At 41.7% G+C, this 144179-nt stretch overlaps 2 protein-coding genes across 3 annotated transcripts; one reads left to right on the forward strand and one right to left on the reverse strand.

The window, feature by feature from the left end:
• Positions 1-5867: 5867 nt before the first annotated feature.
• Positions 5868-58770, reverse strand: LOC115660169 (uncharacterized protein F13E9.13, mitochondrial-like). Its single transcript, XM_030581228.1, has 8 exons — positions 58679-58770; positions 58304-58379; positions 56171-56253; positions 42937-43117; positions 28397-28547; positions 25972-26099; positions 17563-17736; positions 5868-7078 (listed from the first exon to the last, which is right to left on the reverse strand). The coding sequence occupies exons 2-8, from the start codon at positions 58374-58376 to the stop codon at positions 6912-6914; spliced, it is 957 nt and encodes a 318-aa protein (XP_030437088.1). The 5' UTR covers positions 58377-58379; positions 58679-58770; the 3' UTR covers positions 5868-6911.
• A 360-nt stretch (positions 58771-59130) lies between these two features.
• CCNE1 (cyclin E1) lies at positions 59131-73523 on the forward strand. Of its 2 annotated transcripts, XM_030581953.1 has the most exons (12): positions 59131-59213; positions 59531-59581; positions 59712-59802; positions 60113-60181; positions 67163-67305; positions 67391-67526; positions 68985-69131; positions 70449-70544; positions 70906-71040; positions 71144-71255; positions 71337-71494; positions 72862-73523. In XM_030581953.1, the coding sequence occupies exons 2-12, from the start codon at positions 59568-59570 to the stop codon at positions 72982-72984; spliced, it is 1224 nt and encodes a 407-aa protein (XP_030437813.1). In that variant the 5' UTR covers positions 59131-59213; positions 59531-59567; the 3' UTR covers positions 72985-73523. The 2 variants fall into 2 exon arrangements, with proteins under 2 accessions (XP_030437813.1, XP_030437814.1); XM_030581954.1 differs by lacking the exons at positions 67163-67305; positions 67391-67526.
• The last annotated feature ends 70656 nt before the right edge of the window (positions 73524-144179 follow it).

Genomic DNA, 144179 nt, shown 5'->3' on the forward strand with positions numbered 1-144179 from the left:
GCTCCCCCAGAGAAGTCTGACTGGCAATGAAAGATAATTAATTCACTCATCAGAATGGCAGGCTGAGGAAGTTAAAGGATTGATTAGCCCATCAACTGAGGACTGATAAAAAAGGCAGAGGAAGGACTTGTAAGGCAGAGGAAGAGGGATAGTGGAGTATGCGGTCAGAGAGGTCTCCAGGCAGGATCTTCTCTTGGGCCTTGTGAAAAGGGCTGAGGACAGAAGGGATATTGCACATAGTATTGCTGAACAGAACTGTAGGAGGGAGCATACATAAAAAGCACAGTCTGGATAGTGCACCAGGAGGGTCTGAGCAGGTTTCTATAGTGGAAGAAGGCAGAAGGGCCCATCTCTATTCTTCACTTCATTTCTAAGTGCATCTGCTTTTCTTTTTATTTATATGTATCTAGTGCAAAGAGTCTTTTGTCTATCACAAGAATGTCTTTATTAAGTCAGTTTCTGCCCTTGTAGTATTCCTAGTTCCCCTGCATAGTATGCTATAGTTTATGTGTATAGATAAGGCAGGGGTGAGAAGCAAAGTGAAAGAACAGGAAACTGGGATAAAGCTAAACTATAAGAGGACACTTTTGGGGATAGGGGAAATCTTTCGCTGTGCCTAACATTCAAACAGACTCCATCTGGAGACATGGCCAATCACTTAGCCTCTTTGTCTCAGTTTCCCCATTTGTAATGGGAATGGTAATACTTACCATGCCTACCTCAAACCTCATAGGGCTGTGGTTGTGGGAATAAATTAGATGTTGTTTGTGATACACTAGAATGGTGCTAAATATTATACTCTATAGTTCCACACAAACCTGTTGTTATCTCACTATGCACAGCAAGCTGATCAGCACACACAAATGGGGTGGAAGAGAGGTTGCATTCACAAGTTTTAAACGTTGGTTAAGGATTGAGAGATTGTAAGCAATGGGCCAATGAATTTGACCTACTGAATATGCTAACGAAGGGGATTCTGCACCCTTCTGAAATTTCCTCAGTCTAACATTCTGCATAAGCCCTTGATTTTGTTTTTGCAAGGTTAGATGCTGGTTTCAAAAACAATGAAATCCTTTCAACAGAACACATTGTTCGGAGCAGGAACACATGATAATCTAGCATCCCAATCAAGTGAATGGCATCTCTGTCCCATTTATTTCAATGGGAGTTTTGTCCTTTGGGAAAAAAGAAATCCTGTGAAATGCAGTGGCTCGCTGCCCATGGCTCGACTTTGTGGAACTATGCATTTTTTCCCCCACAGAATTTGTGGGGAGAGAAGGGGGAAGGTTAAGTGGAGAAGGGTGGGGAGTCATCTCAGCCGAAAGCAGCAAAGTCACTTTTTTGATGGCTTGAATACAAAACCACATCTGAATAAAACAAATAAATATTTAATCCTACCAAAACGATTCCCCTCACACATCTCTGCCCATCTAGAGAGGTTCCACAAAGAGAGCCTCACACTCCCCACAGGTTTACCAGCACTTCTGCAACTTCAAATTGTAAGCAAATAAACAGAGGTTGGGTCGCCCGAGGTGAAAGGTTATCAAATTTGTACTGAGGAACATGTGTTTTCAGTTAGCTGCCTGGTTAAAGGAGGAAAAGATTTCATCCTTTACTCGCTAACATTATGCTGGAGACCCCTCTGCTCTGGCCGGTGCTTCAGCTGCTACCTCTGTTTTCTGTATGTGATGCAGACTGTACACAGGATGAAAGGCAGCGACAACTGTTCACTGAATGTGAGTAAAGCATAGGGGAGGAAGGGAGTCATCTATAATGAGGGCTGGGATATTTCAATGACCCAAAGACATCGATCTAAAATAGTATATAGAGGAGAGGAGTGGTAGCACTGTTAGTTGAAGAATAATCTGAGATAAGTATTTAATAGCTCTGTCTGGGCAAGAACAAGTGAGTGTCTGAAAGTTTCCTGTTGAGAGAAGAAGTCGGGAATATGAATGGGGCGAAGTGACAATGTTTTCAAACTTGTATTGACTGAGCATAGATTTATCAATAGAAGATTCTGAACTATTCATCATGTTGGAGGGACATGATTGAGGTGGTTAGATCCAAAATGTGTCCCTTTTTCAATTAACTTTTTTGGTAAATGAGTTTTTTCCCCAAAGTAAAGGTTTCAAAGGGTCAAATCATCGCTCTCATTGGGAGATGGAAAGGGGGCTGAGATTGGGAAGGAGAGACAGGAAAATTCCATAAGGTTCAATGTGCAGAATTTCCTGTAAGGCATTGAGTAGATCCAGGGTAGCCATGAGAGGATGAGATCCCCCATATACATCTGCAGAGACAGGGCTGTCTGCAGTAACAGCTGTTCTTAAACATAGCTCCAGTGGGTCTCCTTCCCCCAGGCACAATGTCTCCTGTAGATGCAAGGCAGCTATAGGGTACGTTTCCCTGCAGTGCTTCAATAACACCCCTGGAGGGGACCCAGAGAAACATAACACTCCAAACCAGATTTCTGCACTGGGCTCTGCAGGGACAATGCAATGTAGCATGGATTGTCCTCTGCTCCATCCCCCAACGCCAGTGGAGAAGAATCGATGTTACAGAGACATGAGACCTAGCTGCAAGAAGACATCCCAGTCCAATGATTTGCCCTTTTCAAATCATCAGCAATACTAATCTAAGAAACCTGTGTGCACAATCATCATGAATGCAAGGAAACAATTCAGACAGGAGACAGCTCAGCTGCAAGAACATAAGAGCTGTTATACTAGGTCAGACAATGGTTTATCTTGACCAGAATCTCATCTCCAACAGGGGGAGTGCACAGAACAGGGAAATAATGCAGTGATACACCTGTCTTCCACTTCTAATTTCTGGTAGTCATTGTTTTGTTGTCCTGTCACCCCAAGCATGGAGTTGCATCCCTGACCATCTTGGCTAATAGCCAAGGATGGGCCTATCCTCCAGGAACTTATCCAGTTCTCTTTCTAACCCAGTTATACTTTTGGCCAACACAATATCACATGGCAGTGAGCTCCACAGGTCAGCTGTGTGAAAAAGTACTGCCAAATACTAACTAATAATAGGAGATATACCAATCTCCTAGAACTGGAAGGGACTTTGAAAGGTCATCAAGTCCAGCCTCCTGCCTTCACTAGCAGGACCAATTTTTGCCCCAGATCCCTAAGTGGCCCCCTCAAGCACTGAACTCACAACCCTGGGTTTAGCAGACCAATGCTCAAACCACTGAGCTATCCCTCCCCCCTCTTAATTAAGCCAGGTGATCCCTGTTTTTTTATTGTGGGAAAGGGTAAATAAACCTTCTCTATCTACTTTTTTCCACACCATTCATGATTTTATTGACCTCTATCACATCCACCATGAGTTGTCTCTTTTCTAAGATGAATATTCCTATTTTTTTAGTTTCGCCTCATGTGGAAGCCATTCCATAGCTGTCATCATCCTTGCTGCTCTTCTCTGAACATTTTCTAATTCTACTATGTGCTTTTTGAGATGGGGCATCCAGAACGGGACACGACAGTAGCGCTCCATTAATGTATTTTGTGGCAATATGATATTTTCTGTCTGTTTTCTATTTTTTTTGGCCTTTCTTACTAGTCCCTAACATTGTCAGTCTTTTTGACTGCTGAGGTGTATTTAGCAGAAGCTTTCCTAGAACTATCCACAGTGACACCAAGATCTTTTCTTGGGTGGTAACAGCTAATATAGAGTTCATGACTGTATATGTAGAGTTGGGATTATTTTTTCCAATGTGCATTATTTTACACTTACAAAGGTTTAATTTCATCTGGCATTTTGTTGCCCAGTCATCCAGTTTCGTGTAATCCTTCTGTAAATCCTAGCAGTTTGCTTTGGACTTCACTATCTTGAATAATTTTGATTCGTCTGCAAACTTTGCCTCTACACAGTTCACCCCCTTTTCCAGATGATTAATGAATATGTTGAATAACACAGGTCTTAGTACAGACCCTTGGGGGCCCACTCTCCACTGTGAAAACTGACCAGTTATTCCTACTCTTTGTTTCCTATCTTTTAACCAGTTACTGATTCATGAGAGGCTCTTCCCCTTTATCCCATGACTACTTACTTGGCTTAAGAGCATTTGGTGATAGACCTTATCAAAGCTTTCTGAAAGTCTAAGTACACGATATCCATTGGATCACCCTTGTCCATATGCTTGTTGACACCTGTGATGGGTTGGACCCCACTTCTCGGATGCCTCCTGATGTACTGGGATTTCACTGAGCCTCCCCTGCTCAATTAGCCTGGGTTCCCTCTCCCGGCTTTGCAGAATTAGGCTCTCCAGCCTCTTGCAGCACACACACACAGGTAGGGCCACACCCCGATGCAGACATATACTGGAGTTAGCTCTGTGCGAGAGGACTCCCCCAGCACTCAAGTGCACACCCCTTTTTGGGAGATAAACCCAAAATAATACTGTCTTGAGCTGTATAGAAAAATCTGCACAGCGCAAGCTCATAAAAATCCACTCTCTTCCTCATGTGAAGAGAGGTATGCACATTTCTTGCCTGCATAGTTAGATAAATGGGTCATATTATAAACAAGCAATAAGTTTAACAACTACAAAAGGTGAATTTTAAGTGAATATAAGAGATAACAGACAGAACAAAGCAGATTACTGACCAAATAAAACAGAATATGCAAACTAAGCTCAATATACTTAAGAAACAGGTTACAAAATGTAAATTCTCACCCTAAATGTTATTTTAGGCAGGTTGCAAAGTTTCTGTGGTTCAGCGTTCCAGTTATATTCCTTTTCAGACTGGACCCCTGTCTCAGTCTGGACTTCCCCCTTGCCTTCCCTTCAGGTGGCTTTTGCAGTCTTTCTTCTTGGGCAGACAGCCATGGAGAGGAGGAGTCCCATTTGCCTTCCTCCCCACCCTTAAACAGGCAGGAATCCTTTTTTTTCTCCCAGACTTGACTTCCCTTCTCTTCCAGTGGAAAGTTACACGAAGTCCCAGGTAATGTTTAGTATCAGGTGACAAGGCTGATGTCTCTGCAGGGCTGTGGCAGCACTGCTCGTAGGCTGTCTCCAGCGTCCACAGGAAGACTACGCTCTTTCACAGTCCATTGTCTCTGCTAATGTCCCATTAGCCCTGTCCGGCTTTCCCATTGTTGTACCTGAAGCACTGGTTGGGGGTGACACCCGAAGTAACACATTTGAAATACAGATACATAGTTAATATTCCTAACTTCAGACACAGAAATGATACAGGCATACAAATTGGATAATCGCATTCAGTAGATCATAACCTTTCCAATGATATCTCACATGAGCCATGGAGGTCCTGGACTTCTTATCTAGCAGCCTAAATCTGGCTCCAGGACCCCTCTCCTACCTTTCCCTAGGTCATTTGTACTTACATGTACCAAGACCACCAGCTCCTCCCCAGTACTGCCTGTAAGGCTACCTAGATGTTTCGTGAGATCTGCAACCTTTGCACCCCACAAGCAATTGACCATTCAGTTCTCCCAGTCACCACAAACCCAACTAATAATGGGGATTCTAATAATTGAATCCCCCACTATTATTGCCTGTCTCTTCCTAATAACTGGTCTCTGGCCCTGGATGGATATCCACAATGCGAGAAGATATCATGACAGCATCTGGAAGGTGGGTCCCAACTATTGGGCTGTTTCCCTCTGCTCCAGCTTGATGTTCTCCTGCCATGCAGGGCTGGCTTTATGAACTGTGGGGCCCGATTCGAATGCCCGGTGGTGGACCGGGGCTTCGGCAGCACTTCAGCGGTAGGCGGTCCGCTCCGGGTCTTCTGCGGCACCGAAGGACTCCCCGCCACCGAAATGCCACTGAAGACTTGGAGCAGACTGGGTGAGTAAAAAAAATTTTTTAAATTAAAAAGGCGCCTAAGGCACAGGGCCCAATTCCAGGGAGTCGGGGGAATCAGCTTAAAGCCGGCCCTGCTGCCATGAGACTTTCATTCTCCTTAACAGCACAGGGGTTGTTAGACAGGTGGTAGGACAGCTCTGCTACGACCCTACAAGTTTCCTGTATGTACCTGTCTCTCTTGGCTTCTCCAGTTCAGTCACTCTGGCCTCATTAGCCCGAAATGTCTCTGAAGGCCGTGAGTTGCTTGCACTGCACACACACACACCCCACCTACCCATACATGTTGCATTCAATGCATTAAACTGAATAAAGTTTAGGTGTGTTTGTTAGGTGCATTGAGTTGTTTGGGGAATTTTTTTTTCTGTCAATTTTCTTAGAGATGTGATGCTTTTTTAATTATTATAATTTCCAAGTTTCTGAGGAGTTATTTTTCTTATTCTTCATCATTTATATTGCACCATTACAGGACACCATTCTTTACAACAGATTAAACACAGGATAGAAGCCATTCCCTCTTTGACGAACTTCCAGTCTAGAAAGCACAGATGACTCTAGCACAGCGAACAAAGAGCAATGTGTGGCTATAATTGCAGAGGCTTGGGGATGGAACGGGGAAAGAGATTGTGAATTTATTAAAAATGCATTTTAATTTAAGTATAACAAATGCTTTAATGGTTTCTTTTTAAAGATTCCTATAGTTCAGATAAATCTGTTCCTAAACAGGTCTCCGGGTATTCTATGATCAGGAAATTTGCCACAGAATTAGCCTTGTTGTCACAGAAAGTCCTTCAGCATCTCAGATTTCATTAAAAAAATCTAATGCGTATAGTTGTAGAGATAATCCTGAAAATGTGAACCAAGTGTAAACAGATGCTGTCTCACCTGCCTACTTCTGCAAGCAGCCTGAAACAATAGCTCTGAGAGGTGTGAACATCCCTCTTCACCTCAGTCAGGAACCCCCTGGAATTTAGCATTTTGCTGCAGCCAAATGCTCAGTATTTTGTTTTCTGCTACCCTCCCTATGCCTCTGGCTCTCCAGTTTTCTCACAAGGGGGAACTGACTGGATTACTCTGCATGTTCCCCATACCGTTTCATGGAGCTTGGCAGAGCAAGGCTGGGAAGCCCGAGATGGTCTCCAGCTTGTAGTGAGGGAGATAGAAGTGCAAGATGGTGAGGTAGGCAGCCTAGATAACAGTGCAGGAGTTGAGGCTTAGAAAGTGGATCCAAGCCCCCTGGAAAGCATAACGAAAAACTCATCCTTGAAAATGATCAATGATTTACATCCATTAGTATTTGCAACTATATGCCATTGCCATGTGCATTAATGTCAGGGCTGGAGGATGGGAAAGAAGGGTATTTAATGATGTCAAAATAAATTAATGTTGCCACAGAATTTAGAGGTTGCTGCTGTGAAATTTGGCTAATTATGCTGCAGACTACATGGGGTCCTGTTCTACACACCACTTAGAACCAGAACTAAGGCTGAGAGAGTGGCATGATCCAGTCGTTAGTGCACAGGACTGAAAGCCAAGAACTCAAGGCTCCAACTGAGACTCATACAATGACTTCCTTCAGGGGCTTCAGTGAAGTCACTTAGCTTCTCTAACCCAGTTTTCCTATTTCTAACTGAGGATAAAAACACCTACCTAAGCGACCAGAGGAGCTAATAAACGGGAGTTTTGTGAGGGAGTTTACAGGAGGTGTGTGAGGGAGGGCTAGATACATTCTTTAAACTTAAAGCCAAAAACACCCCGTGGTAAAAAAAAAACCTCAGCAAAGGAACTAACTTTAGGAGTAAAAAGAGAATGCAGGCAGAAGTCCAGCAACAGAGTTGGGGCTTTCAGTTTATTGCACCCAATGCAGCATGTATGATTACATGCCCTATGGGCAGGTGGCATATGTGTGCATTCAGTACAAGATGCTCCTGGCCCTCAGAGACCATGTACAGGCTTTGGAGACCAGAGTGGCTGAATTGGAGGAGCTAAGAGAGATGAGAGGTACATAGATGAGACTTTCCAGGACTCAGCAGAATGGCCCCACCCCCAGTCTGACGGACTCTGTGCTGTTGAGGAAGATGAAAGTCTCAGGGAAGGAGAACATCCAACTGGAGCAGAGGGAAACCATCCTTCCAGATGATATTGTGGTATCCTCTCGCACTGAAGATACCTCTCCAGGGGAGGGAACTCCAGTTATTAGGAAGAGACAGGTATTAGTAATGGGCGATTCAATCATTAGAAACATAGATAGCTCGGTTTGCCATGACCGGGAGAACTGCATCGTGACTTGCCTGCCTGGTGCGAAGGTTGTGGCTCTCTCGAGACATCTAGATAGCCTTATGTGTAGTGCTAGGGAGAAGCTGGTGGTCGTGGTACATACAGGTACCAATGACATAGGTAGGATAGGAGAGAGGTCCTGGAAGCCATATTTAGATTGCTAGGTAAGAGTTTGCAGTCCAGGACCTCTATGGTAGCATTCTCTGAAATGGTTCCAGTTCCATGAGCAGGGCCAGGTAGACAGGCAGAACTGCAGGTCTCAATGTGTGGATAAGACAATAGTGTAGGGAGGAGGGATTTAGATTAGGAACTGGGGAACTTTTGGGAAAGAGAGAGCCTATACAAGAAAGATAGGATCCACCTAAACCAAAATGGAACCAAATTCCCGGCACTTAAAAAAGTTGTAGAGCAGTTTTTAAACTAGGGGCTGGGGGGAAACCAAGTGGTGTGCAGAAACATCCCTTAGAGAATCTCCCTAGTAGATCCTCCCCTATGTCCTATAAGGCGGAGAGGATGGAAGATGATAAAATACACGTAGGATCTGATGAGAGAGTCAAATGAAAAAAAATCCCATTCAATTACATCATGTAATGGCAGACAGCTAAAAAGTGACAAGTTTTTAACATGCATATATACCAATGCTAGAAGTCTAAATAATAAGATAGGTGAACTAGAGTGCCATGTATTAAATGAGGATATTGATATAATAGGCAAACTAATTGCAGAACTACTAACTGTAGTCGGTAATCTATCATTTAAATCAGCTTCTGTACCAAATGACTGGAGGATAGCTAATGTGATGCCAATTTTTAAAAAGGGCTCCAGAGCCAATCCTGGCAATTACAGGCCAGTAAACCTGACTTCAGTACCAGATAAACTGGTTGAAACGACAGTAAAGAACAAAATTGTCAGACACACAGATGAACATAACTTGTTGAGGAAGGGTCATGTTTTTTGTAAAGGGAAATCATGCCTCACCAACCTGCTAGAATTCTTTGAGGGGGCCAACAAGGGGGAATCTAGTACATACAGTGTATTTCGATTTTCAGAAAGCTTTTGACAAAGTTCCTCACCAAAGGCTCTTAAGCAAAGTAAGCTGACACGGGATAAGAGGGAAGATCCTCTCATGCATTGGTAACTGGTTAAAAGATAGGAAACAAAGGGTAGGAATAAATGGTCAATTTTCAGAATGGAGAGAGGTAAATAGTGGTGTCTCCCAGAGGTCTGTACTGGGAACAGTCCTCTTCAACATATTCATAAATGATCTGGAAAAACAGGCAAACAGTGAGGTGGCAAAATTTGCAGGCGATACAAAACTACTCAAGATAGTTAAGTCTCAGGCAGATTGTGAAAAGCTACAAAAGGATCTCTCAAAACTGGGTGACTGGGCAACACAATGGCAGATGAAATTCAGTGTTGATAAATGCAAAGTAATGCACATTGGAAAACATAATCCCAACTATACATATAATATGATGGAGTTTAAATTAGCTGTTACCACTCAAGAAAGAGATCTTGGAGTCATTGTGGATAATTCTCTCAAAACATCCACTCAATGTGCAGCGGCAGCCAAAAAAGGAAACACAATGTTGGGAAACATTAAGAAAGGGATAGATAATAAGACAAAAATATCATATTGCCTCTATATAAATCCATGGTAGGCCCACATCTTGAATACTGCATGCAGATATGTTGGAATTGGAAAAGGTCAGAAAACAGCAACAAAAATGTTTAGGGGTATGCACTGGCTGCCATATGAGAACAGATTAATAAGACTGGGACTTTTCAGCTTGGAAATGAGAAAACTAAGAGGGATGTGATTTAGGTCTATAAAATCATGACTGGTATGGAGAAAGTAAATAGGAAGTGTTATTTACTCCTTCTTATAACACAAGAACTAGGTGTCACCAAATGAAATTAATAAGCATCAGGTTTAAAACAAACAAAAGGAAGTATTTCTTCATGAAATGAAGAGTCAATCTGTGGAACTCTTTGCCAGAGGATGTTGTGAAGACCAAGACTATAACAGGGTTCAAAAAAAGAACTAGATAAGTTCATGGAGGATAGGTCCATCAATGACTATTAGCCTGGATGGACAGGGATGGTGTCCCTAGCTCTGTTTGTCAGAAGCTGGGCATGAGCAACAGGGAATGGATCATTTGATGATTACCGGTTCATTCCCTCTGAAACACTTGGCATTGGTCACTGTCAGAAGACAGGATACTGAGCTAGATGGACCTTTGGTCTGACCCAGTATAACCGTTTTCATGTTCTTACCTCTACAGATTTAATGAGGATTAGTCAAAGTTTGTACATTGATTTAACTATAGAAAGTAAATACTATTAACCAATTTTGTAAGTTTCACAATTGCAATGCTTATAGTGTCACATCAACTCCTTGAACCCCATTTACAGGGCTGTGTACGAAGCCATATTTTCACATGTTCTCTTTGTCTGAAGTTTCTTCAAACAGTTTGGCTCATTATTTGTGTCCATTCTATGCTCAGAAGAAAGTGCAGTATCTATGCAAGAACAAATCCAACAAGAAAGAGGCCACTGACATTTTAAAAGGGCAAATCGAAAACAATCAACACACAACAAAATGCTCCAGCGTAGGCTGAGGTAGTACTTTAGGATACTATAATGAAGCTAACAAGTGCTGTAATGTTTTAATGTAAATTAACACAAGATAATCTCTTCACATATTTAAGTGATGCACTTCAAATTAATTAATACATATTTAATATGTCTTCTTGAACAGCTGTTATTCATTTTTAGAACTTCTACGCATAACACTGGCTGCTTTGTTCTACAGTAAAGCTATTCATGCTCTGCAGTACTCTGAGAACTTGTGTAAAATTGAGCATTCTTCCCAAAAGACACAGCCTTCCTGATAACTTAATATTTTTACATTAAATATTCAAGCATTTTCTAAACAAAAAGGTCAAATTCTATTTACAGCATCTGTGTGCAACAGACAAGCAGATGCTTAAAGCTGCTAGATAAATACTTTCAACAGAAAGAATGATAAACAGTTGGTGATCAATCCCTCTCAGGCTTTAAAATCAGCTTTTCTTTGACAAGGGTCCCTAAATCCTGCAGTTACATTTTTATATAATAATTTAGGGCCAAATTATGGTCTTGGTCCTCTTTTAAGAGCATAACAGCGGGGTGCAGAGCTGTAATAACCACTGAGTGGAGATGCTCTGTCTGAGACATTCAGTGCATATTCGGAGTATTGCACAAACTCACTAGAAGGTTTCTCTCTTACAAGGTTGTGATGTACCTGATGTTATTTCATTTTAGACCTTATAGACATTACCAAAACGTGCAGATTCCTTGGTTCCTAAGAATAGCTATTGCAGAAATAGGGCATGTTGTGTTCTTTACTTAGTTCATAGCAATGGTATTAAACACATTGAGCCTGATTCGCTTCTCACTTAACCCCTCCTTCTTTAATCTTGTAACTCCACTGATGTCATTAGAGTTACTCTTGACTAACATGGTATAAGTGAGTAGAAAATCAGGCCAAGTAATTTTATTTTTCTTTGTTTCTAGTAACACTACAGTAACACATTAGATTTTCACCTTCACAGTAATTAATGTGACGTTTAGCAACTGTAATCAGTGTCTTTAAAAACAATCATCGCTGCACAGTCATTATCAATGAATTTGTTGCACTTTCCGATTGGCTGCGTTAAAACGTTTCCAACGCTAGATTGATTAGTAGCTGATGCTCTTTGTTCACATGCTAGTCTTTCTAGTTGCATCATTTTCTTAACAATGAATTTCAAAATTGGTGATAATTCCACTAGAAAATGTGTGACACTACAAGAAGAACTTCATCTACTGTGCAATCAGGTATGGATATATATGCAAGTGGTGAATTGCTTGAAACCTCCCCAGAAACACACAGGTGGGAAAAAAATCATTATTAACTTTAAAACATGGAAATCAGTTGTTTTTACTGAATTCTAAACACATTGCTTTTTAATTTTATACAGCATGTGCCTTTGTAAACAGGACAAGTACTATATAATATGGGTCTCATAATTTAGTATTAAGGGCTTAAAAAATAAACAAAGTGAACATCCTGGCTAGCATATAGATTAATATGTTACAATATGCAGACTGTAAATGGGTGAAAAATAATTTAAATATGAAGGACCCCAAGCTTCCCAATACTTTTGCACACAGCCTGTGCGTGCAGACTCTGCTTGGGGGCTGGGGATGTATGAAAAGGTAAGAGTATCATCTTTAGGACATAGCCTACTCTTCCCTGCAGATGTTCTGTAGTTCTGGACGGAATAGATGAGCCAGTCCCACCAAATCGCAGGGGAAGGAGTGCAAGTTACTGCAGACACAGAAATTTGTAACCATACACACATGCTTCTGAAGCATCTGTGCTTTCTACAGACCACAGCAAGTCAGAGGACTCAACAGCTTTTGGGGAACCATGGGACAGACAGGTAAGTCCAGAGAGAAGGAACCATGGGAGAAGGCTTATGTTGAATTTCATGCTGTGTTTTTTGGAATTACCTATATCTTTACAAAACAAAACCTCTGGGAGATGATATTTTTGCTCTACAAGGAGTGTGCTGCATTTGTTTGGAGATGGATGGAGACTCCACCAGCTTAAAAAGGGTTTACACATTTATCCTTTGATATACACAACATCATTTACATTAGCATTAATGGAAGCTATGCACAGATGTCACAGATGTCAAGAGAGAGATCTCAGTGGACAGATTTCAATCCCAAAGAATGAAAACACACATACATTCATGACACTTCAGATTCTGGGTTTTATCCCCTTTAGAGCCAAATTATCAAAAATGAAAGAGTAAAATCTCTCAAAATATAATCAGAAATTGTCATTTTTTTATTTTCATTTGACTGTTATTTCACAAGATAGTTCACGAAGTGAATACATTTCCAACCCAACCCAATGAATCTGCAAAATATAATAAAGATAATTATAAACATAGTATCGTGCACTATTTCTTCTCTTTCATTTGGGTGCTCATATGAAAACACCTCTCTGAAATGTATCCATGTAGAACATGTCTGGGTCCACACCATTCTCATTAAAACATCACACAAGATTTTCACACTATGAACCCAAATAACAAAAAAGATTTTTTAAAAATCTTTTAGTACTTCTATCATTCTCTGATTTTACATAAGCACACAATGACTTCTAGACCTTTTTTTGGCTAAGGAAAATCATTTTTATATGTGATAATTTTAGTTTTAAGAGATGGCTGAATCTATCCAATATTGTTTCCTATGATGATTAATTCTTTGTGAAAAAATGAAAATCTGTGTTTACCCCTCAGTACTACAAGAAAGGCTTCCATCATAATTATTTCTGTGTGTATTAGGAAGGATCCTGGCAGTCTTCAACATCACTATTACTAATTATGAGAGGTGCGGAGCTGTATTAACTGGTCTGGAAACAGCATTAAATCTTCATTTCAAATGTTTTTTATTAAAATATTTTGTCAAAATTTCAAAAAAAAATTCCAGAAGCTCTATTTAAAATATATTTAAATATTTACACTTACTATTCATTAAGTAAGTGAATCCATTTCCCTTTTTTTTTTTTTTTTTTTTTTAATTTTGGTGGTGGTACAGCATTTTCAAGTCAGCCTGATGCTGTAATGGTAGTAGACTGTACCACCTACAACTGCCTGAAACCTCAGAAAGTACTAATAGCTTCAGACAGATGAACTCCTGTGGAGAATACTGGGACCTCCAATGGAGGAAATGCATTCGACAGGGAGAAGTTATTAAACAGCAACTACAAACCAGAGGGAGTAGGCAATAGGAAATAGGAAACCACTCCCTGTATTTTCTCCCGTGAGACCAATCATGGCAGAACAAAGGCAACATGATCCATGTGTGGCACAGGATGGTGAGATACCTCCCATGCCAAAACGCTCATCAAATTACCTGGGGAGGAGGTTCCAGCCATCAAGAGTACCCAGCTGCAGTTAGATGGTGCTGTACCAGTTCCTTTGGGAAGTACAGTACCTGATGTTTGTACCAAAGAAAAGAATAACTTGAACCTTCATAAAAGAATTATCAGAACAGGAAGATGGATTGTGAGGAGTATGTATGAAGGGAACTTTGCCATTGTGATCAAAGAGAGATATATATATCTATAGATATATATAGATCTATAGATATATATAGATATAGATATATATGGAATCTGAGCTGTGATGGAATGGTAGAGATCATTTCATGATGATGGATGGGTATGTGGTGTACACTCATGTTCCAAGAAAGTGAGAGAAAAGGGGTTGCATTTATTTTATTTAAGGAGACACCAAAGTGTGCACTTGGATATAATCCAATCAGCGATACAATCATTAAAATTTGCCTTCAAGCAAAGTCAGTTAAAATGTTGATCATACAGGTTCATGCCTTGATGCAGCTGACAAGCGAACAATTTATGGCATTCTATGAATGATTTGAAGAGACACTTATTAAAACACCAAGTGAAGACATCACCCTTGTAATTGAAGATCTGAACACGAAAGTTGGAGCTGTAAGCTCTTAAAGAAATAAGGGAGACAATGGTCTGGGTTTACAATTGAGAGGAAGATGTTTAGTCGAAGTCTGTTACTGTAATCATCTGGTCATTACAAACACTATTTCCACTCAACTTCCTATACGTTTACATATATGGAGGTCATCTGACAGTGTGACAAAGAACCAGATCAACTATGTAATGATACAGGGACACTGGAGATAAAGTGTCCAATGGACAAAGATGTCCCTGAGTGCACACCGTGGCTCAGACAATCAACTGCTACCCTCAAACATAATTTTTTTAAATATAAAAAGATAAGACATTTGGCAGGTCTGCTGTGTCTGCACTTGTCCTGAAAACTACATGTCAAGAACAGGTTTGAGTCACTGTCATAGGTAAAAGAGAAGAACAACCCAAATGAATTTTGGGATAAAATGAAAACTATCATGCTTGAAGCTGCCAAAGCACACATTCCAAAAAGCCAGTGTCGGACAGCACCATAATTAACAGAGAAGGTGACTGAGCTGCCGAAATGACTATGCAGAGTGGGAGTGGCTTGGAGACTGAAGAATGCAGGACAGAAAATACACTGTAAGAACTGAGCAGACAGATTGAAAGGCAGACTAGAAGAGACAAGAGCAAATACATTAAAGCAAAATGTGAGGAACTTGAGAATTAAAATAATAAAACAAAAAGGTATGTTCACAGTGGTCAGATACAGTAAGAAGTTTTCCCTGCAACCAAGCATAATAAAAGATCGTGATGGCAGTGTTTTTATTGAAGGAGGTGATTTCAAACACAGAGAGATTACTGTGCCAACTTCTATGCCTCATCAGAGCCACTTACAATACAGGATGACAGAAAAGAGAGTACAGAGCCAGAACCATCAATCCTGAGCGAGGAAGTGGTGCGTGCTTGTATGAAAATGAAGCCTGAGAAAGCACCAGGGGTAGATAATGTGCCAGCAGAATTGCTGAAACTGATTGGTGATGGTGGTATTGATCTCATGTGGAAAATTTGCAACAATGCATGAATAACTAGAAATTGACTGGATGACTGGACAAAGAGAATTTTTCTGCTCTTACCAAAGAAAGGAAATATAACAGTACAGTGACAATCGTATCATCTCCCTGATATAGCATGCAAGTAAAGTGTTCCTCTGTATAATTCAGGACGGCACAAAGCAAAATGACAGAAGCAGAACTACCATCACCACAAGTTGATTTCAGAGAGGGCCGAGGCAAATATGATCAAACTGTGAATATCCAGCAATCCACTGATTAGGCGTTTCTCTGGCTACGCCAAAGCATTTGATATCATCCATCATAGCACCCTCTGGAGGATACTGGCACATATGGGGATTCCAAAGCATCTAACTGAATTCATCACAAGTCTCCACCATCAACAGATCATGGTGCAAACATCAGTAGGTTTTCCACTGGAACATGGGAGACAAGGGCGCATTCTGTCCCCAAGTCTTTTTAATATGGATGTAGAATTTATTCTGAGACAAGCCCTGAAAGTTTTGATAAAGTGGAAGGAACTCAGAAATGTTTTTCATTGCAGCCATCCATGGAATTCAACAAATGTTGGAGTCTGTTAAAAATAGCTAATGAGAAATATGGACTATTCCTGAAAGGGGCAAAAATAAAAATGCATGTATCTTGACACTATCAATAACATCAGGATGCAGGGGGACATCAAGAATAATGGTCAAGATGTAGAGGTAGTAGATTCATTTAATTACCTGGGATCAGACATATTCCAACCAAGAAGGCTATTCTAGAGAAATCGGAAGAAGACTAGGGATGGCTTGTTCAGCCATGGCCTCCTTTATAAAAGTGTGGAAAAACCGTGGCCTCTAGAAGCCTACAAAGGTTCAACTAGTGAAAAGTTTAATTTTTTTCCATAGCAACTTATGGAGGTGAATCTTAGGGAACTAATGTGGATTACTAGAAGAAAACGGAAGCCTTTGAAATGGGGTGCTGGCATAGACTCTTATGTTTGAAATATTATTGGAGAAAAGAGGACTCTCTGCTCTCAGAAATCAACAGGCTTGTAGTTTGCTCACATCAGCCATAGAGATGGAAATAATCTTGAGAAAGTTATCATGGAAGGAGTTCATGATGGGTCATCAGAGTAAAGGCCCAGCAAGGAGATAAATAGATGGGGTGCCACTCATAACTGGAAGAGGCAGCTGCTGAGTGTCCGAAGTTAGTGATAGATCAAGACTTCCAAAAATTCTGCTAAGATGTCACCAGTATTCAGACATGAATAAATGGACTTTACTAACTTATAGCATTTTTACTGTATTTTTGACAGTTTGATTATTATTTTATTAGAAGAAACTGTTTTACAAAAACTCATTCATTATGTCCTACAACATTTTTTAAAATAGGTATTATTCCGATTTTACAGATGGAGAAACTGAGGCACACAGAGGCTAATTGACCTGCCCAATTTACAATTCTGGTGGCTGCAATCTTAGGGTGTCCTATTATATTCCACACATAAAACAAAACTCAGCTAATTCTTAAGCTGAACAAATTCTTTACCTATTGTAAAGAATATATTCCTGAAAACTTCTAAGAGATAATTTAGTATTGGAATATGGGAGTAGAGATGCAGAAATGTGCCTACAAATGAAACTGAGAACAACTGTTGTCTTTAAAATGCCACCTGATTTATGGGCTAGCCATGGAGAAGATTTCCGCCCCTCATATTATATTAACCAATTCTAACTTCCATGCAACTCCCAAGAATGCTAATGGAGGTTACTTGTGCATGGTAATGTATATCATATTGGATGTGTATGGTAACCCCACAAAAGTTCTCCTGTGGCCAGATTTTATTTTGCACAAACACAATACTATATGATGATAAATTCATTCTCTCAGTTTACCTATATGATCCATAAATTTCTTTACTCGGTCAGGATCAACACTATTTGCCCAGTAACCTTCTTTCTTGAAATATGAACCAATTATTAAAGCATTTGCATCCAAGTAGCTCCTTACATTCTCCAGCGTCACTCCAGACCCAATCAGCACTGGAATCTTCACAGCATGTTCAACTTCTAAGGTGAAAAAAGCCACGTATGTAAACCCAACATTAGGATTAAGCCTGCTCTACAATCATTCTCCCTTCTCCCACCCTTAAAATTACAGAGATGAAATTAACCAGCCTTGACTTATCCAATTTCCAGCTGATATTTTGCTAAAAAATGATACTGATTGTCAGCAACACATGGTCTTGGTTTCTCTGGTAAAGAATTACATGGCTTGTCTATTGAAACCACTTGTAATGACTGCTAACAAAAGAAGAGCTCTGTGTAAGCTTTCGAACTTGTCTCTCTCACCAACTAAGAATAAATAAAAGCTATTACCTGACCCACCTTGTCTTTCTAATCTTCTGGGACCAACATAGCTACAACAAAACTGCATACTAACAAAACTGCATTTGTTTTGTATAGCACTATTCAAGTAAAGGAAACTGAGAGTTGGGGTCACACGAGACCACCATTGGCCATGCATCACATGGCAGTTTCAGTGCTGAGGAAAAGGCAAAGCCTGGGACTGAAATAATTAATGGCCACTCTTGTGACTCCCACTCCACATGGGGCAATGAGTGAATCCACTGGCTTCACTTGCACTAGCTCTTTCTTCTCCTGCCCCCACAAACCAGGCTGCACAAAGATGCCCAAGAAATAGGGTTGCCAACCCTCCCGATTTTGCTGGGAGTCTACTAGAATCACACTCTGTCTCCCAGAGGCTACTGCAGCCAAACAGAGATTTTAAGCACTGACAGTCTGGCGGCGCAGCTGGACTAAGGCAGGCTCCCTACCTGCCTTGGCGCCGCACTGCTCCCGGAAGCGGCTGGCACATCCCTCTGGCTCCTGGGGGGAGATCGGGGTGTGTGTGTGTCTCCGCATGCTGCTCCCACTTAGGAGCCACTGCCAGTGTGATGTGCTGGTCGCTTTCGGGAGCCGCCGAGGTAAGCACCGTCCCCCTCACCTCTTCCAGCACCCCAACCCCCTGCTCCAGCCCACACCCAAACTCCCTCCCAGAGGTTGCACCCCCTCCTGCAGCCAAACTCCCTCCCAGAGACTGGATCCTGCACACACACCCACACCCCAAGGGTGTTTGGGTTTGTGCGATTAGGCAGTTGGCAACCCTACCAAGAAGTCTCTGCTGAACTGAGCTTTTGAGGGAGCTCCCTTGCACAGCAGAAGTATAATGATTCTACTGCATCTTGGATTCCCTTGCTACTAATATTATAGCAGTACCTAGCATCCAAATGAGATCAGAGCCTCATTTTGTTAGGTGCTGTACAAACACATAGAAAGAGGCAGTCATTTATATTGCTGTAGAACCTAAAATAGAACCCAGATCACTCAAGTCTGAACCCAGTGTCTTGGGGACAGAATTTATTCCTGTGGGAGTTACTTAAACATCAAAATACGGATTTTTAATGGTGTTATCAATTTCTCTCTTATCCCAAAAGGAAAAGAATAAAAACAAATCTTTCTATATGATAATTCAAGTGTAACAGTAACAAGAAGATGAGGTTATTCTTGTTTCCATTTATATCAGCACAGATGGGTTTTTTTGGGTGGAGGCAGTGAGATTATTAAAATGGCAGAACTATTCAATAGTGCTGTGTACATTACAATTCTTTAGTTATCAGTTTAAATCACAATAATGGTAGTTGGAGAAGTGTATGTTTCTACCAGGTCTCTTTGCTGAATTCATGCTATACAGACGGCTAGAAAAAGATTTTCAGAGAAGAAGCAGCAAAACAGTGTTATTCCCCATGAAAGGAAAAATGAACAGGCTCGCTAGTTGATCTTCTAATTTAGGGGAAGGGAAGCAGAGAAGCTAACAGTGGTCCTGAGGACTATTTGGACAACTCCATCTACTTTATTTGCAGGCCAAAGGCAGTGCTAGTAGAGATTGTTTTTGTTTTAAAAAGGCAATGGGACATAAAAGCAGCACATTATTTTATCTAGAAATAACACGTCACTTAAGAAGTCGAACCTTTGCCAGGTTGCATATGGTGAAATTCACCCCTGGGCAGAAGACAAGGCTTATGTAACACTGAAGTCCCTCTTCAGCCCTTGCGCAGTCCCTGTGCACAAGGGTGAATTTCCCTCAGATTTATTCAAGTGACTGTGTTCACTGTGAGATGTAAGCATTCTGAGCTTTGGGTTTTTTTTTTTTTTAATATAACAGAAATTGATACAAGGCCCAGAGAAAGTAGTTTGTAGTTCAGATCACAAATTTATTATTATGTTCAGTTTCTTTTATGGAGAAAGGACAGATGGTTAACAGGAGTCTCTCAAAGGCACAAGTAAGTATCTAGCTATGAAAAAATAAAGGTCCAATTCTAATAGGTGCTGAACTTCCTCATGACCATTAACTTCAAATTGGATCTCACAAAAATGACTCGGTGCCTTGCAGGATTGGATGCTCTATTTGCTTCCTCAAAGAAAACGGAGTAGAGCATTATTTCTGACCTTTACAGACATATAAAAATTGCTTTACTTGGTGATAACAAGCTGGCATAGGTGGTTAAAGCATCAGGGAGCTAAGGGAAAGGATACACACGTGAAATATAAAACTGCAAGAAAATGCTGTTTACTTAAAAGTTTCATAAGAACTGTAACTTGTTAATGATGCTACAGGAAAGACTATTTACTGCCATTCTGCTTCACCAAGAGAAGAACTACCTATACAAATGCTACTGAAGCTTTCTCTAGGTCAGATGTGCTAGCATTCTGCTATCTAAAACAAACACCATCTGTCACATGATGTAAACCCAGAAGAATAGGACCATCCTACAGTGGAAGACAATTTTAAGCAAAGCCTTGCCCTGAATTAGACACATCAGATGAGTCCGGCTATAGCCCTTTTCATGCCTATTTTATATCCTGACAGGAGTCATGCTCACAAAAATATTCATTAGGTTTCCACTATATTACCAAACAAAAACAAAATCAGAATTTTATTTATACAATGCCCTATCTATTAAGAGTACCATATCAGCTTTACTTAGGCTCAAATACAGATTTAATGTGACATTCTTTTCACAGATATGTGTTGCAGTACTCAACTGCTCTCCTAGGAGAATTTGGCCACAAGTCTATTTGTTTTTATGAAAAGTGCACAGGACACATTGCAGGCACTATATAATTATACTATGTTAATAAGTAAACTGATCATGCAGGAGGAGTAGAATATCTAAACTGATATATGGGCCTGAGAGAAGCTCTAAGAAGCAAAGACTAAGACAATGAAAACTGAAATGTGCTATTTCAAAGGGTTCCTTAAATAACAAAGGATCAAGCACCCTGCTGTAATCTGTGTGTGAAATAGACCCTCCATGCACAGATCTGTCCCTTCCTGTACAGAAGATGGAGCCAGCCAGAAAGTGCCAGGAGAGGGAACATACACCATCCATACTACTCACTTTGGCATTAGATTTGGTTACCAAATTGAGTGTGAAGTCACTCAAATTTTAAATAGATTCTTTCATGCAGTAAAACATAATGTTGATCCATATCAAATGGTTTACATTTTGGTATTGTTTAATAAGACTCGCACTATACCACTGCCCAAATTCTAACTTTTTATTTTTTAAATAGGCAACAGCAGTAAGGGAATCAGTATGGTATGATGTTTCTGCGAAGTAGAATTAAACAACTATTACGTTTGTTAATTGTCTCTAAACTCAAAACCTTGTTTATAACTCTTAAGCCAACTCTTCTCAAGCTACTGTACTTTTTCAGATAATTTTGTGACTATGTATTCTATGTGACGAGATCTCAAAGTTTATACAATTATACTTAGACATTCCTCTGCTTCAATAAACGATAACTAGAGGGCACTGTGCTCTTTCTTGTGACAGTACATCTACATACATGTCTAATAAAAATCAGATGAAACAGGATTTAGTTGCAAAGCATAATGAAAGCTTTTGAACTAGGATATGCACAAGTTGCATTAAATAAAGGCCAAAAATTCATACCTTTAAAAAAAAGGCCAACAGTGTAAAACTAAATAATGTCCCAATAACTTGAACAAATACTTTTCTTTAACATGTTTTTTCATATGCAATAATCATTGTACCATACATACTGTGTTTATCGTATATCCTGCACTGTGACACATTTCAGTTATTTGAATTCAAAGTTTTTTTTTTCATGCTTTTTTATGCTTAGCGCTTGTAAAAAGTGCGGATTAGAGACAGAAGTCCTCTCTTTATCTATAGAACAAGTACAGCACAGGCAGCAGCAATGTGCCTCTACCCCAACATAAGTGAACCACCTATGTGCAGAAAGGTAAATTGGTCTCCAGGTCCCCACTGTGAACAATGCCACCAAAGGTGCAAATTATTACTATCTACGCTGGTGGTTTCTGTGACATGGGCACTTGTCCAGTGGTTATTTGACTACAGCCACTAACTCATTTTCCCACAGTTCATCAAATAGTCATCAGATAGTAAAAACTTTTTAGTCACTTCCAACCTGGACTGGTTATGGACTAGAGATCTAAAGATGAAAGCACCTATCCTCCAAAAGCAAACCTTGAGCTATTTAGACTTGGACAAGTCTCCCACCATAGATATTTTTATAATATAATTTTGCCTATCTGAAAGATAAACATATTCTAAAACAGAAATATAATCTGCTAAGAAATTAAGTGCAACATAAAATGCTCAGCATTCTAGGCTTCTTAATGGCCTGGCAGGGGCAGAATGCAAGAGCACAAGGGACTTTGGGTCCCTCCCTTCCTAGACCAGCGCTGCTTAGGTACTTCGTAGAACCGAAGTAGCTGGGTACTACAGAGAGGCCAATAGTCACTGACAGTATAAGCAATGCCTGCCAGCTGCTGTGTGGAATGGACTGGTAGTTGCCTCAGAGGAGCCTGCTTGCCTGCACTCATAAACAGAGGAAAAGCGACATAGCAGGGCCGGTGCAACCATTTAGGCAACCTAGGTGGTTGTCTAGGGCACTAGGATTCGGGGGGCACCATTTTCTTCAGCAGCGACCGCGGCAGCTGGATCTTCAGCCACCCCAGTCGCCGCTGGTATTTAGGCGGAGGGAGCTGGGGGAAGGGGTTGCAGGGAGGGCCCCCTACAGCAAGTAAGGGGGGGGAGTGGCACGCAGGGGAACTCCTCGCCCCAGCTCACCCCTGCCCCGCCTCCTCCCCGAGCACGCCGTCACTGCTTCACTTCTCGCAGCACCTAAACTGATTGGCACTGCAAGCCTGGGAGACGGGAGAAGTGAAGCAGCGATGGCATGCTCAGGAAGGAGGCAGAGCAGGGGTGAGCCGGGGTGGGGGGGGTGCCTCAAGGCGGAGGGTGGGAAAGAGGGCTCAGGGCGGGGGCTCGGGGACGGAGGAGGGCGCAAGGTGGAAGTTTCACCTAGGGCACAAAACATCCTTGCACTGGCCCTGCATATCTATAGTCATCTATAAAAGATTTACAGAGATTAATACATGAGAGATCCTCAGGATAGCATGTGAAAGGACCTTTGGTCAGGGCTGGTTATGGCAAAGCATCACCACATTAGGAGGCTTGAATTAAGGTATTGACACAAACTAAAAACAAAATTCTAGCCCCTACACACAGTTTCCTTGTTTGACAGAAATACTTCTTTCCTACCTCAAATCAGTCAATTCATCAGAGACAAAGGCACTCGCATTTCTGTATAGTTGCATAACAAATCTGAAAAAGGATATGGCAAAATCTCATTTCCCTTTTCAGTGCTGCCTTCAGGAGACAGCTAATCAGATCAAAGCTTAAGTTGGCATAAAATGTTTTAAATTATACATTTTGTAACATGATGAAAAGTGTCCAATTTTGTCTTCATTGTAACACAGTACTTCTAACAACACAGAAACTTGTGAAATGCAAAACTTCACTCACACGAATACTCAACTTTGTGTACTGTAGGTCTGATTCCTTTAGAGAGATTACCACCACTGATGTGCTTAAACTGTCATTTCCTACGCTAGAATACTGATTTTTAAGAGGTCCCTCCCCAATTAACAATTCAAAATTACCGGCCCTCTTAAATGAGGGATTGCCACACGGTCACAAAATCTCAGTACTTAGCTGTGTGACCCAACCAAAACAAACCCAGGATACTAGGTTTGTTGTATTCATGACACAAAAGTGAAAGCCACACAAATGGGTATACTTTGTGTCATTTCTCAAGTCAAGGGAAGCTATGTGTACACATCCGAGAACAGAATTTTGCCTTCTGGTTTTTATGACTTTTTGAGACTCATTTGGTTTTTCCACTGAAGAAAGGGGAAACAAAAACCAAAAAACTAATTTAAGGGTGTCAGATATCAGAGGGGTAGCCATGTTAGTCTGGATCTATAAAAGCAGTAAAGAGTCCCGTGGCACCTTATAGACTAACAGACATTTTGGAGCATGAGCTTTCGTAGGTGAATACCCACTTGATGCATCCAACGAAGTGGGTATTCACCCACGAAAGCTCATGCTCCAAAATGTCTGTTAGTCTGTAAGGTGCTACAGGACTCTTTGTTGCTAATTTAAGGGTGCGGGTGATACAAAGGTTTGGTCTGTCAAACTTTATATTCACATTGTTTTCAGAAGGTTCTGTTTCATGAAACAATTTTTGTTTAATACTGAGAAAATCTATTACTTTAAGAGGCCTATCTTCATAGGCCAACTTTCCACTGCAGTTTACCTAATCATGGGCTAAAATGTAGTCATTATTCTTTGGCAAGGGCTTCGTTTTAATTCTGTATATGCATATGAAAACCTGTTCTGACAAGTTTAATATGCCTTGTAACAACATAGTGTTGAACTTGTATTATATGGATAAATACTGGAAATTTCCAATAACTATGTAACATTCTGAATGTGGTCTGGTACACAGATCTCTGCTAAATATGTAAAACATGTAGTATGTTTTTCACCTGCCTTTTCTTCTTCAGAATTGTAATAAGGAAGGATGAATGACTGACTGTCTTTAGACCAGAAAGAGCCATGTTTAAAGCAGCAAGAATGCAACCCATAAAAGCAGCCTTCTTGTTTCTTCACATGATTTTTGCTAAAAAGGTGCTAAAAATGTTCCCTGTCTTGGTTGAGCATATGATGACTATTTTTAGAGCCTGATCCTGGGAGGTGATGAACACCAGCCATGTTGATGGGAGCCGACATCAAATGAAAGTTGCGGGTGCTCAGCATTTCCACAGAGCCACAGAGAGTAGTAAATTGTGGTAGCCACAGAGAGTAGTAAATTGTGGTAGCTATCCCAGCATGCAAGTGGCTGCAAGGTGCTTTTCAAATGAGGTGGGGTGGAGTGTGACAGGGAATGTGTTGTGTGCATGTGGGGGGAGGAAGAGAGTGGGTTTTTGGGGGGCTGAGAGCATGTCAGCATGCTGTCTTGTAAGTTCAGACAGCAACAGACCTTCCCCTCCAGCTCCCCCCCCCGCCTCTCTCTCTCACACACAGCATTCCACAGTAATGGTTGCTTTGTCTCAGAGCAGATAAGCAGCCGGCTGTCAAACTGAGCTTTCAAAAGGCATATCCAAAACAATGACAAGAGCGGCCACTTGATTTAAGGGGATTATGGGACATTTCCGGAGGCTGATCAGACTGCAGTAATGCAACACCTCGTTCACACTGACGCTGGGGCGCTCCAGGGGGGGGGCGCATCCAACGTTATTCTACTTGCCGAGGTGGAAAACCAGGAGTGCTCTAGCCATGGAGTCAGAGCGCTCTATGTGCCTTGCCGGTGTGGATGGGTAGTGAGCTAGTGTGCCCGGGGTTCCTTTAATGCGCTGTAACTCGCAAGTGTAGCCAAGCCCTTAATCTCAGCAGATTCCTCTCTTCCTGCTGGAATATCAGTTTCACAATGAGAAATCCAATTATAAATATTCGTTCCATGTTAATAGTTAAGTATTTTTAGTTAGCCTAGTTATAAGCCTTTTTTTAAAGAAGGCTATGGACAATCTCATTCTTAAATTATAATCATGTAGAAATTGAGCCTTCCTTTTCTCACAGGATGCCAATATGAATAACAATTTTACCAAACATATTTTCTCAATATTTATAATAATTTTAACTTTTATGCTATAAAAATTGTTTTTATAAACATGCTACTGTACATCCAACCAGAACCCAAATCGCTATGGCATGTGCTAGACCAAATCAAACGCTACAGTGAAAGAAAGCTTCTCTGTTTTTAGGACAGAGAACGTATAGATTTCTCTCTCTATTAATCCAGAAAATGATTCACTGGTTGTTGCCCGACCTTCGTGACAGCTCTCACCTTTCAATTCTTTAGGATCTGCCTGCATTCCAGTAGCTGTTCCAGTCAATACAATCCCGTCAGCGAGGAAGAGCTCAGCAGCCTTAGCAGTCTCTGATATACTGACATCTGCTGTCAGAGCGTGAGCACTGTAAACAGCAGAAACATAACCTGTTGTTATTCTCAGCATATACACTTGCTATCCACCTTGTTTCATGTTAGACTGCTTTTCTTACAACTCATGACTGTATTTCAGGTCCCTGTTGTCAGAACCACGGAAGATTGCCTTTTTGAGTGTTAAGAGCCCTTTTTTACAGTTGAAATTAAAAACACAATGTGAGGAAGAAAAAAAAGTTTTGCCATCCTAGCCTCCATAATCCATTTGTCTCTTTGTCTGGGTCTCACCCTGTCTACCCAGTGACTGCTAAATGTGCCAGACTGTCACCCCGGAGTACCAACTGAGCTGGCAGCTTTTGTATTGAATGCCTAATTTTCATAGATGCTGAACTCTCCTAATTTCAAGTAGAGTTCTAGGTGCTCGGCTCTTCTGTAAATCAGGTCCTTGTCCTTTAGGAATTGGACTAAGAGCATCACCTCATTTCATAAAGGCCAACAAAAAGTACTAACTTTCAGTCATTAGCAAGCACTATCTCCTGGATATCTGTCTTTGGAGAAAAAATGAGAGCAGCTATCTTCAAACAGTATTTGCTTCATGCATCTAAAGATGTGCCATTCAAATTTTAAGCAGTAACTGTCAGTAAGATGTGTAAGCTAGCCTCTTTTTCCGAAACCTACATCTATCTACGGCAACTTCAGCTTTAGACAGCTTCAAAAATTTGAGAAAGCTTTAGCCTTTGAAACATCAACTTTTACATTTATAATTTTCCCTTAACTTTTCTACTATAGAATCAGGAAATATGATAGTTACGAAAGACAATATTACACAGTAACCTGATACCCTGTTCTGGTAGTACTGAGCAGTAACCACAAAAGACCAGTAGTCCTGGGACTAGAGTCTTTCTTTTTGGGCCAACCAGATCTGGGAATGGAATAGAAGGAACTTGCTTCACTAATATTGAGAGGCAGTGTCTCTTCCGGCATATTCACTCTGCCATGACCCTCTCCAGAAGCGTGACTGTGCTACAAAAAGAATATCAAACTACTTTTTGCAGCCAGAAGAAAGTCATTGTGATGTCAGGGCCTTGATGAGGTTGTGCATATGTAAAAATACAGAGGGAAAAAACAGAGTGAAAGGAAACGGAAATCCCTGCGCTAGTAACAGAGGATAACCTGGGAAACAGTTTGTCAAGTTAGAGAATTGGATACTGCTAATTCTTGGCACCAGGCATTTTGTTGTTGTTAGGGAAAATACCACAGCCCTTTAACTCTTGCCCTTTAGTTCAATAATCCTGTGAATATTTGTTTCCCATAAACTGGTTAGATCACATTCTCCTTTCCACTATTAACTAAGCAAATAACACACACCACATTGCATCAGATGATGAACAACTCAGTGTACATTCTAAATATCAGTATCTCATATGACAAAGATGAGAATACATGCACAAAGTACCACGTTCTGGGACTTCTCAGGAGAAGAAATATCACTGTGCGGATGTTCAAATATGCAGAAGTGAAGCTAGAAAGAAAATGCTTTGAAGGAACCTTTAAACTTACGTTGAAAATGCTGCATTTCATTTATTATAATGAAATGTTTCTTTTTTTAAAATCAGATATTAAATACGCCCCAAACGTAGCTATTTCCATGACTTTTCCCCACACTCTGTACAAACATCATTCTTGAATTCAAGTTACTTGATACATGCAATTCGCAGCTTTTTGGTTCTCTCTCTTTTTCTGAGCTAAATTTCAAAGGAACATCTAATAATGGAAAGGACTGTGTGACAATTGTGATGAAATGTCAGCTGGAATTCACATAGCTGTCATAAGATGCTGCTGTCTGATAATCATAAAACATGCTCCATATCCACATACAGCATTGATTTAAAATTGAAAAAACCAATATTAGATGGAGGGGAAGGGATAAGAGCTTTTAACGTGGCAAAAATCTCATGATTTGTATGTGTCACATTTGGTAGCCACCCATATAACTTGAAATGGGCATTTTAGATGTGTAATCTCATGAAACATGATTTATTTGTAAACATAATAAGGAGATACATCTAACTGATATAAAGCATCACGTTATGTCACACATAAGACATTTACAAATTCTGAAAGTTAAACAAATGCAATTTCTACAGATGCAGAAAGCTGCAGTTTATAGGTTATAGTTTATAGGTGCAAGTTTAATAGTTTTGCAAGACCCTGCGTGAGCAGTAAAGTTCTCCCAATATTCACTTTCTGAGCAATTAATAAAATGAATATAAAATGAACATCAGATCATTTTTACATTAACACATATGTAAACAGTGCTTATATTTACCTGTGTTTCTTTTTAATATCGGCAAAAATTTGAACATGCTGTGCTCCAATTTGTTTTCGGTATCTTAGCAGATCACCTGCACAGGCATTTATCATCCCTTCATCAGCAACATGAGAAAAAACAAACCCTTCAACTCGGATAAAATCAAGCCCTAGAAAAGAAATTTGAAATCTGAAGATGAAATTGAACTGCAAAGAGAAATTACATTTCTCCTAAATTTCATCCTGTAATTACATTTTCGTCTATTCTGATACAGTAATGAGAGGTTCTCAGACATTGGCACAAAAAGCAAATCTCTTCTGATAAGCAGTTTGTCAAGCCTAGTTAAAACACGTGTTAATGATTTTTAGTGCAACCCATCACTGTGGCCTTTGGGTGCAGGGCATACATCAAGAGCAACACAAACTGAATTTCCACAAAGAGCCCCCCCCCACACAGACGTTGTACCTCCCAGGCCCACTACAAGATATAATCCGTAAGCTGGATGGTGAGATATCTCCTAATCGCAGCTAAAATACAATCTTTGGATTTTGATGTACAAATTTCAAATTTTAAAAATCGATTTCTAAAACTTTCTGCAGTTTTTTTAAATTGGTCAAATTTAGAGATCTGGACCCGCAATCCTTACAGAGGTTGAATGCCCTATTAAAATCGAGCCCAATTAAAAATGATTTTCAGTTGTGAATTTAGAACATTACTGGTTAACCCAGTAAAATGGCAGTTCTCAAACATTTGCACGCTGTGGGGCACTATTTAAGACAATGACTTTCATTTGTCCCTTTCCCCCACATTCTCTCCCCTCCCAGCATACCAAATTCACATCTGCCTTGCATCAACTATAGTGTTTTATTCTATGAAGAAGCAACAATAGGTAGTAAAGGAACAAGATGAATCTACCGTAATTATATGGCTCCCTGCACTGTAGTATCTGAGCACCTCCCTATCTTTAACTTATCTATCCTGTGATGTAGGAAAGTGCTATTATCTCCTGTGACAGGGTGTGCACCCCACATTGGCCCTGCAAGAGCTGAATTGGACCAGGTGGAGAAAATCACCTAATTAGGCTGCAAAATTAGGCTCCCTAATTAGGGAGTTTTAGGATGGGGATAGCTAATTAGAGAGAAGCTCACCTGCGAGAGACAGGCATGGCTTCTATAAAAGACAAGAAAATGGAAACACAAGGGGTAGCAGGAAGAAGTGTTTGAGAGGCTGCAGAAGCAAGTTGCCTAGTTATTCCCTGGGAGGAGGGAGTGAGGAGACTGGCAAACCCAGAGAAGTGGGGAAGGCCAGGGGATATAGAAGCATCTCAGGGAAAAACAGTAAGATACAGGGACTGGACTTCAGCTGCTGTGTAGAGGGAACCTGAGCCAAACCTGAACTAGAGGGTGGGCCTGGGTTCCTTTGCCAGCTACTGCAGTAGTGGCACTGTGAGGAAATGAAACAGAAGACTGCTTGAGATTGCTGGAGAGCAGGACCCTTGATTCATCCACCTGAAAGGGAAACCAGGATAGTGACGTGGCTGGAGGGCTAAGTCAGGACAGCTGTGGTTCCTGAGAGCAAGAGAGGAACTGCAGAGGAGAAGCTAACTGGGTATAACCGCTGGAAGGGGTGTTGGCCTGACCAAGCTAATCCCCAGAACTGCCAGGAGGTGGTGCTATCCAGTGGTTGGCAGAGCACTTTGTCCCATCCCCATTTTACAAATTGGGAACTGAGGCACAAAACGGCTAAATGACATTGCTTTCTGTTTTGTCTTCTTAAAACTGTCAGGTTCAATCTCATCTCTTGTGGTCAGGAGTTTCACAGAAGGGATCCGACACCGAGAATGTTGTCCCCAGCCCCTCGGAGACTCACCCTGGGTTCTATCAACTACATCATCCTTGTGCAGTAAGCAGTCATGTTGAGTTGCAGCGAAAAAGACAGTCTTAAAAACAGTGAGGCCCCAGCCTATTAAAGGCCATAAAGATAAGGACTAGGCCTTGGAATTGCCTCTGGAAATGTCTACGGATCAGTCAATGATTGGTTTGCTTAATAAACTACCAGTTGCTTATTATGCAAATTGACATTTGTGTGTGAATTTCACCCCAAGTCGAATGAGTTGCTGCTGTCTATCTCTGCAGTGATGACTGCACAAACTTCAGAGGCACCATGCTCATCAGATGGGAAAGGGCAATTTCCTGGCTAGACGAAGGTGAAAGAGGACAGTACCTTTCGCAAACTGCATGTTTTAAACAGTGAAGAGTCCAAAATAAGACTCTATACTTCCTGGATGATGAGTGGCAGATACTGTCAGCAGAGGACAATGTCAATATTCCAGCAGCTTCTCAAACTGTTTCCTTCATCCTTTGCAGCATTAATTTAATCTTCCCTGGATTAATCATGAGTCAGCTGTTTTAATCCACATTTATTTCTTCTAAGCACTGCCTTCTGGTAACAGTGATGACTCAGTTTGTTTAACAGTTTAGTGTTGTCAGCATGCTGACCAAGCATCTCTTTCACAAATGCTAAAATCTTGATTAATATTAGGGGAGAGGAGTATATTTCACCAGCCCAGTAAAAAAAGATAATAAGTGTGTTGTAAATTCAGATTGTTGGCTCTATTTTGATCGTTCCTCTAGCTAACAGTAAGAGCCTGGCCTCCTCTCCGATATGGCTACTGCTCCATTTTGAAAAATGTTTGGTGTTTCTTTGGTAAATTTGCAAAGAAAACCCTAGTTATGAACCATGCTATGAGGAACAGCACAACAGCAAAGAACAGCACTGGCTTATGGAATCTAGCAGATATTGGTACATATCTGAAATAAGAAACCAGGCACACTGCCCATCTAGAAAAGGTTGACAGCATGCTGCTCCAAACATATACTGAACCTTCCTAAGCACATACAAAAAGATATCCAGTGATGCTTGCTGATCAGTAAGAGGCAATAATACATGTATTTTTGTCTCCTCCACAAATGTTCCTGAGAGCTGATTATATGCATCATTCCATGTAAGCCTCAAACAGATGTAGTTAATTATATCAGGATCTACAAACAGGAAAACATGGTAGGAATACATGGTACACCTGTTAATAATGAACCAATTGAGAACTAACTGTAGCAAACAAATTCAGACACAGAAGTTGTTTGTTTCTCCACAAAGAGCATTTTAAGTTTAATAAAAACAGAACAGAATGTAGATGACGTGATGTTCTGATGAGGGTATTAAAATCAACTCTTACAAGGCTGTGTTTTTGATGTGAAAATGCATTGGATATAAAGATATCCTCCAAACAAGAAAATGAAGAGAGAACTACACAACATTGTATTATCTCCAAGTATTACTGTCTATGTTGTTTGTTTACAGATATTACTATTTTACATTTTAAAAAAATTCTATGTTAAAACAAAGTGAAGAAGTCAAGCAATCACTTTATTGTTCTTTTTGCGGATACAGACTAGGAGTACTTGTGGCACCTTAGAGACTAACAAATGTATTTGATCATAAGCTTTCTTGGGCTACAGCCCACTTCATCAGATGCATGCAGTGGAAAATAAAGTAGGAAGACACACACACACACACACACAATGAAGCAGTGGGTGTCTTTTCACCACTCTGCTTTTATCCAACTCCTCCCCATCCTCTGCTCTTCCCAACTCCTATCACTCTGTGCTCTCCCTCACTACTTTCCAGCAACTGTCTCTGCCCTCTGCTTCTCCCCATCTGTTAACTCCTGCAAGCCATAGCCAATTCTTCATCCTTCTCCCCACTCCCTGGGCACCAGCAGGGAGGCACTGAGGGCACAGGAAAGACAGTTTACTTGCTTTCAGTTTTGGTGCTCAGTGCCAGAGTGGTCCGGAAGAGCAAATGTGGGAAATTCCTTCAGTCCCTCCGGCCCCATGCTTAGTCACTCTCTGAGGATGGCATAAGGGTGACTAGATTTTATAGGGACAGTCCTGATTTTTGGGGCTTTTTCTTAAATAGGCACCTATTACCCCCATCCTGATTTTTTACACTTGCTATCTGGACACTCTAGATGGCACACATGCACTCTGATCATAAACTCTTGAGAAGGGTTGGAGCATGCTCACTACAGACATAATCTTCATAGAATTTAGCAGTGAAACTAACAACTCTCTACTGAGCATGTGCAAACTGCAATTTTTTTTTTAAAGAAGCCAATAAATTGGTCTTATTAGGGCAGTTTTTCACAGAAACAGTGAAAAGCACATTCCTGATACCATGGAGACCCCCCCTAACAAGGTAGTCCCTGCTCCAAAGTATAGATGCTAGAACATCTAAAAAGACACTCTTAAAACTAATTTGTTAATATGGCAAAAATGTATTTTTCTAGTCTCATTCTTGGAAATAGTTCAATCATTTTTGCTGAAACTTTCCAAAACAATTCAGCCTGAAGTAACTGCCCGGCATAGAAAATTTCAGCCTGAAGGGTTTAAGTTTGGGAAATTTTAAGAAACTGAGAACAGGGTCCTGTAACAAGAATCTTAGCTATAGGTGGCACTATCAACTCCATATAGAAGTACACAGCAGTTTCTTTTGCTACTACAGTTATTTTTCCAGAGACCTCTTAGAACAGATTTTCACCACAGCTGCCAACTTTCATGTGATAAATAAGCACCTCGACTTCCACATAAGTCCAAAATCAAGCTAATTCCATTTCAAAACAAGACCAAAACAAGTCAATCCCTAAGAACCACAACACTCTATGTGACTAGATCCCCCTGGTGTATAGTTTGGGACTGTGGTGGGCCCACTGTGCATCCCTGGCTCTCTTCCTCACTCCCACCCCCTCACTGGCCCCTGCTTGCCCCTCTCTGCCGGAAGCCGATTTAAAAAAAAAAAAAAAAAGGCCACAGGCTACAAGCCAAAAACTAGCCAACAAGCAACTCACAAGCCAATTAAACCAAAAACAAGCCCAATTTCTGCATTTTTTTCCACGGGTTTGGCATGTCTGATGTCCACAGTTATTTACCTAACCATTATTGTTTTCTGCATAATCAGCGGACTGCATTGCATTTTCTTGAGGCTGCTTGAAACTGATGCATGTCGTCATGCACCTTGATCTCTCTTTTACAGAGCTGTAGAATTAATAAATATATAGGTCTGTAAAGAAACCAAGTTCCACCAAGTGGGTGTATTTATGATAGGTTTTTTTCTTTTAGTCCATGTTCCTTTCTGTAACCATTACTCTTACACAATAAAAAAAGGGAAGAGGTGCCTTCCTTTAACTTTCTTAAACGTAGCACCATATGACTGTCAATGTCAGATTTATCCGAGAATTCCTTTGAGTTAAAATATTGGGGGGAAATTGAGCAGTTCATCTCCGCTTCATTCCTCACCTACATCCAAAATGTTTGTGTGAGTGACAAAGTGCTGGTACTTCTGATTTCCTCCCACTTTCTCAAAAAAAAATAAAAATAAAATTATATATATATTCCTGGGAGGTGAAGGGCAGTAATGCCACTGTATGCACCAAGAAGCCAACTGCTGGTTTCCAGCACAATTCTGTTCAAAGGTATTATTACTGACAGAGAGAAGACAGACACATTCCCCAAAGGGAATGAAATGGCTGCATAATAGCAGGAGATGTTGCTACTGCTGCATCTGCTTTTTCAAGTACCACATCTTTAAGTATTTTTGTAACAAAGACTAAAATGTGCGGTGCTCTGTTTATTAATAGTCACCTCTATTCACCATTAAAACTTCAGCATTACACAATCAAGTCACTACTGTATCACTACAGAAATACTTATCAAAGATGTGGTATCTACAAAGCAACATTCACTTAAATGAAGAGTTGTTGAAAGGGGCTCTTCAGATTACAGTGATTCCCTCTTTCTTCTTGCTTTCCTGTTCATGGAGCTTGAGACAATCATTTTTGCAGTAGTTGAATGAAATGCATTAAACACAGGTTCTTCAGAGCTCCAGTCCCCCAGTTACAGAGCAAGTAGTGCAGAACAGCAGCAGAGATGTGCAAAACTCTAACAGTACCTTCAGGAATTCTCTCCCTCATTAATAATGACTAAGAAGTTGTAGAAATACATTGCTCCTTCAATATATTCTCCTTTTGGTACTGCAACATGTCCCTAAATGAACCCCAGTTAACTTAAAGCATTCGGTTCAGGTTTTTTGAAATACAATAAACTGATGTGTTTGCAAGCACTTAAGCACATCAAGTATCCTTACATGGAAACTGTATCTAAAAATTAGAAGAGAATGGGATTTTATTAGTTAATTTTTATTGCAGCCATGGCTTTTCCTATAGGCTTTAGGGCAGCAATGAAAATGGATTAAGCTTTCTAGTTTACCAACAAGATCAACAGAAAAAATTCAGTTTTCAGTTTTTAAAATGTTAAAAATAAATCACAGTTCAAAACACTTCTATTAATAAAAACTCCCTTAAAAACAGACTATTAAGATTTTCAGAGAAAAATTCAACCAAATTACAGCTGTCACTCTAATCGACAAATCTACATTTTTTGAATAGTGTTTTTAATTTTTTTTAAACCACAAAGTTAAAATAAACATCTTTTAATTTTGTCGGTCTTGCAAAAGAAAGTGCCAGGTTTTTGGAACTATACATGCAAAAATATGTGAATATACTGCTATTGCATAGGCAATCTGGGTAAATGCACATGCCACCCACCAGTTAGAGCAGTTTAAATGGTCCTTTACATGTGAGTCCTGTGATTTTAAATGCATCAAAGAAAAGTGCGTGCGCATATTTTTGTATGCACACAATTCATTGACATGGAATGGTACGTGCCTGCCTGGCTCTGCAGCAGTAGACATTATTTCCAGAGTTGAACTTAAAAAAAAAAAAAAATCAGAGAAGCTCAATCACCAACAAAAATATTCCGATATGACAAGAATCTTAGTAATCAAAGTTGCTGTCATTCGTATTAAAATTAAAACAATGATACTTAGATGAACTCCATTCAAAATACAGGGAGAAAAGAAAAGAGTTTTCTCAACAAAAAGGATAAAATCATTAGGGGAAAGTTTCTAAAATATTACAAAAGCATTAGAAACAAAAGCTGGTAAAAACAACCATTTAAATGGTATGATATTATAAGAAGATGCATCTGCTCTCCACTCACCATGACTCTGTAGCTAAAAGACTACGGTGGTTCAAAGAAGCCAGAGAACTTACCTGCAACAGAGTGCGTTGTGAAGCATGGAAGAAAAAGGCAATACCACAATGCAAGAAGATAAAATAGATCATGGAAAATATACTTGCAAGCTAGAAAAGAGCATGCCAATATAACCTGAGATTTGTTTGTCACTACTTAAAGGTAATGATAGGAAATGCAAGCTTTCAGTGTTAATTCAGCCATCAGCTTTAAACCAAGAAACAAACATGGGGAACACAAATTGTTTTAACCAAACTTGCAGCAGGGAGGAATAGACAGTACAATCTTTGCTAGCCTTGCTGTTTCTTATAGGATTCATGTAGCAAGGGAAGTTGAATTTATATTTAACTTTTCTAAGCACAATTTAAATTGCTTAATATTTTGGTTAAGAGTAAAGACAGTTCTTCAAGATGTGTTGCTCATGTCCATTCAACTTAGGTGTTTGTGCTCGCCACATGCACTGGTGTCGGAAGTTTTTCCCTCAGCAGTATCCGTAGGTGACCAGCTCTGGTGCCTCCTGGAGTGGTGCGCATATACTGTGGCATATAGGGCACTGTCGGCCACCACCACCTTCAGTTCCTTCTAGACGGAAACTCCGTTCGTGGGGAAGGAGGGCACATTCTGGAACAATCATGAGCAACACATTTCGAAGAACACCAGTTACGGAAAAAGGTAACTGTCTTTTTTTCTTCGAGTGATTGCTCATGTCCATTCAGCTTAGGTGACTCCCAGCAGTACCCAGGGAGGCAGGTAAGGAGTTCAGGGACATGTAGATTGCAATACAGCTCTGCCAAACCAGCATCATCCCTGGCCTGCTGCATGATGGCACAGTGAGCCACGAATGTGTGTACCAAGGACTATGTTGCGGCTCGACAGATGTCCTGGATCAGGAGGTGTGCCAGGAAGGCCGCTGAGAATGCCTGCGCTGTAGTCGAGTGGGCTCTCACAACTGGCGGCGATAGGACTCCTGCTAACTTGTAGCAGGTCCAAATGCAAGAGGTGATTCAGTTAGAAATCCTTTGCGTGAACATTGGGAGGCCCTTCATCCTAACAGCTGTAGAGAGGAAAAGTTAAGTCGATTTACGGAAAGGCTTTGTCCAATCTAGGTAGAAAGCCAGAGCCCTTCCTATGTTCAAAGCGTGAAGGTGACTCTCTTCACTAGTCTCATGGGGCTTAAGACAGAAGACCAGAAGAAAGATGTCCTGGCTCATGTGGAGGAGAGCAGACACCACTTTGGGAAGAAAGGCTGGGTGGGGCCGGAACTGGACCCTGTCCTTACAGAAGACCATGTACGCTAGTTCTGAGGTCAGGGCTCGCAACTTGGAGACTCGCCTCGCCGACATTACCACCACCGGGAAAGCTGCCTTCTGTAATAGGTGAGAGAGAGAGCATGAGGCCAAAGACTCACAGGGTGGGCCCATGAGCCTGGACAGAACCAAGTTGAGATCTCACTGTGGGACTAGGGACTGGACTTGAGGAACGAACCTCTTGAGGCCTCTAAGGAACCTGACCATCATGTCAGGGGAGAACACAGTCTGCCCCTGGATTGGCGGATGAAAGGGCGAAATGGCTGCCAGGTGCATCCTGACAGAGCAGTGCGCTAAGCCCTGGTTCCTTAAATGAAGTCCAAGATTGACTGCACTGAAGAATGCGAAAGGGAAATGCATCGCTCAGCCTCCCAGCAGGAGAATCTCACCCACTATGCCAGATATATCTGCCTAGTCCAGGGCTTTCTACTCTCGAGGACCTTCTTGACCCTGTCCGAACAGGCCCGTTCATCCGGGTTCAGCCATGCAACATCCACGCCAAGAGGTGGAGGGACGTGAGGTTAAGGTGCAAAAGTCGGCCATGATCCTGTCACAGCAGGTCCGGTCATTTTGACATTGCCCATGGAGGGATCACTGACAACCTTGACAGTGTCCCAAACCAGTGCTGGTGAGGCCACGGCGGGGCAATCATGACAAGCTGTGCCTTGTCCCTCTTGATTTTCACTACGACCTTGCTGATGAGAGGAATCAGAGGAAACGCATATGTCATAAATATACAGCTAAGGGTAGCATAAAATCCCTCTTTACCCTGTAAGGGGTTAAGATGCTCAGGTAACCTATCTGACACCTGACCAAAAGGACCAGTGAGGGGACAAGATACTTTCAAATCGGAGGCGGGGGGAACAGGCTTTGTCTGTCTGTTCTGTGGGCTTTTGCTGGACACAGATCAAGGAAGCAAGCAATCCAGCTCCTATAAAGTTAGTAAATATTTAGCAAGGAAATGTGTTAATTTACTTTTATTTTGGCTTGTGTTTTCCTTTGTGTAAGAGGGAGGTTTATGCCTGTTTTTGTAACTTTAAGGTTTTGCCTAAAGGGGAGATCCTCTGTGTTCTTGAGCCTTTTGTTATTCTGTAAAGTACTTACCATCCCGATTTTACGCAGGTAATTCTTTTGCCTTTTCTTTAATTAAAATTCTTCTTTTAAGAACCTGATTGATTCTTCATTGGTTTAAGATTCAAGGGTTTAGGTCTGTGTTCACCTGTACCAATTGGTGAGGATATTATTCTCAAGCCTTCCCAGGAAAAGGGATGTAGGGGATTGGAGGATTATTTCAAGCCTGCCCAGGAAAAGGGGTGTTGGGGCTTAGGGAGATATTTGGGGAAGGTAGAGCTCCAAGTGATCCTCCCTAAATGTTTGTTTAAATCACTTGGTGGTGGCAGCGTTACTTAATCCAAGGTATAAGAGAGAAATTGTGCCTTGGGGAGTTTTTAACCTAAACTGGTAAAAATAAGCTTACGGGGTCTTTCATTCTGGTTCCCACATCTGTACCCTAGAGTTCAGAGTGGAGAAAGAACCCTGACAGCATACATCAGGCTTCCTGACCACGGCAGGAGGAAGGCATCAGAGAGGAAGCCCTTGCCCAGACCCCATCTAAAGCAAAACCTGTGCCACTTTCCGTTCTGCCTGGTAGTGAACAAATCCACCCGGGGAGTTCCCCACCTCTGGAAAATCATGCTGGCTACCTTCGGGTGAAGCACTCACTCATGGTGAGAGAAGTCCCTGCTTAGGCGATCTGCCTGCGTGTTCCTGGCCCCTGGAAGGTGACAAGCCTCTAGATGGATTCCGTGGTCGATGCAGAAGTCCCAGAGATGGAGTGCCTCTTGGCAAAGGGCCGAGGATTGCGCTTCCCTTTGCCTGCTGATGTAGAACATCAAGGCCATGTTGTCTGCGAGGACTTTGAGCACTCTGTCCGACAGGTGAGGCCGGAAGACTGCGCATGCTCTATGCACCACCCATAGCTCTTTGATGTTTATATGTAGGTGCACCTCGCATGTGAGGTCTGAGGCGTCCGAAACCAACTCGACTGAGTGAGGAGTGCTGACGATGGGAACGCCTTCCAGGACTTTCCCGGGGCCAGTCCGCCATCGCAGTGAGGTAAGTACTGTCGCAGGGATGCTGAAAACCTTCTCCAGATGGTCCCTGGACTGGGAGTAGACTGTCGCTAGCCATTGCGTAAGGGGTCACATCCGGAGCCTGGTTTGGTGCACCACATATGCACACGTCGCCATGTGACCTAGTATGAGGAGGCAAACCCTGGCCGTGGTCAGGGAAAACACAGATTTCCACGATGAGGTCTGGTACCCTGAATCTTTCCAGCGACAGGAATGCCCTGGCACAGGTCGAGTAGAGCACTGCTCTGATGAACCCTATCCTCTGTACCGGAACTAACATGAATATTTTGTCGTTCATCAACAAGCCGAGATGACTACACTTGGCTAGCAGCACCGCAATGTCTCCTTGGTCCTAGAGTTGCCCTTGACGAGCCAGTCATCAAGGTACAGGTAGATCTGGATACCCCGATGTCTGAGGTAAGCCGTCACCACCGACATGCACTTGGTAAATACTCATGGTGCTACCGCTAGGCCAAACGGGAGGACTGCAACCTGATAGTGGTTGGGACCTACCGTGAACCGGAGGAAGAATCTGTGTCCCTCAAAGATAGCAATGTGGAAGTATGCATCTTTCAGATCGAGGGCGGCATACCAGTCTCCTGGATCCAGGGAGGGGATGATGGAAGCCATGGAGACCATGAGGAACTTCAGTTTCGCTAAGCTGAGGTTCAAGCCCCGCAGACAGCCATTGGCTTTGGGGATTAAAAAGTATCAGGAATAGAACCCCATGTTCCTGTACTCCACAGGAACTACCTCCACCACACCCAGCTGCAGTAGACCCTCCACCTCCTGCACAAGAAGATTCTCATGAGACGGGTCCCTGAAGAGGGACGGGGAGGGGTGGGTGGGAAGGGGGGGTAGAAAGTAACTGAAGGGTGTAACCCTGGGCCACCGTATTGAGGACCCATCGGTCCAATGTTATAGATGCCATGCAGGGAGGAAGGAAAAAAGGTGATTAGCAAACAGAAGGGAGGAAGGATCTGGGGAAAGTCTGGTAGGTCACCCAAGGGTGTACCCTCAAAACAGGTGCATGCCCATCAGCTTACTGCAGATTGAGCCCGTCTGGGATGTAGACTGGGGTTGGTTGCCAGGGTGCTTCTTGTAGCCCCTGAATCTTTTGTGGGTAGGCTCCTGGTGAGGGTGGTTCCCCTGACTTTGAGGCTGCTGTGGCTTAAACTGTTTGCGGGCAGGGCCAGGGACGTAGAGGACCAGTGTTTTCAGGGTCGTATGGGAATCTTTAAGGCCATGGAGCATAATGTCCATCTGTTCTACGAACAGAGTGTGCCCGTCAAAAGGGAGGTATTGCATTGACTGCTGAGTCTCCGCGGAAAGGTCAGAGAGGAGCAGCCACAGAGACCTGCACAAGTCCAGTCTCCTGGAATCTTTATTCTTAGGGGTAGCCCCCAGCTGACCCTGTCTCTCCCTGTGGTTGACTGCCTCTACCACTAGGGAATAGGGAGCAGGGTGGGTATAAAAGGTACTCATGGCCCTTGGATGGCACTAACTACTTGTGCCATACCCTCTTGGAGATCAGAGGCAAGGAGAAGGTGGTTTGCCAGAGGGCATTTGTAATTTTAGTGACCCTCTCATGTAGGGACAAGGCTACCCTGGCCAGGGCCATGGGGCAGAGAACATTAAACAGGGAGTCTGCAGGTTTCTTTAACTCCTCCACCTGGAGGCCCAGGTTGGCGGCAACCCTCTTTAGCAACTCCTGATGTACCTTAGCATCATCCTGAGGCACCAGTGGAGGGGGCCTTACTATCGTCTGGCAACGATGAGGAGGAAGCCGGTACCAAGTGGCCCTCCACAACCATAGGTGGTCCAGCGGCTTACTCGCCCACTTCTTCCTGTGCCTGCAGGGTGCCTGCACCCGAGTCCTCTTGGGCTGTAGGTGGGTGGGAGAGGGCTGTAACCGGTCTCTCTGAAGCTCCAGATACCGAGCGGGTGGCCTGAGTAAACCCCTATTGGTTCCATGTGTACTGCTATGCTGACCACAGAGTCTGAGGCCACGGGTCTGGCTGCAGTGCTGCCCACATATTCTGCATCGTAGGTGTCAGAGCCTTGCTCCCACGCCTAGGAAATCTTGTGCCAGAGCCCGAGTGATCGCTCCCCTGCGACCAAGACGGGGCTGATTGGTGGCTCTGTCGGGATCGGTACCAGTCGCCCGTCCCAAAGTTGGATGTGGCTGACCTTGAGGAGTGTCTGGATAGGGGCCTTGGCGACCGGCAGTGCTCGGCGGATCCACGATGGCCCCTGGCTGGTGATCTATGCCTCACACTTAAAGAGGAGTATCGGGATGTGGAGCGGGATCGGGAACTAGATGCATCTGCACGTGGTGACACCGCTCTGAGGGATCAGCGACAGTCTGGGGAATGGTAACATTGGTCCCTCAACCTGTCCCTGGAGCAGTACTGGTGCCACAGAAATTGGGTGCTGACTCAAACTCCTGCAGGGAGGCGCATGCCTCCAGGTGCATGCACTCGGTTAACAGCAAGCCACGCCTCAAGTCTCTCTACTCTTGTCTTAAGTCCGGAGACCGGATGGGGCTAAGAAGCTTCTGCTTATCACAGTCAGAAGCGTGTCAGCTGCAAGAGGGTGACCGCTGGCAGGATGTCCCCTGCAACGGGGAGTGCTGCCAGAAACGTGAAGACTGTGGTGGTCCGAAAGCGAGTTTACCCCAGGACCCACAGGGACCAGAGTGGGTGGCACCGGGAGGGACATAACGTCTTGCACTCCTTGGAGGGCCTCCAGTGTGGACGGCACCCAGAGGAGACGAGGACCTCCACCGCTGCGGGCTGGGCTACACTACTCAACCTAGGCTGGGGCCCAGGATCCTGAAGGGGGTGAAAAGGCTCCCAAGACAGAGCCTTGGTCCACCCCAGACTTGTCCTTTCCCTTGTGGGAAGCTAGAGACGTTCCTCACCCCATCATCCTGGGCTTCTTGGCTGGAGCCATGGAAGGCGGCCGGTGCAGGCTCATAGGCAGTACTGGCGGGGCACTGGGCACCGAAGTCATGGTGCTTGGTGCAGAATCGAAGTGCTTCCCCGGCATCGGGGTAAGGGCAGACTCCATCAGGAGCACCTTCAAGCGAATGTCACGCTCCTTCTTTGTCCTGGGCTTGAAGGACTTGCAGATTTTGCGCTTATCACTAATGTGACCTTCTCCCAAGCACTGTAAACAACTATTATATGGATCGCTAATGGGCATGGGCCTTTTACAGCAATTGCAGGGTTTAAATCCTGGGGACCAGGGCATGCCCTATTCTGAGGCGAAGTCCCTTTAGGGACCTACTAAGTCTCTAACTTAAATAGGTTGAGCTAAACTAGAGGGAAACTATATACAGTAATATTTGAAAGAGGCAAAAGAGTTTGAACGAAAAGCAACAACTCTAGCTGAAGCAGCACCAGTTCCATGAAGTTCAGCGGCAGCAAGAAGGAACTGAGGGTGGAGGGGACTGGTGGCGCCCTACATGTTGCGGCACACGCGCACCACGCCAGGGGATGCCAGACCCGATCCCCTACAGATACTGCTGAGGGAAAAACTTCTGGCACCAGCGCATGTGGCGAGCACACACACCTAAGTTGAATGGACATGAGCAATCACTTGAAGAAGACTATCTTCTTCTTAATTACCACATCAAAACATTCATTTCATTCATTTACGAAAATGAAATGATAGTTACAGTAGCTACCAAGAGTATCCTAAGATATAACTGAAATCAGATGTTTAACCATTGTAGATTAAATTAATCTTTATTTGCCTCTCACTGGGACAATGAATAGGGATCATCTCTTAATATGAAGTTGGCATCTTTTATACAACCCTCTTCCTGACTTTTCAGACGAGAGAGAGTACTGAAGGATCTGTGCCCTTCCTGTCTCCTTCTTGAGGGTGTCTATGTTAGCACACAAGTTTCAGAGAGGAAATATTACATCAATTACCAGTACCAAATTATGAGTCATTTCTATTACCTGCAGCAAGAGCAACAGCTACAGCCTGTTGATTTGCAGAACACAGAATCTGGATACCCAATGGGAGACGTGGGCAGGTGTGTTTCACTGCAGCACTAATGACTGACATTGCTGCAGTTATTTCTGGCCCAACATAAACCGTGTAAGGAAGGTCGTGCATATTTTCCACTATCAAGCCATCCTGTGGAGATTATTACAGAGAAATCTGATTAAACTGAGAAGAGCCATTTCAAAAAAATCATAGCTATTTTGATATTAGACAAAGACTTGTATTAAAAAGAAACACTATATTTAAAGATTTTTCTTCAAAGAAGGGATTATCTACAGTAAATTGTTGATGCAAATACCCACTTGCAAAAATGCTTTAATCAACATCATGATATCTGTAATCACAAAATGAAATAAATGTGATTTCAATTACACATTTTGTCAACTAGATTTCCTTTGAATCTGTACTACAATGTGAACTATAGAGGAACAGGTTAAATCATAAATCTAATTTAAAATACATACTGCAGAGTCAAACCTCAATTATTCAGATGGAATAGGGTATACTGAGTAAGTTTGGACAACTGCATTTTTATATAATCAAGGAAATTTTCAAATTAATTAATATCAAGAGATTAAACTTATTTTGGATAAACAAAGGTTTCTTTGTTTTTTTTTTCAACTGTATCAATGAAAATGTTTTCAAATGACTAAAATTTGAGGGAGAAGAGGAGGAATTAAATCTCTCTATAGTCTTTTTAAGGTGCCTATAACTTTGGTATTAAGCTTCAACACTGCTCATATTTTAGATTCAAGATTGCTTAACAGAAGATGTTATTGTCTACTATATATGTCTCATTTGGTAGAAACACATATTTGGTAAACAATGGAGTGGCTATAAACTATTCTGCTGATTCAACCTGTGTGATTTATTTAACATCTTTGTATATTATATGGGACACTGTTTGTTTTTTTTAATCATCAGTATGGTATACATTAGAAAACTGTCAGTAGCTGAAAATCATATATAATTATGTCCAGGACTAATAAGTTTAAACATGTATCCTTGAAAGATCAATTCAAATCTAATGTTTTGCCTTCACATAAGGATTCTTAAAAGAATTTGGAACTCCCTAACCTATCTTCACTTAAATCTAAAAGTACAGAAGGGAAAAATTTGAAAAAAAATACATAACTCCTATTTTCTTTACAACTCCATAATTAGGGGAAAGTGAGATTGTTCCAAGAGGACTTAGCCTATCAAGGGTGTCCTAACTGAACTATATGTGTTTGGAAGGCACCAGAGACAGCATTTCAACAAAGAAAATTTTACCATAGGGACAATAACAGGTGAAATAACAATCTATGATGGTGCGGCTAATGGTAACTTAAGAATGTAGAACCAGGAAGAAAGACAAATATTTTTAAGGAAACATTACATTTGTACTTTTTTTCATTTTAACGGTATTTTTTAATGCAGAAGCTATTTCTGCAACAAAAGATACAATATCATAAATGTGCAGCCAGCATGTGATGACCGAGTTGAGGACTAAATATCTGACATTACAGACAGACACCTAAAATGAAGGAATGGGAAAACAAATTTGAGCATTTAAACAGTCTCTTGAAAGTGTGATAAAACCAAATACATGAACCATACAAAAATAAATTTGATAGAAAATAACATAATAGGATACTGCTGATGTCCCCAAGTGACTGACAGTTAAATACCTAAATAAATAGGAGACATCTCCTTAAAGGCAACAGGTCACAGTTTTATTAGTTGGCTAACAAATGGTTATTCAGCAATGGACCTAGTCCTAGAGCTTAAACCAATTAATGGAGCCATTCACCATTTGATGTTTCTTCACCGAGAGGACTCAGCTTTGCAAGTCAAGGATCCCCCAACCATAAGAAACAGTACAGGTATTGTGAAGAAACCTCAGATCTGTTCTTAATTATGTCCAATTCAACTGCACAATTTAACAGCTTTAACACCTTCACTTCTCATCCTGTGCTCATACTTTGGGATAAAGGTGACTGACTAACCATCAATCACTATATAGGGTTCTCAGAATTACACAATTAAAAACATTTCATAAAAATCTCTGAGATGCAGCAATTAATTGTCCCAGAAATTCCAACTTGATCAAATGTTCTCTAGTCTACTCATTCAAGAAGGTCTGCTGAACCCAGCTGATGTCAAAGGAAAGGTAAATCCCTCACCCTTCTCTCTCACACACCCATGTTAATCTACTTTAAAAGACAGAATTTCTTTCTGGTCCCAAAGTTCCTGATTTGTAGAGCTGTGCAATTCAATTTTGCAGAGGATTTAAGATATTTCAAAATTTGGTTTTATTAAATTTCACAACTCTCTTCAAAACAGACTGGAGTCCCAACTCTGGGCAGTCCTCTCAGTGGGTTGCCTCACAGCTGCAGACCCTGAAAGCTCTGGGACCCTGGCTGAGCAGGAACCTTGTAAGTTGGGACTTGAAAACCCTAAGACCACCTATTCCATGGTACTCTGCCAGGCAAGCTATGGAAGGACCAAGGAGCCTGGGAGTTTAGGAGCTGGGGATCCCAAAGCTTGTAGGCTCTCGGCTGCTGAAAAAACTAGGAGCCTGGACTGCTGAAGAACCGGGTGGATGAGCTGGTAGGAAGCCAGAAATATTTCCAAAAATTGCAAATTTGTCAAAGTCTCTGCAAAAAGTTTGCCAATTTATCAAAATTGAAATTCTCTGACTGAAAAACTTTCCATTAAAGAACTTCTGACCAGCTCTATGAGTCAGTTTACTTTTTTTTATTTAAACGTCTGGCCACGACAGAAAGGGTGTTGTGCATGAAACAAAACCTTCTTGTACTGAAATGCTACTGGCATGGTCTCTCTTTGCTTAGCATGGTGTATATGCTGCTGAATTCTTTGATGGCTGCTCAGTCCAATGCACAAGTGACAGTCCCATCCTCAGGTAGGGCACACTAGCAATGCTCTGAATCAGAGCAGCAGATTATTTCCTCCTCTAACATCACAAAGCTCAATCCAGTCCGCCTCACAATGCCTCACTCCATCTACAAGCTGACTCCGACAACCAGAACAGCATTTCCCAATCATCCAGAGAGATTCCAAAGGATACTAAATAATCCTTGTAAGCACCCTGAAATCTATGCAGCAGTCTGCCTCTTTTTAGACCCATTGCAATCTTCAGAGTACAGCACACACTTTGGGATCCTGTTATCCCGCATTTGGTTGACATATCCAAACTACCTTAGTCTTTTTTTACTAGTCAACATTGCTATGAATGACATACCAGCACAATTTAACACTTCCACATTTATCAGCCTATCTTGTGATTTTATTCGAAGAATTTTACACAAGCATTTGATATTAAAGCTGTTTAGTTTTTTGATACATTTGATGCAAGTTGTCCATGTTTCTGAGCCATATAGAAGAGTGGATAAAGCATAGCTCATAAATACAGGTTTTCACTTTAGTTGACAATTTATTATTGTACCAGGCTCTGTCTTGCAAAAGACCAAAGTTCCTGGCTGCTTTGCCAATTTTTCTAGTCAGCTCAGCATCAAGAGCTACAATGCTGGTAACAGTAGAGTCAACATAGCAAAATTGGGCAACAACATCCAGATGAGTACCATTTAAGGTGATATCTGGAACTGGTTCTGAAGAGCCTTGGTGCATGATAGGTCTTCTTCAAGCTTATTGCTAGCCCAAAGATTTTACATGAATCAGAGAACTTAGTAATAAGATGTAGGGTATCAACACTGTGAGCCACAAGGGCTGCATCATCTGCAAACATGAAATGCAGCCTTGCACTAAACTCTGATCCATCACCAAGCAGATAACAGCCACCATGAGGAACCAGAAGGTGGCCAACAGATAGAATATAGAAGGATTCCTTGCTTCCACTGGCCGCATCATATCTCCCTCCAAAACGGTGAGGAAGTCAGTCACCTTGGCAAGCAGTTTCCAAACTTTCCAATCTCACAGAAGGCCTTTTCCTGGATCACAGGCAATGAGGTGGCTGCCCGCTGCGAGATTCAAGTCACCTGCCAGGACCTTGGGCACAACAAAAATGATCACCATGAAGGGAGAAATTATGCTATTAGATTTTTATTTGCTTGAGCAGCCGGAGGGCAAAAGTCCACACAGTTTTAAGAATAACTAATACAGAACACCCTAAAACTGAAAGGGAAAAACCAACCCCTAATTATGTCGAGAGTTTATACCAGGGGTTGGCAACCTTTCAGAAGTAGTGTGCCGAGTCTTCAGCTATTCACTCTGATTTAAGGTTTCGCGTGCCAGTAATACATTTTAATGTTTTTAAAAGGTTTCTTTCTATAAATCTATAATATATAACTAAACTATTGCTGTATGTTTAAGAAGCTTCATTTAAAATTAAATTAAAATGCAGAGCCCCCCCGGACCAGTGGCCAGGCCCTGGGCAGTGTGAGTGCCACTGAAAATCAGCTTGCGTGCCACCTTCGGCACCCATGCCATAGGTTGCCTACCCCTGGTTTATACTGTTGTACAGGATGTAGAAGCTAGTAGAGCCCTAGAACTGTAAAAGTAATGATTTATTGTGTGTATGCATCATTTGAGAGGCGAAAAGGACCCCAGCCAGTGGTTGTTTGTGGCTTTGTTTTTTTTTAATTATATTACAGATTCTTAGAACTCATGAGATGGAAATTCTCTTCTTTACCCCAGAGTTACAGGAAAGTCTCTTCTTCACTGCAGAGTTACAGGAGAAGGGCTAGAACTCCTACCCTCCCAGGGCGAGAAGCCCCCATTCCCATATTCCTATTGTGGTAGGAAGGGTTCCCAAGTCCTGATCACTGCCATGGAGTAAGAAGAGAAGCATTAGTTCACTGAGCCCAACATCAGCGTCTCCTCTCCCTTTCTCAATTCCACCCTGTTAGCCAGTCTCACCAATATACCCGCCACCAACATACAGCCTTGGAAGATGCACTGCTTTGTGTATACACTGACCAAGCTCAATCCACCCCAAAAGATCATTCTCATGAACCATAAAACAAATAGGAAGAACAGTGTCTATGTCTGTTCCTATGAAGAGAGCAGACGTGAGGGACTGGACTGTGTAACAGGTGGCATTTCACAGCAGCTTCTAAGAAGAGAGGAAGCAGACTATGTGCTGACTCACAGTTTGAGAGGGAAGTCATAGAGCGCTATCTCTAGGCCTCAAATTAATGCTGTCCACACTGCGCTTCATGATGGGGAAAAAACAAAACAAAAACACTCAATAGCTCAAGTGGTAATTTTTGATTGTGTGGTTTGTACAGGAGCGGCGCCAGGGTTTTTGGCACCCTACGCGAGGGTCCTTCTGCGCTCCCGGTCGTTGGTGGCAATTCTGCGGCGGGGGGGTTCCTTCCGCGGCTCCCGGTCTTCAGGGCACTTTGGCGGCGGGTCCCGGAGCGAGTGAAGGACCCGCTGCAGAATTGCTGCCGAAGACCAGGCGCGCGGAAGGATCCTCCGCCGCCGAATTGCCACAGAGGGTGGCAAAATGCCACCCCCCCAAATCCTAGTGCCCTAGGCGACCGCCTAGATCGCCTAAATGGAAGCACCGGCCCTGGGTTTGTAGACATACAGCACATTAGGTGATCCAGAGAATACAAATATTTTATATTGATAACGGTCCAGATAGAAAATTCTCACTAAAATTATTTATGAAAACTTCTGAAATTCTTCTATGAGCATTAAAAAAACACAGTATGTCATTTATTCATTAAAATCCAAAAATGAAAGCCTCTCCTATTACCGTTCTGAAGATCCTGTGTATACTATTTATGGAGGCATTACCAAAATCAGTAGGACTTTGCATTTTATTATTGCAACAGCTCCTGCAACAAGATCTTAAAGCACAACAGCTCCAATCAAAAACGTACATGCCGTTATGCACAAAAATTGACCTTTCCCATTAACCCACCTATAGCCAGCCACTTCAGTAGATCTGTTCCTCTGCCAGAGTGCCCCTAAGCCCTGGGCAATGCCATAGGCTCTGGGTATTACTTTAATAACATGTTATTCTCTGGGTACCATCAGACAGAACTGTGTTCTTTTGCACATCGTGTTTTGTTTCATTAAAAAACAGAGAACATATGTTCTGCAATATAGTGAGCTGAATTACAGATATATTAACTCAAAGCCTTCTTTCTTATTTTTGTGTCAAAACTATAACACTTACAGATTTCTGTTTTTTTACTGAATTCATGTGTATATAAAACAGATTTCATTATTATCAGACAGCTAATTAAAATGGTGGAGAGAAAACAGTTATGCTGTATTAAAGTTCTTGGAACTTAAGCTTATAGAGCAGAAATCTATGGCAACAGTTACTGTATTACATATTTCAAAACAGAATGTATTTGGATAGGAACAGATAAAACTCTTCTAATTATTTCTCTAGCATTTCTTTTTAGTTGAATATTAAGATTATTTATGTCTTACTTATTCAGACAATTGCCTCCCTTCTCATATAAAAAATTGCTTGTAATCCCTTTCATTCTGAGTGATGTGTTTGTGTGTCTAAAATGTATTACGTGCAAAATATTGTAACAACAAAAAGCTCTCCTTTTGTTACAATTAGCTATTGGATATTTGTTCTTCTGACTCCAGGGCGAGTCTACCATTTCCCTTAATACTGATATAGTTACACAAACAACAGTCTTAGAAATCATCAATTTATATCTTCTTTCCAGCACTCGGGTACTTTCTGGACAAATCAATGCCTCTAGCTCTGCCTCAGTCCCTCCACTATAAACAGGATATCACTTGGTGACCGCTGTTGTTGGATAATGTGCCAACCCGTCAATCGATCCTGGAGCCTCTGCCGCCAAAAGTCTAGCAGCGCAGCAGGGCTAAGGCAGGCTCCACGCCGCCCCCGGAAGCAGCCAGCACGCTGGGGGGTGCAGGAGTCTCCGCGCACTGCTCCTGCAGCTCCCACTGGCAGAAACGGGGAACTGAGGTCAATGGGAGCTGCAGGGGTGGTGCCTGCAGAGAGGGGCAGTGTGTGGAGCCATGTGCCCCCGCCAGGGGCCACAGGGGCATGCTAGCCACTTCTGGGAGCGGCCCGGGGCCTGGGCAGGAGGGAGCCTGCCTTAGCCCTGCTGTGCCGCCAACCGGTAGTCGACCAAGGTAAATGTCACCCGAGCCCACACCTCTCCCGCACCCCCAGCCCTGAACCCCCTCATGGAGCCAGCATTCCGTACACCCCCTGCTCCATGCTGAGCCTCCTCCCAGAGCCAACACCCCATACCCCTCCTGCACTCCAACCCCCTTCTCTAGCCCTGAGCCCTCTCCCAGAGCCAGCACCCTGTACCCCTTCCTGCACCCCAACAATCTGACCCAGGCCAGAGCCCCCTCCTCCACCCAAACTTCCTCCCAGAACTTGCACCCCTCACCCCTCCTGCATCCCAGCCCCTGCCACAGACTCAGCCCAGAGCCCCCTCCCACACTTCAAACCCCTCGGACCCAGCCCAGAGCCCACATCCCAACCTCCTACTCCAGCCAGGTGAAAGTGAGGGTTGGGGAGAGCAAGCGATTGGGGAGGTGGACTGAGTGGAGCGGGACCTTGGGGAAGGGGTGGGGCAGATCTTGGGTTGCACTTAAATTCAAAAAGTGATCATGTGTAAAAAGGTTGGAGATCACTGTCCTACAAGATCTACTTTCTTATTGTAGGAATAATCTACCCTAAACACAAGACCAGCTTTCCTTCAAAAGTTCTGCTTGAACAAAAAGATTTCTTCTTTATCTAAAGTAAGGGGTCTTTTGTGTACTACTCTGTTACTAAATCAAGGTACATCAGATAATAATTATGCAAGATTCCACCACACTGTAGTGTGGATGGGACTTAAGAAACTGACCAGTGCAAGGATTATTCCTGGGGAAATAAAAAATTCTGTGCACAATATTTTAAAATTCTGCATATTTTATTTGTCAAAATAACACAATATAATCATGCCAGTTTCAATTATTTTGACAATTTATTTCAAAATACCTGTCAGCAAGTGTATCTGTAACAATACAGACAACGAAAAATATTCAGAAATGTTTTTTGACAAATAGATTTCTTACTAGGCATATTAATATAGACTTTGAGTAATAATTCATTTAAATTACAATACAGAAATGTATTCCCCACACCTCTCAGAAGCAGTGCAAAGACTTGGGGGTGTCAGCGGTAACGTCCCTGCACCCCACTCAGTCAGCCTGCTGCCCACATCCTCATGTGCCCCTGAACCTCCACTCCCGTTCAGCCCCTGTGATCCCCACTAGCCCTTCTGAATCCCAGTTTAGGTGACCCCCTAGCAGCACCATGTGCCTCAGTCTGTTCCCCTCCCCCATGTCCTGTGCCTCCTCACCTGGCCTTGTGGGCAGGGCACTGTGAGAAAGGCAGCCATTGCTGTCTCCCTCTCCATGGCTGGCTGCTCAGCCTAGAGCCATCTGCCTTTTCTTTTGGTGCCATAGCAGTCTCTGGTGGGCAAAAGGAGTAATTGCAGCACTTCCCTGGCAAAATCTATTTTCTACCAGGTAGAAAAGGGAATCTGCGAGGGACATGAATTCTCTGTCTGCAGGGGCTCAGAATTCCCTCAGGAGTAAAGGATACTTACAAAGACTTTTCTCCATGCTAAAGTGCAGGTTCCACTAAGACTCTAACCATCATTCCTTACCATATCCATGCAGCAGTTTTTAACTGCAGTTAAAAAACTAATACAAATTAGGCATATAGATGTAAAACTTTCCAAGTACAAAGGAGGTAGGAAGAATCCCAAATTCCTTACAAGGAGTCAGTGAGACAAGATGACTTGTTTGGGAAACTATATGGGTAAAAATTGACAACAGAGTCCATGTTTCTTTAGCAATGTTCTCATGCTAGCTGAGTATTTTGCTGTATTTTTAAATTGCCTATACTTCATTTTAGTATTTAAATAGTCTCAACTAGGTGATTAAAGTAATTGTTAATGAAAGTAAATGATGTGAAGAAGGAAAACGTGAACCTTTGTTGTTTCAATGTAGAAGCTTTCTGTGAGGCTGAGTTAACGTAGGTCCAGTGATTTACACTGTGAACTCTGTATTTTTGCTATAAACACTTTCTTAAAATGAAAGCAGAATACTGGAAAAATTGAAGAGACCTTAAAGTCTTAGAATCTGTCACTTATAAAATCTTGTGTAGGCAACCTGGTTATTTGGCAATACAAGAACATGGTATTTGATATTTTTCAGCACAGATAGCCTCCTATCTGAGCACTCACTTGTCTTCATTATTGTGCTCCAACATTATAAATCCTTCATATTTACTATGTTAAAAAACTGCTAATGGACTGGGCAAGTCACCTTCTAAAGATGCAGGACTTCCTTTAATCAATGATGTGTACACAGAGTGCTTTGAAAATTTAGAACTGTCTGTAGCTTTGTCTACACTAAGCAATTTTAACAATTCTCAGCCTTGAAGTCACGGAAAGCCTTATCTACAATGGGAGTGGTGATAGCCCTAGTGAGAAATGCTTGCTAAAAGGTCTATTGTAGATAGAATTCATGAGCAATAGTGGTAAAATCCTGTGTTTCCCCATGGGTGACCAAAGTATGAATCTTAAAATCCAACCTCTGCAGTAGGGCTGATGGGGCTTAGGATTGTTGCTGTGTAAGCACCTCTTCCAAAAGAGGAAGAGTCACTTCAGTGGTAAAGCCTGCCAGCTGATCTTGTCAATTTTCTACCATGGTAATGGGCACGTTAGGAATGCCTATGATAGATGGTGCTGCTTCAAGATCAGCTAACTCAAAAGCAGTTATGTCCAATTCACTTAGCCAGAGAAACGTTACAATATTGTGAAGATTCTTAGCATGGAGGAAATAGTTATATGCAAATAATGTAGGGGATCAAAGGGGGAAGACCTTTTATGAGGACCCATAGCTATTGTTCAGGATTTCTGATTCTAAACCATAGATACTAAATTCTTAATTGGCTTGGGTACACAGGGCACTCCTGCCTACATAAACAAGTAATTATCAACAGGTAGTTGCCAGACAGCAGTTGGGTAGATTTGAGTTTCACTCCCAGTGTCTGAGGCACTAAAGAACATCCATCTTCTAGTGGGAGAGGAGAACCATCAGGACCCTTCAAGAGAAGTGAAGAAAAAGTCTAACCATTCACCTCAAGTCCCCATGGGGGAGAGAGACAATAGATTCCTTGCCCCCCCAGAGGACGCTGAGTTTGGAGGAGTTGAGCACTCTCTCAATATCCAGAAACTAGGAATCCTTTGAGGTATCATGAGAACCAGTATACCATTCAAAGTGCTAAAGAAAATGGTTCAAGTGATATAGGATAGCAGAAGGAAAGCATTATCAGGGTTCTCAGCACAATTTGATAACAGCCTCCTTATTGATATTCACAGTTATTACTGACCCTCATTATCAAAAAAGTAGGTGTGTGGTTTTCATTGTTTTTTCAGAGTTCTGACGTGTTTGGTGTTGCAATCACAATGCAATAAGGTATTTCAACTGTAAAGCCTATCTCAAATGTTCAGCTTGTGAATGCTACATGGAATGTTTGTGCTCCTACTTCTACTTTGAGTGAATATAAGATTTAATATGCAGAGAAATTACTGCATTAACCTTTCATCTATCTACAGAGCGAGTTTTAAAGCTTGTAAGTGAAGAGCTTAGTAATTTTGATACTGTAAAGTATGGCAGCCCAGTCAGCCCAGGATTTGTTACATTAATTGAAGAAGGGGAATTGAGGATCCAGCAAAGAAAGGCAAAAAGTAAAAAAAAATTTTTTAACAAACATGTATAATAATACTAGTGACTTATCTAAAATTGCTGAAGGTGTTCTAAAACTGAGGCCAACTAAGGGAGTTATATTTAAGTGTATACATTTTCTTCATCAGATTTTTTTAAATGTATTTTTGATGCTGTTTCAGTTCTGTCCCTAAAGGCTTCAATATATAACTCCTTACACAAGGGAAACAAAATTTCCCCTGCTAAATGTTAATTTAAGCTCCAGTAGTATAGTCAAATAATGGAATGTGTGACAGTGGCTTTAAGAGAACTACAGATTACCTTTGTACCCAAACCCTCTACCACAATGTTCATCTCTAGCTTCCCTACTCCAGCCATTCTACACAAAGCCCTTCTGCTAGTCTTTTTCCTCTCCTGCCACTCTAACCACATGACACTCTAGTTGCCTTAATTCTGTCACTTATTTCCTGTCGTATTTTCAGTAAGTGCTCAGAGTGGTTTGTGCTGTAGAATGGCAGATCTTAACTGGGGGGTCCACAAGCAGGTTTCAGGGCCAGCGCTAGACTCACTGGGGTGCAGGGCAGAGACTAAGGAGCCAAAGCCCTCGTCCCGCCACTTGGGCCTCAAGCCGAAGCCCGCATCCTGCCAGATTTACACTAAGTAAATAAAACAAAAATAATATTGTTTTTTATTTTTGTGCCTATTATATATGTGTGTGTTTAACTGTATAAATATCAATTTAATAAATCTTTTAATCTATTAGATATGCAGAAAAACAGTTATGGTACAGGTGGGCTGTGGCGTTTTTATAGCATGTTGAAGGGCCTCAGAAAGAAAAAGGTTCAGAACCCTTGCTGTAGAAGACAGAAGAAAACCCCCCAAACCCATAGATCCTGCCTCAACTATCTTACAGCCTGAGGCATCAGTCCAGAAAAATCTGCATGGGTAAACTCTGTGAAGCCAATGGCCCTCTTTGTAGGCACAGAGATCTGCCTCCATGGAGCAGTTCACATGGTTTGGGCGTAAGTTTTTAACATCTCAAATTCTACTTCGGTCTTTGCCTTCAAGGCCATACATAACCTTGTGCCCACTAACTGACATGTCTTCTACTCCTCATAGATTTCTTCTTAATACTCCCTTTCATCTCATTCTTTCACTTTCATGCACTCTGCTCTCCTTCCCCACTTTTACCATGACTCCTTCTAGTTTATCCATCCAATACTCTGCACACTCTTCTTTACATTAAATGTTGTTCTGTGTCTCATTTCTAGCTTTCTGTAATTTGAGATTATGCTCTCAGATTCAATCTTACTCTGACTGTAAAGTACCATGTGAATTTATGATACTATATAAAAATAAAACATATTCAAAAGGTTACGCAGAAAATAAAAGTATTTCACAGGAGTGACTATTTATCCATTTAAGCCCTGTTTAAAGCCCAGTCACTGAGACCCTGCATTATTGCCACGCCAGAAACTTGAAAGTCAAAGCAAAAAGTGCAGCAACGCATGGATACAGAGCGCAATGAAATGTTTAAAACATACCCTGACCTTTTAAAAGGACATGCACCCTGTTAAAAATCTGCTGAACTATGGAAATTACTACAACACCTGAGGTTCATAGAAATTCAGTCACTAGTACCTGCATTTTGTTGCCTTTGGCTGAGACTGGCCTTTCAGATCTTCTCTTCTAGATATGCAAAGTAGAAGAGCACTTACTGCCAGGGGTACATCATGGAAGGATTACACTTAGCAGAAATGGACACAGGTGCTTTTTGTACCCTGCATAATATAGACTACAAAGGCGCAAGCACAACCAGAACAGGTTGAATCTGCTTAGAGGGGAAGTGGAGATGCTTGATCTGCTGCCTGGGCATACTCCATTCTCCAGTGAGATGACAAAACAGAGCATTTTAATGATATTAAAATACGATATGTAGGGCAAACAAATATACCACTTTGTCAGACCGGTTGTGCAATTTTATCTAAGAACAGAGTTAACTAGATTTTTTGCAATAGTCAACTTTTCTTAATCATATTAATTAATATTTGTGTTATCATAGTGCCTAAGAGACCTGTTTATGTAACAGGAACCCATGTGGTAGGCACTGTACAAACACAAAACAAGAGATGACAATCTGACTTCCTTAACTGGTCTGATTCTTCTAGGAGTTGATTGTAGATATGCTTAAGTGATTGGCCCTGAGCTGCAAAGTGCTGATCCAGATTCTTTCAAAGTTCAGGAATACTGAGATCTAGACTATTATAGAAATTGAGGCCATCTGCAAAATGTGGATCTAGGATTGAATTTCAAACACCTTCTAACAATCTGCATGTCAGTCTGGATCCAGGTTTTGGCAAGAACTCTAATATAAATGTGATCTTGAAAATATTAGCTCCACAGAACCAATATCTGTTGTGTTCTAACATAGCAATAGCTTTATTCAAAAATTAAAAGAGAAGGATGAAAAATGGAACTTACAACTCCAGCATCCTTATAAATCTCAGCCTCATGACAGGCTTTATCAGTGATCTGGGTCAATGGCAAACTGCTCCGTGGTGTCCCTGCAAAGAACAATAATCTTATATGCCACGATACAAGCAGAAATCAAAACCAAGTCAGAGCTAGATTAAGATTATTGCAAGCACTGACAGAAATGCCAAGTAGGCCTAAATTGCCAGAGTAAATAATGAGTAATAGGCTGTTGCATAGTGTCTCATACCTTAATGGCATCTTGTCCCTAGTAGAACTTGATTGACATGCTTTTACTACTGAGTTCCTAAAAATGGTTTAAAAGCGCTTATACTTCAGGAATATCAAATGTAACCTTACACTGAAGCAGACCAGCACCTAGCTTGTCATTCTTGCCTGTAATTGTGATCACACCTCATTCTTTACCAGTGACAATGCATGTATTTCAATCAGTGGCAATGTCACAGGCAATTACGCTGCACCGGTGATGGGAAATTAATACGAAGAAGACCAAAGAAATTGACAGGTAGGGATCCTTGGTAGGGATTCTCCAATGATTCATGAGAAGTGGAGGTTAGGTCTTGCATTCCAATTTTCCCAGAGGTACACAAACAGGAATGATGCACAGGAGAAAATTTAAAGACTCCATTAGTGCTAGAAAGAAGGTTCTTAGTACACAGGACTGTATCCAAGACACGGAGATACAACTGCAATAGTAAACTGTTGCAAAATAAGTCATTGATGAGTAACAGGCAAAAAGCAGTGAAGTCTGCTGTTTTTCTGTCTATTCTCCCTAAAGATAAGATGGAGTCCAAAAACTTTCAAGTGCCCTCCGATATTTTCATGCCTAACTTTAAGCTTTATTTTCAGAGGTGCTGAACACACAATACCAACAGAAGAGGCTCACAGACTCATAGACTTTAGGGTCAGAAGGGACCAATATGATCATCTAGTCTGACCTCCTGCACAAAGCAGGCCACAGAATCCTACCTATCAACTTCTATAACAAACCCCTAACCTATGTCTGAGTTATTGAAGTCTTCAAATTGTGGTTTGAAGACCTCAAGCTGCAGAGAATCCACCAGCAAGTGACCCGTGCCCCATGCTGCAGAGGAAGGCAAAAAACCTCCAGGGCCTCTGCCAATCTGCCCCGGAGAAAAATTCCTTCCCAACCCCAAATATGGCGATCAGCTAAACCCTGAGCATGTGGGCAAGAGGCATTCAGCATCTCTGAAAATCAGGCTGTAGGTGTCACAAAATTGGGCAACCAAACTCAGAAGCCACTCTAAAAATACTGAGCCTAGTGCATGCTCACCTTCAATCTGTCTGCCACAGCCCTAAGATCACTCTGGGCAGGGCCTGAAGAATTTGCCTGATACTGACTAGCTAATATTACAGATGCTCCATTGTGGAGTCAAGGGCAAATGTCTCAGTGAAAAACCTGCATGCTCATCTCAGCTATTGGGCTTCCAGCTAAGTCACTGTCACTATATCCTGACAAGAAACCCTGATCTTTTGTCTCCCACTCCCGCCCATAAATTCTCAGTTCCCCCCAGTCACTCTCCATCACCTTCCCTCCATGGGAACGGTGAGCTCAGCAACAATGTTAACTTCCAATCTTCCCTAAAAACAAAACAACAACAAAACCAACAAACAAAACCCACACAACAACAGGGACTGCAGTTCTTCTGGCTCCCTTCCCCGGAGCTCAAGGTGTGGAAGCTTAAATGTCCCACTCAGCCAGGGCTGCATGGGGATTTCTGAAAATGTCACTTACTCTAATGTTCTGGACAGCAGAGCAAATCCAGCCAACAAACTTGTGCAACTTAGGTAAAGTCCAGGGAACGGACTCCTACGCAAAAACTGGATCTGGTTACATGTAACAGCACCTGCTATGTTGTGATCATATAGTGAATAGTGCATTTCTACCTTGCTAGATTACAGACATATGGAGGTAGGCAAGAGGCAGCAAGGTGGACAGTGTGGAAGAATGTCAATATGCTAACTCCTCCCCACTTCTCTTCTGTGCCTTCTTGGATGTTGAGAAATAGCAAACATAGGTCAGTGAGGTAATTCTTAAATCAGACTCACTGGAAACAGGTTTATCTGAGCTGCAATCAATATAAAAACTCTTTTTTTTACCTGGCAATGCCCTCACGTGCACCATCCCAATGACAACTGATTTTAATCGCCCAAAGAGCTTCAGAAACTTCATGACCTATGGAAAAACGGATCGGGGGTATCAGTCAGTCTCAGGGGGGCAAGCTCTGAACACTCATGTGGTTCATTACTGAGAGCTACAGCCCAGTGTGACTGCGGCAATCCATGGGAAGGGAAGAGATGCGATTTAAAGCTCAGGAGCTTCCCAGCGTGGAAAGTCGGGACGTACTGAGCCAGGGCAGGCAAATGGCCCACCCAGGCAGGCGCTATGAAGCTAGGCCGGGCCGCCTGCCCCAGTCAGCTCCCCCCGGGCTCTTCCCCTCCCAATGCGGCCCTGCCCCGGCCGCTCCCCGTTACCTGAGCAGGTCTCTCGGAGAAGCCCCGCGGTGCGACCCCCTCGGCACGGCCCTGCCGCCCTGTTTACATCCAGGGGAAGCCACGCTGCTTTCTCCCGCTTCCGCGTCTGGGCCGCCGGCTCCTCCCCCGCGCCCGCAGGCCCCGCCCGAGCCGGCTGCCCGCCGAGCCGGGTGGCCGCGCAGGCTGGCCGCCGCCCCCTCCTCCTGCCCCCGGGCCCAGCCCCCTGCGCCCCGCCGCCTCCCCGCGCAGACCCCGCCTCGGCCGGGTGCCGGCGGTGCCCCGCGCGGGGCCACGTGTGCGGGCCGGGCAGGGAGGAGGCCCCGCGCCCTCTAATTTAAATGTCCCGCTCGGCCGGGGCCGCTCTCTGCGCAGGGACGGGAGCGACCGCGCTGTGAGGCAGGAGGCGCCCAGCGGAGCCCGCCCGCGCTTCGCTCCCCGCCCGCCCTGCCCTGCTCCGCTCCGCTCCGCGCCCAGTCCGCAGCCGCCGGGCAGCGCCTCGCACAGGGCTCGCGCGTCCCGGGCACCCTCTCCCCGGGTAAGGCGGGGGTGGGCGGTGAGGAGCGGGTGCTTGTGCCCGGGGCTCCCCCTCGGCCATTTCCTGGAGGTGCCCCAGTTAGGGGGCAGGGGAGGGGGAGGTCCCGGCCCCATCCGATCGCCCCCTCCCCACGCACCCCGCATCCGACCCCAGCCGACTCTGCTCAGGTGCCCCCGCCCGGCGATGAGGGCCACCCCCGCCCCCACCGCGCGCGTCCGGAGCCCTTTGTGGGGCTGGGGAGCTGCAGCTGCTGCCGCCTTCGCCTTTGTGAGGAGGTGACCTGCCCCCCCTAACCCTCTGCCTTTCCCTCCTCCTAGGGTCGGAGCCAGCCTCACCCCGTCCCATCCAGGCACCATGCGCGGGGAGAGGTGAGTCTCTCCCCAGCCCTCTGCAGGGCCGGTGGGGGTGGAAGTGGGGTAGGCCACGGTCTCCATTAGGCAGATCCCAGAGGAGACTCCCTCGAGGGGTTTATGGCCCTGTATCTCTCTTTTTTGGCAGTGACTACGTGGATGAGAAGGTTCCCTCCAAGGGTGAGGGTGCTGCTGATCTTGCCATGCGAGCCCGAAAGAGGAAAGCTGATGTGGCCACTGTAAGTACAAAATGGCTCACTTTGATCCTCTAGGGCCAAGTCCTGCACTGTCATTCCAGTGTAAATGTGGATTCTCTCTGCTGAAATATTTGGACCATGGCCTCTTGTGCCCTTGCTGGAGTGTGAATGTCCATGTGGCATTTTGAGTGTACAGTAACTGGGTCAAGTGCTGTGCTCTGTCGCACGGGCGTAATGTGCCGGGAGTAACAACTGGATTTACACCAGTGTGCCTCAGAGTGGCAGAGTTTGGCCTGGAGTCTGTATTCGTGTTAGCACATGGCTCTCTTTTTTTCTTTTCTCCCCACTGTAGTTCTTACAGGATCCTGATGAAGAAATTACTAAAATGGAAATGAACAAGAAAAAGCAATATGAAAGCCAGGTAATTGATTTGGCTGTGGATACATAGTTACTGATACTACTGTAGTATTTTTAATTTATACAGTTTTCTTGGAACTTAGAGCATTTCACCAACTCTGTACCATGCAGCATGTTAGTGGTGCATGGTAATGGGGGAGGGGAGACTTTTGGCCAGGAACACTAAGAGAAACCCCTTCAATTTACACAAGGTGACATGGGATCTTTAACATTCGCATAAAACAGATGAGGTCTGTCTGAATTCTTGTAGTATTACTCTAGCATGACTAAATGTCCTGGGTTTGCATGGGCTTCATGTATTAAGGCCTTACTTTTGCATGAGTAGAGAGCTGCACAGAACCCCATTTACCTCATTAAAGAGTTATACACTGCAGGACTGAAGTCTAGGACACATGTCCTAGCCACTTTCATATAATTGACAGTCTGGACCCTCTTGCAGCTGTCTCCCTACTTTAAATATGAATGCGGAAAAGAGGACATCTTTATTCCTCCTCCAGCCCATTAATGATTTGTTGTTGCTGTGACACTGAATGTTGTCTGAGTGCCAAAAAATCAGAAGGTGCACAGTTAGGATTTGGAAGCTTTTTATGTTATATACTAGGTCTAGGGGGTGTACACTTCAGTGGCATTGCTGGGTCTGAAGCTTCTAGATAAGGCATAGTAATCCCTATAAAGGCACTAGGGATTCAGATAGATAGCACTAACTGGCCTAGGAGGAGTGGAGATGGGAAGGAGAAACAATGTTCTTAGCAGGCAGTGCTAGCTTTTTAAATCTCCCTGTGATAATATTAAGATAACTTAATTTTGATTTTGAAACAGTAGTATTCTAAACTTCATTTGTTCGTTCCATTCTTCCATTCCACTTCTATTCTTCCTTTGTTCCACAAACTTGGGTATGCTATCAGTTAATGCCCTACACTTTCATACACAATATGAGATGTGTACTGAGTTTGTGAAGTTGCACTTGCTGTACACCTTTAAGGTATGTGCAGATTAAATTTGGCTGAGGCACGAAGAAATAGAATATACATACATGCTCTTTCTTGTTAGGACTTCAGCTAATTAATGCACATGTAGGAGGATATTTAAGCTACAGAAGTCATAGGTAGGGAATACAGTACCCTGTTCATTCAGTAATAGGGTTACTTATGCATAGGGAGCTACCAAATTCACGGCCATGAAAAACACGTCGCAGACTGTGAAATCTGGTCTTTTTATGTGCTTTTACCCTATACTATACAGATTGCACTGGGGAGAGCAGTGTGTCTCAAATTGGGGGTCCTGACACAAAAGGGGGGGTCACAAGGCTATTTTAGGGGGGTTGCGGTATTGCCACCCTACGTCTGTGCTTTTCAGAGCAGGGCAGAGCAGAGAATGTTGGCTGTTAGCCGTGCACCCAGCTCTAAAGGCAGCACCCTGCCAGCAGCAGCACGGAAGTAAGGGTGGCAATCCCATACCATGCCATCATTTACTTCTGTGCTACTGCCTTCGGAGCTGGGTGGCCAGGCATGCAGAAGTAATGGTGGCAGTACCATCTCATGCCATCCTTACTCCTGCACTAGTGCTGGCAGTGGTTCAGAGCTAGACTCCAGGCCAGCAACCGCCTCTCTCCAGTTGCCAAGCTCTGAAGGCAGCACCGCGTCCAGCAGCAGTGCAGAAATAAAGGTAGAAGTAGTGCAATCCTCCCTGTAATAACCTTGCGATGCCCCCACACATACATACATACATACATACATACACACACACACAACTTCTTTTTGGGTCAGGACCCCTACAATTACAACACCATGAAATTTCAGATTTAAATAGCTGAAATCATGAAATTTATGATTTTTAAAATCCCATGACTCTGAAATTGACCAAAATGGACTGTGAATTTGGTAGGGCCCTACTTATGCATAATATGGTACATCTAACCAGAAGTGGTAACTGCAAATTTGAAGACTGAAGTGCTACATAGCAAATGGACATCATTGTTTGGAATGGTCTCTGCTTGTTGCAACCACATATACTAGTTATCACTCAACATATTAAGCAAGGCTCAAATGGTGAGCATTTAATGAGGGAATCTCTCCTTCCCGTCTGTCTTCCTTTTATGCAATATATTATACTAACTTCTCACTTTTGACAAGGGGGAGCTGTCTGTCCTTCATTACAATTCCTTTTCTCCATTCTCCCAAAAAGCATCCTTCAATTTGAGGTATGTGTGTGGTTGTTTGTTTGTTTGTTTTTTAATATTAAATAGTTTATTTTAGTAAGTAGCTACTAACATGTACCCAGGTATTTATCCCCTCTCCCCAAAATGGCAATAGAAATAAAGTTGACAGGTTTAGCATAAAATGTACTTACTGTAACTCCTCTTATTCCAGAACTAGAAATGGAATTACAGTTCTGTCTTAACATGAAAATCAGATTTTTTAATAGATTCTGAGGCAATTCCTTCGTGAATGATTGGTATATTGAAATACAGTTAAAGCACCAATTCCTGAAGTGTAAATGAAAGACTTAGCTTTCTGTAAACCCACTTGGCACTGATGATAAGGCCCTGCAACTCTGTAGTTCATAAATAAGAGGTACCTGAGTATCAGTCTGTACATTGAGAAGATTCTTTGGATACTTTGTTATAACTGTTATCCTTTGACAAATCCAGGAAGCTAACATTTGGTTGCACAGCAGCAGCTCTTCAGTCTGTGTGACACAAGCTATTCTCTGATATAAATTGCCATGGGCCACTAGTGAGACTGTGTGCAGTTCCACCAGGAGTAGAGCAAGCTTGTATGATTTCTAGTGAGAAAGCAAGATGGTGCACAATAATAGCATAGCAAACTTCAGTGTGCAGGTAGCCGTAAATCCTATGCAACATACACTGCTTGGCTTTTTGCTTTAAATAAATTATTGTTGAAGCTCCATTTGGCTCCATGTGTAAAGTAGCACAGTCACATCCCACTTGTGGCATGTTAATACCCAATTCATTAGTTTGTTTCTGCTGAACATAAGGCCTGAGCTTTTAATTAGGATGCGGTTAGCCTTTATGTGATGAAACGGTGGTTATATTAGGCTGATGGAAGCAGAGTACTGCAGAAATTCTGTATTTGGTTTTGAAGTAAAATAAGAGGCACTGTTTGCAATTCTCAGTCTAATTTTCATCATACCTAACGTGAGTGTTGATACATTAGCAGGATGTCTTGTGAAACAAAAGTCCTTTAAACTGGGATTATTTTTTCACATAACATACCAAAGGGAGACCTGGATGGTGAGTTTAGTAGCCAACATAATCTTTGATATAAATTATGTGGATTATCAAATTTAGGGTTGGGAATTGAAGCGTTAATCACAATACCTTCCCTTGTCTGACTTTTTTAACGTTTCTCTTCACTTCTTGAAGCTGGCTGGTAGAACTGCCTTGTATATCTTTCCCGTGCCATAATGCTTGTCTCTAGTGCAGTCTCTAGGTTCTCATCCTACTTATCGTTGTGGGCCACATCCAGTACTGTCTGTATGGCTCTGAGGATGTCACATGGGCAGCAGCTGTATGCTGATTGGGTTGCAAGTGCTCCACGGGCCTGCCGGTTGAGAACCGCGGCCTAGTGCCTTCAGTGAATGAAACTAACTAGAATTACTTTACATGTCACTTTCTGTAGGCAAATTGCAGGAAAACAGCATTATTCCTAAAACTTGGCTTAAGGCACTAGTTGCTAGCACATGCTGGGTTTGGTGCGGGGAAGGGCTAAGTATATATCCCTCTTTCTCTTCTGTTCCCACCTTCATGTTTGGTAACTTCAGCTTCCATGCTGGTGATCCATCTAATCTTCTGCTTCTTATTTCCTCTGTTCTTCAGTAGCTCTGAGTCAGCCTCCTACATACAGCCATGGTCTGGACTTTATTCGGAGCCGTGCATTGCTGCTTGTTCTCTGATGGATAGATTTCTTCATTCTTCATCTACCTTCTGCCTTTTTTTTTTGGTCCTATGACTGCCAAGCCATTAACTTCCTTGAATTCTTCAACTCCTCTTTTCTGTTGATATAGGTAGCATATAAATAAAATACAGGTTTTTTTACTGCAGCCATCATAGCAGTATCTGAGCCTTGCCAAAAAACTCCATGGACCTCACTTATAAAACCACTCCTCTTCCACACTAGATTCTTTTGCTTCCCGTTCTTGCTGAATCATGGTCTAGGCTTACGTCCCACTTCGGCTCCTGCTCTAGCATTGCAGAGTGCCTTTGGAGGAGCCCACGAACCATAGAATGTCCTTTGCTACACTGCCAAGATTTTCAGCTGCACCTGCCATCCTGGACAAGGCGGGATTCCTGCAGAGGAGCTGATTGCAGCTCCAGGATTTGGAGACTAGTTAACTTTATACAAACCTAAACTAAGCTTGGCAAAAATTGAACTAGTTTTTCCACCTAAGCCTTTACCCATTTTTTTTCACGAATGGCAACCTGACAATTCTCTCAGTTGACGTAATACAACTCTTCTGATACATTTCCTCATCTGAAATTGGTGCTGTCACAAAATCTGTAGCCATCTCCATCTCCCCTGCAAAAACCGTTTTCTAAGCAATACTAATCCCTCACTTCATTGACTATAGCCTCTTCCTCCTCACTAGCTTGTTAGATAGCCATCTTGCTTCTCTTTAGCCTATCTAAAATGCTGCCTCTAAAGATAATCTACCTTGCTTGCTATTCTGACCACACCTAGCCCCTCACCTATCATTTCACTCTTAAACAGCATTTTGCTCTTAAACCCTAGCATGTCCTCTCATTCCAGTCCTGTTGAGGTTTGTTTACATTTTTTATTTAAAAACACCCTCTGTACTGTAGTGCACTGATGAATTGCATTGCCTTTTTTTTGATCCCCTTTGCCCTCGTTTTGTCTACATGTTTAGATTGTGAGCTCTTTGGGGCAGGGACCTTGTCTTTCTGAGGTGCTGAGCATGTGACATATACAGAAAGAATATAATTCTCCTTCCTTACAGCTCTTATCAACACAGTCTGTTTGATTAACTGCGCTCAAAGGACTGTCATCCATACCTTCCATGTAATTGGAGAACAAGATGTGACTCAAATCTAACTTGGAGGAAGGGCAAAAATTAACTTAAGTGCTGATGTGACACTTCAAACTTTCAGTTCATAGGGAATCTACTGTCATCTTACTCAGAATGATACATCTCCCCCCCACCCCCACCCCAGTTGCTGTTTGTGTTACTATTCATTGGGATCTTGGACACAGCTGGGCACATGGCTGTGATCGATTTGCATGCGCAATTTTGAGACCTCTTTTTAAAGAGGAAAACTGCCTAGCTTTTTCAGGCAGTGGCTCAAATAGTACAAAGCAATTTTCACTATGAATAAACCAAAATGTGGTTATGAGCATTTTGAATCTAGTGCTGGAAAGCATTGTCAATTGTGACAAAGGCAGATGGAAAAACCCAGGTTTGGAAACTAATTCATAAGTCTTTATTTTTAACTTGTAAAACAGTTTAAAGCAGGTTGGGGACTTGCTGGAGCTTTTTGACCCTGCCACTGATACTGAAAAAGGGATATAATTTGTAAGATGGCTGTCTCCAGTACTAGACTCAAATGCCAAGTTTTAGTTAAAATAAAAATAAATGTGCTTATTCATGGTCATAGGATTTTCTTACTTTGTGAACTTTCAGAACATTGGGCTAAGCAAAATGGGTTCTAACTTTCTTTAGGAACTGGGATAATAACTTTATACCAATATCTTGCTTTTTAAAAAAATCTAGTTTGCCAGGATAAGCCTTCTTTAAAGGAAAGTAGCGTTAGGTCTGTGTACTATTCCAAATACATAAATAACAAGTTATAATAGCTGGAATGTCAGGTGTCTTAACATTTACAGATTTGTTAGTATCTATTCTGTATATGAATGGACTAGTTGTTATGAGTTTGTTCGCTCTTTTCTAAGAGGGAACATCCTTGGGCAAATAAAATGTATACAAAGTCATTTTCATATGTCTGAAGTGATAGCAAAGTGTTAGCTTTGTGCTTAACCAACTTCACAAGATGAGCAGTCAATAACCTCTAAATCTTGAAAGACAAAACAAAATCAGCATTCCTCCTCTGTGCTCATTACCAAGGACATTTTGCACAAAAGCAGGCTTTGTCTGAGAATCCCATTTGCTTATTCCTCACCTGAGTCCTAATCCTTGATTGTCTTTTTAGCATATGTACAACATGCCTCATGTGGCATATGACCAGCATTCATCACTGAATTTGGTCTGCTGGTGTTGGATCATTAGTGCCTGGCCCAGGCCAGGAAAGCTGGCTGGGATTGTGATGCCATAAACCAGGAGTAGGCAACCTATGGCACTCGTGCCGAAGGCGGCACACGAGCTGATTTTCAGTGGCACTCACACTGCCCAGGTCCTGGCCACCAGTCCAGGAGGCTCTACATTTTAGTTTAATGAAGCTTCTTAAACATCTTGAAAACTTTATTTACTTTATATACAACAATAGTTTACTTATATATTATAGACTTATAGAAAGAAACCTTCTAAAAATGTATTACCGGCATGCGAAACCTTAACTTGGAGTGAATAAATGAAGACTCGGCACGCCACTTCTGAAAGGTTGCCAGCTCCTGCCATAAACCAATGGGATTAGAACTTCAGATGGGGAATAAGCAGATGCGACTCCTAGACAAAAATCCTACTTCCATGCAAAATGTCCTTCCATCTGAAACATAGTGACAGAACTCTCTCTTTATAGAACACTTGTCTTTCTATGGGACATCTGCGACCCTTCAAGCCTGAAACATGGAAAGTAAATGACTTGTTTAAGATCAGCAATTGAAAGTCTTTCTTATGTGAAAATAAACCTTTAAATTTGTTCTGAATTTTAGCTGCCTACTGGAGTGATCACCTCTCTGATGTAATGTGTCTTGTGTGGAGTCTGTGTGCATTAATAGCCCTAGAAACTAAAAAAACAGTTATAGTGCAACATTTTTTTCTTTCCTTTTAATAGCCATCTTGGAATAAGGATGTCCAGAAAAGTCCCCATATGCTGATTCCCACACCAGATAAAGATGAGCCAGTTAATATTGGCTTCTCTCATTTTGTAGACCTCAGACTTAGTCCAGCTAGAACTTCACCGCTACCAATTCTGGGGTAATTGTATTTCATTCCCCCTTCTTTGTCTGTTCCATTCACCACTTAACAGTTGATACTTAACATGTTTATATTTTTTCCTTAGCTGGGCAAATAGAGATGATGTATGGAAAAACATGCTAAACAAAGAACAGACGTATGTGAAAGATAAACATTATATGCAAAAGCACCCTCTCTTGCAACCTAAAATGCGAACAATTCTTCTAGACTGGCTAATGGAGGTGAGCTTTGCTTTGCTGTTCTTGCTAACGCTTTAAGCATGCTGTAGGTAGGTATAGAGATGTCCTGAATAACATGGATTTTTCTAAATACCTAGTATGATCTGCATTTTCATGAACTTTACATAATGCATAAAGCACCAGAATATTAGTTTATTTGTTTATGCAGTGCACATCTAAGAAATTGTACTTGAGTGTTAGATCCAAATAAGTAGAACTTAATGGTTCCAAGTTTCAAGTGTGCAATTTGATAAACTATCCTTATATTAGATATGAAATTATCAAACTTGTACTCCATGAATGTGAATGATTACTTCTGCCTGGAACTTGCATAAAATGTTTTATTGCAGCATTTTGTGTTCTAGGCTAAAGCAAAACAAATGAAGATGAAATTATGGTGGAGGGGAAGTGACAGTGTGTGTAGAGAAGTTGGGAACCCTGATGTAACGCCTAATGTTTCATAATTCTAATAGTTTCAGCATACACTACATGAAATACAACTGTTTCTAACATGATAATCTTAGAATTGAAAAGATGCTATTTTTAAACATTCTTGTTGCACAGTATTTTCCTGTTGGCCACCTACTGGCTTAGAGGATTGAAGAGTTCTGTCTCAGTCACAACCAACTTGTGAGAATTCTTTTTTCCGTTATGAACTGTGGAGAGGCTACCTTTTTATTTATTTATTTATTTTTCCTTTTTTTCTTTATATATATATGAAGACCTGATGCTCTGGTCTTGTAACATACATGCTTTCCTACATGTGGGTTTTTTTTGTTTTATACGCGACAGCTTTGTCCCACTGATGTAAGTGCCATTCTATACTGACATAACTCCACTTTCATGAGAGCACTTCTACTGGGCTTATCTTAGTGTAGTTAGGGTAATGCAGTGTCTGTGCAGACATTGTGTGAAAACTGACAAGACAGTCAGGCAGTTAGCTCCCAGCTGCCTCCAGCTCCCCACTCCCAGTTGGGCTACTGCCCAGAGGCTCCCTGCTTAGGGAGCAAAGAAGCCTGGGTAGCTGCTCCTCCACTCCTGATGGGGAGCAGGGAGGCAAAAGCCTGGGGGGCAGCTGGGCTCCCAACTGAGAGCTGTGTGGAGCTGAGAGCCTTGGCTCTAAATCCCTTATGCTGCTCCTCTTCAGTTGGCCTCAGTCACTGCAGTAATTACTAGGACTGAAGGGTCATAGATGTCCCCTGGAAAGACATTACTGTGGCGGCTGCAAGTTGACCTACCATAGGACATGCCACCACTCTTCTTACCCCATATTTGATTTCAGCTCTTTATATTAAAAGCTACTGTATGAAAAATATCCCTAGATTTGTCTTATTAAATGTTATATGCTGCTTGAGACAGAACCACCATTGTAGGTACATGATTTGGTTTGATACCTAAAAGGACTTGTTTGTAGTCTGTGTGCTTTCCTTATGAATATTCATTACTGTTTATCTCTTGCAGGTTTGTGAGGTCTACAAGCTTCACAGAGAGACTTTTTACTTGGCACAAGATTTCTTTGATCGGTTTATGGCAACACAACAAAATGTTATAAAAACACTGTTGCAGCTTATTGGCATTTCATCTTTATTCATAGCTGCAAAGCTTGAGGTAAAAGTCTTTAGCTTCTACCCAAACATGAGTGGCAAGGAAATGCTTGCTTCTGTTGTGTGCTGGGCACATCTTTGTTTTATGGAAGTCATTAAGGGGAAAATAATTTTTGGAGGGGTTTGTGGGAAGAAAGAAGACTCAACTCTTGCTACAGTCCCCCCTCTGACCCATTTTACTCTATATAAGGTTACATCAGAATCTGCCATTCCTTTGTACTCCTAGGAAATACAAAAACTGAAGTCAAGTTAGTTACCTTGAGTTTTAAGGTTGGCCTCTGTATCCAGAGACCACTTCTAAGTACTCTGCCAATAAAGAGCATAACTGACATTGGAACTAGATGACGTAACTCAGGAGTTATCCCTCAATTGTTTGAATAACTCGACTATTAAAATAAGTGAGTTTCCCTGGTTTTAACTCTTAAAGGGGAAGATGAATAGAAATCTCTGGAATGTATCTGATTCTTTAAGGTATTCTTTGGCACACATCCTTGCTCTGTTTCTAAATCATAACGCCTCATCAGATTTTTTTTTTTTTTTTTAAGTATGTGTAAGGTAAAGCTTACACTGGTCAATTGAATGGAAAGGTTGGGGAAGCCAGCTTTGTCTGAAAAAAACAGATATGTTAAAAGAGCATTTAAATTGTTGAGCTAAATTGAGGCTGTCTGTTTCTTCCTCTCCCCACTGCCTCTTTTAGCAAGCCAAATTTAGACCAGACATATCCCATAACCTCCAGAGGTACATCCTCATACCAAATCTGCATTGGACACCAGGTTTATAGTCCTACATTTGTGAAATTAAAATAGGTCATTGACCATGCTGTTCCTGATAATAATATTTCTTTTAGAGGACTAATCCTTTTGTAATGTGACACAAAAATAGACCTCCATGCTAAGATTGGAACCTGGCCCCTAGAAAATGCAGTGGTACAATATTCAGCCTTTATTAAAACAGTTTTAGGAATATGCAGGTGTTCTCTCCATGTATGCAGTAGGAGTATACAGAGGCAAATTTGTGAGGTGGTGGAATAACTGACATGAAGATCTTGATAATGACCTAAAAACATGCATTCTATCCCTTGCAGTCAAACTCTATTTTGCACTTGTACTAATTAAACAAAATTGGAAAACGAAGACTATGAACAAGAAATTTGCTATTTGTGAAGCCATTTTTTATCACTACCATGATTCATGAGAGTCAACAAACGCTTGGGCTCCCATGAGATTTTAGTTTTAAACAACTTTAAATGTTCAGGTATTTTTTTTACACGTGGAATATCTACATTCTACTTGAATTCTATTTTTGATCTTTTATCTTTCAGGAAATCTATCCACCAAAGTTGCACCAGTTTGCTTATGTTACAGACGGAGCTTGTGCAGAAGATGAAATCCTCAGCATGGAACTGATCATTATGAAGGTAGTAATAAAATAGTATCATTTACATTTCTGTAAAGACCAAAACATTGTGTGGTTGACTACAGCAGAGAGCTACAATTAGTTTTGTAATATTCTGGTAGAGTAATATTTTCCTATAGTTAAAACTAGTGCCCTATAAGATGTAGTAATTGCATACTTCTCAAAGGTTACAGATAAGATGGTTTGGTTAGGTTTTTCTTACATGGGAAAGTTCAGTTTCACTAGGAAAAAGAACATTGTTTTCTTTGCACTGCTACGTAGATGGGAATGTAGTGTCCCACCAACACTAGGTAATGATGTAAAGAGCAAGCCGCATATTCTAATGTTAACATTTTTGTTAACCTTATATGTATCTTTTTTAGGCTCTTAATTGGAACTTAAATCCACTGACAGTTGTATCATGGCTAAATATTTACATGCAAGTTGCATATCTAAATGAGCTTTATGAGGTGTTGCTGCCACAATATCCCCAGCAAATCTTTGTACAGATAGCAGAGGTAAGGGTGACTTCATCCCCAAACACCATGCATCTCATGCTAAGACTTGTCATTTGTAATATGAGATTGTCACATGTTAGGAGTCTGTCTTCTCCCTGTGTAGCTTTTGGATCTCTGTGTGCTCGATATTGGCTGCTTGGAATATACATATGGAGTACTTGCCGCTTCCGCTTTGTACCACTTCTCCTCATTTGAACTGATGCAGAAGGTTTCGGGTAATTAACGGTTTCTAGTTGCAAATGTTTGTCTGACAAGTAGGTTAACCTAAGGCTCACCTAAGTATCTTTACCTTCCAGGTTATGAATGGTATGACATAGAAGAGTGTGTAAAATGGATGGTTCCATTTGCTATTGCTATCAGGGAAGCAGGAAGCTCCAAACTAAAACACTTCAGAGGCATAGCTTCTGAAGATTTGCACAATATACAAACACACATAAACAGCTTGGATTTGCTGGTATGCTTTTTTCTTTTTTTAATCTCTAGAGGCAAAAAATATGTTCTCTTGTAGAGCATAGGAATATCAAGGCTTTTTTTTAAATTTGTGACCTGATAGAGTAAATTCAGAAACTAAATGCCTTTAAGAAGTGATGAAACACTTTAAGGACCTATACTTAAAGAGTGCTGCTGATGACAAACTTGAGCTTAAGTTGCAAGTTTTTGGGCAGAGACTGTCATCTTTTGCACCATGCCTAGCACAAAAAGGCCACTCTTCAGGTTGTGGGCTCTTGGTGATGGCATAATACACTGAGCACTTGATAGTTATGTGTATAGATTATGTCAGAAACATACTATCATCTTGCAGATACTTGTCAAAGAAATAAACAAAACCCCTCTAGCTTGATTTTTCCCCTAACTTGGTATCAACTTTGGGATGCTTCACGAGGATTATAGAACATGGAGCTTCCTCATTATGTTTGGAAAGATAGAATAGTCTAATTTTAGGAAAGAAAACACGTCCTCAATTTGGATGACTGCTTTTGATTTATTTTTTTAAAGCTTTTTTCCTCTGCCAGTGACTAAATTCTCACTATAGGCCAGTACGATCAATATCTTATGGTCCCAAGGTTTGCTAGCAATTGACTAGTTGAATAAATCCAGCATTAATGTTTTAAGGGTCAGAATATATTTGCTTGATGCAGTTATAGCTCCATGTATCATAAACTGGAGTTAACTTTTATTCACTAATTATTTTATATTAAAATGATTTTGATTAAAATATAGTAGATTATAAAAACACCTCTACAGCTTAGTAGCAACTGAAATTCTATTTTCTGATACACTTGTAAGGGCTATATCTAATACTAATGAGAATTCAAAATGCTGCTAACTTTGATCTATCATGATTTACAATGTCTGACTAGCGATACAATACATGCATCTTACTACAGTAAAGTTGTTTGGTGGGTCAAAAATATAATTCAAGTAGAATGTAGATATAGAAACCTGCCAGATTTGCACTCTGGACTCACAGCGGTAATACTTTTAAGGCAAAGCTGCACCCTGGAAAATAACCTAAATTGAAGAGTTAGCAGTGCTTCGTTACTCTCAGACTTATTCTGCTATCAGCTGGTTGTTCAGAGGCAGTCTTAGCTTTGAAGAAATTTCAGTAGTATGGTGTAAGAATTTTAAAATGGGATAATAGTCTGGTGAAAACAAACTAGAGAGGTTTAAATGTGTAAATGATAGCTTTGGAAACATAATGGGCATTTAAGTAATACCTCAGGTCTTTTGCATCTTTTATTAATGTGTGTGGCTGGAATATCAAAATTGATTTTGTAACACACACTAACTTAAAAAACGTTACCTTTTTTACTTGTTCAGGACAAAGCTCAAGCAAAACAGGCCATGTTGGCTGAGCAAAATAGGACTTCTCCTTTACCCAGTGGTGTCCTCACACCACCACAGAGTAGTAAGAAACAGTCCACTGGGCTGAAGCTGATATGACTGCAAACTGTTTACATCAGAGACAATTTAGCTGAAGTGCCTATTTTTGCTGGTTCTGAATCCTGCTCCATTATGGAAATGCTGCCAGTGAAGTTTATAAGCTTTTATGGATTCTAAAAAGGAAACTTGCATTTTTTTGTGACAGAAGAATCTTCTATATGAAAATTTTTATTAACTATTGATATTTTAAATAAATGGATCAAGTACACCAGCCACTTAAAAGAACGCCGAAGAGTGCTCCAAATGCTGCTAAGGAAGGTGATACTTGATGTGACCAACTGTTCAAAAAAAAAAAAAAGGCTTGAAGTTAAACTGCAACTGTGTGTGTGTCCGTGTGTCTGTCTGTCAGTCTGTCTTTGGATATCCTGGGATCATTTCACCTTGTGAGGGCAAATGGGCTTGAGAATGCTGTGGAAGACTACATTTTAGAGCCTCTTTACAAGCTATTGGCTTACAACTTGATGACTTTTTAAAAACCCTTTATGTAAATGCTGCTATGTCTCTGTATATCAATTTTTAAATAAAAATGCTGTCCTAGACGGCTGGTTTTATGTGTATTTGTATCAGTGTGGTAACGGTAGATGTTTCAAAGCAGAAAACATGGGGCTGTGGGGACTTAAGTAAGGATATCTTCTGTTTACCACCAACTGCTTCCCTGTGAACTAAGTCTCTTTTTGGATACAGAAATGTGAACATCCAGAGAATGAAGCTGTTAATGCAACTGAAAACAGAGACTATTCATGTGGGTTTTTTCCAAATATTTTGAATGACTACTTTTGGAAATTGATATTCCACCTCGACGTATTGCAGAGAGGAGGAGATGTAAAACAACTTTTCAGTTCGTCGTTGCACTTGTTTTTCAAAATGTCAGTGAGCAGTTTCTACTGCAAATGCAATGCTGAAAATTCTGAGAGGCTTTCAGCATTACTCATGCTAGTTTCCCATAAACTAAGCATTAGCAGCATGAAACTGAGGAATGGAATACAAGTTGTTTTTGTATTTTCATTAAATTTCTGGTGTTCAAACTAAAGCTTGCTGGTAACTATAGTGTTCGGAAGTAATTTAGTGCATGGAGTGGGGGGGGGGGGGAATCTGACAAAATTTAAAGCCCCAATACATTGGGAAAAAAACAGACTTGATCAAGTGTTTAGATAGTGCTACTAATGGTTAAACAATTCATTTTTATCTTCATGATGCTGTTCAGTCTCTTGAAAGATCCTCTGAAAGGTTGTAAATTGGACATTAAAGGAACAAGTGTAAATGTCAGCAGAACAAGTTGGCAGCTACCAACTTGAAGTTCTTACTTCTGGCAGCAGCAATGACTAACAGTGAGACATGGATTCTATTGAAAGGAATGTGAGAAATGCTCATGAGTGGTGGAAATGCATGTAGCTTAGTGCTATTAAATATCCTCATGTTCATTTAAAACTTGAGCAAAAGTATTTCAGAATTGATTCATTAAAGAATAGTTTAGGCATACCTTGTAATTGATGAGAAATCAGTTTTTAATGCAAGCCTTCCTGTCATTATTTCTAATGCTTTCTGTAAAAGCTTCAGCATTAAATAATGAATGATTAACAAAACTCCCATTTGACTCCTTATAATGGGATGTTACACTTTTAATTTAGGACCTTAATAGTCTGCCTTCTCCAATTGTGAAAAATTGAAGACAGTAGCAAACACAGCAAATGTGACAAGCACTAATTTTCAGTTTCAGTTAGAAAAAAAAGATCTTTCTGGTTTGACATTCTAATGTTTGAGAATAAATGCAAGTGTTCCATACCCCTGTGGAAAGATATCTGGACAGAACTAAGTTGTACCTCCTGGAACTCAATTTCAACGAGCAGTTGTCTCTAGCCAAAATGAAGCCTGACTTTTATATAGTCATCCTACTTTAGATTCTAACTATAAGTGATGGTAACTTTGAAAAAAAGTTTAAAATGCCTTATTTCTGAGGAAAGGAGACTTGTGTTCAGAGTACTTAATCATAACCCTCCCTAAACCCCTCTACTTATCTGCCACCACAGCCTAGGCCACACTAATACACAGCTGTTTTCATGAGTTAGACAAAGCAGAGTTTAAATTTTTTGGACTGTTTTGAATTCATTTGACTTGGACATGGATTATATGTAGAGGGGGTAGAAGATGGGAGTCAGTGTAGTGAGTGGTAATGAGCTATGTTACATTGTCTCAGAATGGAAAGCTCTCTGAATAACAAGTTAAAATAACATTTCTAGAAATTAATTGTTTGAATAGGAAATTGAAATATATTTCTTCAGATTTCAAAGTGCAACATTGTCTGGGAGGGAGGAGTAGGCTGGATGGAGTGAGTGTGATTGAGGAATCCTTTCACTTGGGATTTGTAAAAGTTGTAGAACTTTTATACTATGTAAAGTGCCCATAAAAACACACACAACCTTAACTCTTTTAGGTTCTTGCATAGTATAACTTTGGTGACTAGTATCAGAGGGGTAGCCATGTTAGTCTGGATCTGTAAAAGCAGCAAAGTGTCTTGTGGCACCTTATAGACTAACAGACGTTTTGGAGCATGAGCTCATGCTCCAAAACGTCTGTTAGTCTATAAGGTGCCACAAGACTCTTTGCTGCTTTTGGTGACTAGATCATTCAGCATACTTTCTGGAATTCATCAGCAAACAGTCTGAATTAAATATTTGCTTCACTTTGCATATAATTTAAAACCTGAAAGGAGCAATTAACATCTGCCTCTGACGGAACCTGCACCATTTTTAAATGTCACTTGTCAATCTCTTGAAATATCCATTTAATTCTCAACTTTGGCAAGCACAAAACAGTAAACTTTACATAAGAAAGGCCCTGCTCGGTCAGACCAAATGTCCATCTAGCCCAGTAACCTGTCTCCTGACAGTGGCCAGTGCCAGGTGCACCAGAGGGAATGAACAGGTAATCATCAAATGATCCATCCCTTGTTGCTCATTCCCAGCTTCTGGCAAACAGGCTATGAACACCATTTCTGCCCATCCTGACTAATAGCTATTGCTGGACCTATCCTCCATGAACTTATCTAGTTCTTTTTTTGAATCCTGTTATGGTCTTGGCCTTCGCAACATCCTCTGGCAAGGAGTTCCACAGGTTGACTGTGCTTTGTGTGAAGAAATACTTCTTTTTATTTGTTTTAAACCTGCTCTCTATTAATTTCACTTGGTGACCCTTAGTTCTTTTGTTATAAGAAGTAGTAAACAACACTTCCTTATCTACTTTCTCTACACCCGTCATAATTTAATAGAACTCAATCACATCTTCCATTAGCCGTCTCTTTTCCAAGCTGAAAAGTCCCAGTCTTATTAATATTTCCTTAGACGGAAGCTGTTCCATAACCTAAAAAATTTTGTTGCCCTTTTCTGAACCTCTTCCAATTCCAATACATCTTTTTTGAGATGCGGTTAATCACACCTGCACAGAGTAGTCAAGATGTGGGCATACCATGGATTTATATAGAGGCAACATATTTTCTGTCCTATTATCTATCCCTTTCTTAATGATTCCCAACATTCTATTTGCTGTTTTGACTGCCACTGCACATTGAGTGGATGTTTTCAGAGAACTATCCACAATGACTTTTGCTCAGGATTTTCCCTTCCCATGTATTTCAAGCTTGCTTCGATAAGTTTGTTCAAGTGTGGCTATAGGGCTCACAAAAGAATTGAGGTTTGTAATTGCAATCTGCAATACTTTTTTTGTTCTGGTGCCTGTTATTTCATATACAGTAGGGGAATGTTGAATTGTTTAAAAATACCTTCCACTGCAATTAAAAAAAATTTCAAGGGGTCTTAGCTTTTATAAAAAGTCTTTTTTTAAAATGCCACCTAAATAGTGTGCCAGAAATGAGTTGTCTTTTAAACTTCAAAAGTATAATAAAATGGCCTGGGTATTTGTACAAATTGAGATTAAAAAGACAACCTTGACACTGAAACTACGCCACATCTTGGTTAAGAAGTAAATTATGCTTGCAGCCTTGAGTCTGTTTTACCAACATAGAAAGAAACCCTTAATTAACCATATGAAATGTTTTATTCATCCCCAAAGAGGAAAGTATTCTAGGAAAGTAGCATCATCACAGAAATTAGGCCCCCAGTATGAAAAGCAAAGACCATGAGCACACTGGTCAACATCAATGCATTTCTATGTATTAGAAACTGATTCTTTTAGTTACGGTGTAAATAGAAGAAAAACTTAGATATTCCAAGACTTGTCTCCCTTCCTTCCCTCCTTCTCCCCCCCCCCACATCAAAATTACTTGCTTTCACAAATAAGAATGTTCATTAGCCAACTGACTCCCCAGGGTAGTGCAAGGAAATGAAAGCTGAAAAATTGAAACTGCAAATCTGCAACTGCAACGTATTAGCTGGAATAAGTGTGTTACTTGCACAAGTTTTAAGTTTTTGCAGCCCCTTCTAGAGTAAATCAGTTGAACTCTGAATCTGGGCCAGTAACTCTAATGTGCATGCGAGGAGACAAATGAACCAAAAATACAGGAAGTTGGCTGGAAGTTAAGCACCCACTGCAATGACTGTATAGAACCAGTAAAACTGCAGGAAGTACTTCTCTCTTTTTCCATGTGTTTATAAAATTGAGACGCAGCAACAGCTGTGCCTTGCCAGGTCTACAGTTATTGTGGTCTGATTCCACTTGTGAGCACTTAATACATACTGATCAGGTAACTAGAATGAATAGTATGAAAAAAGTATTTCTCACCTGAGTCCTAGAGTTACGTCATCAAAAATAAATGAGTAATACAATACACCAGTGGTTCTCAGCCAGGGGTATGCAGAGGTCTACCAGGGGGTACCCATTGACTTGTCTAGATATTTGCCTAGTTTTACAATAGGCTACAATAAACGCACTAACAAAGTCAGTATAAATTAAAATTTCATACTATGACTTGTTTATACCACTCTATATACTATACACTGAAATGGAAGTACAATATTTATATTCCAATTGATTTATTTTATAATTATATGATAAAATGAGAAAGTAAGCAATTTTTTGGTAATAGTGTACTGTGACACTTTTGTATTGTCTGATTTTTGTAAGCAAGTAATTTTTTAGTGAAGTGAAACTTGGGGTACGCAAGAAAAATCAGCCTCCTGAAAGGGGTACAGTAGTCTGGAAAGGTTGAGTACCACTACAGTACAGTATTTTAACCCTCATACTCAGCTGTTGCTTTTTTAATTGGATTCTTTATTCTAGAGGCTATAGTTGCTGCAAACGGGTGTTCCTTCAGTCAACATTTGTGTGTGCTAATAATTATTGGGAGTGATGAGTTCAATAGGCAATAGTTCTTTCATATAACATTAACTTTCCAAATACTTATCAGTAATATTTTTGAGCTCCCAGTAAGGTCCAGTTGTGAGACATCCTTTGGAGGCCACTCGAAGGAGGTAAGTTCCTTTGTCCTCTCAACCAGCTCTGCAAAACGTTGATTGTGCATTTTCTATTTCTTCAGTGTTTAACATTTCTAGGGATGTCTCCCCAAGCCCAGTTACACACATACTGGAACATAGTTTTTAGCAAAGTGAAGGAAAAAATAAAAACTTCTGTTTTAAATCATAATTTGTGAAATGGGAAATCAGTCAGAGAGACAGGTATTAATTTTGGCCTAAATCTTGCAGAATGAGAAATGGTTGGTTTATCCTTAGTTGTTTTATTAGTATTCTGTGCTTCAAATTGTAGAATAATAATTGCTCCAGACAATGTTTTTTTCATATTAAAGTATTCTCACATGAGTAGTTTGGGTGAGTGCAAAAGAACTGCGAGATAAAAGCAAATCGTCTTCTCACCCAAACTGAAAATGAGTCAATCCTTTAACATAAAGCTGACAGTTGGAAACAGTTGTTAACAACATAACAAAATATCCCTGAGAATTCTCAATATTCATTTTGTTATATTTAAACATATTTTCCCCTCATGAATGGCAACAGAATAATTTAATAAATGTTTTGCTGCCTGGGCCAGCTCTGTTCTAGAGGGAAATGGTACAACATTCAGGCCATCAAAGGATCCTATTGGATTATCCCTGAGTTCATTATGACAAGAAGACAAGATAGGTACCAAAGAAAAGGTTTATTTTCTACACATCATTTGCTATCCTATGTTTCAAATTACACTAGGAAGGTGTGAAAGATCTATTTGTTAAATGACAAAAAGAAGCCACCTGTTTTGTGCAGCTAAAACACATTATGCTTGTGAGCATCACAAGCTGTATGCACTCTGGGACTACACTAAACAGTCAAACTACATAGAAGCATGCATCCACAGGGCTGTTTAGGGCCACACAGTGTCCTGAGAGTTCATGCAAGTGATGTAGTGGCTGCTACTGTAGCTTGTATATGGTTGTGTTACAGCTCTGTGTCCAGGCCTCATATAGCAAAGTGGATTTTGTCTTATAACATCCCTACAGATCATTTTCTTAAAGCCAGGTTACTTGGGTTTGAGGTATTGGAGTGGCTGCACCCTGGATAATATGAAAAGAGTGTGCACACAGTACATATTACTGCTCAGAGTAATGTGTTACTTCCCAGTGTTCTGTGAATGGAGCTGAGAGACTGGCAAGGCTTAAAGGGACAAGTACTCTAAGGGTCATGTTTTCTAAGGGACCTCAAGCCAGGGGTCCTGGAACAATTTGTATAGTGGGGATGCTGAGAGCCATTGAACCAAACTCTGAACCCTGTATAGAATGAAAAACATTTCAAGTCAGGGGGTCCTGCAGCACCCCCTACACCCATAGTTCTAGCACTTATGCCTCCATATAGCCTTCAGATTTGCACGTCTGATTTTGTTTTTGTCACAGGGTGAGCTGGCCCTTTATACTTACTGAGCTCATCCTACTTTGGATTTAAAAAATCTTGTTTGTGCTCCAACATCCATTTTGGTGTTCAGGTGTATGTGTGCGCATTTGCACCCATCAGTCTGTTATATGTATTACAGACAATCGAGTCCAGGCTTTCCCTGAGGCCTTAGTAGCATTTTTCACTCTAAACTAGAAGACAGATTTGGTTATTGCCTTTATTTCCCTTCCCAAGTCTGCAGGTTCTGTGTGCTTAGTCCTTTGGGTTGGAGAAGAGGGAGAAAAGGCAAACCCATCAATCCTTTGTGGCCTCTGCTGAATGGTTAGTGAGTGATTTTAACAGATTCAGAAAGCAGGTTGGAGGAGATAGCTGTGGGAGGACTTGGATGAAAGACAGGAGTGTGGAGATGGTATGAGTATTATAGTCTTGATGGCAAAACTCTCAGTGACTTAACTGGGAGCATGATAAGGCCCTAAGAGAGAAGAGTGTTAAAAGGCAAGGATTTTCAGGACCCATCTAGTCGCATTTTGGCTGGAGTGGGCATGGAGAGATTCCACCAGCAAAAACAATGGAACAGTGAAATCATTAACATCAGTTAAATACATTCTGTGTAGATTACTGACATGTCATTGTTACATTTCTAAAGGAAATATAATTAATAAAACTCACCATCCTGCACCAAAAAGCTAGCCTTTTGTGTGCCCTTTGCTTTCTTATTGACTACATTATCTATCTCGTCTCACAGACTTGCATTCCTTTCAACTGCTGTGAACAACATTAACATTTGAATTAACATAAAATCACTTTCTGAAATCTGTTAACACTTACAATGTTGCTGTACTTTGCCTAATCATTGCAATTTTTCTATCAGTTTGAGCTCAGTGAGTTTTTCCATAGTTCCAAACATGGACCTATTATACTGCAAAAATCACATATTGGTTTAATGATTTCTCATTGGTATCTTTGTTGCTATGAACCAAAGCATTAAATAGGAGCTAGCATGTTAATACCATATTGTTCTACATAATAAGTTGAATATTCCCAGATGAATATGCTTAAAAGGTTTTCTGAATAAAATGCATACACACCAGCATATTAGTAATCACTTAAAATCATTTTTTGACATGTAATGTTAGCATCTAACATAATTTCCTTTAATATTTCATTGCCTCTGCAAGCACGAATTATGACATTTGTCCTGGAAAAGGCTCAGTGGCCAAACATCATTTTTGCTTATAATGAAAGGAAAAGCAAACAAGATAATGTCGAAAATATCAACAGTAAAGAGGATATATTTTGTTAATGCATTATGAAGAGAATATACCATGAAGGGTCCAAAACCCAGATTCAAGTAACATAATATATTTGAATATTAATAGATTGACCATTAATCCACTGTTATGGTTAAATTTTCAGCAAATTGACTATTTAAATACGTTATTACCTCTATAAATCCTATAAGATCTCTTGGTGGTAGCTAAAGCATGAAAAATAATTATAAATCTGAATTTAAATACAACTGAATTTTCTTCAGAATTGCACAAATTTTCAGAGAGAGGCAAAAGATAATGAAGTATTGTTTACTTCCAATACACTTTGTCTTTGCTGAGGTTGTTCATACTAAAAGCAGCAGATTAAGAGTTTTGGATGTCTCGGGGGACTGTCAGATAGCCTAAAATATTTTGTGGCTCTAACTAGCTTGCTATTTCAGACTTTGCTCTGGTGAGTAACGACTGGAAATCTTTACCATTTGACAGAGCTTTGATAGCTTATACAAACCAAACCAAACTATGTACATCGGCCAAACTGGATAGTCCCTATGTTAAAGGGTAAATGGACACAAGTCAGATATTCGGAATGGCAATATACAAAAACCTGTAGGAGAACACTTCAGTCTCCCTGGACACACAGTAGCAGATTTAAAGGTAGCCATCCTGCAGCAAAAAAACTTCAGGACCAGACTTCAAAGAGAAACTGCTGAGCTTCAGTTCATTTGCAAATTTGACACTATCAGTTCAGGATTAAACAAAGACTGTGAATGGCTAGCCAACTACAAAAGCAGTTTCTCCTCCCTTGGTATTCACACCTCAATTGCTATAAGAGGGCCTCATCCTCCCTGATTGAACTAACCTCGTTATCTCGTTACTAACCTTGTAACTGATTCTCGCCTGCATATTTATACCTGCCTCTGGAAATTTCCACCACATGCATCTGACGAAGTGGATGTTCACCCACAAAAGCTTATGCTCCAATACGTCTGTTAGTCTATAAGGTGCCACAGGACTCTTTGTCACTTTTTACAGAGCCAGACTAACATGGCTACCCCTCTGATACTGTACAAAACAAGTTGGTCAACACAGTTCAGTTTCTTGTGGAGAAGTGTCCATATGGCAATTGGCACTCTTGTTGGAGGTCTGAGCAGGAAGGAGTGAATAGGCAGGTGTTCCGCTCCCATAAAGGTGATCTCTAGAGATCACAGTAGATGTGCCTTGGTGGGAGCAACATGAAGAACTTTACCTGGCTGAAAGCCTTTGACAAGGTCCCTCACCAAAGGCTCTTAAGCAAAGTAAGCTGTCATGAGATAAAAAGGAAGTTCCTGTTATAGATCAATATCAGGTTAAAAGATAGGAAACAAAGGGTAGGAAGGAATGGTCATTTTTCAGAATACAGAGAGCTACATATTGGTGTCCCCCAGGAGTCTGTAATGGGACCAGTCCTATTCAACATATTCATAAATGATCTGGAAAAAGAGGTAAGCAGGGAAGTGGCAAAATTTGCAGATGATACAAAACTACTCAAGATAATTAAGTCCACAGTGGACTGTGAAGAGCTACAAAAGGATCTCGCAAAAATGGGTGACTGGATAACAAAATGGCAGATGAAATTCAATGTTGATAAATGCAAAGTAATGCACATTGGAAAACATAATCCCAACTATACATATAATACAATGGGGTCTAGCTATTACCACTCAAGAAAGAGATCTTGGAGTCATTGTGGATAGTTCTCTGAAAGCATCCACTCAAAGTGAAATGTCAGTCAAAAAAGCCAACAGAATGTTGGGAAACATTAAGAAAGGATAGATAATAAGACAGAAAATATCATATTGCCTCTATATAAATCCATGGTATGCCCACATCTTGAATACTGCGTTCAGATGTGGTTGCCCCATCTCAAAAAAGATATATTGGATCATGGCCAGCATCAGGATGTGCTGATTCCAACCTGGCAAAGATTCCAGCCCCAGAGTTGACTGTGCACTCCACGAAAGTGCAGGCTTCATCTGCAGCATTCTTGGTGCAGGTCCCCATTCAGGACATCTTCAGGGCAGCAATGTGATCATCTATCCATACCTTTATGTCGCACTATACCATCACACAGCAGGCTAGGGATGATGCTGCATTTGGTAGAGCTGTGCTTCAGTTTGCAACTTTGTGAACTCAGAGAAACTGCTTGGGAGTTACCTACTTGGAATTGACATGAGCAATCACTCGAAGAAGAAAAAACAGTTACCTACCTTTCATAACTGTTGTTCTTCAAGATGCGTTGCTCATGTCCATTCCAAAACCCACCGCCTCCCCGGTCGGAGTATCCGGCAAGAAGGCACTGAAGAGGTGGCGGATTGGCAGGGACCTATATACACGGCCATGAAGGCACCATTCCAGGGGGCTTCACAGCCGACCCGATGGGTACCGCTAGGGGAAAAACCTTCTGACAGTCGTGCATGTCACCCATTTGTCTTTTATTAGCATGTTCATATGTGCTGGACCATACAAAGAAACCCAAACTAGGAATGTGCCAGCATTCATATAAAAAAAGAGATGGTTGTGTTTGGGTGCTGTTAGTGTACTGAAAACTCACAGCAATTATAGAATTATATCTTCAGAAATAAGCAATTTTTTGGTAGTGGGAGTGGGTTTGGGAGGAGGGTAATAGTGTAATCGCTTATGTATTCAGATGGTATTGCAGAGTTTTCCAATATTGTAGTTCAGGAGTTCTCAAACTTCATTGTACCGTGGCACCTTTCTGACAACAAAAATTACTACACGGCCCAGGAGGACAGACCAAAGCCTGAGCTCACCCGAACCCCACTGCCCTGGGTGGGGGGGGCCAAATCCCAAGCCTTGCCTCCCTGGATGGGGGGAGGGAGGTGAGTGTGTCAAAGCTGAAGCCCAAGGGCTTCATCCCCAGGCAGGGGACCTGTAACCTGAAGCCCTCGAGCTTTGGCTTTGGCCCTGAGTGGTGGGGTTTGGGCTTCAGCCCTAGACTCCAGCAAATCTAAGCCAGCCCTGGCAATCCCACTAAAATGGGGTCCAACCCACAGTAGAGAACTGCTGTGTAGTTGAAATTTTCTCTGTGGGGAAAAATTGACATAGTGGGTGAAATCTTGATCCCTATTGAAGTAAACGAGAGTTTTGCCATTGACTTCAGTGGGATCAGAATTTCACTCAATGTCCTTTTCTCTCATCCTAGCTTTTGTACAACTTGAATGACATATGACTGTTATCTCAGAAGAATGATGTACCCATGCTGCTCATACACACATTGGTTTCCTCACACAAATGTCATTATTATTAATTATTATTATTTTCTGTCTGGATCCCCCTCCCTTGGAAAAAAAATTCAATCTTTTGTTTTATATTATTCTATTATTAGTTGTTTGGTTACCAACTTATCCAAGGAGAAAGGCAGAAAATCTGTCAGATTCAAGCCTCACACAAAGTTAACAGGCCTGTTACAATAATGCAAATAATAAATAACAATGATAATGTCAGGTTAATTTTAAAGAAGTGTGAGAAAGATATGCACACACAAATAACAAATCCAGCACGTACTCGCCCCCAACTCTACTGATCAAGACCTGTGCAATTAGGGTTTGATCCTGTGAGGTGCCAAGCACTCTGGCTCCGATCCAGCGAAGCACTTAAGCTTGTGCTTACATTTAAGCATAGGAGCAGCCCCATTGACTTCATTGTAGGACTGAGCCTTTAAACTTAGGACAGAGCACCTCAGCTGTGAATTACAACTGTTCCTTTCATAGCTGCAGCTGTCCATCTTGTCTCATAGTGTGTAGTTGAAGCTGACTTTACTTCTGAAATTGTATTTGATAAATCTGATAGATGAGGGTTTTTTTTTAAATTCCTCTTAATCTTTTTAAATGAAAAAAAAAAAAAAGAAGAGAGACAGAAATTGAAAAGAGTTGTAATTGCAAATGAGCAGCCAGCAGGCATTCTTCAAAGGGAAATGTGGACAGGCTGGAGGCTTCAAATGCTGGCTAGCAAGGGTTTCCAGTGTGCTCACATGTGGGGGCTGCTTTAAATTGTGATTTATATTGAAAGAGCTTCATTTGGGGGGATGTTGTTTGGTTTGATTTAAATGTGATCTTTTATTCAGTATCAGTGGAACATTGTCAGAGCAGATGCCAGAGCAGGTCTTTAGTGGATGGAATGGCTGTCACTGCAGCAAAGATCCTGGCTGGGGAGAGCAGCAGTAGTTTTGAATGTGAACGAACAAGGATCATAAATAAAGGAGATAGTAGTCTGGGCTTGAAGGTATTGGTTTGAAAAGGTCTGTATTAGAAAATAGAAGCCAAGAAAGCTCTGCTCAAGAGAAGAAGGGTGCTGAGCCTTAGCTTGAGGCTTGCTCTTGTCGATTATAATGTTACGATATAAAGTAATGAAGTGTTTTCAGCTAGCTAGATCATTGTAGGGTTGCCACTTGTCCTTGTTTTCAGAATGTCTCCGTGTGTCTGCAAGATAGGTCCTTGAGGTATTAGCTTTATTTTGTATTGGGCCGATGTAATGAAAAATGTCTTTTCTTGCAGGAGTGGGAAATCTATTCTATGCATTTGAAACCATAAAGCAGGCTATGAGATTTATATTTGGGAGATAGGAGTCCATCATTTTTCCATATCCTCATATTCCACCCCGCCCCCCCCACACACAGCTGATTCTTATAGCCCCATCACCCACATGCACATGGCTCCCTGCACACTCACACAGGTGGTTAGCCCACATGCCCTCTGTGCCCACACACAATAGCTGTGGGCCAACCCACTGTGTCTTTTCTCTTCCAGACATGCGCAGAGGACCAATCAGTGTATCCTCCCACTCCTGCCCACACTGGGACAATCCAAGTGCCCCCTTCTACGCACAGGTGGTGGGGTGGGCCTTGTCTGGGTTATAGCTCTGACTCTGGTTTGCATTGATGGAACTGCGCCTGTGAAGAATTATGCACTCAGTTTTCATCAGTGTTGATGCACCTTGTATGTAACTATAAACTACCTATTAAGACTATTGATTCAGATCAGTGAAGGTATTACATTCCAGTAGGCATTACAGTGAAGGTATTACATTCCAGTAGGAACTGAAAAAGGAAACACTAAACTTCTGGAGACAATCTGTATAAAGCAGCTAATTTATCATCTTTGTATATCTTTAAAAATGCATTGATAATCCTTGGTATGTAGCTCCCAACCAGTATATGTGTATTTGGAGTCCTTTACTTCTCAGCTGGTTTCTAACCGGGACTGATTTGAGCCAGACATCGCAAATTGTTGCCCTTGGAGAGTATTTTGTTATCCTTTATGAAATGAGTCAATGCTCTAAGCTGATGAATTCTACAGGATGACTAATCACTGCATATGGATGCCTTTGCGTTTACTAATCTATAAGTCAAGACACTCTTCCATTATTGTCTAGGTTTCTGAATTTGCAAACATATTCACTAGCATGGACACCTGGTACCTGTGTCACATACCATTCTCTTTAGTGGAATGCCACGTATGTCCGGGTTAGTGACTCTGTTTGTGGAATTGGATGCTCAATTTGCTTTGTTTTCACAATAAATTCTACATTCAGAGTCCAGGGCCAGAAGGGACTAACGTGATCATCTAACTGAGCTCCAGTGTTACACTGGCTGTAGAACTTTCTGAAAATAATTCCTAGAGCAGATCTTTGAGAAAAACATCCAATCTTGATTTAAAAATTGTCAGTGATGGTGAATCCATCATGAACCTTGGCACATTGTTCCAATGCTTATTTACCCTTACTCTTAAAAATTTACACCGTATCACCAGTCTGAATTTGTCTAGCTTCAGCTTCAAACCATTGGACAATGTTGTATCTTTCCGTGCTAGATTAAAGAGCCCATTATTAAATATTTAATCCCCATGTAGATACTTATAGACTGTAAACAAGTCACCCCTTAACCTTCTCTTTGTTAGACTCTATAAGAGCTCAATTTATTTCAATTATCACTATCAGGCATGTTTCCTAATCCTGTGGTCATTCTCGTGGTTCTTCTCTTAACCCTCCTCCAATATGTCAACATCCTTGAATTGTGGGCCCCAGAACTAGACAAAGAATTCCAGCAGTGGTAGCACCACTGCCAAATATGAGAGACAAAATAACCCTTTTATTCCTACTTTAAATTCCCAGGATCGCATTAGCCCTTTTGGCCACTATGTCACGCTGGGAGCTCATGTTCAGCTCATTATCCACCATGACTTCCAAATCTTTTTCAGAGTCACTGCTTGCCAGGATAGAGTCCCCCTTCCTGTAAGTATGGCGAACATTCTTTGTTCCTAGATATATAAATTTGCATTTATCCATATTAAAACATGTTCTTGATCCATATATGCTGGAGATGAGAATTATCTTTTAATTGTTACAGTATAACCAGTTGATGAGCACATTAGAACAAGATTTAGAGTAAGAATTTCATGCTACCAAAAGCTACTGATTTCGGTAACAACTTGTCCTGGAATATACACAAACCTTCATCCTCTGTCGTACACAGGAGTTGGTTCCGAAGTTAAGAATGACTGACCCTGAGCAACAAGATCTATGTCTGCTCAATGCATGATTCCTTTTGAAAAAGCTGATGGTATGTTTGAAGCAAGAAGGAAAGATAATATGAAGAATATTATTATTGCACATAGTAGAAATTTCAATAACTAAAAAATGGAATTCAGTGTTGGAGCAGAAATAGCAATTTTCTACCCAGTGAATTGCCAAATTATTTTTGAGCAAATTAGATCTATTTCCTGGACTATGATGATTATGAATGATTTTTGGATGCTGCTAAAGTACTCACTCAAGATTGGCAATGGCAACTATATTTCCCTCTCACCTGATGACAGTTGGGAGGTTGAAATACCAGAAGTTAAAGGATTATCAAAATTTTGGTGTTTGTTATGTAATGTTCTCGGTGTTCTCTCTTTACCTGAACATAGCACTGGAAATGTTCTAAGTAATCCCTGTATATCCATGTATGCACTTTTTTTTTTCTGGGTTGAACTTAAAAGACCATTGGCTTTATGTACAGTTGCAGTATGAGAAGCGCATTCTATTATGGTTAGCAGAATGGTGCAGTGAGGTCTTGTGTTACTAAGACCTCAGTACTTTTGTAAAATACACTATGGCCCTGCAAGAGCTGAGTTGGACCAGGTGGGTCCAATTAGCTAGTTAGACTGCAAACAGGCTGGAGGCAGCTAGTTAGAGAGAAGCTCACCTGTGAGAGACAGGCAGGGCTTCTATAAAAGACAGGAAAATGAAACAGAAGGGGTGGCTGGGAAAGTCTTCAGTCACTCCCTGAGGGAAGGGAGGTACGGTTGTGCTGACAAATCCAGGGAGGAGGAGGAAGGGAAGCCAGGAAGGTAGGACAGGGCTCAGGGAAGGGCAGTAAGATCTAGAAGGGAACAGACCTTGGCTGCTAGAGGGGCCCTGTGCCAGAACCTGGAGTACAGGACAGGACTGGGTTCTGCTGCCAGCCAGTGCAAGAGTGGTACTAAGAGGCAGTGAACAGGAAGACTGCCTAGGATCGTTGAAGGAGACTTTGGTATCCCAGAAGGAGGAAACATGTAGAGCAACTGGCCGGAGGGCTGAGTCACGAAGAGACCATAACAGCGCCTGGAGCAAGAGAGGGATTGCAGAGAGAGAGAGAGGCAGAGGATGGCCTGCAACTGTAGGAAGAGGTGTCAACCTCAGGAGCTATTCCCTAGAGCAACCAAGAGGAGGTGCCATCCTAGCAGTGAAGTAGAGCACCCTGTCAGAAAGACCTTTACTAGTATGCTGCAAGGTGCTGTCATAAAAAGTTAAAACTCTAAACTTTCCCTGTCCAATATTTAGTTTCTCCACACAACCTACATGGCTCTCCTACCATGATATAGACAGCTTAGTCTGAGGTTGAGATCTGCAAAGAAACTTGAAAACTCACAATGAGAAATACTGATTTCTGTCAGCAGATATAAACAGCCTTGACTCTCAATTTTTTTCCTCCTCATCAGAACTTTGCAGATGCTGTGGCATGATAGAAATGAAGAAACCTCTCTCCACTACTTGCTCGGTTTCATAAAGGTTTTATGCCATAATCAGTCTTTTTGGCATGAGGCTTCTGGCATTCTAGTCATTTTGCACCCAACGTGATCTATGATATGCAACCATATTGTTTAAATGGCTGTGAAGATAATGACAATGGAATATTTAAGGTATGTCTAATCTAAAGTTTCCCTCTAATTTTGCCAGCTTACTCAATGTAGTTGTCACGTTTCTAAAGGCTTGTTTGAACATGCCCCAAAGATTTGTGCCAAGTTAGAAATGTTATGGTTTAGCCTAGAAATCAAGGATCAGCCTAAGAGGTAAACTACAAATGATAGATTCAGTTAGCTCAAGGTAAAAGATAGTTTACAGGAGTCAGCAACGTTTGGCACGTGGCCCATCAGGGTACTTTGCTGACAGATCACGTGAGACATTTTGTTTACATTGATCGTCCGCAGGTACAGCTCCCAGCAGTTCCCAGTGGCTGCGGTTCACCATTCCTGGCCACTGGGAGCTGTGGGAGGCCGTGGCTGCGGACAGTCAACGTAAACAAAATGTCTCACATAGCTCGCTAGCTGATTACCCTCTTGTGCTGCGTGCCAAAGGTTGCCGATCCCTGCTTCAGAAGCTCTTAGGGTTTGTCTGCATATGGAAATTTACCAGCCAAATTTTACCAGCATAATTACACCGCTATAGTGTACTGGTTTAACTCCCCCGTGTAAACATTTATTCCTGCATATCTGTCATGCCATTGTAAAAATAGTTTAGGCTTAATATAAACATCCTTATGTGAAGGTTGGCCTTGGGCTGTTTTGGGTAAATCCAGAGGAGAGTCCTTAGAAAATGGTGGGGTGTTTGTCTTGGATACCTACAATATGAACTTGCTGCTGTGATTGACAGCAGACATTTCTTTAGACAGCAGCATGGTGACAGTTGACAAGTTCTAACAAATGTTGATAGTCTGCTTCAATGTCTCAGACTATTTCTCCTGCCTTTTAATTTTCTTCCATTGAGTGGAATTGGAAGGTTGGTTTTGTGCTTAATGTACTGGACTGCAACCCTCTGGATGTTGGCTCAATTTTTAGTTCTGCTACCAACTTTCTAGACTGTGGATAGTTAATTTCATCTCTTTCTGCATCAGAACCCTACCTATGAAGTGGATAGTAATTACCTTCTTTCACCCAACCTTTGTATTGTCTATTTAGGACTAGATTTTCCAAAGACCTCAGCTCCCATTTAGGCACCCGTGTAAATGGCCACAGTTTCAAAATAGCTCAGCTCTCTTTTGGGCACCAAAGACCCTGTCTACATCAGAGAAACTTCCAGTCATGTAACTATATTGAGGTAATTACACCAGTGTGAATTTTCCTATTGTAATCAGGGTCTTTATAAAGATGTCAGATTTTCAAAAGTGCAGAAGATTCTATTGGGAACAATGGGAACTGCCAAATGCTGAACACATCTGAAAATCTGGCCTTTCAGTTGCAAGCTGTTCTGGGCAGAGGCTGTTTCTTACTCTGTGTTATGTACAGTACCTAACACAAACAGGCTCTGGTCTTTCTTGAGGCCTTGGGTGCCAGTGTAATACAAATGAATAACATGCCTTGTGGGCTTTCCTGCAATAATCTTTAAATCTTTATTTTAATAATTCTTTACTACAATAATCCAGTAGCATCCCAGGTGGATCCATATCCCTCACCCCTGTACTGCTGCACTCTCCCTTCCTTCCCTGCTGGAAATCTCCAGCTGTCCCAGGGTATCTGTGTTAAACTAAGGGCATGTCTACACATACAATGCTGCAGCAGGGCAGCTGCATCAATAGTGAAGATGCTCTAAGTCAATGAGAGAGAGCTGTCCAATCAGCATAATAAAACCACCTCTGCAAGTGGCAGAAGCTCTCCCGCTGACATAGTGCTGTCCACACCAGCGCTTAAGTCAGTGTAACTTATGTCGCTCAGTAGTTTATTCACACCCTTGAGCAACATAAATTCTGCCGACATAAGCTGTAGTGTAGATATAGCCCAAGAGATAGTGAGATGCTGCTCCACCTTGCTGTTGTGGAGAGGTCAATTGAGGGAATGTATTTTACTTGTAGAGCTGACATAACTGTTTAAAGCAAACAGACAGCTCAACATTTTTGCTTACTTACAAAATCTGGCATCTCGTAACAACGTGTTCTGAGTCAGCAAGGCCATTTTCACAGAAGCATTGTCATTAATCTGCATGCTTGGCATCGCTGCTGAAGATTGTCTTATTTTGCTATGATAAGATGCATATTCATACTCTGAAACTTTTTTTGAGTGTGTGCTGGCTGTGTGTTCCAACTGCACTCCCTTCCCCCACTTTTTTGTGTGTATGTGGAAACACCTAATCGCTCCATATACATGCAGTCAGCATTTCCAACTACACTTTGAAAAAACTCTAGTCACTTTTATTGGTATTTTCTAATCTAATGACATGGAAACTGTAATTGTGTCAAGGTCTGTACAATGATTGCCTGACTGATGCCAGTTATATTATCTGTCACTCTGGGGAAAGAACCGGTGACTAAATAAGATGGTAGAGTGAATGATCTGTTCAGAATGAAAGGAATAACCAGTTACTACTGCCTGTTGCCAATTTCTGTATAACCCTAGAAAAGTTCACATGGTGCTTTGTATTCTGTCCAGTTGTGAGCCTCACACAACCTTCATACAGCAACCACTGCAGAACACTTGTAAAAGGAGTATGTGTACACTGAGATGTGGGACCCAACTTTATTTATTTCATTATTGATTTTCTATTATATCCTAATCAGGTCTTCATATTGTACCCGTCATGATGGTACCAGAGTACTTACTAGATATGAAGTCTAAAGAATATTGCTCTTCCCTTCAATCATTGCAAAAGCCTATAGTGCCAGATGTTCAAATAATTTAGGTATGCAACTGTGTGTCCAAAATCCTTGTGCAATTGTGTGCCTAATTTACAAATAATATTGCTGCCATTGTGCATGCAAATCAGATATTTATGCATGCAAATAACCAAAGTGGACACTGTGTATTTTTGGGATTTTCAAAAGCAATTGAAAGTGAATGGGAGTTAGCTATTTAACTCGCTAACGTACTTTTGAAAATCTCACCCTGTGTTCTTAAGGTATTTGAAAAACTGGCTTAGAACATGTAGTGGTACGTACATCTTCTGAATGATAAAGAACATGTGTCAGATAAGGAGTTACTTCTCCATTTAACGTCTCTCCCTCTTGACATCTCTGTACATGACTCTGCTCACCATGTCTTTGTGGTGCATGTTTGCTATTGTCTCTCTCTCTGTGTCTTGATATGTGTCAGCTACTCAAATTCCCAAAGGCCTTACAAGATGAATGGCTTCATCTATGAGATTCCAATAATAATCCATTTGTGTATGAAATATGCTTGTCATTATTACTGAATCATAGAGAGGTAGTATTTTCTGATAGTTAGAGCAGGTGAATGAGGACTGGGACTCCTGAGTTCTATTCTGAATTATGCCACTGACTCTGGCTAGCTTTTAAAAACTCATTTTAATTCTTAGTGACTCAGATTACCAGATTAATGTTACCCACTGAGTCACAAAGATTTAAAGTGACTTCTCAAAAGCTATCCAGAGAGTCAGGGGCCTAGCTCAAAATAGGACTCCTTTTCACCACAAACATACGCTACAGGGGTTGTGTGGGTTAATTAGTGGATGTCTGTAAAGTGCTGTGAGGTCCTTGTATCAGATGCAATATGTAAAGAATTACTGTATCAACAGTATGCTTAAGTACACTGTGATACTATTAAGGCTAATCATAATAGCTAATAAGAGATGTGTAGCATGTCTGTGGTAAAAAGGGGTGATGTGTGTTTTTCAGTCTGCATCATTCATAGGTGTATAGAATGTTGCAGTGGCTTGCCATGTTTAAAGTGCAATTCTAAACACTCATTGGCACTTTGAAAGCTTTGAAAGTTGTCTACCAGGATCTGCTTTAATTTCAAATGATCTCAGTCCAGTCAAGAAATGCAGAATATGCTAATGAAGTAGTACAGTGCACACAAAAGTACAGTTCAGAAGTCACATTATCCTTATCTATTAGTAATCATAAATTAGCATGAAGGTCAGTGGGCACCTTAGAAATGAGTAAGAGAAGAAGGTCAGAAAGAGGATTTGAATGGAAAGGAAACTGTGAATACATATGCAGTGTTCAAAACACTGCAGCAATAGGGGAGGAGGGTAACATTAAATAATCTCACTGTCAAACTGCCTCAGCCAGTGTGTATATCATGGATGCTATAATGGTGTGGATTTTTTCCAATGCCAAAAAGTCATATTGTATTACAGTGAGGTTTTTCTATTGCAAACAGTCCTCCTTCCCCTCCACTCCACCCTGAACTTGCCTGGCCAATTACACTCCTCATGCATTGCATGCCTTCAACAGCACAGCAGGGACAGTGGCTTACTGTGAGTGCCACTAAAGATTTAAAATTCTACTCTTCGGCTTCCACCAAAATGAGCTGAATCAATGGTTAAAGTGATGCCCGCAAGGCATGAGACAGTGGGAGGCAGGAAGGCGTCAACAGCCTCCTGACATTACCCAAGCAGGAAGTACTTTTCAATACAACGTTAATGTTCTTCAAAAAAAGATTTGTAACCAATTAATTAACTTGCAAATTTTGCACAGATGATCCAAGTGTGTCACATTAAACAGTAATCAGCCCTTCCCAGTGTGTGTGTGCACCCTGAGATAAAGACAAAGGTATTAAAAAACATTAATGGGAGATACACGCTCACAGCCAGGGTGGTATAGGCCTCTTATTATGATCATGTACTCTAGCTTGGTTTCTGTTGCAAGCTGTTACAGTTCAGGCAGAAACTGCTGGGCAAATCACTTACGTTCTTGCCAGTTAGGCATTATGGTACATTGACTTTTTGCCTAAATGTTATTTTTGCCTGGTCAGTTATTTAAAACAAGTGTGCTTGAAATAATTTTATCCTGTTCTGAGTCTCCTTTAACGTGGACATTGATGAAACCCGCCAGAGGGTGCAATGCACAATAAAAAGCAGTTACTGTGCTAGCCTCAGATTCAGTTAAAAATGGATAGAACACAAGTAAGAAATGAAATGGAGGCCAGGCCATCTGTTTTCATTGATTCACATGTGTAAACTTTGGGGTATTTAGGGAGAGGTCAGAGGTCTTTCAGGGGCAGATTGATTGACTTTTTTTATAAAGGAGCTGAAATATAAAATGTACATGACACAAGATTAATGCATAAGAATAGAAAATCTGTCTGTGTTTCTGTGGTAGGACCTTGGAGACTGTAATTCTCTTCAGAGTTCTCCACAGAAAAAGTAGGGCACAGACAGAAGCCCTACACACTCCTCACATTTTGCACTGTCGAACTGATTCCACTCTGACTTGGAGGGACCAAGGGTAGTCCATCAAGCCTATTTTCTCCTGCATTACCTATGCCATCAATCCCCCTTTCCCTGCCACAGGGTCAGTCCCAGCTGTTAAAAGGCCCCGAGAAAAGTAATGTGGAGAGTACTGTGACAGACATGGTAACCCCGTGCAGTATCTTACAGGGCTTTGTATGAAATTTGTGAATGGTTTGTGAATGACCGTGTTTTACTTCATGGAGAAGGATTACCACAGATCCTACCGGAACTAAAAACAGTGGAAGATGGTTAAGGCGAGTCACTGAGACTAAACAACTCTAGAGAAGTACCAGCTCCTGGAGTAGTTTGCATATACTGATTCAAGTTGTATTTCCAGGGAGTAGGAAACAAAGAAAGGGGTTTGGGTATAAAAAGGCTGCATTTGTACTGATCCAGGGCTGCCTTTTTGATCCAGCAAATGGACAGGACCTTCTATCCAAGGGGGTCCCAACCTTTGCAGGAGAATTGGAAAGACTTCGACCTACTATGGCCCCCTGAGGCCAATTGCTGGTGGCTGGTAAGCTTTTTGCATGAGAATAGGAACATTTAAAAAAAATATTTCTCTGTATTCTTTAAAATAAACGTGCTTGCTTAGAAAGAGCTGTGTGGTAACTTGTAACTGTGGGCACAACATAGTTTGTTGCCCTCAGAGAAAGCAACACAGACGCTGGAGCTATCACAGTGTAAGGCAGGGAGCTGTGCAGCCTTAGAACCCCTGGTCAGAAGGGATTGGGACAAGGGTCCCTGCCCAGAGACAGGTGATGCTAGGATACCTGACTAGGCACTCCTGGAATGGCCCATTCCTGGGGTTGTGGGGGGAAGAGTGCAGTGAGGTTACCCTGACACTGTGACAGGTACTACTTAGCTATGTTCTGCCTCCTGCTTTCCCCTCCTGTTGGGCTCATACTAAGACCCCTCTTTCCAAATGCTGTTACTCAAAATGGACTGGGCAATTCTCATTTTAACAGTCTGAGGGTGCCTGGGTCCCTCTGGATTTGGATCTCTGGGTTCCTGTGTGGGAGGAGATCATCAAGTCATGGACAGGAGCTCACAGGAGGGCTCTCAGTGCTTGGGGCCTCTCCAAATGCAGAGCAGTGCCAATTAGACCTCTTCTAGGACCAGCCCTGGTCATGAGCATGTATTTCCAAAACATCTGAAAGGGGAGGGGATCATCCTTTCCAGATGCCCCCTAGGACAAAAATTGAGATAAGAGCACCTCCCCCATACAGGGTGTGTCTTCACTTCAGAGTTAACCCACGCTCTTACCTGTGTTTTAGCTTTAACCGCTCTCTCCTCCTCCCCTGTACTGTCCACGCACACAACAAACCTTTTACCTGGATTAACATGTGCTTTGAAACCAGACTAGCTTACCCAGCTGGGGGTAAGCCAAGTCTTGTGAAGGCCAAGACTATAACAGGGTTCAAAAAAGAACCAATCTGATCTCCTTTGAGAAGGTGACGGATTACTTAGATAAAGGAAATGCGGTAGATATAATTTACCTAGATTTCAGTAAGGCGTTCGACACGGTTCCGCACAGGGAACTGTTAGTCAAATTGGAAAAGATGGGAATGAATATGAAAGTTGTAAGTTGGATAAGGAATTGGTTAAAGGGGAGACTCCAGAGGGTCGTATTGAAAGGTGAATTGTCAGGCTGGAAGGAGGTCACTAGTGGAGTCCCTCAAGGATCGGTTTTGGGACCGATCTTATTTAACCTTTTTATTACTGACCTTGGCACAAAGAGCGGGAATGTGCTAATAAAGTTTGCGGATGACACGAAGCTGGGGGGTATTGCTAACACGGAGAAGGACAGGGATACTATTCAGGAAGATCTGAACCACCTTGTAAACTGGAGTAATAGAAATAGGATGAAATACAATAGTGAAAAGTGCAAGGTTATGCATTTAGGAATTAATAATAAGAATTTTGGATATATGTTGGGGGCGCATCAGTTGGAAGCGACGGAGGAGGAGAAGGACCTTGGGGTGCTGGTTGATAGCAGGATGACTATGAGTCGCCAGTGTGATACGGCTGTTAAAAAAGCAAATGCGATTTTGGGATGCATCAGGCGGGGTATTTCCTGCAAGGATAAGGAGGTGTTAGTACTGTTATACAAGGCGTTGGTGAGACCCCATCTGGAATACTGTGTGCAGTTCTGGTGTCCCATGTTCAAGAAGGATGAATTCAAACTGGAACAGGTTCAGAGACGGGCTACAAGGATGATCCGAGGAATGGAAAAACTGCCTTATGAAAGGAGACTCAAAGAGCTTGGCTTGTTTAGCCTGGCCAAAAGAAGGCTGCGGGGGGATATGCTTGCTCTATATAAATATATCAGGGGGGTTAACGTTAGGGAGGGAGAGGAATTATTTAAGTTTAGTTCTAATGTAGGCACGAGGACGAATGGGTATAAACTGGATATTAGGAAGTTTAAACTTGAAATTAGACGAAGGTTTCTAACCATTAGGGGAGTGAAGTTCTGGAACAGCCTTCCGAGGGAAGTAGTGGGGGCACAAGACTTTCCTGGCTTTAAGACAAAGCTTGATAAGTATATGGAGGGGATGTTATGATAGGATTGTTAATTTGGGCAATTGATCTTGGATTACCACCAGATAGGTCTGCTCAATGATCTGCGGGGAGATGTTGGATGGCATGGGAACTGAGTTACTGCAGAGAATTCCTTCTTGGGTGCTGGCTGGTGACTCTTGCCCACATGCTCAGGGTTTAGCTGATCGCCATATTTGGGGTCGGGAAGGAATTTTCCTCCAGGGCGGATTGGCAGGGGCCCTGGAGGTTTTTCGCCTTCCCCTGCAGCGTGGGGCACGGGTCGCTTGCTGGTGGTTTCTCTGCAGCTTGAGGTCTTCAAACCAATTTTGAAGATTTCATTAACTCGATCCTGGGATAGGGGTTATTATAAAATTGGATGGGTGGGGTTCTGTGGCCTGCCTTGTGCAGGAGGTCAGACTAGATGATCAGATTGGTCCCTTCTGACCTATGAGTCTATGAGTCTATAACTAGATAGGTTCATGGAGAATAGGTCCATCAATGGCTATTAGCCAGGATGGGCAGGAATGGTGTCCCCAGCCTCTATTTGCCAGAAGCTGGGAATGGGCAACGGGGGATGGATCACTTGTGATTACCTGTTCTATTAATTCCCTCTGGGGCAGTTGGCATGGGTCGCTGATGGAAGACAGGATACTGGGCTAGATGGACCTTTGGTCTGTCCCAGTATCGATGTTCTTATAGGTTAGAGCCTGAGTTTTGCTATTTAATTTGGGCTCTAACCCACCTACTTTGCAGTGTGGATGAAAGCTCTAACCCAGGTTACAAAACTTGGATGCTGATAGTCCTACAATGCCTTTCCACAGTTCTCAAGGACTGTACGTTCCTGCCTTTCTACCGACTCCCTTCGTCTGCACCAGAAGTCCCCTACCAGTTGATATGTAGCTAATTGGTGTTTAAACCTCACATTCCATGTGCCTGCTCCTTTTCTGCACAGCACTCAAACAGTACCTGAACAGAAATGTGATGTGGGAGATCCTCTTCCCAGCATGCTTCTTGCTGGCCAGAGCTCCCACCAAGGGTCTGAGGGACATCTAGTGTGAGCTCAGTAAAGTCCACAGTTTGGGGAGATGTACCCTGAAATCATCACCGGGGTGACAGAAGCACCAAGAGGTTGGCAGAGGAAGGGATTAAGTAGATGGCAATTCAATGCAGGGAGAGATAAAAAACCTGAAGACTTCATACCGCAAGAAGAAAACACCAACGGCAAGTTTGGAAAGCCCCCCTCAGCCTGACCTGATTACAAGGAGTTTGAGTGGGTGTTCAGCTCTGAGCTGCGTACGGAGCCCACAGTTGTGCTGGATGAGCTTTGGACACTGAATGAACTAATATTTGGATAGGGGGCAGGAGGACCAGAGGGGCCAGAAGAGACCATATGGCAGAGGGTCTGGAGACCCCATGTGCAGGGGGACTGGAGAACAATGATGGCCCGGAGCCCATGGATCTGTTGGGGAAGGGGCTTGGGAACGGAGTAGGGAGGATGCACCATCACAACTGCAGCTGGTTACATCACCGCTGCCATCTTTATTATTGTGTGGGGAGAAATTACAACATAAGTGGAAGGGGTTTGCTGGTTTATGACCAATGTAATTATTGCCATGGAGGATATTATGCTGTGGGATGGCCTTTGCTTCAGTTGAGGTGGAACTGAGGTCATTTCCTAACTCCTTTTCCTCTCCTTTCCTCCTGGACACATGATCCAAGATGGAATGCAAGCAGAGAAAAGAAATGTAAACATGCAACTACTGATTTATTCTATTACATGTGTGCAAAGCTGGGATCTTAAACTGAGCAATGCCGGCAGATGCAGGGACACATGCAGCATAAGCATATATGCATATTCATATACATACTGCAATCTGTTTATTCTCACAGTGACACTAGCATTAAAGTATTGTCTAAAATAGCCTAGATGGTATGTCCCATTGTATGACCTGCAGCTTAAGTGCAGAGCAGTTTAAGTTCTCCTGGTAACTGCAAGTCTGCTGTGCATGCAGGGTAATTTGAAAAGCCACATCTGTTATAATGAAGTGTTTTAATCTTAGTTCAGCATCCTGTTTATCGTTCCTCCAAATTTTAGTCCACCCCTGGCTGATGATGCTTGAGAGCTTTTCATAGAAGAGAGATTCAAGATGGTCTGAGATTACTGGGCAGGGCAAACTTTCCATTACCCCCTACGTAGCTTACTAGACATCTTTGCTAAAGCTGGTTGAAGTTCTGAATTTCATTGGAAAATGGCAATTCACCAAAGCAAAATGTTTCACCAAATCTATTACAGATTTGACAAGACCTTTATCAAACCACAGGCAGGCTTTTACTAGAGTCAGGCAGCTTTGGGAACAAACTGTCCCTGAGTCACAGACTCAGGAATGTCAGTTCCACATTTCATTTTGGAAAGGCAATGTTTCAGTGTTTCCTAAACAAAATTGTTGATTCTCAGAGACTTTGGGCAGATTTGCTTTAATTTTGATGTAGAATGAACCCAAATGCCAAAAACCAAAATTTCTCATGAACCAAAAATCACAAATTTTGGCCAGTTCTACTTTCCAGTAATTTGCTGATGAGTCACCAGGCAGTGAAATATCTCTTGGAAAAGGCCCAGAGATGACTGGCTGCAGGACACACAGAAGGACTTTGGCCACCGATCAGAGTATCACATAGAAGTGCAGAGAGAAATGCTGGAGAGGGAGGAGAGAATGAGGTGAAATACACTGAAAATGACAGGATGATGAAAGAGCAGGACCAACAACAGCAGAGGGAACTGTTCGAGAAGCTGCTTAGCCTGATGGCAACAGATTCCAGTACCTGCCTCTGCACACTGACTGCTCTGATGCAGCAATCTCCAATGGACACTGCTCCACATTACTACATCCTGCAGCCACTGGATAACTGTGGGTGGACAGTGAGCCAGTCCATGAACTCCTGGAATGGAAATATGTAAGTGTGCGGGGCAGATGTTTCCTGTTCACTCGACTTCCATGAAATGGTAGGGGAAAGAGAACAAGTGCAATGGTGATGTGCAGTTCCATTACCAGTGATGTTGCTTTATTGTTTGTTGGTTATCTTTGCACTTTCCACTCCTACTAACATTTGCACTCTCTGTGAAGTGGCAGCTAGGCTGCCTGTTTTGTTCTTATGTAAGTATTTGGATACACAATCCACTGGTGCGTGAGTGCTTGGGAAACAATAAATAGACAGGAAGATTAAACCAAAGCTTTTAATAGAGTCTTATAACAACACTAGATAAATTGATATGTGTACTGTGGGTAAATGACACTATCCCACATCACCACATTTCCCCATGCATGCCCCCTGCAAAGCAAGGATGTAAGCATACAAGTAATCCTTTTCTTCCCTCAGTCTACTGGGCCCAGCTTCAGTGATCAAAGGTGCTCTTCCTGCTTACCTCTATAGGGCCCATAAACAAGCACAGACATGCACCCTTTCCTGGTTCAAATTCTCTCCCCTATGGTCACATATGTTGTGTAGTTCAGAGGCTCTCAACCTTTGCAGACTACTGTAACCCTTCCAAGGGTGATTTGTCTTGAGTACCACCAAGTTTCACCTCACTTAAAAACTTACAAAATCAGACACAAAAATACAAAAATGTCCCAGCGCACTATTACTGAAAAATTGCTGAATTTCTCATTTTTACCATAAAATTATAAAATAAATCAATTGGAATATAAATATTGTACTTACATTTCAGTATATAGTATATAGAGCAGTATAAACAAATCATTGTCCATGAAATTTTAATTTGTACTGACTTCGCTAGTGCTTTTTATGTAGCCTGTTGTAAAACTAGGGAAATATCTAGATGAGTTGATGTATCCCCTGGAAAACCGCTGCATACTCCAGGGGTACATGTACTGCTGGTTAAGAACCACTGGTGTAGTTTACCATAGCAGTTACCAGCAACATGAATGGCATTATACACACTTGCATCTGAGCAGTTTGTAGGCAGCGCCATCTTGCCTTCAGTCAGTCAAATACACATGCTATCACCATGCTGCAACTACTCAGTGTGTAATTAAACCTCCTTCTGCCCAGGTGCTCAGAAATCAGGATACAGCTCCATTAGCCAGGGCAGTAGAGGATAGGCTCAGTCCCCACTGAGCACAGACACGTGTTGATATCCGTTTTATCAGGAGTGAATAAAGTCCCTTCTAGTCCAAAAAAGTTAAAAGCCTGATCCTCTGACCACCCTAGTGTCATGCACTGCAGGTGCATCTGACATTGTTGTTTCTGAACCTCCTCCTGTGGTCAATCAAGCTCTGCATAACAAACGAGATAGTATCCTTTCTCTGACATACTTATGGGCATCTTGAAGGTGAGTAAACAATGGGCAGGTGTGTGCCAACAATAGCCCCAGCACAAATTGGGAACCCTATTCTCTTAAAGCCAGCTAATATTTTGTGGATCTTAGGAATTTTCACCATTTGAGGCTAAAATACAGCAGTAATTACCCCAAAAATCTCCATCCCCACAGCACCACAGTTGACTTTTCAATTCCAAATTGATTAGCCACTGAACTGAGCCAGCTTCCAGATGGCAATAGCAACCCACTTCTGGATGCATATGGCCTCTCATCTGCGTGTTCTGGTGCTGAAGGGTCGGGGCAAGCTCCTCACACAGCTCCATGACAGTGTCTTTCATATGGAAGTTCTGGAGCCACTGCTGGTCATCCTAGGTCTATAGGACAATCTGATCGCACCACTCTGTGCTTACGGCCCTGCTCTAGAACCAGTCAGCTCAGGGGATTCTACAGCTATTAAAACCTGCATTAGCTGTATCCTCTCCATCATGTCTGCATGCAGCTTGCAAGATTTTCTAACCAAAGTCTGCTTCCTCTTCCTTCTCAGGGTGACAAGCCACTGCCAAAATGCCCTCCGCCATGTCTCATGGCCTGTAGCTGCCTCCTGTTGAAACGAGAGTTGCATTAATGCCAAAAGCTGGAACAGGTCACCATCCTGAGCTAAATCCATGCCTTACTACCAGCTGGAATGGATTTTCTTGATTAAAAAATGAGAGTGAACTTTAGGAATTCAGATGATTTGATAAAATATTTCTTGTTTTCTCAAGTTTACATATCCCAAGCTTTCACTGTTGCTATGGGGCAGGTTGGAGCAGAGATGAAAATAAATCTGTGTCATTTATTTCTCTGTGTGAAGTTTATTTCTGCTTATTTTTCCCACACATACATATACATATACACATAAAGAGGCTTACCAAAATACATAAACTCTGAATGCTCTCTGCGTGAAGGAATACATGTGTGAAAGAATACATATGTACTGTGCTTTCAGCTGCTGTTCTTGAAATACCATATGTTCCGAACTGTGTGCTTAAAATAGCTTGATGAAGCAATGCTTTAAAGCAATAGATAGGTAAGTGCAGATTTACTCCACCAATTTCTCAAGTTTGATTAAGCCCCTTAAAATATACTTATAGAGAAATAGATACTCTCAGTATTAGGCAACTGAACTGCCTGTTGAAGATAATGAAATGTAAGTACAAGAGAAAATAGGTAAGGGTAGGTTAAAACTGTGTTCCTGCCTCTGACAGTTTACTTTGATGAATGCACTCATTCACTCATATTCACCTGCATAATCAGAGATAACAGGCTGATGGTTTGCATGAATAACTAAGTATGGTATGTTTAATTTTCTTTTAAAAAAGAAACAGCAGTTGTTTCACCCACATCCTTCAGTTCCAATACATATTTATAAATTGTCAAAAAATGAAAAGCCCTTTAACAGCAAGCAACAAGCATACAAAACTACTACAAGAAAGAACTGGGATAGCAGTAATCCAGGGGAACGGACCAGATTGTGAGCAATTCAGACCCACTCACCCCACTGTGGGCTGTGCAGATAATATGGGACAGAGGAGCTAGTTGCTTGAATGATTAGTAAGTGTGGCACTTCTATTTGTTTTGTATTCTTTAGGCTGTGTCTTCTGACAGCTTGACATTGCAAAAGAAGATGCACTAAAACTGAAAAGTAAATCCACACTGCACAGCTAGCTAGTAATTTGGAAAGTGAAAGTGCTGCTTAATGTTTGACAGTTTATATTCTTTAGATTACTTTAAAGGGCCTAACCCAATGGCTCCAGGCACTGTTTCAATTTCTTGAAATGGAAATGGATGCAACTAGAGGTCACCAAGATGGCAGAGGGTTGCTCTACCTCCACAGAAATCCATCACCAGGATTGATTTATCCCCCGCTAAAGTATTGAGATGGCAACTTCTAAGAACCCCTGGAAGCTGGCAGGGATGAAATACAAAGGTAAAATGACTGATTCACCAACTGACTCTGATCTAAAATCAGACCCTCTAGAGCCAGACATAGGGCAGACATCCGGTGTTGGAAACCCTGAAACAACAAATAAAAATATTCTAGAATTACTAGCCAAATGATGTCTGTGCAGAAAACAGTAACTGATATTAAACCTGGTATGAAGGAGGATTCCAAGAGAGAATCTCAGGAGCAGAGCACTAGACTGAGAGCATTGATAGCAGAGGATCTGCAGCCCAAGCTTTGATCAGTAAAAATTAAACTGAGATTGCCAGGATCCAGGAGAAACTGGCAGGGGCTGAAGAAAGAAAATTGAATTTGAGGTTTGTGAGTCTTACAGCAGGAGAGGGAGGAGGAGATACCCTTTCTTTCATAAATAACTCCATCAAGGAGATCTTTGCAATGGAAGACCTGGATCTGATTTCTATACAAATTTATGTACATCAAAATGTGCAAATCCCAGGAGCAGACACAACAGTATTTAAAACAAATCAAAACTGCCAGTTCTAGGAGAGCAAAATGCAATTAGATTAGAGGAGCACATATGTTGGTGGAGAGTAAAGGACTATAAACAGCAAAGTCTGGGAGAAACCCAAGGCTGGAAGTCTAGGGAGCCAAGTTCTTAACAACTTTTAGGCAAGAACTTATTCCCTTATTAAGTTGAGTCTTTGCTGAAATTTTAGAAGAGTAGTTTCCTGGAAAGCATGCAACAAGCTACTGTTAATTGCACTGATTCCAAGGAGGGTGAATCCACAGATAATTGTGGATCCTACAAATCAATTTCCTTTTAAAATGTAGAAATTAACACTTATGCTAAATGCTGGCAGCAAAGAGGAGACTATAATCAAACAATTGCTACACAGAGACCAGACAGGATTCCCTAATGGAAGACAACAATATGGATTTGGTCCCAAGTTTAGCACACAGGTAAGTGCCTCCAGGAGCGAATTTCTTGGTATATGGCTCCCTCCTTAAGAGTTTAATTTGCTCCTGTACAAAGGACCTTCATAAGGCCTAGGTACAGGACCACACTTCACCCAAAAGGAATAGACCTTTAAAAGCTGCTGAAGGGGATGGGGGCAAAGGTGACTTTAAGCCACTTCTGTGCTCTCACCTCCCCAATTCCTGGTGTTGCTGGGAATAGGTCGGGGGGGGGGCAGTGTCACTCGGAATCATCTCTGGGCTGTTCTAAATTACACTAGTTTATAGTGGATCCCCCAAAGGCCATTATGCTGGCTTGGGATTGCTGGAGCACAGTGGGCAGGGGCTACCCACTTGGCCCAACACATTCTTTATGCTGTGGTCAGAAGGCAGGTATAGAGACGGGATTCCCCCATGCCAGATGAGTCATTCATGAAATTATTGCCACGCAGTGTTGATGAAATTGCAATGAGGAAGGAAACAGAAAATATATAATTTGATATTGTTGCCCAATATACAGGTTTAGTGGTAAAAAATAATAACTGTTACCACAAATATCACTGGGATGAAAAAATATTAAATCCTCCCCACAGGTGATTGTCTTGGGAATAGACAATAATGAAATAGGAAATGCAAGACCACAGAAGCCTTTAAAATATTATTCCTAGCAGGGAAGCATCATAAAAGTTTGAAAGCCTGAGTCACTTTTGATATGCCTTGATTCAGCAAGGCGTTTGACCACCTGCTTAACTTTAAGTACTTGAGCAGTTCTGTTGACTTCTATGGGACTACTCCTATGCTTAAAGCTAGGCCCATGCGTCAGTGTTTTGATAAATTAAAGCCATAATGAACAGTTATGGAGAATATGGCAAGTGGTGGGAACAGATAGCCGGATTCTCATTTACACAATAGCCACTTTACATGGCTCTGGCAGTGGGTATAAATGTACGTGAATTCTAAACCTTGTAACTGGTGTAAAATTCCCTGAAGCTAACCTAAAAATAGGCAGGATATTTTGTTCGTATGTGCTGGGAGACCACAGGCATCTACACAACTTTACACCTTTGTTCTCTGCTCACGAGTTCCCACTCTTTCATGTGAAGAGCAAGAGTCCTCCAACCATGGCTCTTTCAGCTAGAGCCCAGCAGGTGGCACTGAAGAGCTTGTAACAAGGACTTTTTTCCTTATGAATCATGCAGATGGTTTCCGTTGTGCATCTGGTGTCCAGCAGGTCCCTGCTGATGCTGGGTTAGCAGGGAGTGCCACAAATGTGTGATGTGGAGGAGCAGTTGTGTTACTATTTTTAACAATGCAGCCAGGAGGGGGGGTTGCTGTGGTCTAAATCACTTTAAAAAGCAGCACATCTCATTAGTTTATTCTCAGTACATCCTCAGCTGTCTGGACTGGAGAGCCTCCTCTCAGCTAGAGACATTAACATTTCAGTTAATAGGGATATCTGTGTGGCTACTTAGTGTGAATCCAGCCTCAGTTACTTATTAATGAGGATCCAAAAGTGCCTATACTTAAGGCCTCACTTAGCTGGGGGAAGCCTTGTAGGGCCAATTTGAGTTCTATTAAATGACTAATGGCTATTGAGACATAATGTCCACCAAGCAGATATCACATCATATTTAGTATTTAATGTTTAAATATTTAATTAATTAAACACAGCCAAATATTGAATTAAATACCATTAAAGTCACCCGGACACCTCCATTATGCATAATGCAAAGGAAATCAGGGCCCTTTTTATCAAGTAGCGTGAATTTATCATTACATAGAAATAACGGGTCTGTTCAACCAAAATACTTAAAATCATTCCATAAAGTAGGCGAATTTTAAAAACAACTTTTTTTGTAAAGTAAGCTGGGCTAAATGTTGTGCTAGTAAATCAGGCTCTGAAAGAGCACATAGAGTAGACAGAGCTGCAGTGCTATATTCCACACTGAAACAAGAATGCTGTGCTTGTATATTGACTTTTAATTATTTAAAAGTAAATGACTGCTACTTAGCATGGCATACCTGCCAACAGTTTACACTAGTTTTACTTAAATATTTACTCTGCTATTCAATAAAAAATGAGTCTACTGAAGCAAAAAATGAGAAGGTACCACATCACATGGTCCTTCTGCTACCTGTGGCATGCAGAGTTCACACTGGATAGAAGAATTATTTGCAAACATTCTAAACTTTCCTGTTTCTAAATTACCCAGATTAAACTTTCACATTTGGATGCTTAATGTTAGGCACCTACATCAGAGTCACCAAAATTTTTAATTTAGGCACCATGAGTAGATACCTGTATTTAGCACTTAATTATGAAACTATAAATGTAGGTACCAAACTTGAATTTTGAAAAGTGGGCTCCCCCCCAAGGTACAGTGATGTTTTACTTTAAGTACATTTGTATTTATCATGAAACAGTTAGTTGACTAGTTGCTGGGTTTTTCTACAGGTTCCTGAGAGCCAATGTTTTGGATTTGCTTAGTGTCCCTTCACCCACCCAAACAATGAACTGTTTGATAATACTGTTCTAAATACACTGCTACCTCGATATAATGCCACCCGATATAACACAAATTTGGATATAACGCGGTAAAGCAGTGCTCCGGGGGAGCAGGGCTTCTCACTCCAGTGGATCAAAGCAAGTTTGATAGAACACCGATTCACTTATAACATGGTAAGATGTTTTGGCTCCCAAGAACAGCGTTATATCGAGGTAGAGGTGTATATGTAGTCATTGAGCCTGGGTCTCCACTCTGCTGCACATTCTGTAGTATTTTAAGCAAGTGTAAAATTATACCATCACATCCACTTTGCAGGTGTAAATGATGGGAAAACATCCCAAATGGGGGAGACCCATAATTTCTTGTAAACAAAAAATTGATCTTGTTTGATGTTCATGGGCTATCCTTCCTGACATTTACGTTAGCCTTATTTATATATCAAATGCACACTAATAGGCTCTATCAGGTTATAGCTTCATTAATAAGGTTAATATGTAAACTGTATAGTTATCTCGCCCTTTGCCCTAAGGTGCATGTACAATAGGCAGTAGTCTATCTGGTTTTTGCTACTCAATAAAAAATGAAAATTAAACAAACTTTCTTTCTGGTAGCTGTTCTCTGACAATCTCTCTAGCAAAAAGCACAGCTTGTTTTGCACTGATCTAGCTGGAAGTTAATTAGCAGTATAGCAGTGTCCAAAGGCCCCAGTCAGGTTCACATGGTGCATGTGATGACATGCTGCATGCAGGCACATAAGATGGCACAGTCCTTTACAGATGCGTTAATTAAGTTGATTCTCTTTCCCTTTTTGTTTCTTCCCCCGTATTTCACTGTTAAAATAAAGAGGTTTGTTACATTACAAAGGGAGCACAGGAGGAGGTTATTAAACTTGCCACATTCACCTTATTCTTGCTGACTGTCCTTGCTGACTTTTCAGGGATCTGTTTTCAGTGCTTTTCTACCAGCCATCCTAAAGACTATTCCCTCAGCTGCAGAGATGGCAAGGAACTGACTGCTGTTGTGAGCAGAAGGAAGAGAGGCAGCCAAGAGTGGGGGTTTGGATGTTTATATGAACATGTCTCAATTTTTACTGAACTGCGTCCTTTAATCATCAGCCCCTTTGGGCTGTGCAGTGGCTGGGAGGGTAGAACAAGTGAAAGGCCACATGGGGATGTCTAGAAAGCCCTCATCCTGAAATGTTTCACTTACCCAGATGGAGTGAGTATAGAAAGGCACTGTAAAGCTGGAGTATTTTCTGCTATCTTGAGCTTGCAGAACTGTTCCACTAACTCAACTGGCAGAGCTCTTGCAAGGATAACCAGGGGATTTGGGTTCTAGTTGCATCATTGAGTCCTTCCTGTGCTCATTTATTATTCAGAAGGCCTTGACTGCTTAATTGAGGAGATGTATAGCGCCTCTATTAGTGGATGAGCTGTCTGGAAAAAAATCACAGTGTGAACAGAGCTTCTGTGTTAATATTTTCAACCTTAGGATGGAAAAACCCTTAACCCTCCAAGATTTATTTACCATAGGTTGAATTTTTATGGTATCATATTTGAAAGTGGGTAGTGATTATGCCTTGTGATTACATCTAAGCACTGGCTGGCTTGTCTAGTGCCTCATGTCATGCCTGGCTGGTCCGTTGTGCTGGCAGCATCAGCCATGGCCCATTCATTGCAAGTCAAGGCCTGTCCAGCCTGACTCAGCTTTTGATTATGAAATCACGGAAGGTCCAAATCTCATTCAATGTTCCAAAACTTCTCCCCAAACCTAGCATGTTTGATGGGGAAAGGGTCCCTAAAAACTTTTGTGCCCTGGTGCTCCAGGAATATTATTTGCTTACAAGTGATTTATTGCATTTCCTCTGTGACTGGATGGGGGCGTATGCCGTTTTGTTAAAAATATTTAAGAAAAAGGTTTCTCCTTTTATTATGGTAACAGTAATTCAAGTATTCCAGTCTCCAGCCTTTGTAAGCTGGAGTCACAACAAGCTGCACTTAATATGGCGAGACTGTTAGAGCCTGATAAGGTGAAGAAAGTGATGTTGTTAGAAAGATAGCGGTTATAATGATTCTGCTTTCTCCTGGTCTCTCGCCTATCGGGTCTAAACGCAGGGAGTCAGGCTGAACTAAGCTACCTTCTAGAGATACTTTCATTGTGTTCTATAATCCCCTCCAAAGAGATGATAAAAAGGGATATCCGACTTCGATATAAGATCCCAGTGAGGGAGATTCATTACACAGGCACTCTCTGGACTTTTACCTTCAGTGTGAACATATAAGGTAAGAATATTATTGAGTGATCAGTACTATCCCAAGGTCCTAGCATCCCTCAGATGTGGATCTGAGTCACAAAGCTCAGACCTAGTTCTAGATCAATTTTGAAACTTTCTTATAGTTAGAAGGTACTGGGCTGATTTGGACCAGTCTCTAGCATCAATACAGTGAAGGAAAAGAGAACATTATCTCTGGACAACTTAGTTATTATTTTATATGCAATGAACTAGCAAACACTTCTACAGGAGCAGTGGAAGTCGAAGACCACTTTACAGTTTTACTGTTGCTCGTTAGTTATTTTTATTTCATTTTTTAAAAAAATGATCTGCATGTAGTATCAGTTCCCTGTGCCTGGTTTCTAAACCTACATTAGGGAAAGAGGGAGCATGTGTGGATGTGCTGGGTGGGATGACCGTTATCAAGAGGGGAGTGTTTGGGAATTTGGGAATGAAAAGCTCTGATTAATCGTTTGAGATTTATAATCAGCCCATGACATTATTTAGATTTGTTCTTTGTTCATTAAGAGAAGTGGGTGAAAGAATGTTCCAAACATGTTAAGCTTTACTGTGATTGTTTCAGACTAAATCTACTTTCATCTTACAATATTAAATGTTATAATTCGAGATCAAACAGTTGTACTTCCATTTATTTAAAAATGCATGTAGGTATTGATCACCTAGCTAGGATATTTCAAAGATTCTACTGCCATCTTGTGGATAAGTATATACTTATGCAAATATAACAGATTGGAGAAGAACATCATCCGTGTTTTGAATATTCTTATTAGGTATTATATATATGGCACCATATATATGCATGGTGCTTTACAGACAAATAAAAATGACCGGTTTTTACCTTAAAGAATTTACAATCTAAGGGTCCAATCCTGCAAAACTTTGAGTGCCACCTTTGAGGCGATTGACTCTTTTTGGCTTGGGATGGTTTTGACATGAGCACAGGCAAATCTTGGTCATTTCAGCTGGATTTCATTTTGAGTGTTGTGGTTTGCTAGAACCTGAATTGCAAAGTGAAACACCAAAAGAACGAGCCCACATGAACTGAACAAAACAATAGTCAGCGAAGTAAAATCACCAAGTATTGCATAGCTCTAGCTTTCATTTTGCTTACTGATGGGGATCTACACAGGAAATCACTAATTTCCATGGGCCTGGCAATATTATTATTATAAACTGATTGTGTCATAATTTGTAGATTAGGATTAATTTAAAAAATCTGTTTTTAATATTAAAATTTAAACCTTAAAGAAATAAACCTACTTTTTCAGGTGTAGGAATTCAGCTACAATACTGCATTGTTGAACAACAAGCGTTTACATAGAGTGAATTTTTGTTTTGTTCTTAATTAAGTCAGTATTTATGTGGAAATTGCCATTTCCCCATCCATAATTTCAAATCTTATGTACTGTGCTGCATGGTATCATATGCGATTTTATCAGGCATGCTACTTTGATTACAGCTCGGGACATAATACAGTATGACCTGCAAAATTAGTCACAACATGATACATCAGCCTGGAAGAGACAAAAGATTTCACAGAACTGAGTACTATCTGGTATTTGGCTATGAATGTTTCCTGAGAAAACCATGGTTTGATGGCTATGTTCAAACTCAAAAGTAGCAAATGTTTTCCAAATAGTCGAACATAATGACATTCAAATGTATAAACATAATAGGGCAAATTCAGTGGCTTCACTGAAATTACAATAGTGATCAATTTGATCTAGTGGCATTATTTCCCTCTGTCTTGCTTCTGGATTAGTGTATTACACAGTATCTGGGAGACAATTGTCCTACATTCTAAAAATAGGGTCTAGAACAGAGGTTCTAAAATGGGGGGTCATGACCCCGCAGGGGGTTGCGAGGTTATTACATGAGGGGTCACAATCTGTCAGCCTCCACCCCCAAACTGCGCTTCACCTCCAGCATTTATAATAGTATTAAATATAAAAAATATGTTTTAATTTATAAGGGGGGGTCACATTCAGAGGCTTGCTGTATAAAAGGGGTCACCAATTCAAAAGTTTGAGACCACTGATAGAGTAAAGGTGATGCACTATGTTTTATATTGATTTGTTGGTTTTATCAGCTGCTGTAATTTAGAATGGTCTTTCTCACTCAGACTGGGATAGGAGAATGATGATCATATGGTCTTGGTCATGTGATTCTGCTAAAGAGTAACATCAGCCTTGCATCAGAGGGCAGTATCAAAAGATTTGTGTTAGCAGGTCTCTGAAGACTTTAGGTATGCTGTGCTTGGGAGAAGATGAACCAGCTGCAGGATATGTCTGTTACTCAAAGTGGGAGTTGAGACTCAAAGAAGCTCACAACTGTGAGACTATTTGAAAGTTAAGGGCCCAGTCCTGCTCCCATTAAAGTCAATTGGCCATGTTCATTTCTCAATGTCTATAGTGCATCCTTGTGCCTAACTAGACCTCAGGGAAGCTTGGGTGGATATTAAGGGTGGCTTCATAGGCGAGTGCCCACTGGGCCTACCTGCAGCCAGTGCAAATAAAGGCCTGTTCCATTCTGTTCAGATTCTTATACTATGCCCTTCACAAGGACCAGTTCTAGGGGCAGGAGAGCAGGGCGGTCACAGTAGGGGCCAGCCAATGTCCAGGGGGGAAGGGGGTGCCATACCACTGTGTGCTTCTAAGCTGTTTATTGCTTTTGCTTTGTTTTGTTTTCTGTGGCTTTTCTTGGGGAGTGGGGGTGAGCATCACAAATGTTTTCCACCTTGGCTGGCAAAATGCGTAGGGCCACCATCGCCACAAAGTCTGAGCACTTTCATGAGACATCACATGTCATATGCGGTTCCTTCTCCATTCCTCTCCTCCTGCAGTGCTCCAGCCCTTTCATTGGGGAGCAGCCAGACTCTTCTGGCTCACGCTGTTCCTCCCCCTAACTTCCTCCCACCTCTTCTCTCCCCCCACCCTCTGGCCCCATCCCCTGCACCAGCCACTAAAGTTTCTGCCACATCCCAGCCCCTATGGTGTTAGCACAGGCTGAAGGGGACTGGTGGAGACTAGAAGGGACTGGGGGGCTCTGTGAACAGGGGAGGCAGATCAGAGAGGCCCTCCAGGTCCCCAACTCTACTTCTCCCCCTGCAGCCACCTCAGGAAGAGAGACAGAGTGAGTGGAGGGGGGTCATGAAAGAGTTAGATGGGGACAAGGGGGGAACCCATAAGGGATAACTGAGGGTCCCCCAAGAGATCCAGAAAGAGGGGATTGGGCCACAAGGGTTCAAGAGGGATTCTGATAGATCTGGGGCAGGGAATGGGGAGGGGGAGGCTGAGGGACCCAGAACATTGCTGTTGGGAACCCAGGGGCTGAGATACTCAGGTGGGAGTCATGAGGGCACATGAAAAATCCAGAAGCCTGAGGACCCCTGAGAGTCCAGAAAGGGGGGCATTTAGAGGGTGCTGAGAGCCCCAGAAGAGGTGGAATAGGCATGATCTCCATTAAGTGGTGGGTGGATGGGTTTGTGAGGAAGGGCATTAGTGTTGGTGTACATGGTTCTGTGTGGTGGGTGCCCAGCTGTGGGAGTGGGAGCAGCATTGGGCCCTAGCTAGCCACATGTAGATGAGAGGCACTAATTTAAATAATTCACTTCGTGTGATGTGACAGATCTCTCTGTTTACATTTCTTGAGGGAAAAAACAATAGTTGCCTCTGCAAACATTTGTCTTAGTTTAAATAACCATGACAATAACAACACTTAGCGCTTATATTGTGCTTTTTATCTTCAGGTGAACTTTCCATATACTAACCAGCTATTCCTTTCACCACTCCTGTGGCTGTTACTCTCCTCATACTACAGAGGGAGAAAGTGAAGCAGTGAGCTTATTATTGTCACTGTTGTTATTAAGCGTTGTAAGGGACCCATAACTTTAGCCTCTGTGTGCGAAGATCTGCTAAATGACGTGTCCAGAGCCAGTCACAGAGCCAGAACTAACTGCCTTCTAGTCATGTGCTCACACTGCTAGGCCATGCTGTCGCCAGAGGGCCTAGGAAGAGCTTATCTCTCAACCAGTTTAAGGTAACTCCTGTTTCTCTGTAGTAGAAATGATTGTCAGTTGATCCTTCACCACTGCAGTGGTGACAATCTGCTTTTGAACTGCTGTAAATGAGGCCAATCAACATTGCTTTCGTTTCATTACTTCAAGAGCTTACTCATAAATTTCCTCTTATCCTACTTCCCCTTTGGTCTGGAATTAGCATCAGTACTTGCTGCATGCTACAATATCACGTTCTCCTCAATCTCAGCTGTCTGATCTCTGCTAGGTTTAATAATCAATTGGCAAACGTGCCCTGCTTGGTGTGCCTGAAGAAATCCACCTCTCAGGCCTGGTCTACACTACGCATTTAAACCGATTTTAGCAGCGTTAAACCGATTTAACACTGTACCCGTCCACACAATGAGGCCCTTTATATCAATATAAAGGGCTCTTTAAACCGGTTTCTGTATTCCTCCCCAACGAGAGGAGTAGCACTAAAATCGGTATTACCATATCGGATTAGGGTTAGTGTGGCCGCAAATCGACGGTATTGGCCTCCGGGCGGTATCCCACAGTGCACCATTGTGACCGCTCTGGACAGCAATCCGAACTCGGATGCACTGGCCAGGTAAACAGGAAAAGCCCCGCAAACTTTTGAATTGCATTTCCTGTTTGCCCAGCATGGAGCTCTGATCAGCACGGGTGGCCATGCAGTCCCAAATCCAAAAAGAGCTCCAGCATGGATCATATAACAGATACTGGATCTGATCGCTTTATGGGGAGACAAATCTGTTCTATCAGAGCTCCGTTACAGAAGACGAAATGCCAAAGCATTTGAAAAAAATCTCCAGGCTATGATACAGAGTCCACAGCACAGTGCTGCGTGACAAGCGTAATGGAAAGCCAAAGAATCAAATGGACGCTCATGGAGGGAGGGAGGGCGTACTGAGGACTCCAGCTATCCCACAGTCCCCAGCAGTCTCCGAAAACCATTTGCATTCCTGGCTGAGCTCCCAATGCCTGTAGGGTCAAACACATTGTCTGGGGTGTTTCAGGGTATAGCTCTTCAATGTACCCCCTCCCCCCCACCATGGAAGAAAAGGGGAAAAAATAGTTTCTTGACTTTTTTCAATGTCACCCTTTGTCTACTGCATGCTGCTGGTAGACACGATGCTGCGGCAGTGAAGAGCAGTATCCGCTCCTCTCCCCTCCCCGGTGACAGACGGTACAATATGACTGCTATCCGTTATCATCATCAGCCTGTGAGTGCTCCTGGCTGGTCTCAGGTGAGGCTGGTGGGGGGCGCCTGGGTAAAAAAGGAATGATTCCCAGTCATTCCCAGTAGATGGTACAGAACGGCTGGTAACCGTCCTCATCATAGCAACTGGGGGCTGAGCTCCATCAGCCCCCTCCCTTTCCTATTTAAAGAAATGATTCTGTACTGGCTGGACTATCATAGCAGTGGGATGCTGGGCTCCTCTCCCCCACACCACTTAATGTTCTGCCTAGACTATCATAGCAGCTGGAGGCTGCCTCCCCCTCATTTTATCTCAGTAACAAGTCAGTATTTCTTATTCCTGCACTCTTTATTACTTCATCACACAAATGGAGGGGACACTGCCACGGTAGCCCAGGAAGGTTTGGGGAGGAGGGAAGCAACGGGTGGGGTTGTTGCAGGGACACCCCCTAGAATGGCATGCAGCTCATCATTTCTGCAGGATCTGACACAGAGCAGCTGTGCTCTCTGGTTCTCTGATACACTGGTTCTCTAGTACACTTGCCCCATATTCTAGGCAGGACTGACTCTATTTTTAGATACCATAAAGGAGGGATTGACTCAGGGAGTCATTCCCATTTTTGTCTTTGCACCCCCAGCGGACATCAGCCAGGGGCACCCATGACAGCAGCAGACGGTACAGAACAACAGATAACCGTCATCTCATTGCCAATTTACAATGGTGCAGCAGACGGTACAGAATGACTGATAACCATCTCTGCTGTCATGCAAAGGCAAATGAATGCTGTTGTGTAGCTCTGCAGTATTGCCTCTGTCAGCGGCATCCAGTACACATACAGTGACAGTGAAAAAAGGCTGAACGGGCTCCATGGTTGCCGTGCTATGGCGTCTGCCAGGGCAATCCAGGGAAAAAGGGCGCGAAATGATTGTCTGCTGTTGCTTTCCCGGAGGAAGGAATGACTGATGACATTTACCCAGAACCACCCGCGACAATGATTTTTGCCCCATCAGGCACTGGGATCTCAACCCAGAATTCCAAGGGGCGGGGAAGACTGCAGGAACTATGGGGTAGCTCCAGAAATCAACGCTAGCCTCAGACCATGGACGCATACCACCAAATTAATGTGCTTAGTGTGGCCACGTGTTTTACAAAACCGGTTTATGTAAAATCGGAATAATCCTGTAGTGTAGACGTACCCTCAGTCTGTCCTTCTCTGCTCTGCACGTGCATGATTTTGGGGGTGAAGTATTGAGCAAGCTTTGGCACTTAACCAACCTCAGTGTTGCACAAGAGAGAATGAACTGGGAATGACTGTATAAAATAATTAACAACAATCTCTCACTTAGCTGTGTGAATTTTATTACTCAGTTGATGACAATAGGGGAGGGTGGATTTCACTGCATATTTAGGAATGTTTACCCCCCTTTAATGCTGAGGGCACATGATCCACTGTGTGGCAGGAATGGAAGGGTTTTGAGAACTCTGCTCTTTTCAGAGATCAGTAACTGAACGTTTTCTCGGAGATATAAAAGACGTTAATATTCTCTGCACATTTTGTAGTTTTCATTCATGCTAATGACAGCTGGGCTGAGGAAATGACATTTGACTCCAGTTTAGATTCATGGTTTGAGGAAGAACTGGGGATAGAACTTGAGGATTGGATTTGACGGTGCTAAAATTTTTGCAAGCTGTTCCCTTGCAATTTTGGTCATTTCTAAACTGAAACTGGACAGATAGGCCTGTTCAGTGTTGGATTGTATCTAGGATCTAGAGATCCCTTTCCAAATGACCCAGAAATTCAAAGGGGCTCAAGCTGAAGACTCTGTTTTGGCCCATCTCTGACTCTCAAGCTTATGGGTATCTGCTCACTGACTTGCAAAATGCTAAAATGTAAGCAAATGTTCTTATACATAAATTCACCTTGCAGTATAATCATTTAAAAATCAGACTGCTCAGTGATATCTCCTGTCTTTCATTGTTCCCCAATGTGAATAAGTAAAAGAAAAACTGAGCTTTAAAAATGAAGGTCTGGTATTCACCCATGGAAGCCCCATTTGGTATAACAGAGAGCAGAATTTGCCTGGTCTGTTTGCCTTTTATGGTCACTTTGCATTAAAGGTTTGTAGTTAGGAATTGAGACTCCTGTGCTCTGTTCCTGGTGTTTCTTGTCCAGCTCTCTACATATTTCAGTTCATTCAAATGGTAAAGAATTATGATGATATGGCAGCCTCACAGTGAGGCATGGCCTCTTCCTGGGAGCCCCATTTATAGACATTTAGAACACCTTCTCTCCATTATGTCTAGAGGTTTTACTGTGCTATAGTGGATCTAATTTTAAAGGATTAGGAAAATTCTCGGATTAACAAAATTAGGTTAATTCTCCAAATTGTGGGTTTTTTTCTTCTTTTTCCATTCCTTTAATTGTCTTGTCAGCATGATGGTATAAGGATCTGACTCAGCCCAGGTCTACGCTACAAACCTTTATCGATACAACTACGTCACTCTACAGTGTAAAAAATCCACCCCCTGAGCAACATAGTTATACCAGCCTAACTCTATCAGAACCAATCTAAAAAGAGAAGAAGGAGAAACTAGGGAACTACAGCCTCACCTCAGTGCCTGGAAAGATCATCGAACAGGTCCTCAAGGAATCCATTTTGAAGCACTTGGAGGAGAGGAAGGTGAACAGGAACAGTCAACATGGATTCACCAAGGGCAAGTGATGCCTGATCAACCTGATTGCCTTGTATGATGAGATAACTGGCTCTGTGGATATGGGGAAAGCGGTGGACATGATATATCTTGACTTTAGCAAAGCTTTTGATACGGTCTCCCACAGTATTCTTGCCAGCAAATTAAAAAAGTATGGATTGGATGAATGGACTATAAAGTGCATAGAAAGGTGGCTAGATCGTTGGGCTCAACGGGTAGTGATCAACAACTCGATGTCTAATTGGCAGCCGGTATCAAGCAGAATGCCCCGGGGTCAGTCCTGGGGCCAGTTTAGTTCAACATCTTCATTAATGATCTGGATGATGGGATGGATTGCACCCTCAGCAAGCTCGCTGATGACACTAAGATGCGGGGAGAGGTAGATATGCTGGAGGGTAGGGACAGGGTCCAGAGTGACCTAGACAAATTGGAGGAATTTGATGATGTTCAACAAGGACAAGTGCAGGGTCCTGCACTTAGAACGGAAGAATCCCATGCACTGCCACAGGCTGGGGACCAACTGGCAAAGTGGCAGTTCTGCAGATAAGGACCTGGGGATTACAGTGGACAAGATGCTGGATATGAGTCGACAGTGTGCCCTTGTTGCCAAGAGGGCTAATGGCATATTGGGCTACATTAGTAGGAGCATTGCCAGCAGATTGAGGGAAGTGATTATTCCCCTCTATTTGGCACTGTTGAGGCCACATCTGAAGTATTGTGTCCAGTTTTGGGCCCCCCACTCCGGAAAGGATATGGACGAATTGGAGAGAGTCCAGCGGACGGCAACAAAAATGATTAGGGGGCTGGGGCACATGACCTACAAGGAGAGGCTGTGGGAACAGGGCTTATTTAGTCTGAAGAGAAGAGTGAGGGGGGATTTGATAGTAGCCATCAACTACCTGAAGTGGGGTTCCAAAGAGGATGGAGCTTGGCTGTTCTCAGTTGTGGCAGATGACAAAACAAGAAGCAATGGTCTCAAGTTACAGTGAGGGGGGGGTCTAGATTGGATATTAGGAAACACTATTTCACTAGGAAGGTGATGAAGCACTGGAATGGGTTACCTAGGGTGATGATGGAATCTCCATCCTTAGAGGTTTTTAAGGCCTGGCTTGACAAAGCCCTGGCTGGGAAGATTTACTTGGGATTGGTCCTGCTTAGAGCAGGAGGTTGGACTAGATGACCTCCTGAGGTCTCTTCCAACCCTAATCTTTTATGATTCTATGATAACCTCCTGTGTAGACAGTGCTATGTCAACGGGAGAGCTTCTACTGCCTCTCTGGGAGGTGGGTGGAAGGACAGAGGGACATCGCTGTCCTGAACCATCTTCTGCCACAGGATTGGTTGCTTCCAGCTGCTGTTTGAACTTAAAGAGACAGTGTGCCGACACACTCACTCTCCCCCAACACAGTCTGTCTCTAGGGTTGGCAACTCTGACTGAAGCTAGGAGGGCTGGCAACCATCTCTCTCTCTCTCTCTCTCTCTCTCTCTCTCTCTCTCTCTCTCTCTCACGCACGTACGCACGCACGCACACACACACACACTTTTCTATGGGCTTCTTTTGTTAGTGTTCAGCAATGTCTGTACCAAGTGCTACTTTAAACAGTGATTTAAAATGTGTTACCTTTTGGGCACACACAGCAATCATTACAAGGTTCATAGCACGGAACAAGAAAATAATACCAGGCTCAGCACACTCCAGCAACACACATTACTGTGGCTCATTGTTAATATGCTTCTTCAAGGCATCCCCCAGCTGAATAGCCCTTTGTTTGGTTCCTCTTATAGCCTTGTGTTCATAACACACAGCACAATCCTGAACAGCAGTGCAGGATCCATACTTCCAGAGATCACTGGGTTGCAGGTTACTAAGACAGTTGAAAAGTGGCTGGCAATCTAGCAGGATGCCTATGAGAAACCTTCATCATGTGATGCTGTACCTCCCCCCATGAGGCATTGCAAACCCTTCCCAAAGCACCTTGAGGCCAGTTGCACAGTGGGATAGCTACCCACAGTGCACTGCTCTCTGTGTTGATGCAAGAGCCACTATTGTGGGTGCACTCCACCAACACAAGGAGCATAGTGTGGACATGCAATAGCGGTTTAATTACAGTGATGGCTGTGTGGCTGGGTGTCTTGTGTAGACAAAACCCTGTAGTGTAGACAAGGCCTAACGGTACAATTAGTGGACATGAAGGGTTCCCCTAGTCTTGAGTGGGGACTTCAACACAATTCAACCCTATTTTATTGGTTTTAAGGTTCAGCAGGATTTGAACCCACTAACACTCCCACACTATCACCCAGCAGCAGCTGTAACCTGGCTGCTCCCTGTGACCCACAAGCCACAGAGATTGCACGCCACAGGAAGTTCTGCCTCAAGATATCTAACAGACAATGGTCTTAGCGACTGCTTATTGGCTCCTTGATCTTATATAAGCCCATGGGACATACCAGTAACTGGGTCCAGGAAACAACGCAGATCCTTGATTAACTACTATGATTATCCTGCTTCTCATTTCTTGGTATTGGCCTTTCCTCTGACTTGGATTTTGACTCCTGATTGATCCTGGGATCCCCACATGGCCCCGATAACTCAGCCTGATTCCTGACTCTGACTCCAGCTTGAGCTTCTGGCAGACACTTTGGGCATGATACTGGCTCTGACCCCTGGCTTCAGTTCATGGCTTCCAAGCTCCTGCCACTAGTCCTGCGTACCTTCACCCAGGATTCTGACAATGGCTAACCTGGAAGTGCTTCCTCCAGAACAATTTTGAACTCTCTATGATACCTGGAAATTCAGAAATCCTACAAGGGAAGATCATTTGTTCTTTATGCTAGTCTGGGAGACTGGCTAACATGCTCAGAGGTGCTGCATGACACCAAAGGGTGTGGTCACTGACTTAAATGATTGGTCAGACCTTCAACCCTGTTGACAGCAGGCCCCAAGGGGAGCACATGTGTTATGTGGAGCTTGTTGACTCCAGAACCCCCCCTGAACTATCATGCCCCATGCAGGCATGGATCTTCCATGTGTTCTCTACCACTCTGTTTCCCTCACTTTATGCCTTGAAGTTGTGAGGGTAGGGCCTTCCTTTAAATCTTGGGCGCTACCACTCAAATACTTCAGGTAAGGTAAAAGCAGAAATACAGATATGTAGTGGTTATTAATAGGGATGGTTTTGAGAAAAAATATGGTCACTGCTTTAATTAGATTGAAATGCACTAAGCCAGATAGGAGGACAAAGCAAAACACTTTTTAAATAGAATAATTTTTTAACTGGAATGAATTTCTAAGATACACCTCAGTGATGGAAAGAATAAAAATGACCAGGTATTGAGGTGGAGCAGTACTGTAGGGGTTCAGTGCTCCAGTGATTGCTATGGCCACATAGGGTCCTTACACAGGGCATGTGGGACCTATGTTTTGGAAGAAAAAAAGTTATTGGTGAATATACAAAATATACTTCCTAGCTGTGAGTACTTTTCCATCCAAATCCAGCTTCTCTAGGTAATTCACCCCTGAGGTGAATGCTTGGGTCAAAGTTAAATACAGCTGCTTTGGGATTTTGTGAGTATGAAAACAGACTAATTTGGTGCATCAGTCATTTTTAGTGCACTAATTTCCTGCTTTACATGCAGAAATGGTCCATAAATGGCACAAAAGACTTCAGTAAACTGAACCTAAAGCATGCTGTTCAGATACATTGAACTCTGGAGTTTTTCTTAAGAGCATATTATAAGGAAACTCTTGCTATTTCAGTTATTACTAAAGCCCAGCAAATCTCTACCAACTTATGGCTTGGTTGACACAAAACTATATTAGTTGGTTCAGGCATATATTTCTGTTTTACTCCCCTTAATATTAAGCTTTTATTTTTTGATTTTTCCAAAGAACTTTAAGTCTACAGGTTTGAAGATCTGATGCCTTTCTTCATTCAAAAAAAAAGATACTGTATGTGAATCTGGTGCTTATGAAAACAATGGCTAGAGCCACAAGCATAGGACAGACAATTGTTAGGAAGGCTCTCACATAGTTCAGTCAATGTCTCCATTGTAACCTTGCCAGTGTAACTTTAGCGCCCTCGTGGCCAAGATGGAGTCTGCTCTGCAGGAAGCTCTGGCCAAGAGAAGGCGCATGCAGGAATGCAGCAGGAGAAATCCCTTCCACCCCAGGGGCACCTGTTCCAACCACCCCAAAGTGAACACACACACCCACAGGAAAAGTACAATGGATATAACAAAGGGAGATATTTATTTACAGAGGGATAAGAGGAGAAAAACAACAAGGGGAAATATAGGGGGAGCAGTAAAACAGGGCTGCATTCAAACCAAAACCCCACTGGCCCAGTGGTAGCACAGTCTGGAAGGGCAGACACTGAGCAATGTGCCTGCACATAGAGTTCAGGGGTCCTGAGCAAAGTTCCAGTCTAGTGGTGAGTCTTGGGTGCTCCTGGTTATCTTTGGTGCCAGTGAACTCTCCCCAGCAAACCACTCCGGTGCCCTCTTCTGCCGCTCTGTGCAAAGCCCCACAGAGTGACCACCTCCCTGCTTAACTAGCTACAACCTCTCTCCTTGTTCCCAGTGCAGAGTCACAAGCCCCAGTACTCACAGCTCTGGGCAGCTGTGATACTGGGTCCAGCTCCTGCCTGTCCTTCTCGGGTGATTCCCCTCAGCACAGTGCTGCTCCGGCTTCTGTCCTGGGCTGTCCCCGATCAGGCCTGTCCTCCTCAGGCCTCAGGCAGGTTCTCCCTGCTTCACTTTTCCAGGGCCTGCCAGCTCCCCTCTCTCTCCCTGGAGCTCCAGCGCTGCCCCTTGGAGTTTCCCCTCCTTTTTCTTACTCTTCCCACCCCCCCGCCGGGAAAAAGATTTAAAGGGGCCATGCTCTCTAAACCCCAAAGGGGTTACACCAGTATAATCCTGGCCCATTTGAGCTGAGACTTCCAACCATGAAGGACTATGTGGTGTTTTCATGCAATAGACCTGTGATGGGTTGGACCCCTTGGGAAGCCACCTGATGTGCTGAGATACCACTAAGTCTACCTGTTCTGCCAGCCTGGACCCCCTTTAACCTGTCTTGCCGAGCCAGGATCTTAAAACCTCCTCCAGCACACACACAGGTAGGGCCACACCCAGCTGCAGATCAGCTCTGGGAAGACTCAGCTTAAGGGACTTACTCCAGCACTCAGATGTCCACCTCCCTTGGAGTACAGACCCAAAGATATATTATATTTGCCCCCTTCCTCAATGTGGAAGAGGGTATGCAGAATTTCTCACCCCCCATCCCCCAGTTAGAAATCACATAAACTGGGTTGTATTATAAACCAGAAATAAATGTATTAACTGTAATAGGTGTATTTTAACTAGTTAAGGAGGAGCAGACAGAACAAAGCAGATGACTAAGAAAATAAAACAAAGCACGCACACGAAGCTTAATATACTAAAGAAACTGGTTACATGCGAGTTCTCACCCTAAATGTGGTTCTAATAACCTTCTTCACAGGCCAGACACCCTTCCAGCCTGGGCCCAGTTCTTTCCCCCTGTTCAGTCTTAGTTGTTTCCAGCAGTCATCTTCGATAGGGTAGCAGGGGAGAACTCAAAACCTGGATTACCTCACTCTCCACCCTGAAATAGGATTTGCATAAGGCAGGAGTCCTTTGTTTCCTAGCTTGACCCCCGGTTCCCTTACAGTGGAAAGTTACAAGAAATCCCAGGTAAAGTTTTAGTATCAGGTAACAAGACCACCTGACTATGTAGGGCCCCTGTAGCCATTCTTCACAGGCTGACCCACATATTCACAGGAAGACTAAGCTCTTTTACAGTCCATTGTCTTTGTTGATGGGCCATCTGCCCTGTCTGGCTTTTCCACTGTTGTACTTGGAGTGTTGGCAGTGGGTGTCACCCAAAGTAGCACAGTCAAAATACAGATACAGAGTCAATATTCCTAATTTCAGTTACAGAAATGATACAGGCATACAAATAGGATAATCACATTCAGTAAATCATAACCTTTCCAAAGATATCTCACATGAGCCATCTTGCATAAAGTATATCTCAGTTATGTCATATTCATATCAGCATGTTTTCATAGAGCGTTTTCATAGACACGTCACAAGATCAGTGTCTCTGAAAGGGATACATTTGGACCCAGAAAGAAGCTAAGTTTGGACCTCCTATCATGTGTATGTATACTTTTGTTCAAAGCAGGGTAGGAGAGTCACCTACTCACACACACTCGTAAAATGTAATAATTCCACCATCTTGATGTTCTCCTACTTCTGAGCCTGACACTGTCCCTAAACTCCCTCAGTGTTCTCAGTTATGTATTGCATTTACTCCTGCTCTAGTCCATTTGCTTACCTGCCACAGATTATATCATAATCCTCAAAACAGAAAATTGTGCTGTGCAGAGGAGTCCTTAAACACTATACAGCAAGGAACAGATTTTTAGAATGATAAGCAATCCTGTGCTCAATGTACAGGCATAATTACAGTGTTTGTCATGCAGCAACTGTGTACCCAGTCTATTACCATTTACATGTGAAATTGCTCTAATCTGCATGTGCAGTCATGGTAATTGGGTGAGCAAATTAGCCTTGTAATTCACACAATCTATGCAAGAAATCGTACAATTCATACTAACATACTAATGTGAGTGTACATATCACTTTATCCATTTCATAAAATCTTAAACTTTTTCAACAAGTAGGTAGGAGTCAGAGCATTCCCGTTGCTGCCATACTGGGTCTGAAGGAGCCATAGACCCCATACAGTGGCCAACAAAGATATTTTTTTAAATGAGCTGTTCCCTATACAAGAATTTAATCAGAGCTGTTATGGTATCAATGAAAGATTCCTTACAATATCTATGGAAGGTTTATCTTTAGTCTTTCACTTTTTTTAAAAAGCATTGTCCTGAAGGAGTTGTTACAATGTCAATAAATGTCTCTCCGGCACTTGCCAGTGCAAATGCAGTTATCATATGTCAAGGAAAACTTTGTTTTAAGAGTTTTATTTCTATATTGCAATTGAAAAACAGAAACAATTCCAAAATAGACAAAATAACTATCTCAAGCCTGCCTTCCAGTGCACTGGGGACATGACCAAAGGACATGGCCCACTTTGTACAAGGGGGAAGGACTGAGCCTTAAGGGCATGGGCGGTGGGTATCACAGTCTGGGGGAGTCTGTGCCTCCCCAAACAGCCTGGTATGGCCCCGTCCATGCTTTGCCCTTACGCCCCCTCCTGCTGCAGTTCCTGGCGCTCTGCCCTGGCCCAGGCTGGCTGAGGCTGGGGCTGGCTGGCCTGCTGTGAGGACTCAGGGTTGCTGGCACTGGGGCCGCGCTGCCCACCTGGTGCTCCAGGGCTGGAAGTGCTGTGGCTCTGTTGCCTGGCTGCCCGGTGCACCAGGGCTGGGGGTGCTGCAACCACGCTGCCTGGCCACCTGGGGGCTAGGGGCCGCGGTGGGGGTTCTCTGGGCTCCTGTGGGGACAGTGGGGGGAAGAAAAGGAAGGGGAGGGGTGGCACCTCGGGCACAAGGGGAGGAGCTGGGGGGCTAGCTTCCCCAAACAGCCGGGTCACAGGCCGCCCATGCCTAAGAGTGAAGCCTAAATCCAGTAAAACAAGAAAATTCAGAACTGAAAATACAGCCAATACAATACATTCACCCAGTTATGCCTATGTTTTTATAAGAAGTGAGATCACCCACTATTCTGAAACTCCTACTATACTGAGGCACAGCAGGTTGGGGTTTGGTGAATAGATTTGATTTTGTTAAACAGTTAAGTCTAAATTCTTGCTTCCAAAGCCTGGATAAGTGGACTTTCTTTTGGATACATCAGTTGGTGGCAACCTGTGGCATACGTCATATTCAGAGGTCTTGGCCAGTAGATCCTCATAGCTTGTGCTCCTGCTGATCACCCAGTATCTCTCTCCCAGTTCAACCACCATGCTGCTGCGTGGTTTATCTACAGCCTTCTACTGGTTCCTCACATAGCAGAACCACAGTGGTTCCACTGCTTTTTGAGTCTTGAATTCCCATATGGGAGATGTGGGTGATTTGTCCCATAGTGCTAGAGCCATCCCTTGTCAGCTCCAGTTTGCTGAGTGTCAGATGCCTCTTCCTCATCTGCAAGAGCAAAAGGGCAGGATCGCTTCCTAATGCTGGAAGGGAAGGCATGGGTGTATTCTGATAAGCAGAAACCATTTCCAGCCAGTTCAATGGCACACTACCGTCTCATAGACGATAAAGCCAGAAGGGACCATCATGATCATCTAGTCTGACCTGTACATTGCAGGCCACAGAACCTCACCCACCCACTCCTGTAAAAGACCCATAACAGTCAGGCCTCCCTCCCTATGCTAGGTGGGGGCATATGCTGCTCCCATTTAGAGCAGCAGCAAAGGACATTGCACCACCTGTCCCTCAGGCCACTTCTGGAAATCTTTTCCTAGCCAATAGAACACAACTGTCAATGTCTCCCTTCACAACACCAGTCAGGGTTGGAATTGACTCTTTAATGTTATTTGAACAGATTTTTAAAAAATTAATGTACATGTATCCAGTTTTAATCAGACACTTCATGATCTAGAGAGAGACATGGATTCAATACCTTGTTCAAACTTTCTCAAAGGAAACACAGCGAGGTTCCGTCTGTTCATTTATGTAGCTCTATTTCTCAGACACATCCTGCTAATTTAGTAGTATATTTCTGAATACTGTATGTTGGATAATGGCTTTATCGGAGCCAGATGCTGCTGATGACTTGAGGTTTGGCTTTTGTTCACTTAGAAAAGATTTAGCTATTGAAGCACTGAGGCTGGAACTGGCTATCTCAGAGCCAGGTGGTTCAGTTCCAAATGTTTGAAATCTATAAATCTTTAAACTATAAATTCTGTTGTCACTATGAAAATGATAGGTTAAATTTTGCAGTCCTCACAGATAGTTACCCTTTGAGTAGATATCATCAAAGATTAAAAAGTCATTATTTCTTGGTTTTTTATATATTTTTCCCTCTTTGTCATTTTTGTATAAGTTCTTAAAGCGAAAAAAATATTCTAAGCTCTGAGTTATAGAACATTAGAAAGAAGCTTCTATGAACTTGATTTGAAATCATATTTTTCTAGTGTACTGCTCCTCTTTAGTTTATCTATAACTTTTTTATGACCTGGTCTATTTGTGGTAGTTTCTGTTATTTATATTCTGACTAACTGCTGACTTCATTCTTCAGTGCTATTTATATATTTTACAGCTATTGCAGAAAAGTGGTTATTTATTTTACTTTGTTCCCTTTATTCTTGTATTTTTGTTTTTAAGTCTATAAGCAGCAATATTTTTCTCTCCTTTTAAAATTTACCAGTTGTTATTAAAGTTTACTGCTTCGTAATTAGTTGTCTGTGGGCAAATGCTGCAATTTAAAGGTATTGTAGCTAGCCAAGGGCCAAGCATGTCCTCTGGCAGAAGAACCTACAGCAGGGCTAAAGATACTCAGAAAAAGATCACATTTCTGCTCAGAATTTCTATGGCTGGAGGGAGATGTGAGGGGCTTGCTATGGTGTGGGTACAACCCTCTTGCCCCACAGATGTTCTGAGTTCCAAGGGGCTACAGCAATTGTAGAGGGGTTGTCCCATCTGTATTACTTTCCAAGGCTCCTTGTGTCACCTGCCCTCATGGCTTTCTCTGGAGTTGTGCTGCCAACATCTTTCTGTCCTCAATGCACCAGCCATTCCCATAAGGAAGGTTGGGAGTTGCTCCAAACACAAATCTGGTGGCTTAGAGTAGCCAAAGATTATGTGATAGGGTAAAGAGAATAGATTTCTTGTTGAGGTACAGAATTGGGAGCCAGGAAATCTGAAAACTTCTTGTGTGACTTTAGCAACAGAGGCTTACATTTGCAAAAGTGGCCTCTAATTCTGGATGCTTCCGCTTTTAAGGCCTGACATTAGACAGCTGTGTCCTGGTTTTCTGAGGTATTGATCCCCCTCAGTTTCCGTTAACTTATCTTGGAGTGGTGAGGTCTCAGCATTTCTGAAAATCAGACTGTAGGTGTCTCAAGTAGGCACTCATAAACTGAGCACCCAAAATCAGAAACCACTTTTGAAAATTTCCCCCTGAGGGATTCTCTGAGGCTGGCATTATGTTTTTAAGCCTCTTTTTTGACCCTGTCGGCCTCAAATGGAGGGCATTATATAAGTGGTAATAGTGGGGTTATTTTTACAGAAAACTGTGATATAAAGATTTTGGGCCAAATTCAGATCTTGTCTAAACAAATACAACTCTGTCAAAGTCAGTGGAAAACACCACTTACACCAGGTTGAATTTGGACTATTGTATGGCAAATTAAGATATTAATTCTTAAGGCTAATAGCAGAGAGCAGAAGGACATTTACAGGCAGAGGCAAGGGAGAAAAGATGTGTCTTTTAAGATGAGATTTGAAAAGAGATGGAGTAAGTGAGCAGACTTGACAAGTCTTAACTGTTTTCCCACTGCTTTTCTATAGGTCTGTAGGGAAACTTGAACAATCTGCTGTTTTTTCTGGTGATTGGCTCAGGGCTGTGTACAGGAGAGTTTCATATGAAATCAGAGTGATTTGTGCTGTTAACACTAAAATGCACTAAAATGTTTCAAAGTCGTCTTCTGTTTCCTTGATTTCTCTCATAATCTAGATTATGCAAATTGAGATACATCAGACTCTTTCACAAGATTAATTTCTAAGCAAATATTTCTACCTTTCTTTACTTTTTGAATACACACATTTACCAGAATTCTCACTTATTACTGTTTGGGTTTAAAATTTGCTATCAGATCTTCTCAGGGTTCCTTAGAAAACTTATAGGTTGTTCTCTGAGGTAAAGGAATTAACACTTTTGTATAAAAATGAAAATATGTTTTTGGAGCCTTATTTTTTACAATAAGAATATAAAAGTGTTACCAATTCTTCTAAACACATCAGTCCAGAGGTGCTGCAAATGGCTTGGCTTTCATTCCCTCTCCCTACCCTATCCTTAGAATTTATTGCCATGAAGCAAAATAATATTGATATGCAAGATAACTTATTTATTATTATGTTTATGGTATTTCTGTGCATATCTAATTGCATTGAATTGCATTCATGAGATGGCTAGTATTTGATGGTATTTGTATACTATATATATATAGTGTAATATATAGTCTCTAGCCATCCCATAAATGCAATTAGCTACCCTCACAGGGATTTTGCTAAATTAGTTAAGTACGGGCTTCTGATGTTTTTGCCTAAATTTATGCAAAATTTTCTATTTTGTATTTTTTTAAAGGATATTGGCAGACATGAATAAGGGAAAAAGATTTGGCGCTTATTTTTCACTACCTTGCATCTTGTCTAGTAATTTAGACTTGGGCAAAGTCAATCCAAAGAGTATGTGAAATGCGACTAAACCAGGATAATAGCATTTTACACCCACTTTGAACAGATGAAATGACTACATGAAGTGAAGAATCAGGCCCCAGGTCTGTGATGTAGTTTGGAGCAAGTTCATGAATAGTTTTTAAAACAAAGAGGACAATCTTTTGGTGAATCTTTGTATACGTGAATTGGGAATTAGTGGACATATATGTGGATAGAAGTGATTTGTATGTACTTTTTTTTTAGTACAAATGAGATGTTAAACAGCAGCAGCTTGTCTATGTTTTAGTATGGACAAGACAACCATGTTCTCTCCCTGTAGTGATGCCCTTGACACTGCCTCGTCTACAGTATGAACTTATGTCAGTGTAACTGTTTCCCTGAGGGAGGTGGAGCACCTACACAGACGAGTCTTTACTAAGTGCTACAGTAGTGCCACTGCAGCGCTGTAAGTGTAGACAAGCCCTTAGATATGTAAATAGGGAAAACAAGTAAAAGTTTATTTAACAAAGAATAGAGATTCAAGTGATAGCAAATAGAAAATATTGGAAACAAATGGTGACCTGTAAAATCAAATCCTAACATTAATTCTAGAGCCTAGACTTAAGTAACAAGATACTCTCATACATAAAGTATTCTTCACCAGTGTTATATATCCAGGTTTGGCTGTGATCTTCCATTTATGAGACAAGTCATGCTGTCAGCTTGCCTCCTCAGCAAAAGACCTAGGGTATTCTGCACCCTCACATATATCCCAACAATCCATTGTCTTTACTTATAAACAGGATTTCCTTCTGCTTATTTCTTCATGTAAATTTATTCTCATGAAGATTTCACAATCTCTTAATTAGCATATGGCTCAGTACACAAACAGGCATCCATTGTGAAACATACAGTGCTCAATACACACATTACTAGGCAGAGAGAGAGGCATTGGTTACCTCCTTCTTGAAAGCAATCTGTCTGTGACACGTTACTTCCTGGTTATCTGCCTTAAGAAGACAATTTTTCAGTATAGGCACATAAGTCCTTAAATATTATCCATGATTATGATGACCAGTGGGCTAGTTGCCCTCGGTAGAGACGTTACTCACCATCCTTTAGTGAATTATTATGCAGGTATCTGATCCAAGGGATCCCTGTAAAACTCTGTGTACCCCCTTGTGTTCTCTGCCCGTTGGCACCAAGATATCCCTGGGTCACAATATGTTGATCAACTTTAGCAAGAGATTTGATATCTTCATTTGATAAATTAGCTAATGTCTCAGCTGGGCCCCTTAAGTGCTACCAAAATAATAACAATGATTATGGTGCGGCACTTTATGTAGAGTATCAACCATTTTGGAGTTGTCTCAGTTATCTGTGTCATGTGATATTTCTCTGTCAACTCTTGTTTCCATGCCAGTATTGTAACTGATTTTGTCATGACATTAGTTTCATATAGACCATGCCGGAGGGAAAGATCCATTTCTAATAAAGCAAAACATAATTTGATCATCAGTTAGAAGTCCTCCTTCCCAACTGTTTGAATATACGGTTGTTAGAGGCAATACTCATGTTTGAGAGCAAAATTAATATGTGTACTAGGACAAAATTCAAGCAAGCCTGTGCTCACTTTCTAGTTAATGGTCATTATATCTGGTTGACATATGCCAATTTTAAAATAATAAATTCAGAATTTTCCATGAAAATATATTTTTCTGTGAAAAACTGAAGCTAAAAACTGGAACATAAGTTTCTGAAAATGTTTTTGGTAAAAATTTTGGTTTTCAACACAAAGTTTTGGTTCTCAAAAATCTAAACTAAACTGAAATTTTCTGCATAGATTTTGTATTTTATTATTACTATTAGTTGAAAAGCTATTTTTTTTGTTGAGGAAATATTCTGATGAAAAAATCTTGACCAGTTTTCATGGTAATATTCCTGCTTGAGGTGAAAAATTGGAATGTTTTTGTATAGTTTGTTACAGAATGAATATTTTATATTAGTAGGCTCCCTTAAAAACCTTGAGATAGCAACAGTCACCATGTCTGCTTCTACATAGAAATCAACTAAATAAAGCAAGTTTGTTACTAATCTGCAGCTAGTGTATAGTTCTATTCATTGTAGAGTCTAGTTAAGATCTAAACCTACTGTTATATGGCGCAAATATGATATGCTGTTCTTTTGGTTTAATATACTATTTGCTTAATGGGCCACTGACATAATCATTTGATATAGATCTTAGTCATACCATGTTATCATGCTATGATATATTAATACAGTTATGTATTAATATTGGATGGCAAGTATGGTCATTATTATCCATGAGCAATTAGTTTCTATCTTAGGGATACTACTAGCTAGGTTTTAGTCATTAGAAATCTGAGTACTCTCAGCTCCAGTTGAAGCCAATAGTCTTTTCTGCTGGATCCATTATTTAGGGTAACCCGTAGCTCTCTCTGTAATATAATCTTTGAGCATGTAACTATAATTGTATATTTCTACTACGTCCTTGGATGTTTTATGTTTAATTACTAGCTGCTTTTTATTCTTATCCAATGAATAATTAAGTAATACTTTTATTTCTCTTTACAGTTCCCCAATCAAGCAACCATAGGATGGTCTATAAAGCCAAAAGAAACCACTGATGCCTGGAAATCATGGTATTTCAGGATTCCCTGTGTCTCTGCATGTCCAACTTTTGCAGCTTTTCATTAATATTTATATGCAATTTCTATATTTCTTGCAAGTGGTAGTATTATGCAAAAATCAAGATATGTTATGTGCAGCAGTTTTCACATGCAAATATGGTCTATTTTCCTCTTTCCTCCACCCCCACCCCCAGATTATTAACCTGAATATGGGAGACTAGCACAGAAATAAAATTGCATGGGACAAATTCTGCTTTTAGTCATATGTCCACAACCCCATTGAAATCAACCAAGAACGGAATTTAGCCCAATATATTTGTAACTTTGCTATTATTACTATTAATATCTATATTGTTGTTGTGCCCAGAGGCTGATGTCAGAACTGGGTAGGTGGTAGGTGTTGTACAAACACATGCAAAGAATTTACAGTCCAACAGTCTGATTTTCAGAGATACTAAGTGCCTTCTTGTTCCCATTTACTTTGGCTGGAGCTGTACGTGCTTAGCACTTCTGAAAAATCAGGCCATAAAAAAAGTGACGTTAAAAGTGGGAGGACAGAGGGATATGACTAAACACATGTATTTACAGACATATATACATTTGCCATTTTTAAATGATTATTATAAAAGGTTAAGTGCCAGCTATCCCTATCTGCCCCACAAGCTGTCATTAACCAACTGATTTCTGGCATACATTGTGGCAACAGTGGGTCTTTTTGAGGAAAGATTTGAAGGCACAGAGAGGGTAGTGGCCTTCTGGATCAGTTCAGGGAGGGTGAGCCATGCAGAAGGGATAACACAGAAGAAAGTGTGGAGAGATTTGTGTAAGAAACTGACAAAATGGTAGATGAGGAAGGCTTGGATGAGAGTTTTGAATTTGTGGATGGAGAGAAAATGGGTATGTCTACATTGCAATTAAAAACCTGCGGCTGGCCCGTACCAGCTATTTTGGGCTCACAGGACAGGAGCTAAGGGGCTGTTTAATTGCAGTGTAGACATTCAGGTTGAGTCTGGAGCCCGCAGTCTAGGCCCCTTCAAGGTGGGAGCCCAAGTACAAATGTCTACAAGGCAATTAAACGGTCTCTTAGCCTAAGCTCCACAAGCCCGAGTCAGATGGCAGGGGCCAGCCACACGTCTAATTGCAGAATAGATAAGCTGAATGACAGCTCTTAGAAATGTGGGCACAGCCTGGATATGCATTTGAGATTAAGGAGCCCATATTACAGGCTTGAGCACCAAGGTGAATGGTGGTGATGTCTATAGTGACAGAGAATGGGAAAAGTGAAAAGGGGGAACCATCATGAGCATATCACTAATACCAACCTGTACATGTTACAAAAGGAATAGATTATTGTGCATTTGGGATTCACTTTTTAAACTATTATAATGGACATGTACAAAACAGACAAAGTAACTCAGAGATATTGTCTGGACAAGGGAAACTGAAGTCCTCTAAATAGCTACAGAACAGCATGAGCTGTGGCAGTAGAAACCTCCACCCTATCATCCTTAAAGTCCCATCCAGACTTCCACTGAAGGACCATACCTGGGGGTGAGAGAATAGGTCACTCTCCATGCTCATTCAACGTTTGACCGACTCTGAGAATGCCAACAGGAGCACCATTTGTGAGGGTATTTTCTATTATGTGAATACCGTTCCACAGGTACTATGCTAAAACCACCAATTCATTTTTCATAGGCTATCAAATAACCCTGAATATCGAATGATGGTCAGTCAAGGCATCTTTAAAGAGGGCATCTTCATCAAGTTTCACAATAGTTAAATGGCATGCATTTATATATACAAATATTGAATAGCTGCTCATTCAGTGAGCACTGTTCATCTTGTGCACTGACTGAAGCAGGGCTCTTGTGGAAAAACTAGTGTGATAATGCAATTAAAGACTATATCTTAATGCGTACACACACAAGGGGGCTGAACTAAGGTAGCACAGGCAACCTCAATTTCTAAATCTGACTGCTTGAGTTTGCAATCTTCATGTTCCTTTAAAATAATTTCTGGTGTATAATTCCATAAGTTACTAAAAAAAGGAAACTGCAAAAACAGAAATTCCATCTCGTAGAACCATATTGACTCAGCAGGGTTAGAACCTATAGATCCACTGCAAAGATCTCAGTCACTTCAGCTGACAGAGTAGCTGATAGAAGAAGTAGGTTGTCATTGTCTGTGTGGGTCATGAGGGGAATGAGGCACACATGCAAGAGGGTTTCACAGCTCTTTGTTGACAGCAGAGGAATATTGAGAGTTAGGAATCATTCCTGAGGTTTTGAGTGGCATGTCCTCCTGTGGTTACAGACACTTCTGCCCATCTGATCTTTTCTGCCCTTGGCCCTTCCAATCTGGCCTTGTCTCACTCTCCTCCCTAATCCTCCTTTAGCTCCTCATCTCAGTGTCCCTTCCATCAGTTCTATGCTCTAGTCCCCACCCCTCTGCTCCATTTACCAATCCCTCACCTGGAACAAGCCTTGTCTCCTCATCCTAGTCCCCAGTTCCAATCCCCCTATTGGCTCCTTATCCCCATCCCCCACCATTTGACCCACTATCTCAGTCTTCCTCTTCACCAGCCCCAAGGCTCAATTCCTCACCCCTCTACATGTTAGTCAGGCTGTTTCCACCTCCTTCTCCTTGCTGATGGGGCACCAGAAGCGGGAAGCATTGAGAGCATAGGAGAGACAGTCTTCTTGCTGTTAGTTCTGGTGCCTGGTACCACAGTGGTCAGTGACCGCCAGGAGAAGCAATTGCTGGGAAAGTCCTTCTCAACCTCTGTGTATTCAGTACAAATGGAATCTTCCACGTATACCAAAGTCTAACAAATCTCTACTGAAAGTGTACAAACTGAGATTTTCAGAGGCTCATATCTTGGTCAAATTTGGGCAGATTTTTCATAAGGACAACAAAAGACACATCCTTAACACCAGCCTGATCCCCCTGCCAAATTTCAAGTTCCTGCTCCAAAGCATGCGGCTTCTAGAGCTTCTCCACAAAATGTTTTTTTAAAAAAATTAACATGAGCAAAACAACCTCTTTCCCGCTGAGAAACAGCTGAACTATTAAAAAAAAAAATCCACCTGAGCAGACACCCATCATGGAAAATTTCAGAGTAAATGGTTAAAGTTGGCAAAGTTATAAGCAACTGAAAATAGGGTCTCATAATGGAAAGTGTCTGGGAGTCTTAACTATAGGTGTTGCAACCTACATAGCCTATAAATTATGAGAAAGAGAGAGAGAGAGTGTTAAATAGAATACTTCAGACTTTAGCTAAACCCGGAGTTAAAAGATTGGGGGTTACAAATATCGTACATGGCTGTTGTGCTCAGCAAACAAAGGATTGGCCACGACTGCAGATCCTTTCTTGTCCTGTGTTTTGTTTAATCTATGGAAATGGCCACAAGTCCTTCTGTATACCTCATTAGTTCCCTAGCAGGCCATTCCTGGACTAATTTCTAGCTTTTACTTGTAAAGTGTGTTCGGGTTAACACATGGTTGTTATCTCTGTAAAGGTGTGAAATAGAATAATGTAATGGTTAGGGGCCTTTTCAAAAAAGTCCACATACAGAAGGTGGGGGAGAATTAGAGGCTTTGTGGGATGCATGCAGAAAATAAAAATCCTCAGCTCTCCCACATGAAGTTAGACAACTGGCAGCCATATGTGTAAGCAAGCAAAGTTTTACTACTTCTTTCTAAAAGAGATCATTCTAAAAGCTTTATTTTCTTGCCAGTTGGCTAAGAAGTGAACAAGGAACAATAGATTCAAGCTGAAATAATTTGCATTTATGATGAATACAAGGAACATCTACCTTGCATTTTCCTAAAAAAAGAAAAATTAAACCCCATTTTTAATTAACTGATAAACTATTAATCAAATTTCTGCAATGTTAGGTGACACATTATTCATTTAGATAGAATGACTGTGAACTTAAACTAATCAAATCTGATTTGCCCACATATGCTTGATTGAAATACATTTTAACTAGCATATACAAAGAAAAAATCTTGGATTTCTTACCTAATCTTCAGAGTATACTGCTGAGTTAATAAGGGCAGCTTTTTTTTTTAAATGAGACCACCATTTCTTAATCTGCATATCAAAATCAAGAACAACTTAATTGCAAAACACATATTCCTGAAATCTAATCATTATACTGCTTTAGGGTATTTTATTGAAGCATGTTAAATTATGGACAGAATATTAATGATGAAGCTAATCAAACCCAATTAGTCACTTCTAACAATAGTCACATAAATATACAAGTCAGGTACTAAAATACTGTAGGTATGGTTTTTAAAATTTTAATATAAAATTTATGTGGTATTTATGAATTATATACTCGTTATTTTTAATCTGAAAATCTAAGACAAGTCATTTCAGAGAAAATGAGCTATGCTAGAAGACAAAGGAATTTGTCCCATTGTATTAGAATTGGCATTCCTGATATCTGAACATATAAACAGTGCACAGCTTTTATGGTGATGGGCACATAATTAGTAGGATAGAAAGGTAGCTAGGCCCTGGCTTTCAAATATGGGAATACAAAAATGAACATAGTATTGCATGCCTAATTTGTGTAAGTGATTATCATGATGGTATGCACAAACTGGGTATTTGCATGTACACATTTATATTGGTCCTGATCCTGTAAAGACTTAAGCATGTGGTTAACTTTAAGCTGAACTTGATGGAAACCAAAACAGGTTCAATTATGTATTGATATTGTGGGTGGCTTTCCATTGACTACCTAGGCCACTGTAGCTCCTACTTTGGTAATTATCTTACTTTAAATGTTTCTGCTCTATAAAAAAAATAAATCACACACTAAAGGGGTCATAGATGCTAATGATGTGTCCTTTGTTTTGAAAGACTACTGAAATTGCAGCCATAAGAATTTCTAAAATTTAGTTTATCTAAATAATGACAGAATACTTATAACCTCTACTTGTACTTTCATATATAAGTATATTTTCAGTGATAATTATCTAATTTATAGCTTGTTTTCCATAAATCATAAGTATGATTTTAATGCCAGAGAATCTTTGACAGGGTTTGCAGTTCCATTGACAACAAAAATTGTTTTGTGTGTCTAAGAACCTATAGCATTTTTCTCATAAAAGTGATGATCATTCGTGGCTCAGTCATGCCATTTATGCACAGACCTGTGTAGGGGGGATGTGAAACTGCACTTCTCAAGGAGATGAGGGAGTTACCAGTGGAATGCTTTCTGGTACAGGGAGTGAGTCCCCCCCCCGCTACATCCCTTCAAGGAGTGCTGCATACTATACCTTGTGTACAGGGCCACTTCAATGAGTAGGGTCAAAGGCGAAGCAGGCCCATGGCACTACCTCTTCCCCCTCCCCTTTTGGGGTGATGTGTGTGTAACACGTTACCTCCATGCAGTTATCTGTCCCTCTCTAGAGGCGAGACCATGTGTAGAGATTTAAGAGTGCACTACTGCCTCCAGCCCAACTGGGCTGGTTCTTTAGCTCAAGCAGAAGAGGTTTATGTATTTAGACCCAAAGGTCTTAGTGTCAGTTCCTGCAGAAGACATGTCAGGGATGTCACTGCAGCTAGCGGCCTGTACAGGGTTTGAACTACTGTCGACTGCTGACACTCAGGACAAGATTCCTTAGCCGGGGGGAGTGTGTGTCCATGCTAACTCAGTGAGGCTAGCTGCTGGACCACAGCTTTGAGTCTGCTTCTGTCTGCAAGCAAATGGACCTGGTCTTCAAGCTCAAGCGATGGAATCTGAGTTTTTTTTAATCCAGAGATTCCCAGGTTCAGCCCTCACAGATAACTCATTCAAGGGCATTGTCCATGCACTCTTGGGGGTACAAGGAAGAAGCAGTCCCTGTGATCCCATGAGCACAAGGACTATGACAGGCTCTAATGCTCAAGTGGCAAGAGACTTTCCAAATGCTCTTTCCTGCCCTGCATAAGGACCAACCATGATCTTGCTCTTGGAAAGGAAAATACCTTTGAAAGGAGAACTGTCCTATCAAAAACTAGCACTAATTTCAATGTACCTGAATCATACTAAGCATATAAATACAGCATCATATTTTGTGTTTGAAGTTATTATGCGTCCACCATCAGCTGAGGAAACAAATGATCACGTTGAGACATCTACTTGATCTACAGATGCAAAACATAATCAGGTAATTAATAATAAATTCTATTATTTGTGCCAAGAAAAAGAGACTGAAGAAGTTGAGTGCCCTTTGAAAACTGGCCCATACTTCTTTTTCATATGGCATAGAGCTCATTCCAAGAGGAACTTAATGCTTCTGCCTGCATTTTAAAATCCATAATAAGAGTATGGCAAATTAAGCACACAACGGCAGTCAGGTTTTGCAGGCACAGTTGTATGCCTGCATTTGTTGAAAGTCTGACCATCACTAACAGTGAACAAATCAGATCCCACATACACAGTAACCCTTTGAGAAAAACAAATTGAATCCAAGTTTTCTATAGGGTTGTACTAGAAATAATGTGGGTCACGGCCAACTGATTCAAGTTTATTAGCAGATGCTAGGTCAGAGTCCACTGCAACTCTGTTGAAAATGAAGAGCTCCTGTGCTATTCTATGAAATCCACATGGTGCTGATGTGGGTGAGCTGCACTCTCACATTCTGGTTATATTCTTCAGAGCAGGCTCAGTTGCAGTGGCGAACATACATACACTGGATTTGAGTTGATCACAGGATTTCAGCAGAATATCAACACTTAACAAATACATTTAAATAAAAACTCTGTATCAAAATAACCCGGAGATGGTAATGAAAATAAGGTCAAGATCCTGCTCTAAGCTCTAGTGGGAAGTCAATGGGGTTCTGTGTGGTCACAGGAGTTTGCTTACTTGGAGCTCAATGGAGGCTCAGAGCCTTAATTAAAACATGCACCATTGTGCACCTTTTCAAGGTTTAACATCTTCCTTCTTGGTAGGCAGGGGGTTTCTAATATACTCTTTAGGAACTGCAGTGTTGGATGAACTATGGAGTCTGAGTCAACCATGTAGTTGAAAATGGTGATCTGTCCAGCACTACCAATATTTAACTGTTGGAATAATCTTTCTCTAATTTTTTTTGACAGAGTAGATGATACCTTGACCCTGTAAGGCACATTCACCAATGCTTTACTCCATCTTCAACTATAACTTCAGGTGGTCATAAGGGATGGAGAGTGGAAGGGGGGTTATCATTATCTGTTATCACTTTGCAGTAAGTTGTTAAATTTCTGCAGTTTAGAGGAACATCCTATGCTCAGATTTGTGTGATAGATCTTGACTCCATTATCCTGCTTTCAGATATTCTGCTATATGTGCAAATTGATGTTAGTGGGAATCCTGCAAATTTATGGAGAGCACAAGATCCATGGTATTACAGAAACATTAACATAGTGTAATCTTATGTATTGCTCTATCAATATCTAGGGCATCAACAAACAGTTCACTTTTGCATTATTCCGGTTTTCCCTGAAGCAACTCCAAAGTACCAGAGGGACAAACAAGCTCAAATCTTCTGAATTTTGTTATTAAGGAAGGAATTAAAGTGCTCACACAATGCTGTAGAATACTCAGCACAGTGGTGAGTCACCATAGCAGATTGCAGAAGAGAGTCAGTGCTTCTTTGAAAGAATGCTGCATATCATCCTTTGTTCCATAATTTATTTCACTGGTCGTTTATCCAGAAATAATAATCAGACCCTGACTGCCTCAAAACTTGCTCTTTGCTGCTTCAGATCAGAGCCACTACCCCAGTTTTCAAACATGTTTCTTCTCATTATTGAGAGGCAGGAACACACAAAATGAATTCTTTCTGGAGAGGAAGTTGGTCAGTGAGAGTTGGTCACAATAGTTTACACTGATTCCCATTGGTTTGTTTGCAGAGAGGGCTGTCTGCCAAGAGAGAGCTCTCTATTTTCTGCATGGAGGAAGAGTGCAACCTCCACAGCAACATTTCCACATGCTGGCTTTACATGAATGCCCTTCTGTTTGGGTTCTGCCTAGAGAGAGTGCTACAGATTTTGGGGACAGTGAAGAAGGGAAGGAGCTATATTTTGTAGCAGTGTCCATTGCTCTGTTTCCAGATTTTAGCATGGTAAATGGCCTGCTTAGAAACTAAGCAGGAGAAAAGCACTGGAGATGCAAAACAGGGGCCTAACTGCTTTGCATGCTGAGTAGTCATTTACACTGCCCAATGTGAGTGAAGAATTCTGATTGGATGTTTACACTCATGGCGCAAATATATAAATGTCAATACAGGGTCCAAAGAAAGAACATTCATGTCTACTCTCTTTCTGGGACACGTAGATGGGAATGGAGAAGCTCACCATGAAATCTTGGCCCCCCTGAAGTCAATAGGAAAACATTGGCTTCAGTGGGGCCAGGATTTCACCGGAGCTCTTCAGTGTGGTTTGTGGAGCATTACCCATTAGGATTCTTGTTCTGTTTGTGATTATTATTGTTGCCACAAAAAGTACTTTTCTAAATTTAAAACTTTTAATTGAGGTAAAAGTTAACTTTTAACCACAAAGTGTCTAAATCTACAATAACTGAGAGCTTACTACTGCAGTTCTCAGCCTTCCCCACCCAATACCTCCCCCATTTGTTTGCCACCAATCATCATGTCTTGTCTAAAATTAAATTGTAAGTTCTTTCAGGCAGAGATCATATTTCTGTTTTGGGCAGTAACAAATATTCACGCTTTTGACCGAGTTTGTGAACACGAATACAAGTTATCAGGGATGCATGTCTGGAGGCGTGTTTTCTACATACACACATTGTTCCCTTTTTAAGACATCTGCATCTGTAGAATTCAGTTCAGGTTTTAGCCCTAGAAACTTACCATTATTGTGCCCTGATCAGCAATGTATGACATCAGTGGGTTTTAAAGTTAAGCGTAGCTGGATTGAGGCCTCATACTTCCTTGCATATGCTCCTATGACTTAAAATGGTCAGATATTTAATACTGAAGATGTTCAAGTCCTCACTCTGTCATGTTTATTTATTTTGATTCATATATATATCCTAAATGCAAGATGTTTTTACCAAAAATTCAAAATATAATCAAATTAAAAAAACAGCATCTGCTTCTCACCCCCAATGCAGAAAATCAACCAATCACATTAGTATCATTCCTAAACTATATTAATCAGTTATCCCCTTAAACACAAACAGTGGTGCCTTATTCTGTCTTTCCCTTCCCCCAGATTTGGTTTAATAGATGGGCTTGTCCTGATGGTCAATACTTTCAGGATTGGATCAAGGGATAGTGATGGATCAAGGGATAGTGATGTCAATCCAAAGTTTAGGGTTCCTTGAGGTTAATGATCTGCAGGCGGGTTTTATGCCATGGGGACTCCAGTTCAAGCACCTCTGCTGATCACAGTTGTGGCAATATGGACTAGGCCTTCATACTACTGTAAAAATAAAAGTGGCCTACTTAACAACATGTGCAGGCAATATGTTTTTTGCATCGTAAGCCAATAAATATGTCTGTGTTTACACTTTAATGATCTATTCTGTAAACTGATTAAGCCCTCAAGGCAGACTGATAAGAATGATTAGAATGTCTCACAAACTAATCAACTAGATCAATAATGCTTAACATGTTAAAATATGTAAAAATACCTTCTTATACCTCTGTCTGGAAATAGTCTAAGCAGACCTGATTTATTTTATAAAAATCTATTTTTATATGTTTGGCCATGTGTCAAGGGTTTTTCCCCACTTTGAACTTTAGTGTCCAAAAATGGGGACCTGCATGATTACTTTTAAGCTTAATTACTAGCTTAAATCTGGTATGCTGCCACCAGCCAAAAATATAGTGTTTGGCACACTTCTGTTCCCCCAAAACCTTCCCGGGGGAACCCAAGACCCAAACCCCTTGGGTCTTAAAACAAGGAGAAATAGACCATCCTCCCTCCTTTCCCCCCCCAGACTTTCCCCTCCCTGGGTTGCCTTGGAAAGCTACACAGATCCAAACTCCTTGGATCTTAAAACAAAATGGAATTAACCATTCCCTTCCTTTTCCCCCCAGACTTTCCCCTCCCTGGGTTGCCTTGGGAAGCTACACAGATCCAAACTCCTTGGATCTTAAAACAAAGAGGAATTAACCATTCCTTTCCTTTTTCCCCCACCAATCCCTGGTGAGTTTAGACTCAATCCCTTGGATTCCAAAACAAGGAAAAATCAATCAGGTTCTTAAAAAGAAAGCTTTTAATTAAAGAAAGAAAAGGTAAAAATTATCTCTATAAAATCAGGATGGAAAATGCTTACAGGGTACTTAGATTCATATAGCCTAGAGGGACTCCCCTCCCCCTAGCCTGAGATTCAAAGTTACAGCAAACAGAGGTAAAAATCCTTCCAGCAAAAGACACATTGACAAGTTAAGAAAACAAACATAAGATTAATCCGCATTGCCTGGCTATATTTACAATTTTGAAACATGAAAGACTGATTCAGAAAGATTGGGAACACCTGGGTGTACGTCTGGTCCCTCTTAGCCCCAAGAGTGAACAACAAACAAAACAAACAACACAAACAAAGACTTCCTTCCACCAAGATTTGAAAGTATTTTGTCCCCCCATTGGTCCTCTGGACAGGTGTTAGCCAGGTTCACTGAGCTTCTTAACCCTTTACAGGTAAAAGAGACATTAACCCTTAACCATCTGTTTATGACACCATGGGATCAAAATGGCATCTTTGGAGCCATTCTAATCTCTTGGGTCCAATGGAAGCCTAGCTAAATGCCTTGAGTCATCTTTGCTGAATTATGCATGTTTTATAACATTCCATGAAAAATATTTGCTTTTATAAAATTCAGTTTTATGTTTAATTAATGATAAGGTTTAACACAGAGCCACCACACCCATGAAATATAAAGTTATGATATTCTGTTTGTGGATTTGATTTTTCTTTTTAAAAAGTTTAAGTGAATTTAATATCAGTGAAAGTTTCTATATTTACATTATTGGGACTGGAGACATTCATTCTAAGTGTCAACTGTGATACTGGTTTACCTGAGATGGAGTCTTCATCAACAAGAATGATACTGAGACCACTCAAGCCGTTTTACATATGCCGCTGATTAGGACTCAGATGATCTGTCTTTATTGACCAACCAGATTTGAACAAGTGACTTAAAGTGCATCTTCCTCCAACTTTCCCAAGTCAGCTAGTTCCCCAGGAGATGATCTTACCTACAGCCCAATCTTGCAATCTTTACTTGCATGAGAAGTCCTTAATCATTCCATTGATATCAATCAATAGGGCTCTTCATCTAAACAGGATTACTTGTCTGAGAAAGGGTTTGCAGGATTAAGCCCTAACATTTTCTTGGTTTCTGCAGTAGCACAAATTAAGGACACATTTTCTGGCTTCTCTCAGGGTTTTTTTTTCCCCATGGCCTTACCACAGTTTTTGCTTTTAATAAAGATTAATGTAATACTCCGTAGTGTTTGGAATTTGACTGAGAAGAATTAAACAAAACTGCTAGGGAGTCGGTAAATAGACAATGCTTTGGGCAACAGAGTATAGTATGTTAGAGCAGAATAGATGGCAAGAAACGAGAAGAGGTGAATGAACTAAAAGAAGTGGTAGATAGTAGGGAAATATGCATAATTTTAGCAGGAAAAACATGCAGTTTTCAGATTAATGTATTAGTAAAGTGAAATGATAAATGTGCATACAATAGATTCACTTAATTGTCTGAACAGACGGAAAATTTGCAAGTAAAAGGATAGGAAGAGTTTTTGAAATTAATATTGAAGGGCTAAAAGCACAGCAACCCTAGTGAATTAAACACGAGGGAAATATCAGCTCCAGAAACTCAGGTAAGAGGTTAGAGAACATTTTACGGCTAAGGTAGATTAAGGTGATTCAGAGGACTGCATCATCATAATGTATGAAGAGAATGGTACTACTTACGGAAAACACGTCACTTTTATAATTTTGAAACAAGAGCGTGTGAAATACAAATTAGCAGGCTCACCTCCTTAATGGCCATTAAGCGAAGAAGCATTTAAAGTGAAGAACACAGGGGGAGCTTTGTACAAGCCTAACAGTGTCAGCCTGGCTCAGGTATAGCAAAAATAACACAAAACATAACCTACACTTGGTCAATAATTAGCAGAAACATTTACCAAGTAACAGAGCACCCAACAATTCCACCCTCAGCTCAGAGCCCTTTCTGGTTATAAGTCTATCATCAGAGATCTGAATACTTCAACTTCACTGAAGCAACAGAGGTTACTAAATATGACACCCTAACCACATGGTCCCATATACCTAATGGGTCAAACTCCCAAAGGGCCTCAATTGGGCTTGTAAAATTCAAAATGCAGTTTTTCACACACTTTTTACATCCATAAGTACTTTGATTTGTACATGGAAACTGCCTTTATGTTTAGATTAAATTAGATGGTTAGATGTCTACTTAGGCTGCATGCACACAAGCAGCTTGCGTGTGCTAATGTTAAAAAGTTCATTTGCAAAATTGCAAGAGAAGTTTTAGAGGACTCTTAAAAAACTAGTGCCATGTGTCTATATAATTTCACCATTAACACTATCACAGGCATCTTCTTAATTACCTGAGCAAATGAATCCAGTAAGTGTGGGCCAGATTCATCCCTGACGTAACTTTCTTGACTTGAATGGAAACATATTAGAGTGATGAATTTGGCACCATATATGTCAGGTGCTAAAAAGGAGCACAAACATAGTATTATCCCAAGTAAAAGCCTTGGGGTCTGATTCTTCTCTCACTTATACAGGTATAAATCATCACTGAAGTCAATGAAGTTATACCAGCATTAAAGTTGGAAGAAGTGAGAGGAGATTCAGGCCCTTAAAATATTCAGCAATCTGGACTATCTTTGCTAATCTACTGACATGATCAGAAAGTTCTCCTCCTTTACAGAGAAAAGAAGAAAAAGGCAAAGTGAAACTAATCTTTTTGAATCAGGCTTTCCTCTTGAGTGTGACTACATGCAGAAAATCTGGAATTTCCAGGTGACACAAATCAAAGGTGGCGGAAGAACCTACAAAGCATGCAAATAAAC

The sequence above is a fragment of the Gopherus evgoodei genome, chromosome 12 (genome assembly GCF_007399415.2).
Source record: "Gopherus evgoodei ecotype Sinaloan lineage chromosome 12, rGopEvg1_v1.p, whole genome shotgun sequence".
Classification (NCBI taxonomy): Eukaryota; Metazoa; Chordata; order Testudines; family Testudinidae; genus Gopherus; species Gopherus evgoodei.

Excerpts from the sequence above, each read along its gene's own strand:
- LOC115660169 (XM_030581228.1), bottom strand. The coding sequence starts at position 58,376 with ATGAAGTTTCTGAAGCTCTTTGGGCGATTAAAATCAGTTGTCATTGGG. Across the intron at positions 43,118-56,170 it reads TTTATAAGGATGCTGGAGTT|GATGGCTTGATAGTGGAAAA; the intron begins GTAAGTTCCATT and ends TAATCTCCACAG. Across the intron at positions 17,737-25,971 it reads AGATCCTAAAGAATTGAAAG|AAGTTGAACATGCTGTGAAG; the intron begins GTGAGAGCTGTC and ends TTTTCACCTTAG.
- CCNE1 (XM_030581953.1), top strand. Across the intron at positions 67,527-68,984 it reads TTCTAGACTGGCTAATGGAG|GTTTGTGAGGTCTACAAGCT; the intron begins GTGAGCTTTGCT and ends TATCTCTTGCAG. Across the intron at positions 71,495-72,861 it reads TAAACAGCTTGGATTTGCTG|GACAAAGCTCAAGCAAAACA; the intron begins GTATGCTTTTTT and ends TTACTTGTTCAG.